The sequence below is a fragment of the Condylostylus longicornis genome, unplaced genomic scaffold (assembly GCF_029603195.1).
Source record: "Condylostylus longicornis isolate FDR11 unplaced genomic scaffold, ASM2960319v2 ptg000010l, whole genome shotgun sequence".
NCBI classification, from domain to species: domain Eukaryota; kingdom Metazoa; phylum Arthropoda; class Insecta; order Diptera; family Dolichopodidae; genus Condylostylus; species Condylostylus longicornis.
In genome coordinates, this window is record NW_026577979.1 from 22,349,938 (window position 1) to 22,494,116 (window position 144,179).

General features: G+C 27.2%; 2 protein-coding genes across 4 annotated transcripts; one reads left to right on the plus strand and one right to left on the minus strand.

Annotated features, from left to right (window-relative positions):
* Window positions 1-3,776: 3,776 nt before the first annotated feature.
* On the plus strand, window positions 3,777-10,318 carry LOC129618988 (uncharacterized). The gene is made up of 6 exons (XM_055534032.1): window positions 3,777-3,782; window positions 5,694-6,008; window positions 7,812-8,124; window positions 8,318-8,474; window positions 9,997-10,113; window positions 10,201-10,318. The coding sequence occupies exons 1-6, from the start codon at window positions 3,777-3,779 to the stop codon at window positions 10,316-10,318; spliced, it is 1,026 nt and encodes a 341-aa protein (XP_055390007.1).
* Window positions 10,319-14,970: 4,652 nt separating this feature from the next.
* On the minus strand, window positions 14,971-107,031 carry LOC129618758 (probable serine/threonine-protein kinase DDB_G0282963). Of its 3 annotated transcripts, XM_055533723.1 has the most exons (11): window positions 106,897-107,031; window positions 78,291-78,464; window positions 77,694-77,878; window positions 48,086-48,165; window positions 25,972-27,502; window positions 23,201-23,948; window positions 17,122-17,674; window positions 16,259-17,052; window positions 15,793-16,000; window positions 15,460-15,606; window positions 14,971-15,268 (listed from the first exon to the last, which is right to left on the minus strand). In XM_055533723.1, exons 2-11 carry the CDS (start codon window positions 78,440-78,442, stop codon window positions 15,173-15,175), a joined length of 4,494 nt encoding a protein of 1,497 aa, XP_055389698.1. In that variant the 5' UTR covers window positions 78,443-78,464; window positions 106,897-107,031; the 3' UTR covers window positions 14,971-15,172. The 3 variants fall into 3 exon arrangements, with proteins under 3 accessions (XP_055389698.1, XP_055389699.1, XP_055389700.1); XM_055533724.1 differs by lacking the exons at window positions 48,086-48,165; window positions 77,694-77,878; window positions 78,291-78,464; window positions 106,897-107,031 and adding an exon at window positions 41,201-41,606; XM_055533725.1 differs by lacking the exons at window positions 48,086-48,165; window positions 77,694-77,878; window positions 78,291-78,464; window positions 106,897-107,031 and adding an exon at window positions 30,058-30,288.
* Between the last annotated feature and the right edge of the window lie 37,148 nt (window positions 107,032-144,179).

The window sequence follows — 144,179 nt, forward strand, 5'->3', positions numbered from 1 at the left end:
CTTTTTTTTGTAAATATAAAGTTAAGTTTAGACTATTAAAAAAGGAAGAAGTAACATGTTAATGTAGTACATTTAACATAATATTTGGCAGGGAACACTTAGTGGGGAATGCACTTTTTAATAAAAATTTCCTTATAAATCATGAGACGATATCTCAAAATGTAAGGAAGAGATTCCCATATTTTAGAAAATGCCTCCAAGCAAAACAAGGCATCTGCTACAAAATAGAAATGGACTGATTCCGTTTGTTCACAGGCATATATTACTTAAAAAATTTAGGAACTTTTACAATGTTTTATAGTAATAGCTACACTTGGTAAAGAGAACAAGTGTTCAGTAGTATTAGTAATAACACCTATAAAAAATAGTGTTCATTACCATAAAAAATGAAGCAATTCCCTTTTTTATTGGATACTTGCTGCTTAAATTATTGTGCACTGTCTACAAAAAAACTATGGTAACAGTTACTTAATTTAAATTGTATTCCTTACAAAGTTTATTATGCATTGAGTTCTAATATTGTTAGTAGTGATTGCCAAAGTTTTGGAATGTAGCACAAAACAAGAATAGGATTTATTTTAAATATCTATGACTGCTATTCCATATTTAACTAGAAATTATTCAAAAAAAAATTGAAGAAATTCCTAAATTAAAAGGAAATTTAGCATATTTTTTATGGAATTGTGAGGTAATCATTCCAAAAAAAACAGTTGTAGTCAGTGCCAATTTTGGTCACTATGCCAAAATTTCCCAAAAATGAGGTAGTAGAACTATCGAAAATTGGGGACTCACTCCAATTTTTTTTTTCCGTGTATACAGTATACAATATAATTTTAATAAAACATACATATGTATATAAAAATCATATACTCGGAATTAAGCTACTTAATATACCACTTATTAAAAAACATCCATTTACAGTATAAAAAATTTAAAAACTATAGCTACTTAGAATTGCGATTTTCTTTGATTTTCTCATCACAAATATGCTTGTAAAAAATTTCTCGAAAGGAACCATTAAATGACTTATTACTATAATTTAATCAATATTAAAATATTATCATGTATTTTGTTAAAAGATCTTAATTTATGTTTAAATCAACTCTCTAAATTAAGATGTTACGTACGCGCGTGTAAAATACGATGCCCCTTAACTGCCATATCAAAATTATTTATGTGCGAGTATTATACATTTATAAAGCATAATATGTGGTACTTGTAATGTACCTTAATAAACCTTATAACAATTTAATGAGAAACAAGTAAATTAATGGGTTTTAAAATAATGTTTATTGGATTGAAGGCAATCGTATAGGCATACAGAAATATATTATACATATATAATGTAAGCCGCGAAAATAAATGTTTTGCAATATTTAAAGCAAAACTTTTAGCAACTTTGAAGGGTATTTATGGCAAATTAAACACTAAATTTAATTTATTATAATTAGTTCAACAAATATTGTATTTTAAATATATTTTACTTTTTGTTAACCTAACAGAAGTGAAGGAAATTATGTATAAACAGTTCTTCGAATTTTTCATATAAATGTTTTAGAAAAACAGGTTGTTCACAAATTAAAAAATTTTAATATTTACATCCGCGATTTTCGGATTCATTATACAAAATGGTGATAAAAACTTTTTAATAATATGTAAGCACAATTTTCACAGAAATAAAGAGAATTATTGTACACAAAAAATTGAATATATCGATCACGGCAGCTAATATGACCTACATTCGAACTAAAGAATTTTACTAGTTTCATGAAAACTGTTCGAAAAATGAATCAAAATAATTTATAAAGTATATATTATTAGGACTACAGTATAATACCAATGTATACGGTATAGTTCATTTAGAAACAGAAACTACACAAACTATTTAAAGGTTTATATTAATTTGATTCTCACATCATATTAAATCATAATATTAAATAACTTCTTCATTAATTTTATTTCTTAATTTCAATTCGAACTGAATCAAGTGTTTTAATTTTATTGGACATAAAGGTTAAAGTGGTGTAATCTAATTGTCATTTCAAATGTTTCGAATAATTTTCTAATTTTGATAATACTCTCAAGTCTCATATTGACGTACATGCATGCGACGTGCGTAATATAAAGCATAAAACATTTTATAAAATATTTTGTTTAAAAATAACTCAATAAATCTGTTTAAATAATAAATTTTGTGTTAAGCAATTGCATTATTGCAGAAAAACTATTTCATTAAAAACATTTGCACCATTTCAACTATATCAAAATGAAATGATACAAAATATTAATTGATCGATGATATTCGGATCACATTGAGACAATTGCAAATGAATTCAATGACGAATTTAATTAATTCAAAAACATTTGCCAAAACGATTATCTTATGTTATAAATTTTTTGTTTCAAATAATTTGAAATAGTATTTGTACTTACCTAATAATTTTCTTTTACAATATATGAATAGTTAAACTCAATTAAACGAGAACAGGTATAGTTGTGCAGTTTACCTTGCCAACTCTTTGATAATTATCATGTAATTTTAAAGATTTTCATGGAAAATAGTGGCAACATTAACGAAATCGTTTATACAGAATCTCAGTAGATTCTATAATGTAGAAAATAGATTTTATAATGTAGGAATAACTTTTTTAAATGGGAATTTTCAGTATTATAACTTTAACAATTTCTAAAATATAGGCAAATAATTTTTGAAGTTGTATGGTAGCTACCTGAAAGAATAATAGATCTGTGTCATTTACTATAACAAATTATTTGTAAAAATTTGGTGAACTTTTTTAAGCAGTTTTTTAGCTGCCGCTAAGACCTACGGACAAACATGTTTTAATCGATTTAAAATCGACCCTTAGCAAAAACATATACCAATGTTTATATCTTAGACTTAGCTGTATGAATAGAGTTCATATTCTTTATTTTTTAGTGGTACAAATGGATGGCAAATTTATAATACCCCTCGTTTGTGCGGGTATAAAAAGTATATGAAATGTGGTACGGTCGAATCTTTAATACACCTTTTATTTGTATTTAGATTAAATACACACGTACTTAAATTTAATACATGTAAATTGCATGTATTCTGAGTTTCATTCAAAATGTACTTAATAAAATTTTTTTAAATTCATACTTATGTCATTATCAGGATGACATTTGTTAAATAAAAAATGAAACAAAGTACAAACTACCTACAGCTTTATAATTATTTAGCCATTCTGAAATAATAAATATAGGAAACAAGGTACTCCATTATCAAATCAAATTAAAAAAGAAAATATAAGTTGAGAAGGTAAAAAGATTTTTTTTCTAGTAAAATAAAACATTTGTCAACATCTAACAGTATAATTTAAAGAGTAACAGTAAACCCTGTAAAATTCGATCTAACTAATGAGTTATATTAAAATTCACTTTTGAGTTAATTCAAACGTTGCAAATGTTATGTAATTTCACGGAATGTGAAAACATAAGAGGTTATGAAATCTACATATTCGATATGCAATCTACATACATATGTATAAACAATAGACAAAGAGTTAAAAAAATTCCTATACTTTCTTAACTGGTAACCTTATTTGACTTTACAATAAAATTTAATACAAAAAGGTGAAAAAAAGAGGCACAAGAAAATATTTTACAAAAACGATAAACCTACGTTTATTAATAAATTGACACAATGTTATGAACAGGTTCTTAATCAAATAATATAATCTAATAAGCTTAACAAACACCTTCAATATATAACTTTCGTTATTTTATCTTAAAAAATGGGAGTAAGTTTTCTTAATTGACATATGTATATCTTGTTCTAAAAGTAATTAATTAGTTATTTTGATCACAAAAAATTATATTGATATGCAAACATAGTCAATTAATTAGATACTTCGTCTAAAACAGTAGCTCTTCCCAAAATTCGACCAGGCTTTAACTAAAATTAAATAAATGATGTAGACTAAAACGTTCATTTGTCTTTTTAACACAATAATTTTATTGTTTTTGTTTTCTTTTTTTTTTGTTATTTTCGTTTAACAGCTGTTTTATATGGCGATCAGATTTTAAATTGTAGTTAATTAATCAATGAAAGTTGAGCTAAGCTAACACATGGAAGATATGTATGGACCATTTTGTTATTATTTGCTACTCTTAACAGATAATTTTTTTGAATTTTATAGTGAAAATTGTTAGATTAGTTTTACGTTTTAAAATTTTTTATAACAGTTTATTAATCTGAACTAAATTAACCTAAAGAAATGATGGAGATGCGAAATATTCAATTATCAAATTATGACTTATCAATAATTCTATGTAACATGCAGTTTGTTCAATAATTTAGTCAAAGCTTCAAAATTGGGACTTTCTACTTTAGATGAAAATTAAACTATTAACAAGCTCATTTCAGGTTTGTGTATTTTTCTCTGTTATAACACAAATCTTCTTGCATACAATCCAAAAGTATTTAAGTATTGTATAAATATTTGACATATTCTTTTTTTTAAATTATTTCAGAAACATCCCGGTTTTCAGGATTTTTCTCAGAGTTAGAAAAAGTAGTTTTGTAATTGATTTTTTTTTGGTATTTATATATAAAATTTAACAAATCGATTGCTAATTTTAAAATTCAGTTTAGTGATAAAAATTTAATTGACATAAATTTTGTCTGCCTACCACATACATGTAATTTACTTTTATAAAACATTTTGGCGTCCAAAAAATACTCATAAATCCAAAAGATGATAAAATGTAATTAACGACAAAGAAAGGAATAAAAAACGAAGTCAATATAATAACGAATAGGTTATTTTTCATCTTCGAATTATTTTGAAATTGATCCTGAGTTAACGAAGACAATTTTAAAGAAAATTTTAGGCAACACTACATTTGTTCACCTTTGTGGAATTCCCATTAGTCATTGTTTATTATGTATAGGACTAATTTCTTAGGCACAAAATATTTTCTTTGAGAATAACGACAGATAAAGATTAAAATTTGAGTTTTTAATTTTTCTATATTTTTAGTTTAGTATGTATAACAAGGAATTTGTGTGAAAGAATTTTTGTGATGCATTATTCGCATGCTCTAAAGCACAATTAATACGTTTTACTGGCAAAACTATGAGAGATAGAGGAAAATGTTATAGAAGTAGACTTTTAGCTTTCATTTTGCGCACCGAAAAAAAACAAGGCAAATTTTCGAAAATTTTAAGTTAAAAAAAGATAAAAAAAAAACAGAATTTCTAATTTTGACCAGTTTTATCTCAAAAACTAAGGCTCAAATCTAATTGAAAATAAATAGGAACCAATTACCTGAAAAACAAGCTCCCCATGGATAATTTATGTTGTATGGTTCCGACGTCAAAAGCAGGAAAGGTCTGCTACATTTTTTTTCAACAGGCTGTAATTTAGTAAAAAGAGTATATATGCACCCGCCCCTCACCTTAATACGATATTTTGCTAGGAATTGATCAAAAAATTATCTCTGAAATTATGTGCCACCTTATGCGAAACATCCTGTATAATATGTTCATAATGACCAACACGATTTCGGCAACAACAACTAAACTTAAAATTAATTTGTATAAAATTTGCGATTTAAATAGCAATTTTGCTTAATTTTAATATCAAACCTGATATGCTAGACCTGAGTTAGAGACAATACTAAATTTAACTTACTATATATTCTTACAGATGATTAGGAGTTGGCGGAAAGTATTAATATTTATCTTATTGAAACTTTTCATGAATGATGTGAATTTTGTGAAAGGGCATGGCCGTTTAATGGATCCTCCATCTAGAAATGCAATGTGGCGGTTTGGTTATCCTAATGCAGTTAATTATAATGATAATGAATTATTCTGTGGTGGTTATGCAGTACAATGGGAGCAAAATGAAGGAAAATGTGGGATATGTGGTGATGCATATCATTTGAATTCTCCACGACCGCATGAAGCTGGAGGTGAATATGCGAAAGGAATTATATCACGATATTACACTTCAGGACAGGTAATTGAAATTTAATTAAATTTCCTTACAGATTGCACCATATGTCATAGAAAGTAGATACTTACTTCATCGAAATTCGCACTTGCATTATGCTTTATTTTCAGCTTTATATAAGTATACTTTCAATTTTCGAACTTAAATAATTTAAATGTAGGCTCCCTATTAGAAAAATGTAAAATAATTATTGTACACTTGCCTTAGTCCAACATCTATTTTTAGTTCAACACCAATTTATCTTCAAAATAACATTCTTTGTTTGCATTTTTGGCGCCCAAATTTTAAATATGTAAACCAATAATGTACCTTTCTTTTAATGTATCATTTTATAAAATTTAGATTCAGAAACGTAAAATGTAAAATATTTTAATTTGTAGTCATAAAAAAACTTGTTTTTTTTTTCCACAAAAAAATTAATTAAAATATTTTGACAGCAGTGTTTATATACATACATACTTTGGCTTTAATTCTTTTTTTTTTTTTATTTTTGTTCTCCGATTTATTGATAAAAATGTTATTATTAAAAACTCATTTAAAAAGGAAAAGTTTATTGAACTTCTTTAAGTTCAAAAGCTCTTATGAAATAAGGCTGTAATTTTGTTGTAAATCATGTTGCTTTTATAATAATTTATTAATTAAATTTGAAATTTAAATAATAAAGATTTTTAAAATAAATATACCTACTCGTAACTGTTATGAAAAAAAAACATACATACATACATACATAAATGGAAACTTGAAAGAAAATTATAGTAAAATTGTATAAATCATATTATGCAAAAAATACGCAACTACATACATATGTACAACTCTTGGATAATTTTTCACATCATCTTACGAGTATGATTAAGACGCTTGTATAAAAAATAGATTTTAATTTCCGACGAACCTAATAAATTTAGAATAACCCCTAAAGATCTCTAAAGATTCAAATATTTAATTTTCATTCGGTCTCATAAAAACAGGTTGGTTATTTAATTGAGAAAAATGATTGAGACACGGTTTTTTTCCTTAGTTTTCAAAACGAAAGTTTAAAAACATATGTATATGTATATATGTACATAAATATGTAACAAAAATTCATAATTTCGTGTAACATAGTCAAATTACAAGTACATGTAACATGTTTCATTTTTAATGAACATAAAAAAAATAAAAATTTGGTAAACTTCTGAATTTTGGAAAAATTTTAATTATTAGTTTAACTAGATATTAGACTAAAATTTTTTATATTCTAATAATTAGACCAGCATTTGTGCTTAATCAATTTTTTCATATACCTTCATACATTTCCTTCCATTTTTTTATTCTTCGTACATAGTATTGTGTAATTAAGGCTGGTTTAAAGGCTCATTTATCCTTGCTAAAAGGTTAACAATCCCAAATTTTTAATTGTTATTTTTAAATTTTAAAAGTTTTTTTTAAGAACTTAATATTATATTGTCTTACTTTCCAAATAATTAAGCTAAGAACCATTTAAAACATTTTTTAAATGTAAAAATTTTCGAAAATTCAACTTCACGAAAAAAAAAGATCTTTTTATTAAGATAAAATTAAAAAAAAAATAATTAAAACTTGATACTCTTTAAAAAAAAGGTGCAGGTTTTCAGTAATAAATTACAGAATAATATCTTTTAAAATTAACATTATTAATATGTGTATAAGATTTAAGGTAAAATAATTTTTCGCCAGAAAAATTTAAGGCTTTTAATACATAATTAAGTTTGAAGTTTGATTACCACTCGCTGATTAAAAATTCTTTGATAAATCTAATATAATGAAAATTTTCTTTTTTTGTTGTTGTAGACTATTGAAGTAGAAGTAGAATTAACAGCGAATCATCAAGGGCGTTTTGAAATGTATTTATGTCCAAACAATAATCCTGCTTACGAAGCAACTCAAGATTGTTTCGATAAATATCCTTTATATATATCAGGGACACGTGAACATAGATTTTTAATTCCAAATGATGCCAAAAAGAAAGACATTTTTAGATATCGTGTTAGATTACCACCATATGTGACATGTACACAATGTGTATTGCAATGGACATATTATACAGCTAATATGTGGGGTACCTGTCCAAACGGTACAGAAGCTGTTGGCTGTGGAAAAGCAGGTACACATAAATATTTGTTAAAAAATAATATTTTTTAATTAATAAAAGAATTAAGGACAATTATTGGTAAATAGAAGTAAACCAACATATGTGATAAATATCAATTCATTTTTAAATATTCAATTCCATAGATTTAAGTAAAATCATAAATTTTTTTTTCTTATTTTTAAAGTATTTTAATGTGTAATTTTAGAAACATTTAGAAATTGTGCAGACGTTGCAATTGTCTCAAATACTGGGGGTGGCGTACCACCAGCTTTTGTTGATTCGCACTCTCCATCACCTTTCTTGCTGTACTATAGAGATTTTAGAGCACCAGGTCCAAATAACGTTTTTCCACTAGTTGTTCGGTGAGTACAAAATTGCAATTTTAATTTCATATGCAGATAAAAGAAGCTTTAATTTCATGGAATTTTTCATACATTTTATTAGAAATACAAAAGCAACAAATACAAGCATTTATATTTACTTAATTTGATATTATAATGGGCATATCATTAATTCATTAAATTCTAAAATTTTAACACTATTAACATTTTTAATCATAAATATTTTTATATTAGTATAAATAGTTTATTGGTTTAATTAATAAAATTTTGAAAATCACAAACACATTCACAGTAATTTTTAAAAAGTATTAACTAACTTCAGTTTCTTTAAATAAGTAGACTAGATGTTATGTTATTAGTATTCATCATTATAAAACACATTTTTGTAGTTATTCCAAACCAATAGTCTTGTAATGAAAAACATTTGTAATTATTAAAAAACTGACTTCCTACATATCCATTTGATAATTTGCAAATTGAACAAAGGAAGAGCTATTAAAATCTGAAGGAAGACGCAATAAAATTTAAAGCATATGTATCTCTTACTTTATGCATCTAGAATAAATGTATCTATTTTCTAAGAGGCAAAACTACAAAAGAAAACTATTCTCCAACAATTAAATATTTTGTTTTCCGCCCGAGTCAATTAGCTGATCCCAAAATCAGCATATCAGTATATCATGATCTTATATATGTAAATACATGATAATTATGTTTAGCATTTCATGTTGCTACTTTCCCAATAGGAGCTAGTAAGGAGTTTCCTAATTAATTATAAAAATGTTGTCTTTAAGAAAGCAAGGAAATTATGTATCAAAGGATGCATCAGTATTGAATTATAAGAATATGCAGATGCAATAATAGGAAGACGTTTTATATCCCGTCTATTGTCTATTGCTACTTTATATGTAAATCTCAAAGAAATTTCTAAATGTTTGTTTTCCAATAAATGCATCTGATTTACAAAACCACTTAATAGCATATTTTCTAACATTATATACCATGGATATTTCTTCCATAAAATCATTTTATTTCTATATTTTAAAAAGTATCAAATCGCTAAAATTTGATTCTTTACAACCAAATTAATTTGCATATGTAAATTACTTCGTTCCTCCATACATAAATTATGAAGTGAGAAATAATGTGATCCCTTTTCAAGGTTATACTAATGTGCATTTCAAATTCAAGCCTAGCAACTTTCAGCATAATTTTAATTATAAATTCATCATATTAACCAAGGTTAACCATAATTTATATTTTTCTTGAGTTTTGGATTCAGGTTATATTTTTTTGAAAAGTTTTTATTTTATTTGTAAATATATGTATGTATGTATACACGAAATACATTACACAAATATTCGCATTTTCAAATTTGAGGGCATTAACGTAATTATAACTTCGTTTCATTAATTCAGCTTATCAATATCACTCAAATTATTTTCTTAATTTTTTGAATTGGCTATACTGGTAAGGGAAAATGTTGTTTTTTACTCCTAATGCAATTTACTCATTTAGCAAAATTTTATTACAAAAAATTTAGAGATCAAGTTTGTGTGCCAAGCCCGTTGTTCCGAACTATACCTGGTATGGATGATTGGTGTCAAGTAAATTGCTTGCGATATCCACCAAATTGTCCAGAAACTGTCTGCTATTGTCCGTAAGTTAATTTTATTTAAAAATAATTGAAATAATATGCTTAAATTTCCTGTTTACAAAAATATTTATAATTCTTTTTATTTTTCAGTCAAACTTGTGATGCAATTGGTGAATTAGAAGGAAGAGAAGGTGCCGACGTTTATTGCCTTGACAAATGTCTTAATTACCCATCAGATTGCCCATCAGAGCGTTGCCGATGTTATTAAAGACATTCCTACATATATATATATACATATATAATATTTGAAATTAATTTAGTCTGTGAAAATTTTGTGAATCTCAGATAGGAAATTGTAAAATATGCAAATGCCTTATACAATAATGACTTGTCAGTAAGAATTAAGCCCTATACAATATATATTACGTGGAAAAATTAAATATACATACTTTTATTTAAAAAGGATAAACCAATATATATATATCTTATTAAATACGACTTACTTTTGTACTCTCTGCTTGAACTGTGGCATAAGCATAAATCTTCTTAAATGATATAACTAGCACAGTCGATATATTTGATGTGCAGATGTTTAAGAATTTTGTTTGTAGATTTACAAGGAAGATTACATTACCGTATTCAATTTCGGTTCATCTAGCTCATCTACTTAACTACTACAATTTAAAAAAAAAAAACTAAATTGGCTTTGAAAACAAACTGAGATATTAAAATTGTCAAAGCAATTAAAATATTTTTTATTTAATTCATTTAGAAATTATTCAGGTGATTTCAAAAAATTTTCTATTCATTTTCTTTAGAATTTGAAAATTTTAAGTTAATTACTATAATTTTTGAAATAACACTATTTTGCAATAATGGATTTAGTTACGAATATAATAGACACTTCAAAACAATACAAAATTCAAAAAACACCATATTTTAGGCGATCGCGGTTGCGTAAAGAATCTGATTTACTACATCTTAGGGAAGTAAAAGAAATTGTTGGGAAAGCTAGCCAAACCTTTTTGGAACCACAAATAAGGGAAATACGTTTAAGGAAGCTGTATGAACACATCCAAGATACTGTTGAAAAAAGTAAATCAAAAATATGTGAACGAACTTCAATTCCGAACACTAAAACAAATTTCGATCATTATCGTATATTGAAAGCAAAAGTTAAGGGAAATGAATATTCTAAAAAAAACTGTAAATTAATTTCGTCAAACAAATTAAATAAGGAATTAAATAAGCAAGATTTTAAAAAGGAAAATATTATTGGGGAAGGGAATAAAATAGCATATCGATGGAAGAATAACCGAAAATTGAAATTTGGCCAATATTATAATTTAAGAAATCGTCTTATTTTCAAGCATTCCATTAAAGAATTTGACAGCCAATACAGTAATTTGCTTTTACAATGTTTGATATTTGAAAGAGAAAATTTAGATGTTTGTGGGTTTCTTGAAGAAAAAGCTGGCCAAACAGCAGGTATTGAAGAGAAGTCCATATCCATTTAACAAAAAGATAAACTTAAATTTCAAAAATATACGGAATGTGTTGCACGAAATTTTGGTAAAAAGTTTTTAATATTTGATTTTTTTGTTTTTAGATCTTAATTAGATTTTATTGATTTAATCCTAAAGGCTTTAAAAGATGGGCGCTGATGGTAATGATAAATCGTCTTCTAAATATAAATCATTGTAATCAATGACGACCAGTTTCATGATAAAGAGTTTATCTTCATTTGTTAAGCAAATTTATATTTAATATTTTTTCGAATTCCCCATATGATCTTTTGTTCAATATTCCTGTTTTTGCCTATATTTGCTACAGAAGCGAAAATATTGACTTCTGTTTTATGAAGCTTAAAAGTATAAATAGTAAACGGTGGCGATTTTCAATGTTGCAATACTGACTTATTTAGGTCTTAATATAAAGAACTTTCGACAAATTCAAATATTTGCAAAAATAGCATGTTTCATAAATTCCGATAATAGAAAAATGTCGGATATTCAAAAATTACTCGAGTAAGTTTTTTTTGTAATTTTGGGCTGTTTTATTAATAGTTTTAAGACATTATAAAACTTCAAAAATAAAACATTCAGTCTACAAAAGACTTTCAAGATTTAATTTAAAATTTTGAGGGTATGCCTAAATTATCTGGAAATATTGGTCTTAATGTGATTAAGTCCAAAACTTCTAAACTTCGTTCTTTTTTTTCGTCTTTTTTGAGTACACAAACAAACATATTTTGAAATATCGACAATAGTGACAACAATGTGATTTTGTTTTATTTAAAAACCTATGAATAAAACTCAAATATAATTTCCAAAGTAATTAAAGCAAAATAATTGAATATTTATGATTATATTTTGCCACTTGATTTATGGAATAGTAGAAGTATGTACTTGTATTATTTACAACATTTGAATTTTTTAACTACTTTCAAATCTTAAAAACGATTTGTACTTCAATTTTAAAGTATTAACACAAAATACAGTTTCAGTTTTTTTTTCTTGTTTTGAATCTTTCGTGAGTCTGATTCATTACAGTAATAAAAAATGTCATTTGATATTTATTTGAATGATGTATTTGCTTATTTTCAGTACAATCTTATACCTTTGCTCCTATACTATCAACCTGTTTTGATATTTCAGCCACATTATGTTGTAAAAATTTTTCATTCAAATTAATCAACCCTTCTGAAATTAACAATTTTTAGACCTGCACCTTCTTTCGTGAAGAGTCTATTAACTTTGGTATGAAATCTGTAACTACATGAAGGAGTCATCTGGGGAATGAAATCATATGCGGAAAAAAAGTAAAGTCAGATTCATGAAACTTGGCACTCGTTTGTCCAGTTGTAGGTCACACATATCCGTGAACTTTCTATAGAATGGTTTCACTGGTTCGAGTAAGTGCTATATAACAATGGAAGGTGCAGGGTATGGTGCAAGGTCTACATATGTGGCCACAACCCACAAAAATTTGCCGACCGTTGATGAAGGGTATATTCATTTTGGTATGGAGTTTGTAACCACTTGAAGAAGTTGTCTCCGGTACGGACATGTATATATTATATGCACGGTAACTTCACAAGTTGTTTGTTTTGTGCCATATTGTTATTGGACAACAGGTTCGGGTAACGGCCATGCAACTCAAAGAAGTTGTTTTAAATATTTCAAAAACTGATAGAGATATTAATATTAAATTTTGTGAAGTTTTGTCCAATTACATTCTACATGTATTCTGAAAATGTTAATGGAATGGCTGCACTGTTTTAATGGATTGGTAGCCGATTTTTCATTTGCCCAAGTAAATTTATTTTCACCTTAATTAGACATTCATTTTTCAAAAACAATATCCTAAAAATTTGACTCAAAAGCAAAATTGCATAAAAGATCATGGTTTTTTACAAAAAAACGTGCAGCTTTACTATAATATTTAAAATTAGAACATGATCTTGATTCTTTTTTGATACTACCGCCACAATGATTTTGAAAAATAGAAGTTATTGAAGCAGTTATATTGGCATTGATGAGCTACTCCCTATACATATTTCCTTTTGAACCGTTTTGAAATAACTCACCAAATTTTTTGTCATTTTTATCTGATACGCAATCATCTAGAGCTTACATATTTCTGATTTAAGAACACTTTTGAGGATTCTTGTAAAAAATTTTTATTAATCATATTTAATCGGTATTAATTGTTGCAGTTCAAATACAAAAATTATTTCTGCTTTTTGAAACATTCTTTTGGAAAATTTCGGACAGTAGTTAATTATAAAGCCTTTTGCAATTTCAGTACCATATTCAAACTCAGTAATCAAAATCCCCCTTTAATAAAAAATTTAGATATATGACCAAATCCTCCTAAAAAAAGGTTTTGCGAATATATCCCAAAACTCTTTAAAGTTTTTGCTTTAAATCTAAAGCATTATCTTTAAAGTTGAAACAAATTTAATTGATTAAATTAATTATTTTTCCCCTGCAGTGAAAAAATGAGATTAGTTGTTAGCAGAAATGAATTGTTAAAATTATTTTTGAAATAATTGGTATTTCATTTTTTAAAGTTTGTTGCGATTTGTACAAAAAAGTTTTTGTCTAAATAAAATATGTTCTGATTTGTTTTCCTTTATTTAAATTTATTTATACAATATTTAACATTAGCTATTTATGTATATTTTATCGATTTTTAACATTCTTCAATTGATTCAATATAATTGTAATGATTATGAATTTCCGAGAGCTTTTCATTATAAAAAGCAATGTTGTGTAAAATAGAATGCCAGATTCAAAAAACAAAAAAATGAAAAATATTTAATACAAAATTATGATATCGTAATAATGATAAAGGTAATTAGGTTATGCGAAAAATATAAAATTATTATTTATTAATAGGCTATAAAAAGCCATAATCATATGCATATATTATGTGTAAAACTTTATTCTTAATTTCAGCACCCTTAAAAGTTGCATTTAAACTGCTTACAATAAATAAGGTCTCTGCAATTTGCCATATTACATGTACAGAATTTTTCACTTTTGCATTTTCACATAATTTTTTTTAATTTTTCAACGATTTAAACACATATTGATGCACACTACATGGCATAAGGTTTGTCTACTCCTAATATAAAAAAAAGTATACAAAGAATAATACCTTGATAAAATATTTTAGAAATATTTTTAAGTAAATTCCAGAGAATCATTTCAAACTTATATTAAGCAATACAATTACAACAAAATTATAATATAAATTTTCTTTTAATTTTTGAAAAAAAAATGTTATGCAAAATGTCTTTTTGAATGACGGATGAAAACTTTTTATCACAAAAATATAATTTCGAATTAAACAAAAAGCTATTGTTTCGGTAATACGTGATAATATATTATAATTAATTAAAGTACTTTAGGCTTTTTAGAAATTTTATGATCTATTTGTTACATAATACTTCAAATGCAATCTTTTTGTGCAAAAATAGAATTTTCATTACATTTTCAACAACTTTATAAACATTACATCTATGTACAGTCTAATTAAAAATTTTATTCGATATAAAATAATTATAATTTCAATTAGTTTATTAATTATCATTTTACAAATGATTTTCGAAATTTTATTCCGTCTTAGATGATGTCAAAACAGAAAAAATAAATTTCCTTTTTTTCTTCTTTTTTTGTGCTTCCAGGTTTATTTCAGTTTCATCAGCATCCTAAGAAATAAAAAGAAAACATTTAAGAACTCTAAACAATTTCAATTTGTAATTAGTATTAAAAATAAAAATTATCAATGATTAGATTGTATTGTAAAAATGTTTGCGCACAAATTCTATTTTAATTTAAAAACTGTTTGCATAAGTATCAAAAATTATGTATTGTAATATTTTTCAAAAACTATTTTTACCTTGTCTGCGTCAATTTTTTTAGACTTTCCTAACTTCTTAGATTCTTTTTGTTTTTTCTTTTCTTTTTTCGACAGCTTAGTTGGAGTTTGTTTGCATAGTTCTTCATCCCGTTTAGCAGCATGCATTTCTAAACGTTGTTTTATACTCTAAAAAATAAAATAATTATTTATGAAATATCAAACATTATAAAATATTTTTCAGTACAGTTTCAGCAAAAACATCTAAACTAACTATGCTATATTTTAATGATACCTTACATGTTAGTTAAATATAAAAGTCTATAAAACTTGTGATTCTTAATTTTATATAAGAGTAGAACAGTATTGACTTACAAGATCTTCTTCAGCTTCTCTTAACCTGTCCATTTCTAAGCATTCTATAACTTCATTTCTTAATTGCACAACTTCCACCAGGCGAGCAATCAATGCTTCTTCTCTAGCTTTATCTGAATCAGTTTTATTTCTTTCTGGTTGGGCCATTAAAACCCTAATTTCATATTCCAAATCAGCTTGTTCTTGCTCTAAACGATGCTGTCGTCTTCTACAAGAATTTAAACTTTGGTTAATAAATTCTGAGCAAAAAATACAATCGGTGCTAACATCAAATACATTCATGGTACGATTAATATACAATAAATCAACTTACGAAATACTCGTATGTATATTTTTCGTATCATGGATGAAATTTTTCTTTTCGATTTGAAAAATTTGAAAAATTTAGTATTCTGACCAAATCTTATATGTATCTTCCATTGCATATTTGATAATAGAAGCAATTCATTAAATAATAGATACTTACAAGTACATCAATTCAGCTTGTCTTCTGAACAATTCATTTTTTTCATTTACTAATTCAAACAATTGTAAAATTAAATCTTCAACCTCTTTCGAATTTGGTTGCTTTTCATCCAAAGTGCCAGATTGATTAATTAATTCTCCATTTTTGCCTTCACATCGTTCTCGGATCATAGTCTCTAGAATAACACCTTGTTTCTCAAGCCCTTGTTGCTGTACTTCAATAATTTCTAATTCATGTCTTATTTCTTGTAACGGTAACATTTGCAAAACCTTACGCGGTGGAACTGGTAATGATGGGGCTGGACCTTTTCTACGTTTCCATTTTCCATGGACTGATTTGTTGAATAAAGGATCTGTATGTATATCTTCGTTATAGTGTTGACTTTGACGATTACGATTCTTAGATTCTTTGTTGTCTTTAATTTTTTCAATATGCCGATCATGCGATAATTCAATGCTAGTAGGATTTGTGATGCAAGAATCCTCTTGCATACTAATTTGACTGCCTTCAATATTACTAGTTTGATTTATTTGAGTGAATATGGTGTTATTTCCTTTAATTTCAATACACTCTACACCCCCAGTTTTCTGAACATTATTTTCAATAGAGGATTCTCCTTGTTGTGTTGCTTCTGTTATCAAAGAAACTTCCTTCAATGTTTTGTCTTCTTTTTGATAGATTTCAGGAACTTTGTTAGATGTAGAGGTCGCCTCAAGAAAAAACTGCCGGCCGTCTAAATGCGCGACCTTTTCTTCGTCGCTTAATTTATCAATTTCAGATTTATTTACAACTTCCTAAAATAAAGACATAAAAAAAAATTCTTTATTTCTGTTTCTAAAGGACAAAGTTATATTTCCACTTACTTCAGAATTGTTAGCAAAATTATTTTTAATACCAGAACTAGTTTCAGTTTCACTTGGAGAACATAAATTTGATGATTGTGGCACATTTTCAGTCAACTGAATTTCGTCTTTTTTGGAAGTAACTAATCCAGTTGGTGGTTTTGGGGCTGGTCTTTTTTTTCTTGCCATTTGTGGAGTAGTCGAAGTACTTGATGCCGGTGTTGATTTTTTACTCTCTAACTCATTAGGAGAAAACAATTCTTTTGACGCTTTTGGAATAACACTGGTTAATGTTGCTGGTGGAGGAGGTGCAGGCGCTTTTTTCTTACGTGATTTAATTGTATTAACTCCACTACTACCGCCTGCTGATGAAGCCAAAGAGTTATTAGAACTTCTTGTATCATGGTGGCGATAAAAATGATCTTTTCCATTTGGTGATGTCAATGAAGTATTTAATGAGGCACTGCTGCCATAATACTCACTGGAGTTACCTAAACGGGTGTCAGTACTAAAACTTTGACGTGCAGATCTAGGCGTTGGCTCTGGTGTTAAATTACGTTTATTTGTTGGTGTTCTAATCCGGTCGGGTGATGGAATATATTGAAATTTTAACATTTCTTTTTAGAATTAAATATTAAAAAGAACATGAAAAAAATTTTTTTCCTTTTGCCTTATATGATTTTTTTTATTTTTCTTTCTTTTTATGTTTTGTTGAAAAAGTAGCAGTAAAAGAGTTGAATATTTCATTCAAGTTATTTTTCTTGAAAAAAAATGCAACACTAAACAGAAAATATTTTTATTGATTTCAAAAAGTCTTTTTTCAAGCAAACCTGTAAACATTAGCCGAATGATCTTTAGAGTATTTGATTGCGGAAATTTCAATAGCTTAGTAAAATAACAAAGTGAAATTAAAAAAAAACATTAAAATTTATAAAAAGAAAACAAATGAAGAAAAAATTTAAACGGCCAAAAATGTACTTTGATAAGATAATTCAGCTCAAAAAATTATTATTGCCATAGCAAATCATATTTTTATTAAATGAATTACTATTTCATTTTAACACATTTAAACTAAACTCCCTTAATTAAAAAGCATCAACACTCTTGCTTGAAATTAAAATAAAAAATTTAATTAATCGAATGTGTCAGTAACGCAAAATATTTTATATAGCAAATTTAATATTTCTTATAAATATTTATTTAATTAAAAAAGCTTTTTATAATTTATGAATGCAAAGAAATAAAAGCTACAGTATCAAAATATTTTAACCCATATTTCTGTCAGTTTCTTCAAAAACTTAAAAAAGATTTTCGTTGCAACACACATAGGTTAGGTTATAATGACATTGACATTTATTAAAACACTATTTATAATTAATCTATAAATGTCGCTTATGCAATATTCAATAACACCATTTGATTTAATTTTTCATATTGATTCTTAATGATAAGATATTTGAAACAAACATTCAAATTAAAATATGATAACAATTAAATATTCATTGATTGAATAAAAAAGCTTTTAAAGTGATACACAATTTATTAGTTATCGTTTTTTTAAATTGTCAGTTTCTATTATTCAACTATTGTAATTTGATTGACAAAAAGCAAGTTATTTGTAAACGGGTTTATTTAGAAATTTCAGCTGTTAATACTGATGTATTAGTTGAAATAGTAATTGGGCTGTTTGTTCATGTTGATTGATTTTATCACTTTTTTATGGCCATCCTTAAAATTTACAAATATAAAAGTTTTATTAAAAATTAAATTAAGAATTTATCGCACTAAGTTTTGTGATAACAATTGTACACTTATATGTTTTAAAAACTTTTATAAAACACATACATATATTTGTTAAAAAATTAAATAATTATTACTAAAATCCACATTTCTAAAGCTAGCTTCTAGCTTTTCATGTTCTTAACTTTTTTCTATTCAATTGTCTACGATATTTAATAGTAAAACTGTTAAATCTTTCCCAGAATATTTGTATATCATACTTTATTCCATAGCCAACCGTTTTCCTAAAATTTATTTTATTTATTATACCAAAATATCTTTAATTTCTTTTGAGTTTTATTAATATCCAAAGTTCATATCCAACTTAACAAATGAAATTGCAAAAAAAAAAAACAAAAAACGATATTAGTCATTTATTTAACCGAAAATTCAATTCAATTAAACCGTTTGAATGAATCCAAAATCGAAAACGAAAAACAAAAAAGTAAATTTAATAGTGACTGTTGATCGTTCAACCATATTTAACAAATTGAAAAAAATTATTTTCACTTGAAGAAGATACCCGTGTGCGGTACGATCATATTACTAACAACAAAACAGATTTGAAAATAAGTAACTAATAAAAAAAACAAGACAACATAATACAATAACGGTAGGGGAACCTTCAACATGTTTTTTTTTATTTTTTTGAACCTGCACTATATGGAGAAAAGAGTGAGTCAAATGCCACCATTTCTATTTCTATATCTGAAACAAAAACCTCCATATAAAGAAAATAAATGATATAACGAAATTAAAAGAAATCCAAACTATGGGATAACAATGCACTTTAAGTAAAAAAAATATACCAAATTCTAGCAAACCAAATTATAAAAGCGTAAACACACTTGGCCGTGTGAAACTATTTATTAAAAGCTCAAACTTAAATTAGAAATCGATGTGAAGTTTTTAAAATAAAATTTTAGTTTTGACTAAAACCAAGGTTAAAATTTAATTAAATCTGGACATGTGTTACTGAATCTGGCGTGGTAGATTCAATAATGAAATTTCCAAGTCGTATCTTACTATCGTATTACTACATTCTGTAATGTAAGAATTTAAATATAGAATAATATTCTTTATTTTTTTTTTGTATTAACATCATATTAAATAGAATTGTGACATTCTAAATGGAATATCAAATGAATTAATCTATGTAAAACTAAGCGAAAAACGCAGAAAGAAAAATTTTTAATTAAATTCCCGAAAGGTGTTTAAATTTTTTTTTCATTTTATTCGCCAACTTGCATTACAAAGTGTTTTATTCATCGCATAGAGGTACAAACATTAATTTAGTCATACCCATAGCTGCGTAACGGTATTGAAGTAACTGGGATAGTTCAGCAAGGGCAAAAAAGATATTAAATATTTGCAATACAAACTTCTAACAGAATTTAGAGCGTCTATTTTCTTTTAAGAAAATTGTGTAACATTAATACTTTTTTGTTTTACCTGTTTAATTGTTAACTAGTAGGAAATTATACATGAAAATTTTCGCAACACTAGCATAACTTTGTGGAGTTGTTTGAGTTGCTTTAAAAAAAAATATTTTTTTCTTATTTTATTTTTGAAAATATATTTTATAATTGAAATACATATACATATGCATTTGTAGTAATAATAATGAGTTATTTTAGAGTAACAGAGGTTTTAAAAAAACAATCATGATCCACATTGGATGTTTAAAAATTCAAATGTTTTGTTTCTTTTGAAAAAAAATTTAAAATTTAGAAAAAATTTATGAAAAAAATTTATGAAACAGCTAAAATTTATGAAAAATTTAATATTTTCAATATGCATATATTACAATTGTTCGAGCTGCCTTTAAATTAATTAAAAAAACTAATTTTTAAAGTCCAAGGGAAATTTAGAACTCTTGGATACCATTTTAGTGTAATATCTTATTTTTAAGTAATACTACATACATATGCACGTTCAAATAATTATTTTCTACATTTTCCAAAATAAGTTATTTAAGTATATCTGCATTTGTATATTTTTAAAGACATAAATGGAAGACTAACAAAAGTGTCCATATATAAATAATACTTTTTTCTTAATTTGTATTGTAATTTTTTCTTTATTATTTGTAATTTTGAATTATTTTTTATAACTCATGCAGCACCTTTACAATTTATTTAATAAAATACAATAACGTTCTTCCATAAATGTTAATAGAACAAGTTCAACTAAAAAGTAATCATTATATAAAGGTAATTGATCTTAGCGTGAAATTCATGTGTTAAGCTCATCTAAAAGTATTTTTATTCAAAAAAGAAAATAGCGTTGATCATATCAACTAGTAGAATATTTCACGAGAGGAACAAGATTTTTTGTAAGTAGTATTAATATTGTATTATAGATACTTCAATTATAGCATTTAATAGTTTAACACAAAGTTTTTTCTTCCTACTTCACACCTTGGCAGAGTACAGAACTTGTGCATGATATCTAAATAATCATGTCCAAGTTTCCACCGAATTGTCCCAGTTTGACGAAGCCACTGAAATCAATTCAAATAGAGTTCCAATATTTAATATATAAAGTTGTTTGCAAAAATTTGATTGATTTCATTTGAATGATGTCATAAGAATTTATTTTAACTCAAGTGTCGCAACGACAAAGTTAAAAAGTTGTATGGCAAAATGCGACATATCTACAAAAATTTATGTTATATAAAAATTTCAAATTTAGGGTCTTATTTAATTCAATTAAAAAAAAATATTAACTTTTAGTTAATTTAGCTAAAATTTATTTTGTTAAACGCAAAATGTGAAATTAGTTGATTGTTATGCAAATGTTTTCTTTTTGTTTTTAACTGAAACTGATGAGAATAAAAACTTGTAAATGCAAAGCATACGAATAAATGGAAAACTCATAAAGACAAAGATTTTCCTTGAATGTGTTTTAAATGAAAAATAAAATTTATTATATTCCGCGAAATATTCGAACACAAATATATTTAAAAATGATAAAATAGAACTAGAAAAATCTATCAAATGTGATTAAAATTGCAAGCTTTAAGTTGTGCATGTGGGTTTCATTAAATATCCATATTGGGAAATCTAATAAATGAGGTAAAAATATATTTGTGTTTTGTGTGTAGGGAGTTCTTGAATTTTGCAATAAGGTAGAGCTAAAAAGCATAAGATAATTTAGAATTCTGGATGCTGGATATTGAAAGTAGTAAACAAATTTTAAAATTTTACGACAGCTACGGTTCAATTGCAAAGTATTAATAATCGATTCTATTTAAGGTATTTTCATTGCATAAATTTCTTAAAACTTTAATTTTTTAATCTGTATAGACAATAGCCACTTCGAACCCACAATTTAAATACAAAAAAAATAAAAACGTCTCAGTCTGTATACCCACTGAATAATACCCTGCACTTTGACAATCTGATTTCAATTAAAGCTATCTAGAATTAGCTTTCATTGTTAACTGACAATTACTCGTGCCTGTCAAACCATCCTATAGAAACTTCACGGATGTTATGCCTGACCTATAATTGGACACACGACTACGAAATCTTATGAATCTAGCTTTACTATCTTTCCAAATATTTAAAATTTTCTACGGAATTGTATGGCAACTACCCGAACCACTTCAGATATTCCATTAAAATTTTTAGAATACATGTAGAAAGTAATTGGCCAAACTTTTACAAAATTTGATATTAATATCTATTAATTTTTAAATATTTAAAAAAAAAACTCTTTGAGTTTAGAAAAAACTTTTCTTAAGTTTTACATAAAACTTATATAAAGTACGTTACTTTATACGTTAATTTATAGCATGTATTATGTATTTGAATACATGGTTGTAAAAGAATTGTAAGCTACTAACAAAGTTTTCATATGCGTACATTTATGCTAATTATTAAATATTACACACAAAATAGGCAAAGAAAATATATGTGTATAAACCGTATACATATTTATATCTAAAATCAATTATATATCATTAAAACATGAATTTGGAATATGAACTTATAAAACAAACTTTTCTAATTTATTATGTAAATTGAAATTACAAGCTCTTTTTATTTCTATTTAAGTTTCAATTAAAAAAATAGTAAAATTTTGGAGCGTTAATTTCAAAATCGTTTTGACGTAAAAATTTTAAATCTTTTGATTTAAAATCTAATTTAATAATTTTCTTTTTATATTATTTATAAATGTAAAACAATGGTAAATATTAACTGATACGAAAAATTTATTCAATTTGGATAATCAAATTTTAGTAAAAACTCTTTGTTATAAAGTTTTTTTTCATGTTCCATATTATACTCAATAAACTAATAACAAAATTACTTACAATTGAGATCTTGGGGTTGGTACTGGAGCTCGCTTCCCTGATTCCATTGAAACGAGGCTTGTGTTCCCGCTGTCAATTAAAGCTTCGTTTTCTTCTTCAGATTCACTACCAAAAGGATTTTTTGAAATTTTTGGAGGTGGCGGACGAGGTGGCTTTAATTTTATATCTTGATTCTGTTCAACTTGTTCTAAATTTTCATCATCATCAGAATTGTCGAACGGATTTAAACTTTTTCTTCTATCTGGTTCTTCAAATTTATTATTTATTGCCTCTTTCTGAATAATATTTTTGTGCATACTACCATCATCTGTTTTTTGTTTTGTTTTTGTATCATTTTCATCATCGTCATCACTTGCAAATGGATTTAGTTCATCTGGATATTCGTTTTCTTCCTGATTAACAGCGGATTTCATTATTTCGTTGTTATCACAAGTTTCCCTATTAATTGACGTGTTTCTTTTCTTTTCTTCATTTTTTTGTGATATGTCTACCGCCATATGTTTTAGATTATTTTTAATATTTTTATCCAAACTAATTTTAGGCGGTATATAGGTGTTGTTATCACCTTGTGTGTTTGCACTGATTTGAGACTCTTCACTAATTTCAACTGCAATATTTTCATCGTTTTCATTTTTTAAATTTGTTTCAGCTGATGTATGTAACGTTAGCACAATTTCATTTGATTCTTTTCCGTTTATCACGGCTGCTTGTTTGTCATCCTCTGATAATTTTATTTGCTCTTCGATTTCTAAAAGAGTGAAATAAAGAATTAAAGCAAAATTAAATTAAGTAAGAAAAATTTTTTTATTTCTCTGGCAATTTATTAGAAATGTTATATATTAATGTATAAATATACGTATGTATTTTTAATATAAATATATATCGAATTTGTTATACTGCATTTAATTAATAACAAAAATTTCATTTTACTATTTTCAATAAAATTTTTTTCTTTAGAAAGCAGTTAAAGATAAATAAATATTATAGTATCAATGAAACGTTCATAACATTATATATTCATATAATTGTTATTCGTAAAATATTAAAAAAATTCGTAAATTTAGAACCCGTAAACCAAGCTTGTACTGTAAAAGAAAATGAAAAAGGATCGTTGCTTTAAATTTTATAAACTAATCTTTATTATACCATAACAATACAATTTGAATATATTTGCTACAATAAAAAGTACATATAGGTTATGTACTTTATGAATACGTTTAGTAAAAATTCGTGGTAAACTACTTCAATTAAATATTAAGTGTGTAGTCCAAGAAGTTTGCGGAAATGGTTCAACGATAGTAAAGCATATAATTTTCTTTCTTGTATTTTTTGATTAGTTTTCTTCTAAGTATATGAAAATATTCATATATACATACATGGTTTTTCATTTAAAACAGAAAATTAGTTTTTCATGAGATAAGTTTATATTTAGTTTAGAGCATGCTTAGATATTAATTCTAAGCACAAATTTAAAGTAGTGAAAAAAAAGAAAAAACTTTTAAGTTTAAAGTAGGTTTAAGCGTAAAGTTATTTTGAGTATTAATAAAGAGCTTATTGACATATTTAATCAAAAAACAACTTAAAAACACTTATTTGGACAAAAATGCTGGAAAAACTTTGGGATAATGCAAAATTTAACTCCTTCAACATTAGCAGGTTATATAGCTCCTAATGAGAATTGTACAAAATTATTTAAAATATAAAACAAGAAAACAAATAATTATCCAATTTATCATTTTTTTAAAAAGTAATAATTCTAATTACTTTTTAAGCATTTTATACTTTCACAAAACAAAAAAATTTAACTTGTAGTTTTGAAGCAGTAATGCTTTATTATACTGATTCCAGGCACAATCAAAATTAAGATTAATTTAGGTTAACTTTAAGACGCTTATTTATGTTATATCCAAAAGTTAAATAATTTTAAATAAGCCTGTTTAGTAGTATTTGATGTTTTATAATAAATAATAAATAATTTACAATATTATCTTTTTTTTTTTTTAAATATAATACATTTATAAATTTACGTAATATTATTAATAAAAATATCTACGTAACAAAACAAATTAATGCATTTTCCTCTTAATTTCAAAAAAGTAAACTTTTAAAGTGCATATATTTATATAAATAATATTCTTTTATAACAACTCAAAAGTTTAAATACTTTTAAATAATCTAATTCAATTTAATGCTTTTATTGAATTATTAAAACGAAATATTTGTAAATTTGTTAAATAGGAAAATTCACATATGTGGTTGTTAAACATCAAAGAATTTAACATTTTGTATATCTTTTGTATACCAAATATCAATAGTTTTCTTTTCAATTTTATAATAATTTAGAAAATTATATGGCAATTTAGTTTTTCATTAAGTATGTTCTTTATTGGATGCAGTGCTGATAATCAAACATAAGGTAGATTTTTTCATCAATCATTATTTTTTCAAAGATTATTAAATGATAATATCTAAATTCCTATGGACTTCTCTATAAGGAACTTATTAAAAATCAAAAAACTGCAGATAATGAAAACAATTTGCCCTATTTTATATCACTGCTGATTTTGCTTGTTTAGTAAATAAGAATATTTAAAAATGGATAATATGTATTGTATATAGATAAAGACGTGATACACAACATTCCGTTGTATCACATAGCGCATTAATATTATTACTAAACGAACTAAAAATTTTATAATGTTAATTTTTTTAACGGATGCATGTACTCGTATTTACTATATTTTAAATAAATAATTAATATTCTGCATTACCTTTTTCCATTACTGCAGGTTTTGTTTCAGCCGAAATTTCTTCCTCTAAAACTCCATTTCCATCTATATTTTGTAAATCATTTTGATTTTCAATTTTGTTTAATGTTATGCTATCCTCATGTTTGGAATCAACTTCCATTTCTTCTATTTTATTATGCTTTAAATCATCACTTGATGATTCTCTTTGAATTTTATTTGATTCTTTAGTAATTATTGTATTTTCATTAGGCACTTCATTTCCTGTTAAATTCAACATCGTATTTTCATCTTTCCCTTCAGTAATTTTTGTTACTGACTTATCAACTAGTTTAGAATTTCCTACAATATTCAATTTATTAGAACTACTAATACTAATTGTGGATTTTCTACAATTATTCATATCTTCTTCTGATTTTAAAACTTCTTCAAATTGTTGCAGACGGGAACGCACCACACTTAGACGCTGTTCGGTAAGATCAATTTTCATATTAGAATCTGATTGAAATGAATTTAATTTTGACGTAGCTTTTAATGGTTCTTCCTTATTACGTAATTCTACATTTAAGGAAATAGATTCATCCGTATCTGGAGTAATATTGAAAGCCGATTTCGTGTTATTTGTTGTTCTCGTCTGTACATCATCATTTTGGATATTCGAAATATCTTTGGTAATTTTAGAACTTAAATTTAAATCATTATTATAAATATTATTATTATTAGCAATATTATGGTAATGATTGTGGTGGTTTTGTGTTGCATTTATGATTTTATTACATGGTGATGTAAGCAATACTTGTGTGTTCGAAATAAAATTTGGAGCATTATCATTATTTATTTTTTGTTCATTTTGATCAATAATTGCATTATTGTTACTGGTTGAATGAGATTCAACTACTACTGATAATACATCATCGTCGTTGTCATAATCCACAGGTGGTCCATCTTTTGGCAATTGTGGCGGTCGATCTTTAAAATTGCTCTCGTTCTCTTCATCACTTGATTCAACAGTTGTATCACATTTACTGTTTTCTTCTGTTGAAATTTCTTCCTTATCAATATTTTCATCACTTGCAGCGCCGATGCTATCGCCTAGCGTGCTATTCATAAAATTGGTTAGTGCTGCATTAGGTTTGTATTGTTCTGCAATTTTTTTTAAGCTTTTGCTTTTTTCTTCATCCGTAACACTCTTTTGCAGCAATTGGTTATCCTTACCACTTTTCTCAAAAAATGCTAAACGATCAGCAATGGAATTTCTGACACCAACACTTCTATTAGGGCTCACATTTTCTTCGGAATGAGATGTTGTAGCTGTAGGGGAGTTTGTTGAATCATCAATATTAGATTCTTCATCCGGACAAGTTTCACAACAAAACTCTCCATCGATCTCAGTTTCATAGAAACTACCAAGAGAAAGTTGAGATTTACATCTTGCACATTTGAGACATGTCCGATGATAAATATTTTTGCCAACATTAACCCGTTCAGCTAAAAATACCGGAAGAGAACATTTTCTGCATGGTTCACGTTTTGGTACACCAACAATGTGGGCCATCTAGAATTTAAAATAAAAACATTGTATTACAGTATTTCAAAAGTTAACAAACAAAAATTTTGGCAAATACGTAATTATTGACAAAAAATATGGTTTTAATTTAAGGCAGCGCAGCCAAGAAAGTAGTATTGTTGATTTTTCACCAAATTTAACACCTAATAACCATTCGCAAAGCTTGAATAAAATATGAATGAAAAAAAAATATTTTGCACATATACTTACATATATGTTGTTACACATATGTTTTTCAAAATGATCAGAATGAGTACAGAACTTTTCTTAGAACCCTAATGTACATAAGCACAAACATAACTGTCTTAAACTTAAATAATTCCAAAAAATTGTTTTCAGATTAAAATCCTTCAATTATGATATGAAATTAGAAATATTAAAAATTTGCAAAATATCAATGAGATGAATGACAACATTTATTGTTTTTCGCCCAAATATAGGAGATTTTGTTTAGAACTTAAACCAACTTAAGGATAGAAATGAAATTATTATAGCACTACATTTAAAAAATTTCAAGATTTTTGAAACTTCATAAGAAATTCTTGTTGTCAAATTTTATAATAAACCAAATAATATACTTCGCTACAAAACTTCCAAAAATTTGTATTTCCAAATAATCCAACTTAATAATTTTGTATACACCTTTATGATTAATTAAATAAACAATTTACTTGTTTATCCCAATATAACCTATCCCAATTACCGAATAATTGTTTAAGTCATAAGGAATTATTTGAAAAAAATATGTTTTAATGGATAAATTTCTTGATAGAAAACCAACGTTTAATTGTTTAAAAACATTGTTCTTCTAAATAATTCAATCTAAATTTAATAGAACATAATTGAGCTTTGCTTTACTTATATTATGTACGTTTGTTAAACATATTTACATATTTAATTCATTATCCTAATCAATTCCAAAATTCAATTATTTTAATTAAAATCGTTTATATAAAAATGGTAATACAAAATATATAAATAGTAATATTTAGCGAAATCTAACTAAAAGCAGATGAGAAATTTTAATGAAGCGCATTTAAGTGAAAAAAAAATTGTCAAAAAAAAGAAGCTTATTTATTTGGAGTTCCCCGTCCTTTAATATACATAATAATATGTTATATTGAAAAAAAACCACAAAATATGTTTAAAAATAAAAAAAAAATAACTTTTAGAAAATTAATATAAAAAATATGTATAACTAAATCTTCTGCACAAAATAAAAATCATCAAATAACTTCAAATAAAAATTAAAATAAAGTTTGATAATAAAATAAAAAAAAAGTTATAAAAAATAACAAATAAAAAAAAAAAGTTATTGCAGTTTCTAAAGAGTACATTCTTGGCTGGTTTTTACAAAAATTATGCATTGTATACAATAAGGGAGGTTATGTAACACTTTTTTGCATATCGTGTTTTCGGTGGGTACGCACTTCTCCATAGTATGGAAGCGTAAATAAACTATTTTTAGAGAGGTCTGACGATCTGTCGGTCTGTCGGTCTGTCTGTCTCTATGTGTGCGCACGCGTGTATCTTAAATTCGGCTGAACCGATTTTGATGAAATTTCATATGTAAGTTTATTTCGACTATGGCACGAATTTGTCAACTTTTGGGATATATCAGGCGTCAGGAACTGGACTTTTTACCGGGCCTGTTTTACATTTTTAATAATTTTCAAGAAAATATTCAACAGGTTTCCTTGAAATTTCATATATAAACTTCATTCGACCGTACACGAAACCTAGTAACTTTTGGAAGAAATCAGGTGTAAGCAACTGGACATTTACTACGGGTCACATATACATTTTTGCGTATGTAAAGAGAAATAATCAACCGATTTCATTGAAATTTAATATTTAAATTCTGCGTATTAAAACAATGAATCTATAATTTTTTTTGGAAAAATCAGGGCTCGAAAACCAAACTAGGGGCCGATTTTATATATTCTACTATATATCTACGGAACGGATTGATAGAATTTCTTGAAATTTAATATTTAAGTTCTGGTTGTTACCAGAAGTCCATCAGATTTTTTCTTAATTTGATACTTATAAGAATAATGAGTGTTAACTTTTAAATTTAATGTGAAATCAAAATTAAAAATTGTACCATCATTTCCCTTAAGACTTTATGATAATTAAGGAATTAAAAAATTAAGGATAATTTAGGAATTAAAAAATATATAAAAATAAAAAAGTTTTAAAATATTTTTCATATTTCTCTTGAAAGTAAAATTACTCCTAATTTTCCATAATGTTTTAATATATGCAGTATAAAATGCTTTATCAAAATTTAAACATAAATTATAAAAAAAACTCAAAGGAAATCGGTATTTTTCAAATCAATTTATATCAAACACGGTAATCACTTAAGTTTTTCGAATATTGTAACATAATGACACCCTAAAAAATTTATTTATCCTAAAACGCTTATACAAAGATTTTTTTCAAAATAATTTCGTAAATTCTTATATTATACATCTATATTATTAATCAATGCTATATTATTATTATGTATTATATATAAGTAAATTTCATAAAATTACCTGTTAAAATTTTAATTCTTCTTTGCAATATTAAGCAATATTTGTTTTTGTTATAAATCATTTATATTTACGTGTAAATTATATCAAATGTACTTATGCACATCTATTTTTTTAATTAAAATATATATTTATTTATATTAATGTAATAAAAAATTTGATCGTTTAAAAGTCTCTTTAATTCCTTATATCTAAATAATTTAATGAATTTCGAATATTTTGCCATTCTTATAATATTCGATAATATTCAGTACGCTTTCTCTTAAAGTTTAATAATATGTAAAATTAAAGTTTTTTAAACATATTTAAATGCTACGCTTTGTATTTTCTTTAAAACATGATTGTTTTTTTTTTTAAGTTTAAACTAGTTTTAATTTAACAATCAATAGTTTATAAAACAAAAAAACACTTATTTCGTAAATATTTTTTATTTTTATTAATCCTATTTTTCACCTTTGGAAATGTTAATTTTATATTGAAAATAAAAAAATATTTAATAAAATTTGTATATGTGGCGTTTGTTAAAGTATATTTTGAACATTTTTAATTATTTTCGAGCACTTTATTTGATTTTTTTTTCAATTTAAAAAAAAATTTTAATTACTTAACTAACTTTTTGTTTATTAATTGAATTTAAAACAAAAATTAAAAAAAAATAAAATGTTTCAATAAAATATTTTTGTATATCTGCATTTTTGATAGCATTTTTAACAAAATATTTCAGGCTTGTATTGACCCATAATATCCAAAGTTTTGTCCTCCTGATGTAATAATATAAAATGGAAAATTGAAAGAGGAAAAACCCAATAAGAATGATAGAATTAAAACAAAAATTATTCAAAAAATTTACAAAAATTATAATTGAACAAAATAATATTAAATGCATGCTATTTAAACTAATTTTAATTATATTTTGCGGTTAGTTACTGTGATTATTTGATGCTAAAGAAACTAACTACCTTACACTATTTACACATGAGTAAATATTATAAGAATTGAAAGATTTATCTATGATTTACTTAACAAAGTATATACGTAAAGATATATAGTTACTTAATTCGATGTTAATAATTATTTGTTAGAAGTTGTGAAAAATATATCAATGTATAAAATAAATGAACCTTAACCAAACTTAATACTTATGTGTTAATAGTTTAAATTAAAACTGAATTTAAAAATTTTCAAAGATTTAAAAATCAGCTAACATCATCGCAATTCACATTTTTTTTTTGTTAAAATTTTAATTAAATAAATATTCTTATGTACATACACATCTATGAAAATGGTATTCAGTATTTTTTTCAATTGTAATAAAGCTTTTTTTAACAACTTATTGTTAAAAAAATAACGATCAATTGAATTAAAAAAAATGTATTTGTTTACCATACAGAATACAGTTAGAAATAATGCATAACGGTAGGTAGAAACTTTTTTTTTTAGTTGATCTGATGTAATTTTGTATACTATTCTGATAACTTTGCAAAAGTGATATAGGTAACATACAAGAAATTTAGTAATCTTACAATCTGTTTATAATGTTAAAAAATTTCAAGTCGAAAATCTAATAAAAATCTTTTTACACTTAAAACATATAATTGTACAGTATACTAGGACTCCTCGCGTGACATATAAAATTAAAACGGTTTTGCATAATTAATAAAGAGTAGCAATAGTTTTTAAAGGAGTACATTATAAATAATAAATCAACATTTTACGACAACGAGAATAATCTGGTACAGGAACAAAGTATGGGAACATATTCTTATGAAGAACTATTCAAATAGCCTTCCCAGCATCAAACAATCATCGTAAGTGTTCAATTTCAGCTTTAAAGAAATTAACGATTGATAACGAAATTATAGAAAGCATTCAATGACTTGAAAAGGGAAGCTAAAATTGTTTGAAAAGATAATTAAATATAAACTCATAAATAAATTTAAAAAAAAATCAATCGTGAAACTTGAAGATCATTTGATTACCTTGAATTAAATTATATAATTTTTATTTTATCATTAAGTAAAGCAAATGCTATTTTTTAAATAAAAAATTCAACTAATTAAGGTGTGTTTAATGTTGTTTTGAAACTGTTTATTTTTTTTTTAAACAATATTATGGAACAAAATTATGGAAACGATTGCTAGATTGATGTTGCTGAATAATTTGGTTACTGCAAAGAAGATAAATTTTTTCAAAGATTTTTAATTTTTAATTGAATTTAATCTTAATTTAATGGAGTGTTGTTTATAATTTCGTATACTTTTACAATTGGTCGTGAATTATAATTCAATCTCTGATTTATAACATTGCCTAAAATGAATGCATATTTATTTTAGATAAAATAATATTGAAATTTTATAAAATTAATAATAATTAAAAAACAATAATATCGCCTAAATTGTTGTAAAAACAGCATTCTTTTAAAGATTTAGCAAATTACCAGTAGTTAAAAAACTGTGTTTTGAAATAATTTCAATTAAATTCAAAATTTTGCAGTATTTATTAACTCACAGTTTCAGAACCTATGTTGAATAAAAGTAAAAAATTATCACGTGACCAATCTACTTCGATAAGTTTTTCATTTATTGAAATAATTATTAACATTTTAATTAAAATTTGAACATCTATTTTCAAGAATTAAAGTTTACCTATTATTGAACATTATTCAAATTGGACAATAAAACTGGTTTAAAAAAAAAGTTCAGTGTTTTCAACTAAGGAAAAATAATACAATCAAATAATTTTGTTTTCGTAGTAAATAAGCAAATTTTATTTAGTCATCTACCAAAAATTAATTAAAAATACAATAGAATCACTGAATTTATAATATATTTTTAGTTATGTAAAAAATATATTGAATGCAGGTTTATACCACAAAATGTGGGTTTAAACTGTTCTTTCTAAAAATAATTGTTAACAGATATCATTTTTTTATACGAAAAAATAATTTTTTGTTATTTAATTAACATGAAATTGAAAGTTTTTGTTTTTAAAATTTTAGATAAAAGTAAATATATGGTTATAACTCTCATATTTCCACAAATATAAATTTGTAAATATTTATAGTCTATACTCTAGGTCAGGGGTCGAAAACTAACGGCCCGCAGGCCGCACACAACTCGCTAAACAATGAAATATTTTTTGAAGAAACTAATAAACTTACAGAGAGTGCAAGTGGTGAATTGTTTTTGACGACAAAAATGTGATCTACATTGAGAAACTTATTTTATTGTGTGAAAGCTCTCAGCAAAAGAGATGCAGAAAGGATAGCTTCTGCTGAATGTTTAGAATGCTTGAGTAAAATAATTCACATTTTATCGAAATAATAATAATAAAATACCAAAAAAAAAGTGATGACGAAAACCAAAAATTTAATTAAAAGTGGACTTAACATTATTTCTTTATTAATGATTACGTAAAAGCACTATTATGTCTAATTTGTAAAGAATCTATAATTATATTCAAAGAATTTTGTTTGTGTCGCCACGAAGGGTAAAAGTGAGTATGATAACATATATGAATCACTATTCTTTTTAAACTACATTTGAGTGTACGACCAATTTAAAAATTTTTATTTTGAAAATGTCCCGCTGCCGGAAAAAGGTTACCAATCGCTGTTCCAGACTAATACAATTGAATTTATATAGTCGTAATATTTTTGTATATTTTTCTCATATACCATGTATGAGCATACGTGGTAAACTATATAATGATAATAATATTGTAATTAATTATTTTCAAATCCTATTAAGTATGAATGATTATTTTTAGTTTGGCAAAATTAATTTGGAAATTATTAAAAAATAACTTGGTACTTTATTTAAAAAAATATTTTTTTTCTTATTTACGCCTTACCTTTACATATAAAAGGCATGCTTAATTTTTTTTTATACAAATCTAAAAAAAAAAAAAACTTAAAAAACGCGTAACGTATTCCTAAATAACTATATATTAAAATTACTTCCTTTAATTTGTATGACGTCAATTTTTTTCAATTTATATTAAAAGTTCATTCTTTTCAAGACAATATACATATTACTTAAATTTTAATCAAAAAAATATGGGATTTTACATCGATAACGCATTAGATAGCCTTAGATGCAAAAGAATTACATTTTCAAACCTCATGTTTGGAAGTATAATTCAAACAACTAAGAATTCACAATCAAATATTAGAGTCCTCTAATTTTTAATTCATTGCATTTAATTCGTTGCATATATAAGTAATAAGCAATCATATTTAAGGCTTAGTTTACTTAGTCTAAAGTCCAGTCTAATATGACCAACTGGTGATAAAAAAAATCGATATTCAAAATATGGATTCCAAAATTGATTATTTTTTGCTAGCAGTATTGTGTTAAAGTGTACCAGACGAAGCTGAAACACATACATATGTACATATGTATGTATAAAAATGTTATCAGAAATTAATTATCGTTATTGTTTCTTGAATTTTTGAGAATTTTGAAAATTTTTCTTTATTTTTTTTTTTAAGTGTTGTGTTTTTTTTACTTTTTAGGCGCTTTATATCCTAAAATTTTAAGCATTGATTACTCAGAGAAGTCATTGAAGTCATTGAAGTTTTATGAACCAAAATCTTTCAATTAGAAAGATTAGTTAATTCATATTATATTTGTTTCCGTCAATTTTGACAAAAAGAACTTTTTGAATTAGAGTTTGTATCTTTGCTTATTTTATCTTTGACTTTGAAAAACTGAACGATAAGCTAAAGTGTAGATATGTATCTTAAATAACTTATCTTAAATAACTTCACGAAAATATATAAAGAATTATTTTGTTTTGGTTACTCGAAATTATCACACATTCAATTCTTAAGTAATTTGCAAAAGAAAATTCCCAAAAAATTTCATTTGTACATACTTATATAATTTATACATGTGAGCTTTTTTGCTCATGCTAATTAGTGAGCACATTAATGTGAAAAGACCGTCAATGTATATGAATTTTTTTACACTTTATTTTCATTGCCACTTCAACCGTACATTTAAAATAATTTCAAAAGCCTCTACGAAACACGGATAATTTTACACGATTTTCATTAATTTGGCATATAATTACTTAAATATTTTTTGCATATGGACATTTAAAAGTATAAACAAAATTATTAAATGAAAATCAGTTATTTTTCACGCTTAGTAAATTATAATTTTCTGACTACAAAAATTAAATTAATTTTTTTTTTTATTTTAAAATGTGCTCAGTGACCTTGACTTTGACTTTACCTAATTATTAATATTATAAAATTAGAAATGTATGTACATAAATTGACTTCAGAGCAATGCATTTTTATTTATTTACCTATGTAATATTTAATTTATTCAACTTTTTCTGTATTATTGCGAACGAGTTCAAAATAAGAAAATACAATTTGTATTTGTTCCGCAAAATGAAAATATGATAGCATTTAAAACAAGCCTTGAGTGCTTCGTACTTTCATAAAATATTAATTATTAAATAAAATTTTTCTAAGACATGAATGTTTGTAAATGAGTTTTACAAACTCATTTACAAATAGATACAAATACACATTATGTATATATAATAAAATCATCAAGAAAGTTTATTAAACAAGGAAAAACAACCAGCGGATTTTCGGTAAAATTTTAAAAAAGAATCTAATATGTATTTAAAAATTGTTAAAAAAATCACATGATCGTTAGTAAGTAATTTAACAGAATTATTCTTTTAATTTAATAGAAAATTGAAATTTATTTAAAATTTAATAAAATAAATTATTAAAGAAAACCAAAATTGTTAACAAAGCGAAAAATATTTTTTTGTTGACAAAAACTAATTAGAATTTAAAGGAAAAATTACGTTTTGTTAACTCCATACCGCCAGTTTACTCAGCAGAGAAATATTTCAGTTTCTACCTCACACGGCTTTTATTCACATAAGTGAGGTAGGTTACTCTAGCTAAAAAATAAAACAAATGTCACGGAAAAACAAAATTTAAATTTTCATTTTTTTTAACCATAAGCCTATTATAAACTTGTATTTTAACATAAATACTTACTTTAAACCTAAAAAGGAGGGATATGCTAAACTAGCTCACACTTTCGATACACACTTTCGATGGACATTGTAAATATTCATTTACGCAAGTTTTATTATCATGTCACGTAATTATAATGCTCTTTTAAAAAGCAATCAGAAAATATAATTGCTTCCACTTTTATTTATTTTTATTAATAAATAAAAGTGGAAGCAATTATATTAAATTTCTATAATGTATTAATTTTGCTTTAAATCTTGCTTGAAAAAAAGTTCGAATTTAAAGTTAAAATTTTTAAAGCTAACCTGTTCACACTTCAATGAGTTCTATAAAATTTAAATTAGGAATTATTTCATTAAAAGCGATTATTATGCATGATTTTTTTATACCTGTTCAATAAACAATAAAAGTTTTTCAATAGGCGAACAATTTTTTTGTCATGGTTAAATTGTGATTACATCATGTATTTGAATATTTTTTAAAAATTAAAATAAGTGAATCTTTTGAAAAACAGAAGAATATTTACTTAATTATTTATAAATAACGGAAAATTAAATATTTTTTTAACATAACTATAATCAAATACACCTTACCCTGTTTTTGTAATAATTCTAAATTTTAAAGTTATATAGCAGTTACCAGGATCTATCAACCTATTCCACAAAAACTATGCTGAGGGACATGTCAAACCTACAATCGGACACGCGACTACCAAGTTTCATGAATCTAACTTTATTACTTTTCCCAATATTTAAGCTTAGCTTTACGTTCGGCTTACTGTTACATAACCTTAAAATCACAGCCATACCATAAAAATTTTCAAAATATACATACGTAAAATGTTAATGGGCACGCTTTTACAAAATTTAATTTCCTATCTTTTTAGTTTTTTGAAATATTTAAAATAATTTCTTTCAGTTTTATGGCAGCTATCCGAACCCGCGTCCGTCCTTGGCAGAAAAGAAACAATTCGTAAAAATGTGATGGTGTTTGCTTTATTCGTTTTTAAGTTGAAAGGGACAAACAGATATATCTAAATCAACGCAGAATTTTACACTGAGCATGAATATAATATATACTTGTTCATACTTGAGACGAATTCTTCAATGTACCCTTCACGAAGGTGTTTTTCTAAAAATTTTTCGAATTCTAAAATTTCGAAATCTAAAATTATTATTTTATTTCAAAAACTTAAGTACTTGTTTAAAAAAAAGTTCTGTGCCTATGAACAGCATTAATTTTTTTTTTTAATTTTGATTGACGAGTGAAATGACGATTTTGGCAAAGAAAATATATGTACACTCCACGTTTTAATAAAATTAATTGCTTTTGTTATTTTTCTTTTATATTTTGGAAATATAATATGTATATTATATAATAAGTGCGTGGTAACGTGTTTTCAATAAATAAGCATAAAATACTCGTACCAGTATGCTTGAAGCGCAGTTCACATGCAAAACATATAAATATTCAAATAAAAATCAAAAACTAAAATAGAATTGTACTATTTATAATTATAATTTATTTAAAGAAATGAAATAGTTTTGAAAATAAAAGACTTTCAGCTAATACAAAATTCACATAAAAAATGGTAAATTGCTACACCAGCAATTAAAATACTTATATGTACATTATAATAAGTATTTACATAAATATATAAAAATGTGTTGTACAAAACTGTTCCTTATAATATTTATGTATTCCTAACCCTCCCATAAAGAGGTGTATTTATTAAGTAACAAAAAAAATCTGATATGATCAGCACATAACCGATCGAAATGTATATTGCCTAGTTTAGTGAAAGTGTTACAGAAGATTATGAAAATGCGTTTTGAACACTTCCCTTCAATTTCAAGAAAGTTAGCAAGCTTTTAGTTAACATACCTAGAAAAGTGTGAATTAAGCTCTTAGTAATATTTTGCTTTGCGCCACCTGAATTAATTGAAACGTTCACCAGTTAGTTTTGTTACCAACCAGAACTCAAATATCAAATTTCAAGAAATTACAACAACTCGTTCCGTTGATATGGTAAAAAATGTAAAATTGGCCCCAAAATCGGTTTCTGATCTTTCCAAAAAATTTATAGAATAATTGTTTTAACACCCCGAACTTGAATATTTAATTTCAAGTAAATTGGTTGATTATTTTTCTTTATATACTCAAATATGTAAAATTACCGACATCGACACACCGACTGACATCTCTCAAAAAGTAGTTTATTTACGGTTCCTAGAATGATCAAGTTCTTTATCATCGAAAACTTGACATCCAAAATTTGATACCATCACATCACCTACATTTTTGTATAATGACGTCGATAAAAAAGCACAACTGTGTTATTTATTATGTATTTTATAAATTTGATATTGATTAAACCTGACATTGGCTCTAATAACAAATCTGTTTTAATAAATCGATAATCAGTACTCGTATCTAGTCCCTAAACACTAATACGAACGAAATCACTTCAAATGAATATTGTGTAGAATGCACTTAGTAAAAGAAATTGTAAGTTAAAATTTATTTTACGATGTGATCGTATATCTTGCTGTTTTACTGTTCAAGTGATAATAAAGTTAGTAATTATGATATATAAATTTTTAATACAGAATATTTTTTTCATTTGTTGATAAACTTGTTTGTAAACTTGTTCGGAAAACCTTAAATTATAGCATGATTAATTATATATTTTATTAAATTAAACTTGGTTTGAAATGTTCTCACAATTCAATTTTCCATGATGACATTTCGTAACACAAGAGATTTGTCAAATTCACGAGAACACATTTTCATAACTATTACTAATTATTTCTAGTAAACAGTATGATATAATTTAATTATTTGCGATTTACATCATTTACATTTAGTTGCGATTATAAGACACATCTTCTAATTGGCTTTCATGTAATGCAAAAAGTAGAATGAGAAAATCATTCATAAATAATTCTTATTTCATAGAAACTCGAGTTTACAACTTGCTTTTTGACTTAAAATTTGTTCTAAATCAATATCAAAAAATATTTTTTAATGCAAATTATACTTTTCAAATTAAATTTTTTTCTAGTTACTCTCGAATTGTTATTGTTGTAGTAGTTTCAGTTTATTTTTCAATAAGAAAATATTACATAACGAAGCTATTTTTAAAATGGAGAAGTTTAATATGTAACGAGATTTTTATATGTACATGAAATGTATAAATAAGCAACTATGTAAACTGCAAATTCAATATGATAAAAAATAATGAGTCACGTTATTTAAGTATGCCATATTTTTTATATTTGTACAGAATAAGTTTTTACTTTTTTTTATTCTAAAAATAGGAAACTTCTAATTTAAAAATTTAATAATAATATTGTTGCTCATATATGTCTCGTGCCAATGTCAAGTTTAATCAATACTAAATTTATAAAAAGCAAATTAGAATACTTTCCCATTATACACTCATTATGGATAGGTGACGTAAACATTATACTTACAGCGTCTCACAGTGAAAGTTATGCAAGAAAAAATAATGGTTTACTTATAAGTATAAAAAATTATTTACTTCTTAATTGTGATTGATTCTTAAAGCGCATACAATTTTCAACAAAACAAAAAAAACAAAAACTGCAACACCAATGGCAAAAGTTATAAATAACAAGTGCCCTAATTCAATACTATAATGCAAAAGATTCTAATTGAAAGTCTAGTTTTCTATCGTAAATATGTAAACAATAATTTCGTGGTCGCTAGTCTTCTCTTTATTTCCTAGAACACTTTTGAATCATATACTTACATATAACAAAGAATTTTTGACATCATTAACCTGAATAATACCAATAACAGCTACTTACTAATTCCTACTGATTTCCTTTTTTGGGATTTTTCTTAAAATTTTTAAATAATTTGTCGTTTTTATATTAACATCTACAGATTTCAAGTTTCAGGTATTTACAGATATCACACAGAGACACACAATGACACACAAAAATAATAATTTTCAAAAAATTTATTTTTCATGCAAACAAAAAAAATGCTCTTGCTGCATTTTCACTGTGAGACACTGTATATATCCATGTATTATTAGTAAATATCTTTATATTTGATATTTAGGAATAAAATTGAGCAGGATGAACAAGACCTTCTTTAATTATTTGGATATCTAAGTATATATACCAACTTACGTATATATTACTTACTAAGACAGGTAGGTAATTACTTATATTAAATATTTCTATTATAAATAGTTTTTTAAAAATAAAAAATAACGATCGTAAAAAAATTTAAAGTATCAAAACTATTAAATCAAGTAACATAGGTAAGTACTTTCCTACCTAAGAATACTATTTTTTGCTATAGAACTAAATTTCATATTAAGCTGGTTGCACTCTGTCGGATAAGTTATGTATAAGTATTAAAAAACTGAAAAATTATTTTACCTTTTATGACTTATGACTTTTTCTTATAAAAAGTAAAAATGCTCTAATATTAATAGAAAAAAACATACGTAGGTAGGTACTTACCTACCTAATTCGTTATTAATAAAAAAAATCGAATTTGAACGTGCAAAGAATTAAATTTGCAACAATAAAAATAAACATTTCTGACATCCACTAAATATCTACGATGGAAATCTATCCAGAGAAATGTATCAGCATAATAATGTACATTAATAAATATGGAAATATACATTTACATAGATAGGTGGGAACGTGCAATATTAAAATAACATAAAACAATAAGCAAACAAAAGAAACAGCATTATAACCTTTATAGTAACATAGATTTAACCGCAAAGTTTAAACTTTTAGTTTTAACAATTGCTTACTTTACAACTATAAAAACTCTGAAAACATTGAAAAACCAGTTTTTTATCTCAAACAAAAGAAAATCAAATTTCTAATCAAAGTCTTATAAAACCATTATTGGAATTCAGGTCAATTAGGTGACAATATTCTTATGATTTGAAAATTTTTTCTTTTACATCTGTAAAATTATTTTACATAGTATGTATGTAGGTTCATATGCATACCTACATAACTATATACATACGTTTATCGAAATGAAATTGAGTGTGAAAGAAATGGGTAAGATACTGACTCATTTGCTTTTCTTATAGGTACTTATAAAATGTAATTTTGTTTTTTTACTTACAGGATGAATCTTCGGAACAATCAATTAGGTAGGTACCATTTAATCCTTTGTAATAAGTCCTTGGATTTTTCAATCACTTTGAATAAACCAAAATGCAATAACATACATTCGTATACATATGTATATTCGAATTTGATCTATATTAGGTTTCTAATTGATGACTAAGTCTTTTTAATTTATTGAAAATCCACAAAAAACATGTAGGTAAATCGTAAAATTCAATGTACTCAGATATTTATTTAAATCTGATCGGAAAAAAACATACTTCTTTTTTTTCTAAATTCATATATCACAAATATTTATTCGAATGTATTAAAATAATAAAAAGAAATTATTTTTGTGAAAGTACAATCTAATATATTTCTAAAATCAAATGCATTTTTACTGAATAAAAAAAATTCAATAGGAATCACCACCTTTCATTTTATTGCTTGTGAATCAAACTAAAGAAAAAAATTATTTTTGTGCAAATGCCAAATGTAGCTGTCATCAGAACAAATAATATTGAAAATGAATTTCGAATATAAGTAAAAAACAGCAAAAATGTCAATAATGAATTCCACAATTCACTATCTGTTCCATTTCATACCATTATATTTCATTTCAATTTTTTTTCCAAAATATTTTTTTAATTGGTTTGTGTTCAAGATAAATTATATTAATGTACATTGTATTTGTCATTAATAAGATTGTTTTATTTTTTCTTTCATTTCTGATGAGAACACATTAAAAAAAACTGATACCAGAAACTATTTTATAGACTTAGAATTTTATATAAAAAAACGAGAACATTTTATTTTTCTTCTTTTCAGCTTTTTAAATTCTACTTTTCAAAATATATGAAAATATTCAAATAAGTACAAAAACCAAATAGTAAAATTATAATTGACGACTTGCACCAATATTCCTTTTAAAAAACTGAAAAATTCCCTTAAAAAAATTTAATAAAAAGCGTTTCTTTGTGTGCGTATATTTATGAAAAATACAAACACAAGTACAAATATTTACGTTAGAAATACACATACCCACATACGAGTAGTTATAATAAGTATATAATTCAAAAATTTTTAAAAGCTTTAAATTATTCAGTTCATATAACTTCATTTTCAACATTTTTTTCAAATAGACACTATTGTTTTTTTTTATTACTAAAAGTATTGACTGCGTTAATATCTTCACATTTTGTCATAGCATATGTAGACACTCGCATATATGTAGATATTTGTTTTTTTATGAACAAAATAAATTATTTACAAATCAAAAAAATTTTTTATTAAAAGTAGCTGACAAAATTAATAAAGTTGGTTAAAACTTTAAATGGTTTTTAAGGTAGCAATTCTTCAACTGAGAATACTGCTTTTGGAAAAAAATAGAGGCGTTAACATAATGCTCGAATTCAAGGGTTGATTGCGTCATTTATTCTTAGCTTTCATTCATAGAAATTTGAAAAAACTTGCAGTTTCGGAAAAATGTGCTGTCAAAAATGCGACTTTTACAAATTTCGAGAGATGATAACTTGCGAAGGGATAAAATTGCAAAAAATTTTTTATTAGTACCTTAAAAGTAACAAAAGTTTCAGACTACTACAACCTATCTTAAAAAGAAATGGCTTTAGGTAATGCTTAATTCTAGCAGATACCTATTTATTTTTAATATTATTGTTCATTAAAAAAAATGTTAATTATTTATTAAATAATATTCTTAATTAATAAAGAATATTATTGTTCATTAAAAAAAATGGAAATCAACATCATAAGCATCAAAATCATCAACATCATTTTGAAAATTATTTAAATATTTTTTTAAAATCCTCAAAATATTAAAGTTTCAATTTTTTTATTTCTTTTTACCTTTTGTTTTTATTGTCTTTATGTTTATTTTGTGCCCAAAAGAAAAAAAATCCCTTTTTAATTTTTAGTTTCTGAAAAACTTGTTTTTGGTGTACGTAGCGACATCTAATCTAAAAATGTTTCAATTCATAATCTCTTACTTATTTCTGCTGATACACTAGTTTTAAAACCAAGTGGTTTGTGTCCATGTTAACAATTTCAATAATGTTTCCATTTTAATTTAATGTTGTAAAATGGATTAAAGAAACGTGTTGTAAAATAAATTCATTTATTTGTTCCATAATTTAAACATGCTTGAAATATTTCATAAATAGCTTCGAAAGCACATTAATAGCTTTAAAAGCTAAATTATAAGAAAATTATCACCAATAATTTTCAGCATTATTAAGACCAAAAGAAACAAGTTTCAAAAAAAATTTATGTACATATACATTGTAAAATTTCAAATAAAATGAATTTGAAAGTGAATAAATGAAGTGTTCATTTTGTGAAATAAATGAAATTTTTTTCATATTGATTTTTTATTATGAAACAAAAACTTAAAATAGATACATACATATTTATAATTGCAATTATCAAGAAGGATGATTATTAGTTTAAAATTAAGAAACCTCCATCTATAGGATAGATGCAGCAGATGAATCTATCGTAAATCCTGAGTAAGAAGAAGAATATTTCGCAAATCCTAAGTGAGAAAGGAATATTTCAGAAAAAATTAAAATAAGTTCGCGGTTAAACATTTTTGTTGTTGCAATCCAAAATACAATAAATAAGATATCCTACTAACTACACATGCTAAGGGTCCCTTTGATGAAAGTTTGAGAGATTTTCCATTCATACAAAATATTATCATATTATACTTACATATGTTTGTTTTAATAAATATTAAGTTTTGTTATAAGAAAAAAATATATCATCACTTATAGCGTTATTCGTCCGGAACTTTTCAAGCTAAATTCACTGCCTTATCAGATTTTAGTATGTACATATAACGAATATACACACACATAAAGTTTCTATAAAACTAATACAAGGAGCGCATGTGTGGAAAAGATCAAATTTGAATCAAAACTCGAACAAGATCTTTAAATATCCACCCGTTGACCGCACTACTTTATGCAGCATTTTAAAAAAACAAACTAATGTATATTTAACGAATATCAAACGATCTGATAAATAAATGAATGTCTTTCAAATTCCTTTAGACTTAGTTTTCAACTACACAGATATACACATGTATATGAAATGCTTATTATAGTTATAAAACATGTAGGTACGTCTAATTATTACATTTATATATTTCTTTTTTTTTTTTGAGACAATCAGAAAAAATGTTTTTTATAATTTTATTGAACATTTTTAGCAATGAGAATCAAATGAGACCATGAACAAGTACAACCATGCATAACAGTGCTTACCTGTTGCATATAAAAAACAAAAGTTGTGTAACATTCTGATAATGCAAACTGTTAAATGGCTTTGCATTCATAGGTATTTCTTTGGTTAATGTGAGATTATATAGTCCTTGTTACATAGTCTTCTTTTAGCTTTAGATTGATTTTGTTTCAATATTATAACTTTTTTTAACCCGCACTCAAACAAATTTGAAAAAAAGTTTCAAAAACTTAAAAATTTATTCTTCCTTTCATTACCTTTACGTCTAAATGCTAAATTTTTATACTTTATTAAATTTATTACATAGAATTGCTTTACCATATCTTTTTAAATTTTAAAACTGTTCTACAAAGCCTAATGAATTTAAAGGTTTTCAGGATTTTTGTTCACTAAAAAAGCTTCAAATAATAACATATTTCGGGAATAAAATATTGTAGTTAGAAGCTAATACTTTTTCAGTTAGAATTTACATTCCAGTATAGAACTTTACCATTTAACTATTATTCTAAAGTTGGTGAAGGTACCAAACTAAAGAACGAGGATCAAAATGGTGGCTATAAACCATTTCGAAGGTCATATTTCTGATTTGAAAATAAAATATTTTATAGCTCGTGATATTTTTACTCAAATTAGAAATAATTTTTATCTTTATGACATAAACGTATTTCAATGTTTCTTATAGTCAAACGGGCTATAATTGTTTCAATTATATGGATAAAATAAAGCTAAAAGGGATAAAATGCATAGCCATTTCGTAAGTAATCCAATTTTGATATATAAATGTATTAATAAAGATCTAATAATAGCTCTTTTGGCAATAGCGCATATTGTTTTACAAAATAAAATATAGCTGAATAAAAAATGTTTTGAAGAACACAAGTTCATCGGTATTCAAATAAAAACATTAGCACATGGGAACGAATTTATTTGTAATGTGCCATGGAAATGATGCTAAACTTGTTGCAATATACCAATACGTACATATGTAAGTATATGTAAATATTAGCAATAAAATAGTTTTCACAAGTTCCTTTAAATAGTAAATATATGTATATGTACATACATATGTCATAAATTTATAATATACAAAAATGTAAATAAAGTACAGGTACCAAGTAAATATTAATTATCTCAAAAAGGGAACTATAAATATTGCAAAGAGCTACTCATATATTATTTTTTATACTAAAATATATAATACACTAATAGTATAAAGTAATATTAATGTGAAAATATACATTAAGTAATATTGAAATATGAAATAAAGTGTACACTTTTGAGACACGCTTTTATATTTAACGAGAAAAAAATAGAGTTGACCTTGTCAACTCTGTGATACCCGTACGAATTCGTTATCCTATGTGCGAATAACTAATGTGCCATAACTAACTATGGGGCAGACTATGACTTTAAGTTGCCGTATTACTATATTAATTTATGCAAAATTTCAGTACAATGTGTTTTTCAAAATACTGGTTGTGCCAAACTACTATTGAAGTTGTATGGCAGCTACCAGAAAGAGCCAAGAAATTTTAGCGAATTTCATCAAGCACATCGGCCCTACTAACATATTCACTTGTGTGAAATCTCAATATCACAGCTTTTATAGTTTCTGAGATATAGCCAAATAACTTTTGAAGTTGTATGGCAGGTACCAGAAGGAGCCAAGTAATTTCAACGATTTTTATCAGACACATTGGCCCTACTAATATATTCGTTTGTGTGAAATTTCAATACCATAGCTTTAATAGTTTCTGAAATATAGTCAAATAACTTTTGAAGTTGTATGGCAGGTACCAGAACGAGCCAAGTAATTTCAACGACTTTTATAAGACACATTGACCCTACTAATATATTCGTTTGTGTGAAATTTCAATACCACAACTTTTATAGTTTCTGAGATATAGCCAAATAAATTTTGAAGTTGTATGGCAGCTACCCGAACCGGTACCCCGATCACGTCCAATTTAAATAGGGTTCTGGCACTTACTACAATAAATCATTTGTGAAAATTTGGTGAACTTAGCTCAATTAGTTTTTGAGTTATCGTTCGGACGGACGGACGGACGGACGGACGGAAGGACGGACGGACGGACGGACGGACAGACAAAGCTAAATCAACTCAGAAATTGACGCTGATCAAAAACATACACTTGAGTCTATATCTAACACCGTTATTTCTTAGCGTTACAAACGGTAAGGCAAATTTAGTATACCCTTCGAACATACTTTAGTATACCCTTCGAACACGACATTATTGTAGCCAATTTAGAAATATTTATTACTCAAACTAGATAATTTATTTTCTGAAACGGTTCAAAAGCAAAACTAATTTGAAAATTATATTTCTAGAACTGCTTTAAATTATATTCAAAATAAAAATAAACTGGTAAAAAATACATTTATTTGAAAATTAGCTATAAAGTGTGGCTGTCGTGATTTTCTATATAGTCTGGTCTGATTATAAAAAATATCTAATTTAGATAAAATTTTTCTCAGTGTGAGGTTAAAAATTATGGAAATATCATTGGAAATTAATTAAAAACATTATACTACAAAATGCTGATTGAAGTGAAACCAATTTCTATATGCGATACGAACTGAACTACAGTAGAGGTATAAAGAAATTATGGGCAATTTATTGTCTACGTTCCTTTCTATAGTTCTATTTACTTTTTCAATTAAATTGGTTACATTCAATCTTTCGACCATCACTTAAATTCGCAACTACCATAATATTACATAATTTAGACATTTGATTGACAAAAATTTGAAGCAAACTTTAGCTTTAATTTAACAATATTATGGTTCGAAATACATCGTTTAGCCTCATCAACTTAAAATAATTCATTACCCTTCTTTCTGAACTTACGAAAAATTTTATGTATAGAAATTTTATTTATTTTATTTAATCTAATGTATTCTTTGAAAAATAACTGCAATTTCAATGTTTAAATTTTTTATACGAAAATCATATTTTTCCCAATTAATGCCACCGATTTTAATTTCTCGAATTTTTATTATAAATTATAAAAATGTTGTATTATACAAATAATTGAATCTTTGACTTTCTAGTTGCACAAAAAAAAACCAAATTCAATATTCCAACTTTATCATTACTTTCACAATGAAAAATGCAACAATAATAATTTGATATATACAAGAAATTTTAAACTGAAACTTAAAACAAGAAACTTTAAACTTATGACCGGCATTATTGCAATTGCATTTGCTATACAATTCGAAATACAATACTAATGAATATACATGTACATGTACTTACATACATAAATAATATATATTTAATTTTAATGAATACATGCATTTTAACCAACAAACAAAAACACAATCATTTTGAATTTTATAACTAAGTATGTATGTAATTTGTATATGGGTACAGTGATTTCGTAACATTAAATACATATTTGTTTATACATATGTATTCTTTACCATAAACCAAAATTGTTAATGTGTTTTAATAAAAAAAAACTTTAATAAAAGCTATGATAGTTTTATATTAAAGCAAACCCAAACGCAATTAAAAGCTAAATATTACTACAATTTTTTCTTATTTTGTGGTTATAATTATATCAATTATCATAATTATTTTCAACAAATATGGTTTACAGAAATGACATACCTTTGGTGGTGGTCCAGGTGTTTTTGTAATTGAACTTTTTTCAGCAGATGTTGATGAGCGTTTCAAACGATTTGTTGAATCTATATAATTAAAAAGAAATTAATTATAATTACATTTAGTTAACGCTTTATAATAAAGAGTATAATAGAAGGAGAGAAGAACAATATTTTGTTTTATATACTATTTGCGGTAGAACTAAAATAATAAATGAAGAATTTTGTTTTGTATTATTAATTTGTTATTAAATGAAACGGCTAAAAATTCAAACAGAATGAGGAATTTATTATTTGTTGTAATACAAGCTAAGTATTAAAGTTATTAAAACCTTGGCTGGTTTTGGCAACCTTCATTTTTTAGGATATTACATCCTACTTCAATACTTTGAAGATGACTAATAGATTGAAATTAAAGTTAGAAATATCACAACCATTTTCCTTTCTTTTTAACACTTTTTCAAAAATTTTTTGAAAAAAAGTGCTTATTAGTTTCATTCTGTCCGTCCGTCCGTCCGACCGTGGACACTTTTACAATTCTTCTACACCCTTGAAGATAGAAAGCTGAAATAGAAATTTATTTCTGTAGAACAAAATTTTTACCTATTTCCCCCCCTCTAGAAGTTATACCCCCCCCCCCCCCACCAAAAACCCTAAAAATGGCCTTTTTTAACTATTTGTTGCAATGAAACCATAAGCATTTTTAAAATTTTGCGAACGCAGAAAGACAGCGGCTTGCTTGCAGTAGAGTTAATTATTGAATTAAAGGAAACGATTTATGAAAATATTTTTAAGTCTTCGCAATAATTTCATACGCAAACTTTTGACATTGACTGTATAATTAACTATCAAATTAAATTTTCATCACAAAGGTTTATAGATGTAGACTTTTGCTCTTAAGAGTAAGTAAGTATGTAAACAAGCACTCATAATAATTATGAATTCATATTATGATAAATTTACATCTAAATTTTTATTTCAATCAGATATAAATAAAATAATTTTACAAACAATAGTTTGAATAAACACACAGCTATGCATACTTAAATAATCGTTTAAAATAATTTACATTACAACTTACTATGTATGTTAATTTGATTGGTACGTAAATTTACAAAAAAATTTTTATTCAAATTTTTTTTAAAAATAGACGTATATACATATGCATTTATATAATTGATATTATGTAGTTAAATTTTCTTATAGCGGACAATAACCTGAACATTCTATTAACCTACTACGAGTCTCGTGTGTTTTTTCCTTTAGATAAAAACGAGTCCAAGGTAAACAACCATTATTTGTACTATGATATTATATATATATATATATATGATTATATATATGCAAGCATTTTATATTAGAATAATAGTAACAATTGTATAAGAATAATTTAAAAGCTGCTTTAAACATTTATTCGTAACCGTTGCATAGAAAAAAACACATTACGTAAATGAACAAAACCATTCTATGACTTTTAAGAATAGAGCCCGAATAATTGTAAATGGAACTTTTAAATTAATCACGCATTAGTTTATTCTTTGTCTTAAACTATTTCCAGGGGTACAATAATTATTAAAAAACCTTGTTAGAAAAAAAACTAGGCTTATAAAAATTATACATAACATGAAGATTCACACATAATTTTAATGTTTTATGATAAAATAACCTAACAATAAAAAAATTAGTGCTTTGGACCTATCCACGGTACAAATAATTACAAATAATATTCTTAATAAGATTTATAAATTTACCGTTTAGTTTACAACAATGATAAAAATTCGTAATATGTATGATACGTCATATAGATATAAATATATGTACATATTATGCATATTACACATATTATTCTTGCTTACTGAAGGGCTAGGTTAATCAAAAACTGATAAAGCAAAATTCACCAAATTTTAACAAAAGTTTAAGATGATGAACATTTATTGGAATTGTATGCTCAAGAACGCGCCATAAGACTATAAGGATTGTTTGACCATATCTCAGCAACTGCGTCGTGTTTAGCTAAAAATTAATACTTTTTTTTCTTAGAAGTATTTAGGATTTTATAAATCCTTGGGGTAGTTTCTATATACCAATTGAGGATGTGATTCTTTACATTATACATATATGTATATACAGGGTGACTAAGTAATCAGTGACATAAAGCATACCATTATTTAGAGCATCAAAAATGAGTAAAATTTTTGTTCAGAACTAGGTGTTAAATCTTAACGGTTTCCAAGGACCAGGTGTTTTAAAGAATTTTCAAGAAATTTCTACTTGCCTAAGTTCTTTTATCCAATCATTCGATCTTTGGAAAAAATCTAATTTTTCCCTTCTTTCCGAAATTATTCCGAAAATACATAAAATACAAAGTCAAGTAATCTGTTGCTTTTAAGCCCTGTACTGGCGCTTTCTAAAACTGTTTATTTGAAGCTTCCAACTTTTTCGGAAACGAAGTTATAAGCAAAAGGACTTGGGCAAGTAGAAATTTCGTGAAAATTCCGTTAAGATTTCACACCTAGTTCTGCACAAAAATTTTACTCACTTTCGATGTCTTAAATTATGGTATACTTTATGTCACTGATTACTGAATCACCCTGTATATTTGCAATCCGCTCTTTTCTAAAATTTCTGTCTTCAATTTCTTTGTAACAATTACATATGAATGTAGATAAGTATAGTGCTGTAGTATTCCTTAATTCAGTGAAATTTAAATCTACCTGTTTTCTTTTAAAATTTATTTATTTTTTTGCATATAGTGAAAATTTAATTTGAACCATTGCTGGTCATTAACCGTTTTTTATTTTTCATAAGAAAATTATCTATCTACATCACGTATTTGATTATACATACATATATCTACAAATAAACACATATATGTGTAAACAATGTACTTATGTAAGTAGATATGTCAAATTTAAAAGTTTACGATTGCATTTTATTTTCTATTTGTATGTACATACATAAAATTATATGTACATGTATTGTAGTAAAGGTATTTCGTAATTTTAAAACTTTCATTTAAAATTGCATTTGTCGATAGTAGGCTTTTTTATATGGAAAAATAAAAATGATGAACAATTTTTTTAATAGTTTTTTTTCAACACATTCAAATACATGTAAATGAATTATGGCGAATAATAATTCCTTTATATTTCATACTTATATATACCTATATTAAAATGAACAGGTTGTAGTTGTTTTTGTTTTTATATAACCAAATTAACATACATATAGATAACCATAATGACCATTTGAGGTCAATATGTACATAAGAACTTACATCTGTATATATATATATAACAGTTTTCCCTTGAAAATGTGAAAAATGTGCTTTTACTACATCTAATTGCATATTTTTAGGATAATTAAACAAAAAAATATTAGAAAATCGTGAGGCTAAGGATTGAGTTGGATGGTTAAGTAATACTTACTTAAGGTTAATAATTATAATTTACTAAGTTAAGGAAAATAATTATAATTTTTAATGGCATTTTTGTTTTCCTTTTGCTTTTATAGAAATTTGTGAAACCATGCAGTTTCCAAAAATACGGCATTGAAAATTCAAATTTTATAAATTTCAAGCGATAAATTGGGAGAAGAGGAGAGAGAAAAAAAAATCCTTTAAACGATATAAATTATGTATTTATTAGAGTCTAAAAGATGCCAAAATTTCAGACTTTGAAAAACAAAACGGGATCCACAACGAATTTTGGGCTATAAGCTTTAGACGGAGAGAGGGGGATAGGTAACAATTTCAAGGCATATTTATGTGCAACACTTAAACTTTCTATCTTAAAAGATGTAAAAGTTTTATTAACAGGCACACAAAGGGACGCATGGACGAATAAAGTGAAATTAATGTACACTTTTTACCGACCGTATTGTGTAAACAATAGGTAGGTTATATGATGGCAACAAATTTTGCATATCGAGTTTTCGGTGGGAACGTACTTCTCCATAGTAGGGAAGTGTAAATAAACTATTTTTAGTAGAAGTAAATATAGCTTTATAGCGGGCCTGTTTTACATTTTTGAACATTTTGAAGCAAATATTCAACCGATTTACTTGAAATTTTATATATAAGCTTAGCTCGACCGCCCGCGAAAATTCCAATGTTTTGGAAGAAATCAGGCATCGGCAACCAGACGTTTACTACAGCCCAAATATACATTTTTGTGTATATAAAGAGAAATAATCAATCGATTTCATTGAAATTCCTCATATTAAAGCAATGAACATATGAATTTTTTGGAAAGATCAGGGCTCGAAAACTGATTTGCAGGCCGATTTTACATTTTTCACCATTTTGAAGAAAATATTCAACCGATTTACTTGAAATTACATACGAGTATTTGACTTTCCGTTTTGAAGAAAATATTCAACCGATTTACTTGAAACTATATATTTGACTTTGCTCGACCGTCCGCGAAAATTCCTAACTTTTGGAACAAATCAGGCATCAGTAACTGGACGTTTACTACAGGCCTAATATACATTTTTGTGTATATATGTAAATAGAAATAATCAACCGGTTTCATTGAATTTTAATATTTGAATTCCTCGTATTAAAACAATGAACATGTAAACTTTTTGGAAAGATCAGGGCTCGAAAACTGATCTGCAGGCCGATTTTACATTTTTCATCATATATACGGAACGAATTGATAGAATTTCTTGAAATTTGATATTTGAGTTCTGGTTGTTACCGAAAATAACTGGCGAGCATTTCAGGGAATTAGGGTAGCATAAAGCGAAACTCTACTAAAAACCAAATTTACATTTTTCTAGGTATGCTAACTATAGGCTTACTAATGCCCTAAAAATTGGAAATAAGTTTTTAACAGACATTTTCATAATATTCTGTAACACTTTCATTTAACTAGACAATACACAATGCGGTTGGTTATTTGCTGATCACATCAGATTTTTTAATATAACAAAATGTGGAGAAAATTTTAGAAATAACATGTCTATTAGGCGAAAACTGAGCTCAAAACCTTAGAAAATGAACGAAAACAAAGTATTTTTCAAACAAAAATGATTCTTTTTTAATCTTTGTTACACAGCAACATGTACTTACAAATATACATATGTAAGTATTACAACAACATGCATTATTAACATGTACTTTTTCTTTTCTGAAATGAAAGACATTTGCATTACTTTTATTTGTCTACAAAATATTTCCAAAAGTTTCAGGAATATCGTGTCTACTAGAGAAATTTAACATTAACTTAAAAAAAAAAACAACAAAAATAAGCTTTTTTTGCAACAAATTGATTATAAACCCAAGTTACCTTGACCCTTCTTAGTACTATGTTATTATTTCAAAAACGCAATTAATGGCCATCTGGTACCTTATATGAAAAAATATATTTTATTATGATTTTATTTAAAAAATATTGTTTTTGTTTAATATTATTAAGCCTATCATTTATTTTGTATAAATAGGATTTTAATTAATTTTAATTAATTTGCCTAATTACTTTGTTTTAGTTCTTCTAATTGAAAACATCGAAAGTAATTTTTAAAAATTTCAAATTTTAGCAATAGTGAATTAGCTGATATGATATATGTATATGGACAATGCGAAGGTAATCAAAACCAAGCCTATGAGCTATACAAATAACTTTTCCCGGGAAGAAGGGTTCCAGATACAAGAACTTTTTCACGTACTTTTAGAAGATTGCGTGAAAGCAGAAGTGTTGCATTCCAAAGATGTGAAACAACAAGGGTAAACCAAGTAAGACATACTACGGAAGAGGCAATATTGTCCTTAATTTAGCGCGACCCAAGTATTAGCATTCGCAGAATTGCAAACGTTATTGGTGTAGCTCGGTCCACTGTGTGGGATATAATTTCAGTTAATGATTTATATTCGTATAATTTACAACCTTTTTGTAATTTTATCACCCATATATGCTTTAGTTTGAGACGAGGTTGATTTATTAATAAAAAAAATATCAAAATATTTCAAATTTCATTACCAGTTTTTATACCGCAAAAGCAAAAAAATAATGAAATACTAATGCCATATACATCTATTAGGCCACCAAGCTGAAAATATTTTACGAAATTTTGAATCGGAAAAAATTACAAAAGCAATTCTTAATGTTTTATGTTTTCGAAGTATACCGTTGTAAATATTTTTTTATTTTTTTTTGTACTCTTTTAAATTTTTTCTCTTTGTGATTCGCAATTTATTTAGTATGGTTTTAAAAGTCACCTAGATTATTAAAATTACTTTTTTTGTTTTTTTTTTTCCATTTATTTTCAAAAATTTTTATTCTGTAATTCGGTACACTTCCATTTGAAAGACAAGAACCTTGCTGCGGTACAAATTGCATTTTTTTTTAATGCATTCAGATGGAATTCACCAACCGATTTTCTTGAAATTTAGATTTTAGATTTAAAAAAAAATATGTAGTGCTCTCTGAGCTTGGTAGCTTGGTGACCTGATAGATATATATGGCATTATAAAGTACTAATCCTAAGCAATGATATTCAAAAAAGCAAATTTCTTTAATTTGACCACAAAAACTATTTACAAGCGAAAAAAATCTGATGTAATCAGCACATAACCGACCGTAATGTATATTGCCTAGTTTAGCAAATATGTTGCACAATAATATCAAAATGCCTTTTAAATACTTCTGTGAAATTTTAAGGACGCAAGTTAGCTTTTAGTTAACTTACCTAGAAAAATGTAAATGTGGCTCTTGGAAGAGTTTCCACTTCCCAAGCTCTGATAGATCACAAAAGTTGACCAATCCGTCACATAACCAAATTAAACTCACATACAAAATTTCATCAAAATCGGTTCAGTCGAACTTGAGATAAACGCGTGCACGCACAGACCGATATGTGTGAAATTATTAAGACCATGGAGAAGTGTGCTTTCAACAACAACTGGATATGCAAAATTGGTTTTCATCACTTAACTTATTATTGAAAAGGGAAAGAAAATAAATACGGGTCAAACTAAACGCTAGTAAAGTAGCACATTTGTCTTTAACATTAAAAGAACAGATTAAGTATCTTTTGTTGAATTTTTTTTATTACATTACCATACTGTATATAAGACTAGTCGAAATTAGCTTTATTTCAGCTTTTGACATAAATTGAAGCCGAAGGAAAATAGAAAAATTTTGTTCTATAGAAATATGGTCTACAGTTTCCGGTTTCTAATTCTCCTTTCAAATAATTGTTAATTGTATTGAATTTCAATTTTCTGTTTGAAATACTATAAAAGTTTTTTGAAAACGAAATAGAAAGAAAGACAGACAAATATAAAAACAATCAAATAGATAGGATTTTTTTTAAATCGTATTGGAAATGTGCTAAAAAATTTTCAAAATAAAATGTTATAAAATAATAAAAAATTGAAGTTTCTTATACTTGTACTTTTTAACATTATCGACTGTAGAAAAATATTAAAATAATCAAAAAAAAAAACAAAACAAGTTGTTAAGATTAGCAAATATAACTGGTATGTACAATGTTGGCCTACATATTATGAACTTTACAGCATTTTCTATACTGCCTTAAAAATGAATCAAAATTCATAAAATGAAATCTCATAAATAAGTATTAAGGAGAACATAAAGTAATTTTTGACTTGAAATCCAACAGTAATATTTTATTTGTTTTAAACCCAAACTATATACGAGTATGTATGTATATGTGCATTTGTGTATATGTTCGAAAAAAACTTGAATTTACTGTGACCCGTGCACACATAAACAATTAACGTAGTTGAATAACTTTATTGACCATCTAATATACATATATATAGTATATGAATTTCCTCACTTCAGTCTTTAATCTTATAATTTTGTCTTAAATGTACACAATTTTAAAAACAACTTTTCTTTTTTATAAATCTAATAATATTAATTACATACGAACGTAGTATAATTGTTGAAAATGCAATAGAAGGTTGGGTATCAGCTTATAAAGATAAAAATGAAGAAAAACCATAAATGTAATATGTAAAGTGCTGATTCGCTCTTTTGTAGATTATGTTGTACAAAAAGAAGAAATTGCCAAATTATAAATTTATTGAAGAGTTTGAATTTGAAAATTACTTCAAAATTTGTTTTGAGCTAGATCAGATTAAATCCATAGAATTAACAAAAACAAGAATATAACGGAACTAGAATCAAGATTTATAATTACTTACGTATATAAAATAAAGTTGGGTCAAACTAATGGTTAGTATTGTAGTCCAGGATATTGTATTGTAGCCCTAATGGTTAGTATTAGTCCCAGGATAGCACTGTGGCTATATACGGCCCTTGCTAGGCCCATCGTCACCTATGCGTCGATTGTATGGTGCCGTAAGGCTCAGCGGGCGGGTGTGCGGGCCAAGCTGGAAAAGCTACAGAGGCTGGCCTGCCTGGGAGTGACCGGGGCGATGCGGACGGCTCCCACCGCCGCATTGGAGGTGATGATCGGATTGCCGACACTGCACCTCCATATATTGAAGGAAGCTCGGCTGGTGACTTACCGACTTCTCTCTGGCGAGGACGGGGCAGGGCTAAAGTTGGCCCACAGAACTCACAGAGACTTCATTGAGGGCGATCCGATTCTAAGGATAACCATGTCAGATACCTGTCTGCCGCGGTACAACTTCGACCACAAGTACAGGGTTCTGTTTCCTGATCGATGGACGTGGGATCGGGGTGGTCCGGTACTTTGGTCGGGTTCGAGCGTGTGGTATGCGACTCCGTTTTGGACCCGTGTCCGCCCGGACACGCGTGTATATGCAACCCTTGACCCGTATTGCACAGTGTTCCAGGCCGAAATACATGCAATAGAGATCTGTCTGAGAATCAATTTGGAAAGGGGGTATAGAAACCGCACCATCTATGTGTTCTCAGACAGCAGGGCTGCACTGCTGGCGCTCCGTTCAGCTCAGGTTACATCCAAGCTGGTCTGGAGCTGCCTTGCTGCACTTATGGAATTGGCATCGGAAAACAGCGTGATGCTCATTTGGGTGCCGGGCCATAGTGGCCATGCGAGCAACGAAGTTGCCGATGAGTTGGCGCGGAGGGGATCTGGGGCTGCCTTTCTGTGGTCTGCCTTCTTCCGCCGTGGGGGCCAGGCTTGCCTGCCTACTCGCGGCGGAATGCGGTCGTCACTGGCGGGACACGAAAGGGTGCCGTCATGCGAAAGTGTTTATTCCGGCGTGTTCCGGCGGATTCGCCGCGGAGTTGTTGGGGATGAAAAGGAGCCGGGTTCGCACTATTGCGAATTTCTTCACGGGGCACTGCCCGGTGAAGTACCACCTGCATAGGCTGGGGAAGTCGGGCTCCCCCCTGTGCAGATTTTGTGGGGGTGGCGATGAGACCGCCGTGCACATTCTCTGCGACTGTCCGGCACTGGCTGTTCGGCGCCGCAATTGTCTTGGACATGGGTCCCTAAGTGTTCGGGAACTATTGTCCAACTCCCTTAGGGATATCTCCGGTTTTGTGATTGGGACGGGGATATTATAGACGGGAGAGTGGGGTAGCTACAATAAGTCAAAAATGGCTGCGGTGGCTTGGGGGGATGCTCCTGTCCCACTCGGTTCCCTTAGAATCTACAATCTACAATCTACAATTGTAGCCCTTTTCCGTTCAACAAGTGAAAATACTGCTTTTAAATACAGTCTATGTATATCCACCACACTATTAAAATAATTTTCATTCATAAACGAAACTATTTCTAGTATTGCGTATTATTTAGGATGAACGATTTATGTAGTTATTGCGCTTTCGGAAATTCAAATTTTACAAATTTCAAGGAGATGGAAAAAAATTTTCTTGTAACAAAATAAAGTATTTATTAGTGTTTAAAAGCTCCTAAAATTTCAAGCAAAAATTTGGAAAAAACGGATTTTAGATAACGGTAAATTTGAACGGCCGTTTTGTTTTGCTAAAGTTTAATTATAGTGTGCCGCTATAGGAGAAGTCACTGCCTTTTTGCGTTTGTGCGTTTGCAAAATTTAAAAAAAGCTTATAGTTTTACTGCAATAAACAGTTAAAAAATGGCATTTTTTGTGTTTTGGGGGAGTATAACTTCTAAAGAGGGGGAGATAGGTAAAAATTTTCTTCTACAGAAATAAGTTTTTGGTAAAGATCTATGTACATATAAAATTTCAGCTTCCTATCTTCAAGGGTGTAGAAGTTTTGTAAACATGTTAACGGACGGACGGACAGAGTCAAAATAATAAGCACTTTTTGTCGCAAAATTTTTGGAAAAATGTTAAAAAGCACGTGGTAAATTATAAACTACACATTATGTACATAAAATTTCTCTAGAAGCCATATCTAAAATGCTATTTAATGTGAAAAAATATTATTTATGCCTGAGCAACCCTAAATTTCCGGTGATATCTTGTGTATTTAAATAATTTATTATTACTTTTATTATTACTTTTGTTATAAAGATTTTGAATACCACTCAATATTCTCAAATATGCACAAAACATTCTTAATTTTTTCAAATTATACCATTAATGAAACATAGCTTTTAAAATAATATTTGTTTAAAATTACGTAACCCCTTTAAGTCCGAAAAGAGGTAGCTTCTTTGGGTGAAGAGCGGCTATTAAATTTATATAATGAAAAAATTTCTATGAAAAGAAAATTGTTATAAACATAAATTTCTCGTGTTGAATTTATAATTAATGAATTTATAATTAATTGTTTTTTTGTACTCTTAAATAATAAAATTTACATAAAATATGTTACACACAAATGGTTATACTCGTAATATAAACTGTTTTATTATATATATGTACGAATCCAAGTCAGTAGTCTTAAAAAATATTCCAGATTACGAAATCTCGAATTCAAAAGTAAGCGAAAAATCTCTTGATTTTGTAAACTAATAAAGTTTGATAATATTTAAAAAAAAAACCAAGTAGACATTTGAATTTTAATTTTTTTTATTTATTTGAAATTCACATTTTACACTCGTATATACATACATACATACTTTTATGCCATGTTTGAAGTCAATCACCTTTTTATATTTAATTGAATTTCAAAGTTGAATAACAATATCTTCTCGTAACTTCCTTTCAACTTCATAGCAAGAGAGATATTTTTATAAATCGTTCGTTTTAATATTTTAATTTTTAGCACTTTTCCAAAAAAAGTGCTTATTAGTTTTACTCTGTCCGTCCATTTACAAAACTTCTACACACTTGAAGACAGAAAGCTGAAATTTATATATGTATACATAGATCTTTACAAGAAACTTACTTCCGTTGAATAAAATTTTCACCTATCTCCCCCCTCCCCTAAAAGTTATACCTAAGACCCTAAAAATGGCATTTTCAACTATTTATTGTAGTGAAACCATAAGCATTTTTCAAATTACGTGGCGTACCATATTTGAACTTAAAAGAAGAAAGTTACTCTTAAAATCTACCGTTATCTAAGTTCCGTTTTTTTCAAATTTTTGAAATCGCTTTTCATTTCGTTAGAAAAAATTTTTTTTCCACCTCCACGCCCTCTCAAGTTATCGCCTCTCGAAAAATTTGAATTTTTGACTCCTCATATTTGCGAAACCGCAAGCTTTTTCGAATTTCTATTAACGCGGGAAGGTAACGGTAAATTCCATGTCATTAGAAACTATAATTATTTTTTTTAACTCACACAAATATTAAGGGTTATTTGTGTAATCGAGCATTATGTTAACCCCTCTTCAATTTAATTTTGAATTAATTCAAAGACTGCATAAATCGTTCATCCTAAATATATGCAACCCTAGAAACAGTTTCGTTTATGAATGAAAATAATTTTAATAGATTGGTATGTTTTAAATGAATATAAAACACATAGTTTGTTTTCAAAAGCAGTATTTTCACTTGCTGAAGCGAAAGGTGCTACAATACAAACCATTAGTTTGACCCAACTTTATTAAATTATGAATTCAAATTAAAACTTAAATCTGTAGCAGGTTTATTATTATATTTATTAATAGCTCATTAATTTAATATTTATTTTGAGAAAAACTAAATAAAAATATGTATATTTTTAATGAAATTTGTAAAATTTTCAGCTTCCGTCATGCCTCATAGGCATATTGATGTCTCAAAAGCGTTTATTGATGAAATAGACTAACTCTCTAGTCTCTACCCTTCATCTATATAAAAATTTCCCTTTAAAAATGGAGTTGGGTATAATTATTAGTAATTTTTATTTCAGTTGTTCACTTGTTCTGCACTATAAAATTTTTTAAACGACGCCATTTTATATACCTTATAAAAAATCTGAAAGGCAAAGAAATTAATCACTTCCTCTAAACGCAACTAAATTTCGCATAGTTTTTCAATGGGAATTCGCACTTTTCCATTGCAGGGAAGCGTAAATAAACTATTTTTGGCGAGATGTCGGTCTATCAATTTTTTGGTTCGTAGGCACACACAGCTAGATAGCACTTGTGTATCTCTATTTCGGCTGTATTGACTTTGACTTAATTTTTGATCATTTTCAAAAAAATATTCAACGGCAAACTTAACTTGAAGTTTTACTTGCAATTTTTTATACATATAAGCTTTGTCTGACATTTTTAAATCCGCCTAATCTTTGGGAATGTGTGAACAACAGGACTTTTATAATTTTTCATTTTTGGCAATATACAGGGAAATAATCAAATAATTTCCTTTAAAATTAATATTTAAACTCAGAGTGTTAAAACAATTTTTATTATATTATAAAGAATTTTTATAATACGTATAAATATATAATATAAAATTTTATATAACCTTATACTGGGGCACATTTTACATTTTTATATATTTTGGAAGTAACTGACGGAAATTGTTGAAAGTTAATATTTGAGTTCTGCTTGCTACCATAAGCAGCTGGGAAATTTTTAGGTAAATCGGATAGCATAAAGTGAACGTCGTCAAAAAGCCTAATTTCCAAAAAGTATGTTAATAACAAGTAAAAACGTTTCAGTCGGTATAAATCGACTGAATAATACCCTGCACTTTGACAATCTTAGTTTGTACGCAGAATTTTACGTTGAGCAAGAATATATATATATGTCCATACCGCAGATGACTCCTTCAAGTAGTTACAAACTTCATACCAAAGTTAATATACCCTTCACGAAGTCCATGGTATAAAAATTCATATTAAATACCAGAATTCATATTAAATATTCAAATAAGTTAATAACCTCGTCTAATATCAAATTCATATTATAGTTAAATGAAATTTCTGTGAGAACATGTCAAAATGGTTTAACTCAAGTTAAGATAAAATGAGATATTATAGCTCCATCTATTTAGCATTAAAAAAGTTATACTATTCAAATCAAATTGTCATTTTCTTTAATCTTTTGTCTTTATTCATGCGTTACTGCATTTATAAAAAGCAATTGTTGGAATTGATTGACTTTGATGTAGCAAAGGAACACAGGTAAGATGACAATCTCAAAATACTAAAACAACGGGTGACAGTGTTGTTTTATTTGCAATAACTATCATATTTGCATATGAAAGTGATTGACGTGCTTGACATGATCATCAGATTGACGATGCTTTGGGAAAATGTCTTACTTAACTTTATTTAAAACTACAGAAATACATGCTTTCTATTTTTAATTTAGGGAGAATAGAGTATGTTTAGAATGTCATTCAGTTCAGTTCATTTCAGTCGCTTTCAACTTAAATTCGTCTTTCTGCAAAATTAAAATTTATGACGGCTTAAGTTTTAATATTGTTACATGTTTAATTTTTTTCAACTTAAACTTGATTATGAATTAATAAAATACATATCTAATAAAATATCTAGAAAAATGCCTAGAAACAATGTGTGTTTACCTCAGTACGCTTATATATGTCTTATTTCAATAATCAATAAAAAAACTGCATTGAGTACATGACTAAAACATGCAACAATGCAATCGCATTATTTTTTTAAGTAAAATATAGTTTAAAAAACATAAGTGTATTGTACGATTTACTTTCATTACTATTTATAAAAGTAAAAAAAAATAATATTGTGTAATTTAAAATCATATTAAGTACGCAAATTTTGTTTTAAACCTAAAAAACGTGTATGACTTATAATTATTGGAAAGATAAAGTAAAACTCTATAAATTATTACTAGAATGTCATTTATATTTTTATAAATGACATTCTAGTAAATTAAATAAAAGAAATCGTATACTGTGTTAAAGTCGCCACTCTAGATATACAATTGTATGGGTGCTATATAATGGGAAATTGACCTTAAATCCCAAAAAGAATGCAGGACAATAAAAGATCACGTCAAAATCAACTTATGTTGAAAGCTCAGCTTAAAGCAAAACTCAAGGAACATTTCCCGAAATTTCACCGTACATGTATAATAATTAATTAAATTTATTTCGATACTGTAATCAAGTTTCGACAAAAATATTCTACATTTACAAATACTATTAATTATTGCGTAAAATTGAAATCTTTAAAATAAAAATTTAAACTCAGGAAGACAATATGATTCAAGGACTTTGGTTTTGCACTTAAAATAAAGTAAAAAAAGTTAAAAAATTAGACTTATATACAAAAAATTTAAAAAGAAAAAATTATTGTACCTATATTAAAAAACATTAATTTGATAATTGAATGATTTTATAAAAAATACTAAATTATTTCTGCAAAAGTGTAGTTCGGCATCCCCAATTAAAGTTACATCCACTGGAGCGTAAATCAATGTGAATTTATATAAAAATTTTTATTCTTCAATCTATACTTATTTTCATAAAAGTTTTGTAATTGAAATGACTTTAGACATTTAAATTGTTTTGGTGAATGATTTAATGAAATTATTACTTTATTAAATTGTTAGAAAAACACATGTAATAAATAGCATGCATGCTAGCATTTTTTTGTTATACATATTTCTTTTACGAAATCCATTATTTAACATAATTTTTATACTCAAAACATGCTGCAAATTTATGTACATCTAACCTATATTTAAAATAAATTTGTATGTATCGCCTGTATATGCAAACAATGAATTTACTTATATATATACAATAATTAAATATAGAAATACAATAAATAAATACAATTAATTTTCAAACTATTTTTGAAGTTTGCACATTTGTTTCATTCTGCCTTTGTTACAAGACAACTGATAACAGTCTACAAGAAAAAAGTTGAAGTTTTAAACACTTTTCAATTGCGTTTTTGTCTGGCCGTCTTAATAAGTCTACTTTAAAAATTTCAATAATGCAGAAAATGTTTCCAAATTTCTATAAAAGCAGAAAGCTAACGATAAATGTCATGCCATTAAAAAATATAATAATTTTTAATAATGTAGAATGTACATGCATTGTTATTAAGAGCAGTACTTCACTTGTTGAAGGGAAAAATGCTACATTACAAGCCATTTGATTTGACCCAACTTTATTTAAATAAATATTTGAGAATGGCTTCCTCTTTATTGCGTCCAACCATTAAACTAATTTCTGGAACTTTAAAATATTAGAAAATGTTATGTACAGAAATGAATATGCAATTAATTCAATATTAAACATAAATTTTAATTTTAAATAATATAGTTAACTAATACAAAATTGTTAATACATAAAATATAATTTATTAAGTGAATTCTAATAAATAACTAAATATTATTAAAAGTGTTCCCGCCTTCTGAATAAGCCATTAAATGGAACCAACTCTTTTATAACTAATATTTTTTATATAATATTGAAAATCCAAAACTATTTTTTAATATTAAAAACTTACATATACCGGTATGATTCTCAATTTTGAAAATTGTTTAATTTACATTTAAACAAAAAAAAACCTAAATTGATTTCGAATTCACAAAAATGTCTATCGTGTTGAGTTTATAAATTAGCTTATCAACATGAAGTAATACAACATCTCATTTTATTAATCTTGGTGCATAGTTATCCATTAAATAGAGAAATCACAAATGTATTTACGCATCACGTGGTGTATGTGCAGCGCAATGTAAGCTTACTCAGAAACCCCAAGTAAATACATTTTTTAATAAATAACAAATCAAAAACGCAACTAATGAAAAAATAATGGCATATGCTTAACATTCAGCAATATAATTGTCAATAATTTCAGCGAAAATAAGGAAATTATATATATATATACACCGCCAATAATGGGAAACGCATGCTTCCGTAAAGCTTTAACTATCAAATACGGAAGTCAGCGTGATTGAAGTTTACGTTTAACATATATATAGCAAACATTTTCTTTAATTACTGTCAATATGCTAAAAAATTTTTAAAATATTTTGTTGATAATTAAGTCATTCGAATATAAAAGTCGTTATCCTTGTTTTTGTACACAAGGAAAATTTATTTTTGCAACGTACAAAAATGTATGCAAATATTCAAAAATATGTATATTAAATAATAATAACGGAATATTTCGAACGATTGAAACTTGCAACACTAAGCCCGTATAAGGTATTTTCAAAGTGTATTACAAATTAAGCTTATTTGTCTGCTCGCATAAGTCCATCTATTTATTCATCAAGTACTGTACAATATTGTACCGTCCTTTAGCAAACAGCAATAGTTTAATAACTTGGAAAATGCAACTTTTCAGTAGAGCTAAAAAACTAAAAATTTCTTTCTACTAAAAACAATTTATCGTACATTTACATATTATACACCAAATGAAAACTTATAAAAAAAATATTAAAAATATAACTAAATTAAGAAATTAAAACGGTTTTTAGCCTGTTTGTTAGTAGGAATCTTAATTCAATATATATAATTCTCTTCACGAAATGTTAAGAATAGTAAATGCTCAAAGGTTTAATTTGGAACTTGTATTTTTGTGATTTTTCATAATTATCCTATTTTAGCTATAATAGTGACAAAGCTGAAAGATTTTATTGTGAATATTTCATTAAAAAATATAAAAAAAATTTAAAAAATTTTCTCTATATGAATTGGTTCCAAGTAAAATATGATTGCTTAGCAGATTTGGTTCACAAACTGATCATTTTAAAATTCTTTGCCTTCCCTTTTTTAATGAGATTTTTCGTAAAATATTTATCGCTCTTCAAAATAATTGCATAATACAAGAATTCGTGACTAAATTATTTGTATAAACTTCAAAATTTTAAATTAAAAATAAAATTCATTTTATTCAAATAAACTCGAAAATTACTAATAATATCGAAATAAGCATTATTGGAATCAATAAAAATAAATGACACTGATTTGCCACACCCGCTTTTTATGGATTTTGTTTTCGATTAGGATTTATTATGGTTAAGGTTTTACTTTTCAAAACAGATTACAATCAATCGTATTGAAGATCGCTAATCATTATATTTTTGTACATTACGAAAAGGTGCATGTCATCACTAGCTATCTCTCTATTCTTATGTACCGAACCGAAAGTATATTAGAAAAATATTTCAAATATTTAATGTTTTTATCATAATTCTTCAAGTCTTTCAGTAAATTTGAAATACATATGTATTTCTCTTGATTTATTTCTCTTCACAGTTTGCTTAATGATGAATTTTATTAACAGACAAAAATTATGCCTTCGGTAATAATTTTAGCGTTTTCTTCTTTTTTTAATTTCAATGAAACGCCGATTTTTAACTTTTACTTTTTTATTTCTTTCAACTGAAGATTGATAATCCCGATTTTGCTTTTATTATTCAAATTTGTGATATTATTGTACAGGTCAATAAAGAGTCTGTTAGAAACAGAAATCTTTTTGAAAATATTCCTGAACAGAATTTGCAGAGCACTTGATGACAACTATGTATATTATTTCTGCTTTCCTCAAATGAACTTGTATTGTAAATTTATTTAAATTTTAAATAAAAGTCCTTTTTTAAACTACATTGGTAGAATTCAAAGAAAATTTAAAATCAATAAATTGGATAAATAATTGCAAAATATTAAATTTTTCAAATAACTAAACTACTAAGAGTAAAATTTAGTAGATTTAAATTATAAACCGAGCTCAGCCGCAACTTCCGATTTATTTTTATATGAAAATGCTGCATTATTCCATATATTTGAATCTTTTTTTACAATTAACTATGTAAAGTGAAAATGAGTTTGATAATCAAAAGAAAATGAAAACAGGCAAGTAAAATATATACAGATTAAAGCGAAAATACAAAAGACATGAATGTAAAAGATCGTTTATTGACTTCTAACGTTAAATGATAAATGATTTCGTCTAATTACTTATACACAATGTTGTACGTATGAATGTACGGTTCACGAAAGGCGAAGATAAAATACACTTGAAGGCACAGTTTGAATTCAAGTGAAATTAAAAGTTTTTGTCTGCAGTTTTAATTTCGATTTTTTTTTTGTAAAATAATCAAATAAATAAAGTTGGTTCAAACCATAGTTTGCAATGTAGCACTTTCCCTTTGCAAGTGAAAATGCTGCTTTTAAAAATAATCAGCGTATTATTAAAATTACTTTCATTCATATACGAATATATTTCAAAGATTGCATACATTTAGGATGAAGAATTTATGCAAACTTTGATATAAAAAAAAATTTAAAGAGAGGTTAAGCTAATGCTCGAATTTAAGGATTAATTGCATGAATTAGCAAAAATAATTATATTTTTGAATAGCATGGTATTTACCGTTAGCTTTCTGCATTTATAGAAATTTCGAAAAAATTAAGGTGTCAAAAATTCAAACTTTACAGTTTGGAGAGACGATAACTAGAGAGAAAGTGGGGGAGGAAAAAATTGTGCTAGCGAAATGAAGTATTTATTTGTGTATAAAAGCTGCTAAAATTTCAGACTCCTATAACCTGAAGTTTAAAAGAGACACGATAGGAAAAATTTAGATAACGATAAATTTTAACGACCATTTTGTTTTTTTAAAGCTCAAGTATGGTATGCCGCGGTAAAACAAACCAGCCACTACTGTTCTGCGTTTGTAAAAATACTAAAAATGGCATTTTTAGTGTTTTGAGAGGCTATATCTGTTAAACTTTTGTACTTATGAAATTTCAAATTTTCTGTTAATCAGTTAAACTTTTCTTCCTATGGAAATAAGTTTCTAGTAAAGATCTATGTACTTATGAAATTTCAAATTTTCTATCTTTAAGGTTGTAAAAGTTGTGCAAACATGTCCACGGACGGAGAGACAGAGTAAAACTTATAAGCACTTTTTTTCAAAATTATTTTGGAAAAGTGCTAAAAAACTAAAATTGTTGAGAGGAATCTAAAAAGGAAAGCCATAAGTTGTATGCCGTAAGTGTGCGTATAATTTATATCAATTGGAATTGTTTAAGAAAGGTCAGGGTTTTATGTCTCATAATAAAATGGTATATTTTACAGTCTTTTACATTTTAAATTTTGGGAAAGTCTATTTTTAAATATAAAACCAAAAATGGTTTTTGATACGTACACTTAATGTATAAATTGGGTGAGGGTCATTTTTAATATAGCCGTTAATTAGTTTTATAACAAAAAAAAAGAACAAAATTGTTTCTCTAAAAGAATTAATTAATATCATTTACTGCACATCAGCCCAATTTTCTAGTATAGAGTTTTCGACAAGAGTGCCGCATTTTTAACTGAAGTAAAATGCGGATCAATAAGTATTTAAAAGTTCAATGATGAAAATCAATTTGGTCAATCAATTTGTGTAGTCATCTACAGGGACATAATTTTTTGATTTTGAAATATTTTCTTGTGATCGTAATTTACAAATGAAATATTTGGATTTAGTACAAATCCACTTCCATAATTGACCCTTAAGTCTAAAATAAATAATATATTCACTACTATTATGCGTGAAATAGAATATCATTCGGATGACCTCCTCCTAGGCTTTCGATTACAGAAAGAAACAGAAGGATCCAAGATTTTTTAAGAGAAATAGTTAGTTTGTTTATATGAATCTATAATTTTAATGTAATCTATACAAAAAACGAGTTGACCGTGTCAGCTCTGTGATACCCGTATGAATTTGGTATCCTATGTAAGAATAAATATGTCATAGCTGACAATGGAAGAGATTATGATTTTAAGTTGCCATATTACCATATTAATATATGCAAAATTTCAGTACTGTGTTTTCAATATTTTCTTAGATATGGCCAAACTACTATTGAAGTAGTATGGCAGCTACCAGAAGGAGCCAAGCAATTTCACATTGGCCCTACTAATAAATTTGCTTGTCGGAAATTTTAATACCACAGCTTTTATAATTTCTGAGATATAGCCAAATAAATTTTGAAGTTGTATGGTAGTATATACATGTAATGGCACCCTGCATCTTCCTGAAGGGAGAAATCGTCTCCGATATAGACATGTATAAAATATTCTTACTCAGCGTAAAATTCTGTGTTGATTTAGACATGTCCGTCCGTCCACCATAACTCAAAAACGAATGATGCAATTGACACCAAACTTTTACAAGTTGCTTCTTTTCTGCCAAGGACGGTTGCTATTCTATAAATGGATCAATTCCGACAACTGGTTCGGCGAGGTGGCATGGAACTCTAAAAGCTAATTTAAAATATTCAAAAAAAATTTATTTGACCTAAAATTGGACAGTCGCGTGTCCAATTTTAGTTCAGATATACAGGGTGATTCAGTAATCAGTGACATAACCGAAACCATAAATTAGGGAATCAAAAATCTGTAAAATTTTTGCCCAAAACTAGATGTAAAATTTCAACGGTTTTCAGGGTACAGAGATTTTAAAGAATTTTTACAAAATTTCGTAAAAACTTTCCCGAATTTTAGTTTTTATTAAATTTTTAGTTTTAATGCTTATAACTTCTCTTCCGAAAAGGATAAAAGCTTCAAATAAACAGTTTTTGAAAGGGCAAGAATAGTGCTTAATATCAACTAATTACTTGAATTTCTATTTTATGTACTTCAGAATACCAAGCATTCGAAATTTGGTAAATCTAATTTTTCTCTTATTTTATTTTTTTATTTTTCTCTAACCCGAAAAGTTTTTGATCGTTTTAAATTAATTTTGATTTTGAGCCGTTTAAGTTCAGTTTCTTATTTCTAATTATCAACAAAAAAAAATTGTTCTTGTAAAAGACTTTTAAATAAATAGAATACATACCAAAACAACTTAACATAATTTTTCTAATGGTAATTCTAGCGACAAACAGAGAATATTTTAGAAAGGCGGTTTACTTAGCATTAGTTTGTAAATTACATAAAGTTGCTTTTTTTTTAAATTTTATTTTTCTTTTTGCTGTTTCTATACACATAAACATAAGTATGTATATTATGTATTTTTGTATTTAAATAAGAAGAATGATAATAAGTTAAAGTAGTGGACAACTTAAAGGTCATTGATCCCAAATTTAAATAAATATGAAAGGAAAAAATATGGTTAAAGCTTGAATTTAGAAAATATAGGAATTATTATAGGGGACTGATCTTACATTATTTTGATTTACACCAAACAAAAACTAAACGAATATGTAGATATGGATATTATTATGTGTGAAATTTATCTTAAAATATTTTTAATATGAAAATCATGAAAATTTATCGATTCTACAAGATGGCGCTGAACTTGTGAGAAGAATTAGAGTTTGGTAATTATAAAATTTAATGAATACTTATCGAACTACTATTGGCTATAAATTAGATATTTCAATTTTCAAATATATAATTTTTATTAATTAAAATTTGAAGAACATCATGAATGTAAAAGAATGAGTAACTATTACTAATGATTATCAAAACCAATTAAGTTTTAAATAAGGATAGTAAATAGAAATTGTTTTTTTCAAACCGTTCTAAAAAAATTTTATTAAGTAAAAAACTTCAAAAATGGCAAATATCAATTTTTGAATTCTGTACCAAATAAAGTTGGGTCAAACCGATGGTTTGCAAAATAGCACTTTTACCCTGAGCAAGTGAAAACACTGCACACAAAAACAATCTACATATTATATTTTAAATTACTTTCATGTACACACTCAAAGTGTATAAATGATATTATATTCAAAATGCTAAAAATTAAAGGAGGCGTTCTAATTCAAGGGCTAATTACGTGAATTAAAATAAGTAATTATTTTGCTAATTACGAATACAACGTGAAGTTGTTTAGTTTTATTATTAATTCTTAATTAATGGAAATTCATTACTAACTTCATATCATTGCAGAACACATGGATGACTCGAATCAATGATATGACTGACATGGATGACTCGAATATGGATGGACTTAAACCAGTGATATGAATAAATTAACTTTTCTGCGCTATGCAGAAATTAAAAAAATTTGTAGTTTCGTTCAATAGTCAAAAAATTTGCTCTAAAGGTTGCAGTCCCTCAAATCTTAAAAACAACAATTTTTAACTACTTATTGCAGTGAAAACCATAAGCATTTTTCAAATTTTGCAAACGCAGAAAAGTAATGGCTGGCTTTTTCTACACAGCATGCCATATTTGAATTTAAAAAAAAACAAAATGGCCGTTGAAATTTACCTTTATCTTATTTAGATATTAATAAATATTTATCTTATTTAGATATTAATATTTTATCCTTATTTAGATGTATAATAAATAGTTTATTTCGCTAGAAATGTTTTTCAAGTTATCGCCTCCCGAAATTTGAAAAATTTGAACTTGTGACACCTTATATTTCTGAAACTGCAAGCTTTTTGAAATTTCTATAAATGTAGAAAGCTAACAATAAATGATATTAAGAAATATAAGTATTTCTCTTAACTCAACCAAGTAACTCTTAAATTCGAGTACTATGTTAACGCGTCTTTAATTTTTTTATGTTTTATTTCAAACATTGTATATTTTGCTAATCATTATTTCAAAGATTGCATAATTGCTGCATGAAATCTTTGAAATATATTCGTATTTGAATATAATTGATTTAAATAACATAGTCCATAGCTAGATTGTTTTTATAGAGCAAAAGTTTATACATAAAGTTTATACAAAGACCAAAAGCACTTTATTTTTTCTATTGGAATACGAGTATTTTCACTTGCTGAAGAAAAAGTGCTACTTTACAAATCATTGGTTTGACCCAACTTTAATTTACTTTCTTTTTTATGTTTCATTTTCATCGGAAAATTAAATTGAATTTTAATTTACATATTTTTTTTAATTATGATATAACTATTGAATGCACGTTTAATTTGTATACGCACATATTTCTTTACGGCCACAAGCAATATATTGAATGCAACTGCCTTAGTTAGGTTGATATCATGGAAGTATATTGCTCGATATTTTTCCTTTTTTGATTGTAACTAGTTTAAAAGAAAACCAGGTGTTTTTCGTGATTTTGTCGCATTACGGCTGACGTTTTTATACCACGTATATTATGATTAAAAACATAATACATTCGTTAATATTAACTATAAACTTCCTTAGATTAAATGCATTAACTTAATTATAAAAAAAATTATTTAAAGATGTTTGCATTAAAAATTTTTGTTCATTGATTAGATATAAAAATAGTGAAAGTTTTATTTTATCAATAAGCCAGTCAATGTGCATAAGATCAAATCATGAAAAAATAAAATTTTGTAAACCTATCACGTATCCAACTACATATGTATGTGTACATATTGTATGATGCGCAAATTATTAAATGTTTTGCCATATTCTCAATAAACGTGAATGGTATAGTGAAAGTCTCTCAAATGCAGAAATTATTACATTAAAATATTATTTTGTTATTATTTTAAGAAAGGAATTTTCAGTATATTAGAATATATGAAAATTATATTATTATAGACAAAAGGTTAATATCGTAGTTGTGCCGACATTTGAATGCAGACACTGAATGATAAAATGAATCAACTTACATAGTTTCTGATCAATTTTTTTTCAGATGTACTTCAAAACGACGTCACCAGCATAAAGTTGTTAAAGCAATTTATAATATGCGTAATAACAAGTACACGAACTGATCAAATACATGTAATTTGTAATACTTTCTCAAAACATAATACTCAATTTTGTAGTTGTAATTTTAAATAGTCATACATAATATTGGAAAAGATCATGTATTTTTAAAACCAATGTTATGTATAAAAATTCTCCATTGAACAAGTGAAAATGCTTTTTGGAAGAAGCAATTTTACTATAGCTATGTATTTCGGAAGTAATTAAATTTCATTAAAATACAAAATTTAATTTTGTATTTTATTGAAAGTAATTAAAAGAGTTAGCATGGGTAAAAAAAAAAATTGAAAGAACGTAATAGTCAAATTTGACGGTTAACTAAGTGAGTTAAGATAAATTATTATAATTTGTCATTGCATGGCGTTTACCATTAACATTTTTCTTTTATTTTAATTTTGGAAAAGCTTCCAGTTTCAGAAATACAAGGCTACAAAGATTCAAATTTTATAAATTTGAATTTTTGTACGCTTGCATATAGAAGTGGAAAAAACAAAATTCTTCAATGAAATATATTATTAATTAGTTCCTAAAAGCTAATAAAATTTCCGACATCTACACCTAATCCACTAGAATAAAAACGAGATCAAAAATTTGATTAAAATATGTAGGTTTTAAACAACAATAAATTTTACCGGCTATTTAATTTCAACGTTTAAATATGGGTTTTCGCAGTTCAAGTAGCAGATCGCTATCTTTCTGTCTTTGCGGAATTTAAGAGATGCTTGTGGTTTTGATACAATAAATATAAAAATAGAATGTTTGGGACTTTAAAAGGTTACACCCTTTAGTTTAAAAAATTAACTAAAAATACACATTATTTTACATGCAAAACAATTAATTTAATTTCAAAACGATTTAAAAATTAAACTATCGGATTTCAAAATTGCGGTCGAATACTGATATCTCAGTCAAACACTACGAAAAAACTGTACTTTATGCCAAAATAAAAAGGGAAACTATCTTTTTTTCAATTAATTCAATTATTAAATAGTGTGCTGTTCAATCAACAAAGCGTGTCAGTGTTTATGCTTGTTCAAGTTTTAGAATATAGTATAAATATATACTTATATATATGCATATTATATGAGTATATGAATGCATGTTCGCATAAAATCAGTAAACTTAAAAAAAAACACTTTCAAAAAAGCATATTTTCATTAAAAGTATATTTATTACACAATATGACTCTCATAATAGCAAAATGAGACGTTTATATTTTTTTTTTAACTTGAAAAAGCTGACTTTTGTCTTTGCATTTTGATAACAATATGAACTATCATGATAAATTCTAGCAAGTACTTTTCAACCCACTTTTTTCGTTTATTAATTAAACATTCATAAACCATTACAGTTGTGTCATTAGCAAGCTTTTTGTTTCAATTAACCCTTGGTTAGAGATTTTAATAATCTGTTCTTTTTAGAACTGCTTTGCGCTTGCGCTACAGTAAGCTAATCCCTACTCTAATATTTAAAGCTTAACTTAATAAAAATAAATAGTGTTGCAATGTACTCATAATCTTTAGATAAATTAGTTTTAGATTGTTAATTCTCATGTTATTATATTAAGCCGATCTTTCAATTACCTCAATAATAAGGAAACAACCACAAAACAAGTTTTACAAAATACAAGATTAAAGCAAAAGTGTTATTGTTACAGTAGAGAAAATACTGAAAAACATGTTCTTTTTTCTCAAATTTTCGAAAATGTTTATTTATTTTAAAATAGAAGGAGAAAATTACATTTTAATCATAAAAATGGTTTTTCAGCCACTCTTTAGGTTTTTATGAAAGAGAAACTATCAATAAAATTGTACTAAAATTTTATAAAAAGAAAAATATCATTAAAAATTATCAGACTGACAAAAGTCAATCAAGCGTCAAATGGAAACAACAAATACCCGACATGAACTTTAATAAAACAAATTCGGGTGATTACCTACAAAACCTGTATATAATATTCCAGAATTATATAAAAAGTATACATTCATACATATGTACATACATATACTTATATACGGTTTATAATTCAACATGCAAAGAGAAAGCGATTTTAGTAATCATTTTAAAATGTAAAATATTGCTTTTTTACACTAACAATGTTGTTTTTGAAAATATATCACTTGCTCACAACATAACTTATATTTTAAAATAACTTTAAAACAACAGGTGAAATATGAGATGATTAAGGTTAAAGTAGATCTTAATTAAAAAAAATCTGATGTGGTCAACCCACAACTGACTGCAATGTATATTGTTTAGTTTAATGAAAATAAGATTATAAAAATGCGATCTAAACACTTCTTTACAATTTCAAGGACGCTGGTAAGCTTTTAGTTAACATATCTAGAAAAATGTAAGTTTGGCTTTTAGTAGAAATTTGCTTTGCACCACTCAAACTCCCTGAAAAGTTCACCAGTTAGTTTCACTATAACAACTAGAACTCAAACATCAAATTTCAGGAAATTCCACCAATCCGTTCCGTAGATGTGGTAAAAAATGTAAAACCGGTCCCCAGTTTGGTTCATTTTTTTAACATTGATTATTTCTCTTTATTGAATCGGCGAAACGCAATATTTATAAAAACAAATGATTTTCATGAAAAGTTGTTTTTAAAATATTTTTCAATTCGATTTATAGTTTACATGAACATAAAACATTTGTATATTTATTTAATATCTGACCATTGGTGCAGTGGTTATGGCACCGGCCCGGTTAAACCGTTCAAACCCCGGTCAGGTCACTATAAAAATTATATTCAATATTATATAACTTAATATGCAATACTAATATATATTATACAAGTAATTTTCAAATATTCATAATATTCGATACTAAAAGACTAAGAAAAATAAACAGTAAATATTAATAAGCTGAAATATTTAATATAAAATAAAAAACTACGGTAGGCTAGTCACCTACCTAGCTAACTCTCTATGACTATAGAAACTAGGGCATGATAGATATCATGCACTAGCCCTATACTCCTCCTAGGTGTGAGGAAGGAAACAAAAAAAAAAAAATATTTATTGAATGTGCTGGTTTGGCACTCAGAAAAAAATTATTAAATCATTCCGATAAAAAAAGTAATCCAAGTTTACGTTTTAAAATTAACAACAATAAACAAATTAACTAGATTTTTACTTTTTTTCAAAACAGAAACCATGCTCATGTGATATTGAAATTATTAAATCTAATTTTTCAAAATACAATGGTAAAATGTTACGGCATTGCAACACAATTTTTCTTATCGAGGCAACTCTTTTTTATGAAACTGCTTTCACATATTTCTATTAAAGCAAGAAAGCGGCGGTAAATATCGATTTATTAACCATGTAATTATTTCATTACATTATTCATGTTTCTTGCAATTTTTGCTCTTTTCCTAAAAGAATGAAATAAGAGCAAATAGTATGAAAAAGAAGGAAGATTTTTTAAAGTGTTTTTGAAGCTCTTTTTTCAGCTTTGACTGAAACTCCGAGACTCACATCTAAAAAAGAAGTTCAGCTCCTTTGATTAAAAACTTCATTATTCGAATAACAACTTCATTATAAACTTCGACTTTTAATTCAATAAGTTCTGCTTGTGTTAAGTCCTTACATCTACATTAGACTAAGTTAAAACGAACAAGTAAAAGTATATTTTAAAGCATTGCATGAATCGTAGAGCATAGAAAATTGTGGGTTATGTGACCACCTGATTACTAGTCGAGAGCATATTCTTGTTAGAGTTACAAAATATAGAAGGCAAAACAACACAATTTGTAAACGCATTAATATACAAAGCACATATAGCCAATAACCTAAACCATAATTACATGTTAGGTCGCAAACGATAAGTGAAGAAACAGAAAATCACTAAGACAAAAATATCCAAGTAAAAGTTTTAAATTTTTTTATGCATGAGATTAAAGTATTTCCTGCAGTTGTGAAAAAATGTATTCAATCTTAGGGAGTTTTCTACAAAAAAAAGCTTAAATACTTATTTATATGTACACTTAGTAGTACCGTATTCACAATTACATTTTTTATATGGATATGAATAATATTATCAATTGCATCAAAAAAAAAATCTAATGTGGTCAGCACATAATCGACCGCAATGTGTATTGTCTAGTTAAGTGAAAGTGTTACAGAATATTATGAAAATGCCTGTTAAATACTTCTTTCTAATTTTTAAGGCGTTAGTAAGCTTTTAGTTAACACAACTAGCAAAATGTAAATTTGTCTCTTATTAGAGTTTCGCTTTGTGCTACCCGAATTCCCTGAAATCGCCAGTTAGTTTCGGTAACAACCTGAACTCAAATATCAAATTTCAAGAAATTCCATCAATCCGTTCCGTAGATATGGTAAAAAATGTTAAATCGGCCCTCAGATCAGTTTCCGAGCCCTGATCTTTCCAAAAAAATTTATATGTTCACTGTTTTAATACTAATATTAAATTTCAATAAAATCGGTTGATTGTTTCTCTTTATATACGCAAAAATGTACATTTGGCCCGTAGTAAACGTTCGGTTGCTGACGTCTGATTTCTTCCAAGAGAGGTTTCGCGGACAATCGAGCGAAGCTTATATTAGAAATTTCAAGTAAATCTGTTGAATATTTTCTTCATAATGATCAAAAATATGAAACAGGCCCGCTAAAAAGTGCAGTTCCCGTGTGCTGATATATCCCAAAAGTTGATCAATCCATGACATAGTCAAAATAAATTTATATATAAAATTTCATCAAAATCAGTTCAGCCGAGCTTGAGATATGTACATGTGTCCACACACAGACATACAGACCGACAGGTTGCTAGAAATAGTTTATTTACACTTCCCTACCATGAAGAAGTGTGTTCCCACCGAAAACTCGATATGCAAAATTTGTTGCCATCACATAATCTACCTATTGTATACACAATACGGTCGGTTAAAATTATGTATGTATGCATTTCGAACTGAGCCAGACAAAAAACAACCAATAACCCAGAAATGGAATTGAAAGGAAAACTTCCATTATATTTTTTCTTAATTATATACAACATAATATATTATTAATATTATAACGTCCATACAAAAACTCGTTTTAGAAAACATTTAACGTAACAACTTTTGGCGTGCATTAAAACTTTTGCGACAAAATTTGACTTTATATATATATATGTATACATACTTTGATATTATTTTGAAGTATCAATTATGCATTTTTGCAATTTCTTAGTTTCCCCTACTCTTTGTTACATCAATATGCAATTGCATTCAATTTACTCGCTTCATGAATGTATGAAATTCAGCAAAACAGGAATGGTAAAGCATTGTCTTTTGAAAAATAAAAAAGCGGAATAAAATTATTATTACGAAAGTATTTTTACATGTCATCGCATATATAGGAAGAAAATAATTTAATATGAAATTGCTCTTTTCTTTCAACACAAACAGCTGCATTTACAAACAGCTATGTTACTTGTATCGTATAGCATAAATTTAAACTTTTATGAAATTAATTTAGTGAGATTTTATTTTAAATTATGCAACACTTTACATATAAGCATCTGCTGGTAATATTGAAGAAAATTTTTAATCTTCATACTTAAAATCTCTTAATATTAAAAGAGAAATTGATTTTGTTTTAACTTTAGAACTCATTGTGCTTAACGTCATTTGTTTTAGGGCTTAACATTAAATTTGTTTTAGGGCTTGTGTTAGATTTACGGCATTTAACTATATAGACTTACCTTGAGCGGCAAATACTTGATAAAATTGTGATAAATATGTTAAAATTGATAATCTATCTGGTACTTCGTATGTGGCCATATCATCTGCATCTAACAGTGCTGGAATACCTAAATGTGTTTCTGCGGTACGGAATGCTAAATCATTATTATAGTAAATATCATTTTTATTTAATTTTTCGAATTCACTGAAATTAAAAAAAAATAAAATTAAGTTATTAAGTTTTCACATAAAATTATAAAAATTGGAATTTATTTGACTTTCAAATGCATTTTCATTTATGTTGGCATTCCTGGACTGCCTTATTTCTAATCATTAATTGCACTGTATTTCTTTGTAGAGAAAATGTGGCAAATAAAATTTATGAATATTTTATGTATACTTAAAAAATTTCATGTAGATTTTTAAATGTCAAAAGAATATTTAAAAAAATAAATTTAAATTTCCTTAAAATTAAACTAAAATTAATTTTAATTAAACTAACAAAATAAAATTGAATTATAAATATTTAGGCAAGTGTGATGTTAATCAGTATCAGAAGCCAACTGGATATTTACGTGAAATATAAATTGAGAGGTTTTTGAACATTTTTAACTTACATTAATTCTGGTTTAAAATGGTGAATCATTGCACAAAACGCTAAACCATCTCTCCACGATGTTGTCATATTTTCAATTTTGACTCCTGGGTAACCTTCTGTTATACGACGGCACCAAAGCTCCAATGCTTTTGTTCCACGTCGTTCACCCATTGTTAATTTTCTTGAAAAATATCTGAAAATAAATAATATCAAAACATTAAAATTTATGTTACTTAAATTATTATATTTATACATAATTAATTTTTTAATTTGAAAGTGAAATCCTTTTTATTCCAAATTTTATGTATGTAACGTATTAGAACAAAGAATAAACAAAAGGATAGTGTAGAAAGTAGTGGGCGGTTAAACCCAAAGCTTGCAAAATAGCAAAGCTTGTCTTAATGAATTTCTCTGATTAATTTTTAACAAATAATACCTACAATTTCTATTTGTACAGCTTTAGGTCAAAATAATGACAAAAATTACCGACAGACTAACATCTTGACATATGAGAAACTAGATGCTGCGGTTGAGTATGGGCTAATTCATTTATACTCAACGTCTCAAAATTTGAATGGGTATACATAATGTGCAACTTAATGTATATACAATATAATGGAGAAGTCGTAACCAGCAGTAGTCGATCAATTATAGTAATAATTTGAAATGAACCGGAGCTTAAATTTTACAAAGTCCTTACAGTTCTGTATGTCATGTGGTTTTATTCCAGGACATGAATAATATGTTTGGAATGAATATACTAAACCTCGGCAAAAATACATTCTTATTAAAGTACTTTATAATGAGAATGTTTAAAAATTTTAAGTTCACCTATTCTGCGAACAAATTAAATTTTAATTAATACACTATTCAGATGTAAGTATAAACATTCACATCAAACACATAAATATTCTTTTTCCATGTTCTAACATAATATTAATATAAGTTCATATAATTAACGCAAAACCATTTTGGCTATTTAAGTTCATGAATAAAAAAAATCTGATGTGGTCAGCACATAACCGACCGCACTGTGTATTGTCTAGTTAAGTGAAAATGTTACAGAATATTATAAAAGTGCCTGTTAAATACTTCTTTTCAATTTTTAATACATTAGTAAGCTTATAGTAAACATACCTAGAACAATGTAAATTTGGCTCTTAGTAGAATTTCGCTTTTTGTTACCCGAATTCCCTGAAATCAAATTTCAAGAAATTCTATCAATTCGTTCCGTAGATATGGTGAAAAATGTAAAATCGGCCCGCAAATCAGTTTTCGAGCCCTGATCTTTCCAAAAAATTTATATGTTCATTGTTGTAATACGAGGAATTCAAATATTAAATTTCAATGAAATCGGTTGATTATTTCTCTTTATATACGCAAAAATGTATATTTGGCCCGTAGTAAACGTTAAGTTGCTGAGGCCTGATTTCTTCCAAAAGTTAGGAGGTTTCGCGGTCGGTCTAGTGAAGCTTATATATATAAAATTTCAAGTAAATTGGTTGAATATTTTTTTCAAAATGCTCAAAAATGTAAAACAGGCCCGCTAAAAAGTGCAGTTCCCGTGTGCTGATATATCCCAAAAGTTGATCAATCCGTGCCATGGTCGAAATAAACTTACTTATAAAATTTCATCAAAATCGGTTCAGCCGAACTTGAGATAAAGTTGGGTCAAACCAATGGTTGGGTTGAATTTCAGCACTTTTCCCTCCAACAAAGGTTAAAATACTGCTTTTAAAAACAATTTATGTATACCTACTAAACTATTAAATTTATTTTCATTCATATACGAAACTATTTCTAGGATTGCATACTCGTATATTTTGGATGAACGATTTACACAGTCTTTGAAATAAAGGAAAAATAAAGTTTAGGAGGGGTATTTTAAATAATGCTCGATTTTAAGGGTTAATTATGTGAGTTAAGAAAAACAATTATATTTTTAATGACATAAAATTTACCGGTAGCTTTCTGCGTATATAGAAATTTGAAAAACGTTGCGGTTTCGTAAATATGAGATGCTAAATATTGAAATTTTACAATTTTTGAGAGGCAATAACTTAAGTGCGGGTGGATAAAGGAAAAAATTTTCTTCTTATTTTTTTAAAGTTTAACTTTAGCATGCCGTTCTAGAAGAAGCAATCAACTATTCTTCTGCGTTTGCAAAATTTAAAAAATGCTTATGGTTTCACTACAATAAATAGTTCAAAAATGTAATTTTTAGGGTTTAAGGGGAGTATACCTTTCAGAGGAGGGCAGATAGGTAAAAATGTTCTTCCACGGAAGTAAGTTTTTAATAAAGATCTATGTACATATAAAATTTCATCCTTCTTCAAGGGTGTAGAAGTTTTGTAAACAGACACACGGACAGACGGTCGGACGGATGGAACGGCGGACGGAAAGACTGAAACTACTACAAGATGTTTTGGAAGAGTGCTAAAAAGTAACAAAAATATTTAACTCTATTCTTTAGGTGTTCATTTCATGATTCATGCACTAATTTCTTTGATGATTTGATTTAGTTTGCAGAAAATATATAACTGCATTATAACAATCAATAACAATATTAAGAATAAATTACACTACATAAGTATATTCAAATGTAATCGCTCATGTTGCGGAATAAGCTCAAGCTTATTCAACTCAATGAGAATGTGAAAATAAAACGAAAATTAAAAAGTTGTGCAGAAAATCAGTATACATTTTATGCGACACGAATACGATATAATATGTACAGACTTGAGAATACATTTTTTTTTCTTTTTCTTCATGTTATTAGCACTTTTCCAAAAAATTTTTGAAAAAAAGTGCTTATTAGTTTCACTCTGTCCGTCCGTCCGTCCGTCTGTCCGTGTGTCTGTTTACAAAACTTCTACACCCTTGAAGATAGAAAGCTGAAATTTTGCACGTACATAGACTCTTACTAGAAACTTATTTTCGTAGAACAAAATTTTTATCTATCTCCCCCCCCTTTAGAAATTATACCCCCCCGAAACCCTAAAAATGCCATTCTTTAACTATTTAGTGCAATGAAATCATAAGGATTTTTGAAATTTTGCAAACGCAAAAAGGTAGTGGCTTGCTTCCCCTAGCGGGGTATACTAAAGGTTAACTTTAGAAAAACAAAATGGCCGCTCAAATTTACCGTTATCTAAAGTCCGTTTTTTCCAAATTTTTGATGTCGTTTATTTTCTAGACCCCAACCTGTAGAAGCTTGAAATTTTATGGGCTTTTAGACATTAACAAATAGTTCATTTCGTTGGAAGAAAATTTTTTTCCATCTCCTTCCCCTCTCAAGTTATCACCTCTTGAAATTTGTAAAATTTGAATTTTTGACACCTTATATTTCCGAAACCCCAAGCTTTTTAAAATTTCTATAAACACAAAAAACTAACGGTAAATTCCATGACATGAAAAAATATAATTATTTTTCTTAACTCACATAATTAAACCTTAAAATCGAGCATTATGTTAACCCCACTTTATATTAATTTTTGCTTTATTTCAAAGACTACATAATTAATCGTTGATCCTAAATATATGCAATCCTAGAAAGAGTTTTGTATATGAATGAAAATAATTTTTAGAATGCGTGATAGGTATACATAGACTGTATTAAAAAGCAGAATTTTCACTTGCTGAAGGGAAAAGTGCTACAATACAAACCATTGGTTTGACCCAACTTTATTCTTTCACGTTTTCTTTTCTTCTGCAAGCGTTGGAGATCTTACTTGGGCTAATATTAATAAGAAGATTATACTTTTAAATAATTAAGTATATTTTATTTTTGAAATTAAGTACAGCAGCTCATGGAATAGATTAGATTGTTTTAAGTTTTCATCGATCCATTATCTTTTGCAAAAAACATTAAATCCCTTTTAACACTGTTTCATTTAATTGTACTGTACCAATAAAGTTGGTTCAAACAAATGATCTGTAATGTAGCACTTTTGCCTTCAACAAGTGAACATACGGGTTTTAAAAACAATCAATTTGCTGTATGCTCCTTTATTCAAATTACTTTACTTCATATACCAATATATGTATGTATTTCAAAAATGGCATACTTCATATACGAATATACTTCAAAAATTGCCTATTTTTCGAATTAGCATTGTGTGTATTCTTTGAGATAAAAAGAAAAAAAATTAAAGAGGCGTTAACATAATTCTTGAATTTAAGAGTTAGTTGCGGGAAATAATAATATTTTTTAATGGCATGGAAATTACCGTTAGCTTTGTAGAAATTTGGAAAAGCTTACAGTTTCGGAAATATAACGTGCAAAAAATTCGAATTTTACAATAGGCGATAACTTGAGAGAGGGTGGAGGTGGAAAAAAATTTTCTTATAACGAAATGAGCTATTTATTAGTTTTTAAGAGCTGCTAAAATTTCACTACTATAATCTGAGGTCTAATCAGATAATAATTCACAAAATAATCTGAGGGTTTTGCGGGGCTATAACTATTAGAGGGAGGGAGATAGGTAAAAATTTTACTCTACGGAAATTAGTTTCTAGTAAAAATCAAAGTGCACTGCTATATACCATTGTATAGGCCCTCATGAGTAGACAAAACATTTGTATGGAGGCTTAAAATCAATTTCGGAAACATTTTTTTTGCTCTTTGAAATATTAAATGTAACTCCGCGTTTCTGTTAGGCCTCTGTAAAGTGAAAACCTCAAAATAAGGGCTACATTAAATATGTGAACTACCTCTCCATACCAAAGTTATGTCTACTCATGAGGGCCTATAAAATTATATATAGCAGTGCACTTTGATACGAGACACCCTGCATAATATGCACACATATACACAAAAATACAAAAAGTTTTAAAAAAATTTAATTCATATATATTTTTCTTTCTATTGTCTTTAAAGAAGTTTATCACAAGTCGTAATCCAAGAAAGTTCTTTAGATAGTTTGGAGTGGAAAATAATCAATTTATGTAAATTACTCTGTTTGATTGTGTATGTTTACAATATATTATGAGAACTAATGATGGTTTTTTTTATTTCGATGGATGATCTAAAGTTCAATGACTTACTAATGTGGGTTTTGTATTAAAGCATTTATATCTTTTTCTTTTAAAATATCTTTTACTTTAAAGATGAGTTTACTTATTAGTATAAATTTATGTAATTGTATTAAAATTTATTTTTTTAAGAAACTGAATTCATAATTTGTAGTTTCTTTTAAAAGAATTCTTATTAATTAAGTGAAACTTGTGCCTATTTCTGGGTTACGATTAACAAAGCAAAACTAAAATGAGAAATATTCTTATAAACATTTTTTTGAGCAGGTAGAATTTAAATTTAATTTAGAATAAAACCTCTGCAAGGTATTTTTAAAAGCGGAAAACAGAGACGACACAATTAGGACAAATCTATGGAACTTCAATAGCATATTTTATACAAGTTCCGTAGCTTCAACTACCTCACAAACAGCTTAGGGATAAATTAAGTTCTTTGATAATATAATTGCCAGGAATGGGAATCTCTACATTATCCAAAGTTACACCCGGATGAAAGACTAAAACAAGAATAAATAATGTGCCTTTTTTCTTCTCTCTCCTATGCCTTTAACGTGTTTGAACTCATAAGGGATGTTTACAGAAGTAATCTACCAGAACTGGGATAGCAACTGGCGATACTTTTACCAGAACAAGCCAACAAGAATAAACTTCTTCAACTTATCCTTAACAATAGGGTATCAAATTTTTTCAAGTAATAAGCCTACCTACGTTCATTTACACTTTCCTTACTCACTCTTTCCTTAACTACAATTTTTCGTACTTCATTTTTAACAACTTTCGTGTTAAAAACCCTTTCGTTTTCGGATTATGGATTATGTACTTGTTATTTGTGGGGTTTATATTGTTTTAGGCATAGACTAGAAAAAAAGTATCACTCTAATAGCCCCGTTGAGTTTGTCAATATGGGTCAATATGGTAAAACATTTAAAATTTTATGAAGTTTTAACAAAATTTTACATTTTCTCTTTTTGTTTTGAGAATTTAAATAAAATGTGTGTGATACGCAATATTGTCAAGAAGAATACATTATTTATTACACACACTATAAACTTAAAGAACAAAGACATTTTATCAGTAAAGAAATATTTTGTAAAAATAAATTATTCATAGATGATAATTTAAGAAATATTAGTATGATAATTGAATGATAATTTAACGATTTTGTGATGCAGAAGTCTTTTTCAGTGGAAATGGACATTTGCAATTTGAGATTGAAATTGAATTAGACTTAATTTAACTGGTTCTTCACGTTGCGCTTGGTGTCTGAATGTTGAAATAAATAAATTCTATCAAACCAACTAACCAACGCCTAATTTACATTTGTTATTTTGAAACAGACTAAATAACCAACTTTAGTTTCTATTTTGTCTGTTTCATTATAATTTTTATTTAAATTTTAAATTAAAAATTATTTAGTATAATTCATCAAAATTCTAAGCCACCAGCGTTTTTAACACTAAATAACAGGTTGAAATTTTATACAAAGGTACTAAACTACACTTTAGTATCATAATTTATTTTGCTTAAAAATAAGTATGTACTTACTTTTATTGTACCCGTACGAACGTATGTTCGAAGAGTATACTAAATTTGTCTTACCGTTTGTAACGCTAACAAATTATTTATAGAAATAGAAAAAAATTACCTCTACTAAAATCTATTTTTTTACTAAGTTTTATAGACGAATAGACAGACTGATATAGTGAAGTGAATAGGTCTAGTATTTCGAAAATCTTTTGCAAAAATCCGCAAAATCTTTTCCTATACAATGGCACATAGCAGTGCACTTTGTTACGAGACACCCTGTATACATGTCCATACCGGAGACGACTCCTTCAAGTGGTTACAAACTTTAAAATGAAAAAATATTTCAAATTCATATTTCAGTACGGTTTCAAATGTTAATGAGGAAGGATGCATGATTTTTCTAATGCCAAATATATCTATCAGGCCTCCAAGCTGAAAATATTTTATGAAATTTTGAATCTGAAAAAAATGCAAAAACAATTCTTAATATTTTTTGTTTTCAAAGGGTGAACATTACTATTAAATTATTATTACATTTTGAACTGTATATAAAATTTGTATTGGTAAAATAATATTTAATTGTATTTTAGATATTATTTTCTCCCTCTTACCTCCTCATATTTTTTGTTTACTATATATTCATATTTAATAATTTATTCTCTCTTTAATTTATTCTTTACTATGTATTTAATAATTATTCTTTCATTAATTATATTTTCAACTTGACAGTACAGTTACTTTCCATATGTTGAATTAACTTACCCTATGAATAAAAAAGCTCTTCACTTAAAAACATTGAATTGCTTTCAGTTTCAGTACCAAATAAAACGTTGAACGTGAAGGTTGTGCTTGTAGTTTTTCCGCTTTTTTGCATGTACTTCAAGAGTTTTAAAATAATTGTGAATTAAAATATTATTATATTTAATTGATTTTTTTAATATATTTTCGGAATTTTACCTGCTTTATAATAAATATGAGTTTATTATTATCGTTATTTCTTCTCATAATTCTAAAATAGCCATTTCGATTTAAAAAAAAAACTCATATAAAATAAGGTAGTGCTTTCAAGTTTTTCTCTTAGCATTGGGACTTTTTAGATATAAAGACATTACTCCACTACTCATAACTCATAGAGAGTAAATTATTTTTGTTAGTGTTTTTACATAATTATAATAATTTTTGTACAGCCAATGTTGGTCCCCGATTATAAAAATTGAAAATTTTTTGTTTCGTTCGTTTAAAACTCAAAATGACTTACTTATCACGTTGTACGCTATACATTGATGATATACATTATAAATGATTTCTACTGTATTAAATTGGCGCAATTTTTATAAAAAACTGGAGCTAATCTACGTATTTAAAGACAAATTTTTTATTAGAAATTATAATTTTTATTATTAGTCATACAAAAAAGTTAAATGGAATCAAAATTTTTAAACCTTTGACAAGAAAAAACATTATCTTTAATGTCTTTTACTTATGTTACTTTATTATGCTTATCGTAATTATACCCGTACGAACGTATGTTCGAAGGGTATACTAAATTTACCTTACCTTTTGTAACGCTAAAAAATAACGGTCTCAGATAGACTCAAGTGTATGCTTTTGATCAGTGTCGAATTCTGAGTCGATTTAGCTTTGTCTGTCCGTCCGTCCGTCCGTCTCAGCGATAACTCAAAAACTAATTGAGCTAAGTTCACTAAATTTTCACAAATTATTTATTGTAGTAAGTGCCAGAAACCTATTTAATGATCGGGGTACTGGTTTGGGTAGTTGCCGTACAAGTTCAAAATTTATTTGCCTATATCCAGAAATTATAAAAACTGGGGTATTGAAATTTCACACAAGCGAATATATTAGTAGGGCCGATGTGCTTGATAAAAGTCGTGAAATTTCACACGAGCAAATATATCAGTAGGGCCAATGTGTTTGAGAAAAGTCACTGAAATTGCTTGGCTCCTTCTGGTAGCTGTCATACAAATTCAGCAGTCGTTTGGCCATATCTAAGAAAATATTGAAAACACAGTACTGAAATTTTGCATATACGTTATTGATATGGTAATATGGCAACTTAAAGTGATAGTCTGTTCCATAGTCAGGTATGGCATAATTATTTGCACATAGAATAACAAATTCGTACGAGTATCACAGAGTTGACACGGTCAAATCTATTTTTTCCGGTTTTTTATTTATTTTATGAAAAATTAAAAATAGAATTAAACTAAGGACATTAAGCATACGAAATTCGAAAATAATGATTCATACTTGGCGTAATAAATATTCTGAAAAGTCAACATTCAACAAGCTTTAGCGTAGAACTATTTTAAGAGTGTATTCCTGTTCGTAACTTCAATAATGCTTTATAAAAAGTTTAAGTACAGTATAAATACGATTGTACTACCGTTTCACAGCTCCCAATACCATTACATTGTAAAAAAAACTGCTAAAGCTTTTGATACATTTTGGACTACAATATTTACAATATTAATAAGTACATAAGTACTTGGTTTGAAAATTTTAATTAAAGTGTGTATTTGAAATATGAAAAATGACATTTAATTTTGTATAATTATAAACGTTACCACAACATTAAGAACATAATATTTTTATGCTGCATTTAAGGAAAAGCAATTAATAACTACTTATAGCAATTTATTGCAGAAAATGTATGCAGTTTATTTAATTGGTTATTTCTGGCCACATTTATATGACATGTATGAGCCTCGTGTGCTCGTGTTATCCACTACGTACATAACTTATATGGGAAAAGTATACAATTTTAAGAGCTTTTACTAAACTTTTTGGAATGCGATACTTTGTAAGTTTACGTTGTAAGCGCATTATTGAAGTCATCGTTTATCTCTGTACTTATATGTAATACTTTGGTAAATTATGTAATGTGTTTATTAATATATCTCCCGATCCATCTAATACTCAAATCCTAATTTTAGAACAGAATTGGTATTGAAAACAATGAAACGGTTACTATCTATACAAACATTTTTCAAATATTTGATTTAAAAGAATTTTTAATATATGTGTATATCACATATTTTTTTAAAACTAGCTCTTTTGATAAAGGTTTACAAACTTATTTCAGAAAAGCGAATTCGTTAGGTATGTGTTAAATTAAACAAAGGATTGTTTGCTCCAAAAATTAATATTTATTAAATACTCGTCTCTAGTTGCTGATTATAATAAAATTTATATTAAATCTTCGTCGATAAGCAATCTGATTCTCTCGTATGAGTTAAAAGACTTCGTTTTTTGAAATTTGTTCTCAAGTTATAAATTTAATATTATTTAAGTACGTTTTATTGCTATGCAAACATTAGCTTTATACCAAATGTTTAATGTCTTCTTTTTATAAACTAATAAAAAAAATCGTTAATTCAAAAGCACCACAATATACGTTTCATGCACTCTTTCTTATTTGTTGACGTAGTTGAACAGCAATTATTTGTATTTAAACAGGCATAATACGCAAAACTATGTATGTATGTACAATACAGAATTTATAATTTATTTTTTTTATGAGCTAACCTACTTTTTACTTTTTCGTGAGCTGTCAAAGGTCTACAATGTCATACTATTGATAATATTGATATTCTGATTGAATTTATAAGAAGAAGCGTTATTTAGTGTATCAAATAATAATAAATTTTTTAAAAAATAAGTACTTAATATTTTAATTTTTCAATTTCAATTTGAATTTATTAAAATTTCACTTTTATTTTCACCAAAGTGTTCTTATAAATTGATCGCAAATTTTTTATAGTTAATGTTCAAGATAATGTAATGCGTAACATGGAAATCATCAGCTAACTGTTAAGAATTTTAGACAGTGATGTCGTAAAATTTTCAGACACTGATGTCGTTTTAGTAGCTTTATCGTTATAGCTAGAAGAATTTTTAAAACTTTAGCTAAAAAAAATTAGAAGGAAGTCGCAAAAAAATCAATCAATAAAATAATAAGATATGAAAAGAAGTAAATTAATAAAAATGAATTTTTGACAAACTATCAATAAAATACTTCATTTTGTACTGCTTTTCTTTTTTATTATGTTCATTTCGGCGTTCTTATACGACAGAACTTAGGGACTCTTAAGTATGAAATGTTATTTTTAATATATTTAACTTTTCTTTTTTATGCTTTGACAACATTGATTTCAGAACCAATAATGCACATCCAAGTAGGTAAAATAAGTAGAAAAAAGGTACAAACAAATAAGTAAGTAAGTATAATGATCATAAAAATATTCATGTTAATTTAATTATTAAATTAGCAATTACATTTAGTAATAATAATATTTATTATTGTGTAATAATTACTAATTGAATAATTTTTGATGAAATATTTTGATTACTTATATAAACAATTTAAATTAAAACTTATAGGAATTCTTTTGATAACTAACATAACATGCATATGCGGTCCTATTGTCCAATTATCAGTAAATAAATAATTTTATAAATTTTATATTAAACTGTTCCAGAAAAGTTCGTACTTGTCCGTTGCTCAACATATGCATGTTTGTAGCAATTTATATATTTGCAATAATTTTTTTAATAAAACCGTATTTGCCTTAAGTATTACGTATTTTATTCATTTTTAAAATTCAATATGTGTACATATATGTATATGTATAATCGCGACAAAATGCTTGTTAAGTATACAATATTTAGCAATAAATATTTGTGAGAAAATCTTTAAAAAAAATTATTCAAAATCAACAAAAGCCAGCAAACACTTGATATCATCTCAATATATTTCTGTTATGAACATATGTATACACATATGTATATATTACTAGCAACATTAGAGCACAAGAACTAATAACTAGTCGTTATGTTTTAGTACTTTTTTATAAATATTATAAATAACCACAAAAAAGAATGTGTCTATTGAAGTTTATTTATATATACATAGAAGAAATATTATAAAAAGCTATCGAATACATTTTAGGTTCAGTTTTCAACTCTAAAATTTTAAATTTCGAAAATAAACAAGAGAAGAAATCGATACTCAACAAACCACTTACAGTGACAACCTTTGACAGTGACAATGAATTTCTTTATTAAACTTAAACTAGACCTGAAATAAGATGCAAAGGAAAGAAAAGCATGGGGGTTAAATACATAAAGGTAGAAAAAAGAAAATGGAAGAATAAACACACTTGAAAATTATACGTTAGTAACCTTAAAAAACTGTAGGATATTTATGAAAACACATATGTACATTTAATAAATGAAACAAATGCGTAGGCAAGCTATGGTATCTAATAAACAAAATATGTCGAATGAATAGACCTGTTTTGATTTCTGTTTTAAGTTCTCTGTAGTTGTGTTACATTCAAGGTGTAAGTATGTGACTTAAATGGAACTATAATAAGAAACAACAAATATGAAAATTTAAATAAAAATAGCTTAACAAAACCATTGATTAAGAATAAACGCAAGAAGAATTTTTACCTAATAACTAACCATTCTTAATCAATAATAAAACCAATTTCAGGGAATATAGTGGTATAAGTAAATGATTTTTTCGAAAATTTTATGATTTTTTAAATTTGCGACATTTTCATAAACTTTTAGTTTTTTTGTTTCTAATACAGACATTAAAAATTATCGAAAAACAAAGATAGGTGGACCCAAACTGTCGTCAGACCTGTCAATAGTATGGGACTTTTACTCATATTAAATCACACCTGGTGGTTATAAACTCCTAAATCTAGTCAAACTGACTAGCCAACAATTTTCTCTATCCTGTTTTATGCCCAAATTTCGTGAAGGAAAGCGCGAAATTTTAGGCTAAATCGAGAGGTCTCGTTCGATTCAGTCTTTTTGTCGTAACTCTCTCCCCTATAAGTCGAGAAACCTCAATACGACCTACAAACAAACTAGACCTACGATCTAAGAGGCAATAGCATTCGCTATATTTGTTTCCTCATTCTATTCTTTTCTTCTGTTTTTCTTCTGGTTTATCTAAGCTTTCTTTTTAATGTGTACTCTAGCACCATTCAAATTCACTTGTGGTGGGTTTTCAAAATTTTTATTTGTGAAATTTGAAAGAACAGATTTACTTCCATTTAGCTCTACTTTTCATTTATTTCACCGTCTATTTATATATAGATGCTGCTGCCAATTTTTCTCTATCGTCTGGCAAATCGCTTGTATAAAGCGCAAATAATGTAGAATCCAGAGCACTTGCTTTAATAAGTCTGCAATTAACTTATAATGACAATAAATATATTTTTATATAATTAAAGTCAACATATTTAAATATTTTAATTCAACTGTTATATAACGTACCTGCTTTATAATTTATTTGCATACTTATATACTTATAAGTATATGCATGTTTGTATATAATACTTTTATAATGTATATATGTATAACTATGCCAGTTAGAATTATAATATTGTGCCGGCTTTGCTTATAAAAAGATTCATACAAAAACTTTATTATCAAAATTTTGTGTGCAAAACTGTTTATCATAAATCCATGACAAAATTTCCTCTGTTACGGTAATGTTTTTAGCAATGGGACTTATTATGGCAATCACAGAGTGATAAGCATATTTTTTCCCACAAAGTTCAAAACGCAAAAATATAAAATTTGTTTCTCTCTTAATTTAAAATTTAATCAACTATTTAAGCTGATAAGAATTTTATTCCTACTTGTATGTGTACAACAATGCCAATTATACCTACCTACATACATATACATGATATATGTATGCACTACGTTTGAAAGTAGGGAAATTTAGTTTAAAGCTTGAAAACAATTATTTTTTGCTAGTAAGTGTATGTATGTAAGTACATACATACTTACAAAAAAATTTTATGTGTCAGCACAAAAGCTTCAACCATTAATAGCGAACGCATTGTGTATACAATAACGTTGGTAGGTTATGTGATGGCAACAAATTTTGCATATCGAGTTTTCGGTGGTAACGCACTTCTCCATAGTAGGGAAGTGTAAATAAACTATGTGCTATATATCTATACAACCTGTCGGTCTATGTGTGCAGACGTGTACCTCAAGTTTGGCTGAACTGATTTTGTTGAAATTTTATATGTAAGTTTAAATGTATGACTATGGCACGGATTGATCAACTTTTGGGATATATCGATTATGAAGAACATATTTAACAGATTTACTTGAAATTTTATATATATAAGCTTCGCTCGACCATCCGCAAAACCTCCTAAAATTTGGAAGAAATCAGGTTTCAGCAAATAGACGTTTTTTACGGGCCAAATATACATTTTTGCGTATATAAAAAGAAAAAGTCAACTGATTTCATTGAAATTTAGTATTTAAATTCTTCGTATAAAACAATGAACATATAAATTTTTTGGAAAGATCAGGGTTCGGGAACTGATGTGAGGACCAATTTTATATTATTTTACCATATCTACGAAAGGAATTGATGGAATTTCTTGAAATTTTATATTTGAGTTCTCTTTGTTTCCGAAACTAACTAGTGAGTATTTCAGGGAATTTGGGTACCACAAATCGATGCCCTAAAAATTGGAAAGAAGTATTTAGCAGGCATTTTCATAATATTCTGTAACACTTTCACATAACTAAACAATACACATTTCAGTCAGTTATGGGCTGACCACATAAGGTTTTTTATACCCGTATGAACGTATGTCCGAGGGGTATACTAAATTTGCCTTATCGCTTTATAACGCTGAGAAATAATGCTCTGAGATATAGACTTAAGCGTATGTTTCTGATCAGCGTCGAATTCTGAGTTGATTTAGCTTTGTCTGTCCGTCCGTCTGTCCCAACGATAACTCAAAAACTAATTGAGCCTAGTTCACCAAATTTTCACAAAAGATTTATTGCAGTAAGTTTCAGAACCCTATTTAAATTTGCCATGGTCGAGGTTCGGTTAGCTGCCATACAACTTCAATAATAGTTTGGCACACACAGTATTTTGAGAAATACAGTACTGAAATTTTGCATATGTATATTAATATGGTAAACTTGAACTCAATCTGTCCCATAGCCAGTTATTGAATATTTATTCGCATACAGCCCATACAGGATAACAATTTCGTACAGCTATCACAGAGTTGACAAGGTCAACTCTATTTTTTCTCGTTTTATTATAGAATCATATTTTTCAATTGGATAATTAAGTAAATTTAGTTTTTGCTACTTTAGTTGTAATATACTATATTATAAATGATAATTGTTTTTTATAATATCTTTAATGTTTTTAAATTTCATTGTTAAAGAGTTCATAAAGAAAATGATGCTTTCAAATGTGGTTTTTCATCCAAATATTATTATACAAGTTCCACTTGAATAAATAGGTGTTTAGTTCATACATATGTATGTATGAACATATTTATATATACAAATACAACAAAAACAAAACATCACAGCATAGAAGTACATACATACTTATGTATATACGTATACGTATAAGTGAGAAAATGTATTATTTTTAGCAAAAATTGTGAAATGGGTACTTTAAAGTTATACACTTATTTATATTTACCAGATATGTATGTGTGAATTTGTTTCAAAAATTTAAAATCTCTAATTTAATAAAATTCAAACTTTTTATTCCAGGTAGTAGATTTACATTACGAGTATTCCTTTCAACTTTGTGTTTAACTGTTTATTTTAGAGTTTTAATATTACGTGATTAGAAGCGAAATTAAGCGCATACAATGAAAGAAGGAAAAAAAAGATAATACGTGACGTAAAGATCAACTACACATACTAAATATTTCTGAATAATATGCAATCTCAAGAGCTCAGATTCTTAAATTGAAGAAAACAAAACTTTGAACAAGATTGTTATTTGTAGTGTACATATAAACATTTTCTATTTCCATAATTTTTCCCTTCTCAATTATTCTTCACTTCACTACTTAATAATCTGTTATTACAATCATAATTCAGTCTTGTGTCAAAGTTAAATAAGATATTACAATATAAGAAATACAAACAAATGTTAATACGTTATTATCTCTCTCTTTAAAAACCACTTCATCTTTTTAAATAGGAAAAAATATTTTTATTCAGCCGATATACGAAGAAACACAACCTTTTATCCCCAACATTGTAAGTAATTCAACTCTGAACGAAATCGAGTTTTTTTCTAACGATATGTTAAGCTTAAGAGGCTAATTAATTGATATACTTAATGATAATTGGAAAAAAATACCCAAGAAAACATAAGAGTTATTTGTACACATTCTCATATTTTATACTAATATTGCAAAACAACAATTTAGTGTGAAAAAGTCGACAATTTTTGAAACATTTTCAAAAAATTTTGAACATCTTCGAAAATCTTCTGCTTTTATCTTCTCTGTAAACTGGCCGTCTGTTTACAAAAATTTTGCACTCTTGGAGATAATAACATATAGAAGTTAATGAAAAAAGTTCTCTAAAATAAGACACTTACGGTTCTCCCGTTCAAGTTATACTAAGTTAATCGAAACCGCGAATGTACAAGCCCAAATCAAAAACAATCTGTAGCTTTTGAAATTCTTAATACATTAAGCATTTACATCTTCTTATGTTAAATAAAGGTGGGTTAAATCAATGGTTTGTAATGTAGCATTTTTCCCTTCAACAAGTCAAAATACTGAATTTAAAAACAATCTAGCTATATACTACGTTAATCAAATTACTTCCATTCAGTATTAGCAATGTATGCAGTCTTTGAAATAAAACGACAAAAAAATTGAAAAATACGTTAACATAGTGTTTGAAACTAAGTATATTTATTACGTGAGTTAAGATAAATAATTATATTTTAGCGTTAACTTTCTGCTTTTATAGAAATTTGGAAAATCTCGCAGCTTCGGAAAAATGGGTAGCCAAAAATTCGAGTTTCGCAAATTTTCGAAAGGCGAAACTGCTAAAATTTCGAACTCCTACAATCTGCGGTCAAGAAGAAAAACGATATCAAAAATTTGGAAAAAACAGTAAATTTTAGATAACAATAAATTTTAACGGCTATTTCTTTTTTTTTAAATTCAAAAATGGTGTGCTGGATATAAGAAGCCAGTGACTATATTTCTGCGTTTGCAAAATTTGAAAAATGCTTATGGTTTCTCTGCAATAAATAGGTAAAAAATAGCATTTTTGAAAAAGAAAGTTTTTGGGGCTTAGTGAATAAACTGTTTTTTTCCATATATCGAAACTTATTAAATATACGGCTTACAATTCATGGAGATTTTAACTTGCACAAAATCGTTAAATTGTTTTTGTGCGGACTACAGATTAAGTATAGTTTAATTGTGTGGCGATAGCTAAATGATATAAGCATATGATTTCCACAAGGCGATGCGCCATGCACTTAAGGTGTACAAAAAAGTTTAATTTAGCACTTTTATTCTGTTGAATTATTTATTGAGCGACTAACTATTAAGTATAATTATTTCTTTTTATATTTTATTTTAAACAAATAATAGTTTTAATAAAACCTATCAAATTTCACCTTTCTATCTTCAAGTGCGTAGAAATTTCTTGAACAGTCAATAATACTCAACATAAATTCAGTATATTTAGTTATTCAACTTTTACAACGGAAAGTGAACTATTAAATATTCTATAGTTATTTTTTCAAAACAAGAATTATAAATGTAAAGTCAAAATCTTTTGTTATAATGTTTTCAATAGAAAAGGTGATTCTATATTGTAGAAAATGAACTCAAATGTAATTGAATAATAAACTATATTTATCATATAATTACGATTATTAAAAAAAAATTGGTGTGACGAGCACATAATTAACAGTATTGCGACATTTTGTAATTTGTATAACAAATTGATAACTCCAATATTTTAAATTTAATTTCGAGATGAAATCTAAAGAAGCAAAATTCAATTTCAAAATGAAATGCTGCCTTGTTTAATAGAACTTTCACGAAAGTTTTTCTGGTTATTTGACCAGAAAACATGAGGTTATATAATAATAAAGTTGGGTCAAACCAATGGTTTGTATTGTAGCACTTTTCCCTTCAACAAGTTAAAATTCTGCTTTTAAATACAGTCTATGTATAGCTATCACATTATTAAAATTATTTTCATTCATATACAAAACTATTTCTAGGATTGCATATATTTAGGATGACGCATATATGCAGTCTTTGAAATAAAGCAAAAATTAATATAAAAAGGGGTTAACATAGTGCTCGATTTTAAGGGTTAATTGTGTGAGTTAAGAAAAATAATTATATTTTTTAATTTTACGGAATTTACCGTTAGCTTTTTGCGTTTATAAAAATTTGGAAAAGCTTGCGGTTTCGGAAATATAAGGTGTCAAAAATTCAAATTTTACGAATTTCAAGAGGTGATAACTTGAGAGGGGGTGGAGATGGAAAAAAATTTTCTTCTAACAAAATGAACTATTTATTAATATCTAAAAGCTCCTAAAATTTCAAGCTTCTACAGGCTGGGGTCTAGAAGAAAAACGACATCAAAAATTTGCAAAAAAAGGACTTTAAATAACGGTAAATTTGAGCGGCCATTTTATTTTTCTTAAGTTGAACTATAGTATACCGCGCAAGGGGAAGCAAGCCACTGCCTTTCTGCGTTTGCAAAATTTCAAAAATGCTTATGGTTTCAATGCAACAAATATTTAAAAAAGGCCATTTTTAGGGTTTTGGGGGGGTATAACTTCTAGAGGGGGGGAGATAGGTAAAAATTTTGTTCTACGGAAATAAGTTTCTAGTGAAGATCTATGTACGTATTAAATTTCAGCTTTCTATCTTCAAAGGTGTAGAAGTTTTGTAAACAGACACACGGACAGACGGACGGACGGACGGACGGACGGACAGAGTGAAACTAATAAGCACTTTTTTCAAAAAATTTTTTGGAAAAGTGCTAAAAAACCATCCGACAAATATCTCGCTAATCGAACTTATTTTGAACTGCTGTTGTGTATTTGCAATATACAATGCGGTCTGTAAAAAAGAGTGGTCATGGAATATATTTTCATTTCCAAAACTCAACAAAATCAGATGTACTGAAGTACAAATTCAGTAAGAAGGTGATGTTGCAGTATAAAACACAATATATTGCAACTTTACTAATTTAATACTAGTTTGAGTATAGTGTTAATCAAGAATTTTGTTTGTTTCTTGACGTTTTTTAATTTGTAATTATTGTAATTAAAGATTTATTGACTATGCGTTTATTTAATGAATTACAGTATTGTTTGAACATTTAATATATAAATACATATATATTTAAGTAGATTACCTGTATCTCCAATAAATATATAACAGGCTAAAATAGAACATAACTGTTATGGAAGAAGCTAACACATTTAGTATGCAAGAATGCATACACAATATGTATGTACGAGTATGTATCTACCTTTAAAAATTATTTTTTTATTTAAAAACATTTTTAATAAAGGCTATTGATTGGTGAAAGCAGTGAACATAGCAGTGAAGCTGTTGAACATGCATGTTATTATCACAATATTTCAAAATATTAAATGTACTTATTGAAGTATCGTCGATTATCATTATCTTTCTACTAGTAAGTAATAATAGCATTAACTCATAGCGAAACTATATATAAAATTTTACATAGAAGGTGAATTGGGTACGTATATGATTTGATATTGTTTTACTAATTCGTTTTTAGCACTTTTTTAGCACTTTTACCAAAAAAATTTTGAAAAAAGTGCTTATTAGTTTCTCACTATGGAAATGTTTACAAACCTTCTACACCCTTGAAGATAAAAAGCTGAAATTTTATATGTACATAGATCTTTACAAGAAGCTTATTTCCATAGTAAAAAATTTTTACCTACCTCCACTCCTCTAAAAGTTACACTCCCCTACAAACCCTAAAAAATAACATTTTTTAACTATTTATCGCTGTGAAACCATAAGCATTTTCAATTTTGCAAACGCAGAATAAGTGTAGCGGCTTAATTTTTCTCACGCGGCACAGTATACCGTTTTTTCCAAATGATTCATGTTGTTTTATTTCTAGAGCCTGGGTTGTGAAAGTCTAAAATTTTAACAGCTTCTAGACACTGATAAATAGTTCATTTCATTATAGGAGAAAATTTTTTCCCACCTCAACCCCCTCTCAATTATCGCCTACCGAAAGTTGTTAAATTTGAATATTTGGCACTTTATATTTGCGAAACCGCAAGCTTTCTCAAATTTCTATGAGCGCGAAAAGCTAATGGTAAATTTCATGCCATTAAAAAATAAATTATTGTTCTTAACTCACGCAATTAACCCATAAAATCGAGATTTATGTTAACCCTCTATAAATTTATTTTTGATATATTTCAAAAACTGCATAAATTACTCATCCTCAATATATGCAATCCTTGAAATAGTTTAATATAAATAGTATATGAATGAAAGTAATTTTAATAGTACAGTATAGGTACATGCAGAGAAAAGTGCTATTTTACAAACTATGGTACCCAACTTTATTATTGTTTTTTTTTTCATTTTTTACTTTATTGAAAAAGGTTCAAAAATGAAAGAAAATCTCTATTTTGGAGGCTATACATTAAGTGTAAATGCGTTTCATCACTTTAAAAAAAACAAAAAAAGGTGAAAAAATTATTGAAAGTTTTCTCTTTAGTTTTTATGTTTTTAATATTTATGCGTTTAGAATTTAAAGTAGTTTTATTGAATTGCTGTTTTACTTTTTATAATTTTCTTACTAGAGATTAGTTGTAAGTGCACAAAAGATGCATCAAGATGGTGAAAGTTAAATTTAAAATGTGTTGGTCAATGTCACATACAATATACTTACTCATGTACAAGTATTTGTCACTTTTTTTTCTATTTTTACATTCATAATCAGAAAGTTCGCTTAAACAGGTTAAAACAAAATAATCTCTAATTTAATCACAAAAGCGGAAGCTTTAAAAAGATATTAAAGAAAGTATATAATATGTATGTATGTACAAAATAAAATTGTAAGTGGTGATGTTCAATGAGTTTTTATATTCAAACACACTGTGTGCGAAAAATGATTATCTGATTAAAAAAACACATTTTTTAATCAGAAACACAAAAGTTTTTTCAATTTCAATTAATTATGTATGCAGATTAACATGAATTTGTGAATCCAAGTATATTTATATACATACATATACAGAGTATAACTGCAACATGGCATAATATTTCGGGTGCGTTTTTTTTTTTTAAAATCGTTCTTAAGGTGGGGGTGGGGGGGAGTCACTAATGAATATTAAGCCCCAAAATCCTAGAATTGAAAATTTTTGGTTTCGACTCATATGACTATAACTTCCATAACTAAAAACATGATTTAAAAAAATTAATATGCCAAAGCTGAAAAGCAGCTCTTTTTAGTGTGTCATTTGAGCATTATTCCACCCTCCCAAGGAATATTGAAATTATAATACGTTACAGATTCACCCACTATAAATAAACATATAAATACAATGTACGTGCGCATGTAGTTAAGGAGTTGATAAGAGATTTATAATTTCATGATTGCTGATTTTTTTTCCTCCGTTGCATTGCAATACAAGAACGTGTGTAAGTATGTGTTTATGTATATAAGTATGTATATATAATTTTAAACAAATTTTTAAAGTAAATGCAACATTTGAATAGTCAGAAAATATGATGATCAAAATGAAGTGCAAAGAAAATTGTTTTCTTTTTAGCACTTTTCAGAAAAATTTTTGAAAAAAAGTACTTCTTAGTTTCACTCTGTCCGTCCGTCCGTCTGTCCGTGTTAATTTTTATTTATCTCCCTCCCTCTAGAAGTTATACTCCCCTAAAACCCTAAAAATGCCATTTTTTAACTATTTAGTGCAGTCAAACCATAAGCATTTTTCAAATTTTGCAAATGCAGAGAGGCAGTGGCTTGCTTCTCCTAGCGCGGTATACTATAGTTAAACTTTACAAAAACAAAATGGCCGTTCAAATTTACCGTTATCTAAAATTTACCGTTTTTCTTCTAGACCCCAGCTTGTGTAAGCCTGAAATTATAATATTAGGGCTTTTAGATACTAATAAATGCTTCATTTCCATAGAAGAAAATTTTTTTCCATCTCCACCCCTCTCAAATGATCGCCTCTTGAAATTTGTAAAATTTGAATTTTTGACACTTTATTTTTCCGAAACTGCAAGCTTTTTCAAATTTCTATAAACGCAAGAAGCTAGCGGTAAATTCCATGACATTAAAAAATATAATTATTTTTCTTAACTCACGCAATTAACCTTTAAAAACGAGCATTAAGTTAACCCATCTTTATGTGGAATCCTAGAAATATCAATATATGCAATCCTAGAAATAGTTTCGTTTATGATTGTAAATAATTTTAATAGTGTGGTGGATATACATAGAAGACTGTATTAGCAGTATTTTCAATTGTTGAAGGGAAAAGTGCTACAATACAAACCATTGGTTTGACCTAACTTTATTTTTTATTTCTTTTATGTAATAAAAAGCGAAATTGAAATAAAAAAAGAAAAGAGATATTATTGTTTACAAAACAATTTTATTGTGTCTATTCAAAAAGTACCTTTTAGATAAAATCTGTCAGACAAACTCGGTATTATAGCAAAATTGAAAATCATATAATTAAATTCGAATCAGTTTATTGAATTTTAAAGTAGGACTTTTCCCTAAGTCAAGTACAAATGTGTTTTTTAAAATCATAATATTACGTATTAAAGAATAATTGCATATATATAGGATAACAGTAAACTTAAAAGAAGAGATAATATAATTATAGAATTTTACGACTAATTAAGTGAGTTAATTATGTTTTAAAAAGCAAGGTGTTTTATGTTTTTACAAAAATTCGCAAAGCTTAAAATGGTTTTGGAAAAATAAGGAGCCAAAAATTAAAATTTTGTTGATTTTGATCGGTGATAGTTTGAAAGGGAATGGATTGTGGAAAACCAGAGTCATAAAATTTTAAACTTTTACAACTTACAATCTATGAGGGAAACAATATTCATATAACAGTTAAGTTAAATGACCTTTTTATTACTACGAAATTTACTTTAGGTCAGTTTTCTAGTGCATAAGAACTAAATCGTTCTTTTTCGGCTTTAAAATTTTTTCCTGGTTTTTATAAAAAAATACTTGCCAAAAAGTTCTACTTTCAAAGGATGCTGAAGTTTTGCTAACAGAAAGAAAACAAGAGCGAATGGATAACTAACCAGATTGAAACTAATAACAAAAATATTTCTAATGCTTATTATTGGGAAAAAATGATAAAACGCATGTCATAAATTATTGAAAGAATTTTTAGAAATCGGAAATATTCAATATATTTCGACATTTACATGCTTAAGTAAAAGGTTTTTCTTCAGCACAAGGTTTTTGAGAGTGCTGAATTACACCTAGTATATAACACATAGTATGTATTTTTTTATGGTATTGTAAAACAAAGGTTTCTATAAAAGAAAAAAGCAAAAACTACATTTTGTAATTAATTTCAATTTACTTATTTTATTGGTAATTATAATGTTTTAAGTTTATTTATGTAGCCATATACTTTTAGATGTTTTACTACTAAGTCCTTTGTTCAGGAATTCCTTTTAAGCCTGAGTACTGTAGAATGAAGAATCATTTATGTAGCTAGAATTAAATATTCTACTCAAGTTTTAGCATCTTTTTTACAAATTTATGGCAATTTTAACAGCGATTTTTTTTTAAATTATTGCATGATACTTTATAATTAAGAAGAGGCGTATATTTAAAATTTTACTTTCGGCAATTTCGTAATTTTATAGTTTTTAGATTTTTATTTTCCATTTTATTATTTTACTTTCTTTTGTGCTAAATGATTATAAATATTCAAATTACTATTTGTTTCTATACAAGTACTTATAAATAAATTAAACATTTCATTGAATTTTTTCCCCCTTAATTACATTTTTTTCAGTTTTCCATATCAAAAATATACAAAATTAGTTTGTAGATTCAATGGTAGTTGAATATTAATGATACAGTAGACTGAAAACGACTAAGTACAAATATATTAATTATTTCGCTTCTACTTCAGTCAAAAATTTCCGTGAACACAAAAATAATATACTTAAATCACATTTCCTTATAAAGCGTAGCATTAGAAAGGGTAGCATTAGAAAGCATCGTAATTCTTAATAACTTCAACATGTGTTAAAAGTTTTAACAAAGTAAATTTTTAGCACTTTTCCAAAAAAAAAATTTAAAAAAAGTGCTTATTAGTTTCACTCTGTCCGTTCGTCCGTCCGTCTGTTCATGTGTCTGTTTACAAAACTTCTACAGCTTAGAAAATAGAAGGAAATAGAAACCTGAATTTTTATATATACATAGATCTTTACTAGAAACTAATTTCCGTAGAACATAATTTTTACCTATCTCCTCCCCTCTAAAAGTTATACCCCCCAAAACCCTAAAAATGTCATTTTTCAACTGTTTACTGTAGTTGAACCATATGAACCATATAAACTCCGAAAAACAGTGAGATGCTTCTTATATTACGGCATACTATACTTGAACTTTAAAAAAACAAAATGGCCGTTAAAATTCGCCGTTACATAAAATCCGTTTTTTTCAAATTTTTTATGTTATTTTTCTTCTACACCCCAAGATGTGGCAGCTTGAAATTTTAGTAACTTTTAGGCATTACCAAATAGTTCATTTCGTTAGAAGAAAATTTTTTTCCATCTCCAGCTCCTCTCAAGTTATCTTGAAATTTGTTGTTGACGCGTTATATATCCGAAAAATTTCTATAAATGCAGAATTTAAATTTCTATAAATGCAGATAGGTAACGGCAAATTCCATGACATTAAAAAATCTAATTATTTTTCTTAACTCACGCAATTAACGCTTAACATCGAGCATTATGTTAACCCCTCTTTAAATTAATTTTTCCTTTGTTTCAAAAACTGCATAAATTGTTCATCTTAAATATATGCAATCCTAGAAATAGTTTCGTATATGAATGAAAGTAATTTTAATAGTGTGGTAGGTATACATCGATTGTTTTGCAAAGCAGTATTTTCATTTGTTGAAGGGAAAAGTGCTACAATACAAACCATTGGTTTGACCCAACTTTATTTAGTATCCATTAAATAGAAACTAAGTGAGTAAATTTAGTGAAAAAAGCTGTGTTACCTCTTAAAAAAGCTTATGTTACCTATTTTAAACTTTGCGGTGTTTTATACATACGGTTCTAAATTTTTCCAAAACGCTCTGTATTGTTATTCCTTCATATTTAATAATTAGTTACGAGATCTATGATTACTGCAGGGTTTCTTTTATGTATTTTTCTAATTAAACTAAAGTTCGCATAAGTAAATACTAGATAAATCAAAGTATTTTAAACAACTACTTATTTATTTTTCTTTGATACTAACTAATCATAAATCTTGGCCGACTATCTTAAACGAAACCATACCAAATGGCAAAGTAAAAAAAATCGTAATCAGAAACAAAATAGCTTTGTCAATGCATAATTGCCAACATCACCTAGCAAAAACTAAGTCCTGCAACAATATAAAAAAAATACAATATGAAAAAGGGCAACTATAATTTCTTCAAAGCATTTATTGGATAGAAATAATTTCTCGAAATAACAATCCCGCCTGTTTTTATACCCTGCACTTCGTGAAAGGTATATTAACTTTCATATGGAGATTGTAACTACTTAAATGAGTCATCTGCGGTATGCACATATATATATATTCTTGCTCAGCATAAAATTCTGCGTCGATTTAGACATGTCCGTCCGTCCGATAGGACGATGACTCAAAAACAAATAATTCAATCCATACCAAACTTTCACAAGTTGTTTCTTTTGTGCCAAGGATGAACCCAATTGTAATTGGACTAATTCGGACAACGAGGTTGGGTAACCGCCATACCACTTAAAGAGTTTGTTTTAAATATTTCAAAAACTAAGAAAGGTATACAAATGAAATTTTGTATACGTGCGTCCAATTAAATTTTACATACGCTTTAAAAATTTTAGTGGGATGGCGGCACAGGTTCGGATGGCTGCCATGCAACTCCAAAAGCAAATTTTTTATATTCGGAAAAATAATAAAGTCAGCATAAAACTTCGCAGTCGCGTGTCAGATATATTCCTGAAGTTTGAGAGAAATTGCTTGACAGTTTGGAATTAAGAATTTCATTGTTCAAACTATGATAATTGAAATATAAAATTTTAAAGAAAACAAAAGTATCTAGATATTTATCTTTTATCTTTTAAAATATAATCTATTAAAAATGTGAAAAAAAAATAAAAGTCGACTTTCTAAAATTACTTAGATATATTCTCTAAAAATTTGAGTAATTCATCACGCCTTCAATTTAAAGTTATTTCAATAAAAAATGTACAGGAAATCAAGAGACAGATGCGCTGACGAGGTGAAATCGCACTAAGTTACTGTTTACGAGTTTTGTTTACGTTGAAAACGTAACATGTTAAATTTGGTACGATCATAATACCTTGATTATTGTGCGTAACGTTGTCGACAAAAAAACTTAATTTTCTCATTTTTTTACGTCATTTATTTTAATTTATAATTTGTTTATGCGTTCGGTTTACTTTAAACAGATATACTGGTGGCGTCAAATACACCTTAAAATTTGAGAAAAAAACCTGATTGTCCATGTTTTAATCTCAAAAAAAACAGCAAAACTTATACACCTTAGTTTTATCCAGAGGCAGACGAGTTATCATACTCTTTTATTTCCCTTTAACTTCGATCGTTTTTTTTATTAATGTGCACTATTCTAAGGAAGAAGTAAATCAGAGTCAGACAATACACCTTAATTTTTTTATTATAGTTTTATTGAGGATACTGTTGATTTTTTTTTTGTGAAAGGCGGCATGTTTTTACATAAAATGAAGGCAAAAGACGAAAAAGTTATTCATGTTTTGAGAATTTAAAAAATAAAGTTGAGTAATTTAAGATGTCTTATAACTACACAAGTATATAATTTTGTTTGAGGTCTTTGACCTTTAAAAAAACTAAGTAAGTTTGATAAAGAAGAATATTCTAATTTCCAAAATCACATCCTTGTTTTTCATAAAAAATTTTCAATTTATTACAGTTAAGAAAAATCTATTTTAATCAAGTTAATTTTTTTGTTTGAATTGGTTGCTTCATTACTTCTACTTAAACATATAGGAATTTTCTACATCCTTTGTAATTAATACTGATAAATATTCATCTGAGGTAGAGAATGGTGTACATGATCTGAGATGAAGAATGAATGTACATATATATTCTTTTTCAACGTTCTATACTTTAATTCTAGGCGAATTGTAACGATGTCTGCAGCTCAAAAAATAATTTGGACAAGCTCATCAAATTTTCAAAAATGCTTTGTATTACAAATTCTGGAACATTATTAATTTGTCAAGTAGTTTATATGAATTTTAAAAACTATTTGGCTAAGAAAACGTTTAAAACTGTTTAGTACTGCAATAAGAAATTAGCGCTTTTGATAGCCGCTCCATTTCAAAAATAATTTACTTACATTTGAAAAAATATGTGCAGGCATTCAAAATATAAGAGATCCAATGATAAATAGATGTATATATAAATTAAAATAAAACAATATAAAAAGGTTATAGCAACAAAATCATATAAAATTGTATGCAATTTCTAGAACACTCATAGAATCTTTTATTCGTAGAGTTATAAAAGATGCTATGAGTTACAAAATTGTAATTAACCGTGCAATGTGAAATTTAACTATCATATTAGTATGTTTTATATATACTGCACCCTCGTAAAGAGTATATTAACATTGGTGTGGAGTTTGTAAGTACTTGAAGGAGTCATGTATGGACAATATATACATATATTCTTGCTCAACGTAAAATTCTGCATTGATTTAGACACGTCCGTCCGTCCAATCGCACGATAACGCAAAAAAGAATAATGCAATCGACTTTCACATGTTGTTTATTTTGTGCCATGGGCGAACCCTATTGTAATAGTACCAATTTGGACAACCGGTTTGTAAAGCTGCCATACAACTCAAAGAGTTTATTTTAAATATTTCAAAAACTTATAAAGGTAAAAATATGAAATTGTATACATGTGTCCAATTACATTCTACACATTGTCTAAGAATTTTAATGGGATGGCTGCACCGGTTCGAGTGGCTGCCATACAACTCTAAAAGCAAATTTGTTATATTCGAAAAAATAATACGTTAAAGTCAGATTCACGTACTTGGCAGTCGTGTATCCAATTATAGGTCAGATATATTTCTGAAGTTTCTATAGAATGGTTTTACAGGTTCGAGTAATTGCTATACAAAAATGAGGTTATAATTCAATCGGTTTATATCGCAAAACGTTTTTACTTGTTTTTTCTTTAATTCGAGATTTTGCTGGTTAACGAAAAAGATATTCGAATATTTCAGCCAATTTTTAGAGTTTATTTTTGTCTAAATTCCCCAAAACGATCTTCAAATTCAAATTACTTATAGATCTTTTAAAATAAGATATATGTATATATATTTCAACAAGTTCTTCAAAAATTTTCAAGGAAAATGTTTGGTAGATTAGAGTAGATTAATTAAAAATTGTTTAGTTTGGTACTTCTGATTAATAAAAAAAAAATTCGTCCATTATATGTATGATAACTAGAACATTTCAATCAAATAGAAGACAATAAAAAATTCATTTTTTGCGGCTAAAATTACCATAAGATCAAATAAAAGACTAAATTAATGTTTAAGTTCTTAAGTTAATTATTGCAATAAATAAGTAGACATTTGTGTGGAATATAAATACAACTCTAACGTAGCTATAAATGAAATTTAAATTGTCGTCATAGGATAAGCAATTTTTTTTACCCAAAAGCAATTCACATGAAAAGTGCTTATAAAAAAAATGTGCCAAGTTTTTCGAGTAAAAAATATCAACTGTATGTATGTCTTCTTTAATTAAAACAAACACGCAAGGAAATTAAAAAAAAATAACAAATAATTTAAAAACAATTAAGTATATAAAATCTAAAAATAGAATTAATAATTTTACAAAATAATTTTCGTTTTCTTAAATCCACAATACTTTATTATAAAATTTACTTACATTTTTGTTTAAAAAGTGATTTTTTCTGTTCCAACCAAAATTGATTTTCAATACTTATGTAAGTATATTTAAACTACAACAAACCCAATTTAAAATTAGAAACGTATTTTAAGTTTTATTATGTTTTTAATTTAAATGAAATTTTTAATAAAATTCAAAAATTGAATTTTTATTTTTGTAAAAAAAACTTTCGATTAAAATCAAACGAACAAATTTATTGCTTTGCTCCAAAGTGTAGATATAAACCACAAGATTAAATTGTATAGATATGAGTAATAAAAATCACTTTAATTAAATATTAAATATAAGTACTCAAGAATATATATATATGTGTATGAATGTATGTACGTAAAACGAATTCACTTTTGAAAAAAACTCAATATTTTTTATATGTATGTATGTACTATTTGTTTCAAAAATGTTTTTTTTTTTATATTTTTTTTTAATTAATCATTTAAATTTTTCACTTTTAAAATAACATAAATACTTTCATATAAATTACGGTAACAAGATAACCACATATTCTTACACTAGAAAATATGAAACAGATGTATGCATGAACTTGTATTATGTATTAATACATAATATAATATATATCACTATGTATAATAATGTATGTATCTATAATAAAATGTTAAACTAAAAGTATGAATAGAAAATCTCAAATAATTAATAAACAACAAAATCATTAATTTTATAAATTTTGCACTCTATATTTTTGCATTTAAATTTAATAGTATTTAATTCTGTTTAAATACTAAGAAGGGCTAATTATTATGTAGATTTTTAAAATAACACTCAAAATAACAAAAAAATGTTTAAATAATTTGATTTTAATTGAATTTTAAAATAAATTAATTTTGAAAATTTTTGAAAATGCCATATGATCAAATTTATTTACATACATATAATACTTAATATAAGGATAATAATTTAAAATTCAAATTAAAAATTAAAACAGCCTATTTTGGAAGTAAATAACATATGCAGTATGTACGTACGAGTACATGTACACGAATTACACTTGCATATGTATGCAACATTCATTGAATTATTATTTAGTTAAATTTCTCGTTTTCAAAAATAATTACTTTTATCTTATTGAATAAACAAAGATATTGCTTTTATCTTTATAACATTTTAATGTTGATCTTTTATTATATTAACAATAAACTATAAATATATATATATATATGTATGTATGTAATATTATGCATCTAATATGTTTTTCATATGTTTTACTTAATATCTTCAGATAAAGATAAATTTCAAGTATAAATTTTGGTAGAGAAAAGAGTATATTTTGGTACTTACGTAAGCAATTTAAAATAAATATTTAAAGACCATATAAAATAATTTAATTTTAAATACGTAAATTTAATACGTGTTGGCGTTTAGAGTAGGAGGATTTTTCAAACAGTATTTCATAAACATAATTTCATAAACAGTAAACAGAACTCATGCTCCGTATTCTGTAAAAATATTATAACTTAATTTTTTTCAGAACCCCTTTAAAATTAATTGATAAAATTTGTATAACTAAAACTCTTTCCAGTTTGGGCGATGAAGACCGTTTAAATATGAACATATACTCTTACAACCAAAATAATGTTATTAGTTGCCGCTATTTCCATTGTAATCTGTACTCATTTAACCAGTAATATTTTTTATGAATCACATACGTTAATACGCGGAAAAATAAATATTTTAAAAAAAAAAAGTTGAATGTTATTGTTAGAAATTGTTTGTTTCTTTTAACGAAGTGCATTGCATAAAATAAGGGTCTGCGCAGATGAGTATCCCAAGCTCGGCTGAACCGATTTTCACGAAAATTTATATTTTAGTTTATTTTGAGAATGAGGCAGTTTATTCAACTTTTGAGAAAAGTCACTGGCAACTGGAACTGGGCCTTTACAGGTCAGCGGATTTTCAAGTTCCGACGTTGAAATAAGGATAAGTCTTCGTTTTTAAAATTTCTAAGAAATTTCTGAATCTTCAGAAGATGCCTTAAAACATCAATCTTCTGCATTGATTGGTAGATTATACGCAACACATAGAATTTTATTCAGATTTTTCTTCTTCTTGAAAATTTTAGTTTTTGAACTTATACTCATTTGAACGTCCAGCGTATACAATTACTTATATCTTGTTGTTTAATGAAATGTAAACTAGTATATAATGTAGTAAACGCTCATTGAACTAAGCTTAATTATGCGTTAACTAAGCTTAACTATGCGTTAATCAAAATTTCCAAGACTTTAACGTAAAAAAGGAGAATATTCTAGAATAAATGACATTAACTTGATTTTATGCTTTTTTCTTTTATAACATCTGTTCAGAGCTGAAATATTTATTTTATATTCTAAGTATCTACCTACTTAATTTCTACACATTTTTACCGACCGCACTGCATATAATAAGGGATGTTATATGATGGCACCAAATTTTCGATGCAACGCACTTCTCTCTAGTGATGCAGCGTAAATAAACTTTTTGTAGAGAGATGTCGGTCTGTGTTAACGCGCGTATTTATTATTTTTGCTAGGGCACGGGTCTTTTTGATCAACTTTTGGGATATGACCTCGAAAACTAGAGGGCCTAATTTTTCTGGACCAATTTTACATTATGGCGTATATATTCCTTTGACGATAATTTCTTTTTATCAACCAATTTATGAAATATAATATTTAAATTTGTGTTAATTTTAAAGGAATTTACCTACATATTCTGTGTCATTAGAAATGGTCGTATCTTACAAATTGCATAATACTCGCGACGAATCTATTTTGGAAATATACATATATAGAATATATAAAAATAAAGAGGGCTAAATTTTTGGTTGCATTTTAACGAGGTTTATTTTTAAGCATGTTGATATATCTATGTCACCTTTGATTGAATTAAAAAAACTCAGTTCGTTAAATGAAGTAAAATAATTCACTTGTTTATGGCCTAAGCTAAACCGATTAAATCTCAACAATTTTAAAATTCAAATTTACTTTTAAATAACTGTATCTTTAATGGGGTTCATCAACAACAAGGTTTGCAATAAATAATGTTCTTTTTTACATAAAATCACTCAATAAATTGGTATTATAATATAATAAATAAATAAATATTATATAATATATTCAAGTTTGTATATGTGTGTACATATTTGCAGCAGTGTGTGTAGATAAAATAGAATTTGTACTTGATTTTTGTTTTGTTGCTTTTTTTGTACTCGTAGATACTTTTGCAACTGACCTATATTCTCGCAAAGAAAGAAAATCAAAACAACACTATCAAGAACTGGTTATTGCACAATAACAAGTTATAAATATAAAAAAAGTTCATAGAATTTTTACGGAATTGACTTGTCCGTTCGTTGCACACGCATGCATTTTAATATAATATAAAGTCATTATGAGTGCAATTGTAAGAACATATTTCAAAATACCTACAGGGACAATTTGGTATAAACGAAATACTTAAATGTGGTTTTTTAATATTTTGGATTGTAAATTTCAATTTCTCAAATTTTATTTTTTCACAAACGTTATACCGATTATTTACTTATTCTTATATCGTGTAGGTTTTGTAAAATATATCTGCGCAAAATCCTATTGTATTAAACTATAAAATGTTTTTGTGAAAGATAAGTAAATCTGTTTGATTATCATGTGACATTTTCAAGAAAACAAACATTTGCATGTTAATTTTTTAATATCATAAAAGTTTATTTATCACAAGATTTTTCTGTATTTCAGTATTTTTTTTACGAATTACTCATATTTAATTTTAACTCAGTACTTAACTACTTATATTTAAAATAATTACTAAACAGTTATAAAACCCACAGATTTTCAAATTTCTGTGTTTCAATTTCTCTGTGTTTTAAAGAAGATTTCCTAAAGGAGCTTCTGATTTTTTATTCGGCAATTACAAAAAATACAGGAATTTTTATTAATTCTTAGTCATATTTATTGAAATAACAATTTTTAATTTATCTTTTTTAAAAACGTTAATTCAGCAACTATTTAAAAAAAAAGCTTAAATTCTTTATTTGTTTGCAAGATTTCTAAATAATTATTCACATGAAAAATATTTTTATATTATAAAGTAGGTTTATACCTACATACATACGTTATTATCAAAAATTAGATCAATTGCTATAAACTTTAGTTATTAATGAATTAGAATTTTAGAACTAGAGCTGTTGTTACAGTCACACTTTTTTATTTTCTTAAATTTTTAATATTTTGTTTCATTGACATGCAGGTTACAATTTTCTATAATCATCCAATTTTAAAATAAAAACATATTTTTTATTTAAGAACCACGAACTCAAGACCTTACATATGTACATATAGGTATAACGTGTAAAAAAAATTATTTAGAATTAATATGTGCAGCATAATTTAATAACCTAATTCTGCAATGTTACATTATTTATTAAGAAATATTTTGATATATAAACACTTCTTGTTTTTAAGTTGCCATATATTAAAAACATTTACTTATTTATGTACATACATAGCTTTGTATATATATGTATATTTGTAATTGCATTTATTATTATTAATATTTCCATTACAGCTATTTATATTATTTTTATAGTAATTTTATTTAGATAGATTTTAGAATAATTTATTCTTATTTAATTAATAATTTTTATGAAAACCAAAAACGAATATTAAATACTAAGGTTAAATTTTAATTAAACCATTACCAACTTAAACTTATTTTACGTGTTCTCACACTATATAATTTATTTTTTTAAAAAATAATTTTTATTAACGCGTTCAAAAAGTAACTACCTTTTATCATTCCGAACGATTTTATTCAACTAAAGAGACAATTTTTTAAATTTTATTGGATACTGAATTGAAAATCGCTCAGGAAATACAATTATGCTGAAAACACAAATACTTTTTTTAGTTAAACAAAATAGACGTTATTCAGCTGCTGTGATTGTTGATATTATAACTAATACTGTTGTTATATTCTAATCGGAGTATTCATGCTCTTTTATTCATCCGGGTGCTACAATAATCCTTTTTCTTTTTCATGTCTTCTAATATAATACAACCTATTTTGTCAGCTTCTCTGAACCGGTTAGTATTTTTGATTTTTGGTAAAAAGGATTGAATACAATTTTTCGAAAAAATTTCAAAAACGCTTTTGATTACAGCGGAAGTGAAAATACTAGTTTAATAAATTTTTTATGTAACACTAATTTTTTTACCTTACACAAAATTTTTTACACAAAATTTTATTACCTTTTAACTTTACATTTTATTAAATTTTATTACCTCAATCTCATATTTCAACTCAAAACAGATGTCTTGAATGAAGGTTCAAATTCATTATAACTTAAGTATTATATTTATATTTTTTTTATTCTGTAATGACGTAATCATAAAGGTTTTTTATAAATTTTTTAATATTTAAATAACATAAAATGTATGTGTGTATGTATATGTATACACTATAATTGTATCTTTTTGCTTTAATTGTGTGCATTGCTTTTTAGTGGTATTTACTTCGCTTTTGATTAAAACAAAACTTACCTAACAAAATAAGCGACAACTCTGATTGTAACTAAAAACTAGTTAGCTGAATAGAAAAAAATTCACAACTGAGAGATACATACTAATATCAACTTTCCGATCTACTCTAACCTGTTGCTAATTGCTTTGCCTGTTAACGCAATGTAGTTGATCAAAAAGTAGAAATGTACGAATACGAAAACAAAATAAATGAAAGTGAACACAAAAACTGAAAAACAACGCTGATGAAGAAATAAATTGAAACGAAAAAGTTGATAAATAAAATGGTCAATTGAACGAAAGAGAGCAGAGAGTAAGCACTAAGCAAAGAGTTAATTAATTTCTCATTCAGTTATATTTCAAACATGTTTGATACTCAAATAATCATAAAAGTTGAAAACTCCAGCATACCATAAGTATTCATATTATTCATATTTAATACGTTGTTTATTAAATTATGTTTGTATTTCAAAACATTTTAAACAATGGAGTTTTATTTTAAAAACCTACTAAGAAAGGAAAAGTAAGTTCGTTTTTTTGCACTGTATTTTTTCTATTGATATTACGAAACTGCAGTTTTTAAGGGTAAGAAACAATAATGACATACATTAGATTAATTTTAAATAATGTTAGTCAAACTTTTGGCAGCAAATATTACAAAACAAAATATTAAAAAAAGGGGATAAACACAAAACCTTTTCAAAAAGTGCTTATTAGTTTCACTCTATCCGTCCGCCCGTCTGTCCTTGTATCTGTTGACAAAACTTCTACACGCTTAGAGACAGAAAGCTGAAATTTTATATATAAGTACGGAGATCTTTACTAAAAACTTGTTTCCGCAAAAGAAAATTTTAACCTATCTCCCCCCTCCCTCTAAAAGTTATACGACCCAAAACCCAAAAATGCCATTGTTTAACTTTTTATTGCAATGAAATCACATAGGTATTTTTCAAATTTTGCAAGCACAGAAAAGCAGTGTGTTGCTTCTTCTACGGCTTCATACTAGACTTGGACTTTAAAAAACCAAAATGGCCGTTAAAATTTGCCGTTATCTAAGACCTGTTTTTCCAAATTTTTGATGTCAAACGTCTGTCTTAGAATCCAAGTTGTAGGAGTTTGAAATTTTAACAGTTCTAAGATACTGATAAATACTTCTATTTGTTAGAAGAAAATTTTTTTCCATCTCCACCCGCTCTTAAGTTATCGTCCCTAGAAATTTGTGATATTTGAATTTTTGGCACCTTATACTTCCGAAACTGCAAGCTGTTTCAAATTTCTATAAATGTAGAAAGCTAACGGTCCGTTACAATTTTTGAAAATTGTGAAATTTAATTCTTATAATTTTGTTACAAATATTGATTTATATAAGTAAGAAAGTGTTGAAACCAGATCAAAGGTTCTGCGGGGGTTTGTCACACATCCAAAAACCAAACCTATGCATACACGAAAAATACACAACAGAATTTAAAATGTAGAACCGAATTTTCACGTTAGCTTGTTTTGAAAAGTGAAAGGCGACTATAAATCAAATACTTACATATTTGAATTAGTTTAATTTTCTTGTATTTGTTAACAGTAGGCAAGTGAAGTGAATTCGAAATTTTCCGAATATTCTAATTAGAATGAATTATTAAAAACCGAATTTGAAAGAAGATTTTTAAATTTTAATAGATGTCAAAATAAATTTAGCCTATTTACTTTTCCATTTTTTGTTGATATTGAAACACGTTAGAATTTTTGATTAAAATTTACAATTAATATCGTAATGCTGTGCGATTAAAAACTAGCTGTATTAAAACAAAAATTTAAAGAATTGGAAATTACTAATTTTTATAATTATTTACCTATAAAAATCAATTAAGCGTGTTTAAGCAATGTTTGCAAGCACATATTTGTGTGAACAATATTTGTTTTCGATATTAAAAAATAATAAAGCGGCTGAAAGATCAAGACTAACAGATCAACATGTTCAATCAATATTAAAAATATCAAAAATTATAACTGCGAATTAAATTCAACCAAATTTCGAAGATTTAGTAACAGAAAAACATTACTAAATTTCTTTAAAAAAATGATTTTATATTTTTTTGTATGACTGTATTATTTGTATATACCACTTTTTATGTTGATAATAAAAATCAAAATTTAGCTTAAGCTTTTTATTTTGCGGCCCGAAGCAATGTCCAGAAACCCCAAAATGGCCCGTGATGATAAATGAGTTTGACATTCTTGATATAGTACAACGAAGATTGTTTCTAAAAACATTATTTTCTCTTATTGAAGGTCTAAAAATACTAGATCACAAACCATTGGTTTGACCCAACTTTATTTTCAACAAATTTTGCTTGTTACCACAGTTTTTATCAGAGTTTAAACTGATATGTATTTCACTCAGTTAAACAGTTTGTTGAATGATCATATTTAAATGATAAGTCGGTCTATCCATTTCCATTAGTTTGCTGATGAAGAGCTTATTCGACAACGCAAAAAGCTAAACTCTTGAAAATTGGCACAATTGCACAATTTTATTAAACGCTGATCAGTATTGAAAATGAGTAAGATGAGAACGGGTATCTCTTGTACAAGGTGCTGGTCATGCGGCATATCATTGAAAAGACTTCCGAAATTTACAACATTCCATGTAATGCGTTCAATCACTATGATAATTTTAACAAGTTTTGCACGCCAACTTCACATTATTTTTCAAAGTTTTTAAATATAACTAAAAACTCAAACGAATTTTAATACTATATAATATAAGATATATATGTACTACGTAATTTCAAAATATTTCTTTTATACTATTTCATAATATAATATGAAGATGTTTGTTAGGCGACTCGGCCATAAATTTTGCCTTTGGATACAGCATGGTAGTTAAGTCGCTTTAAGTCCATAACGCTTTTATTTTAAATTGAATGGATATTGCTGTTATTACCATCACCAGCGATATTAAAATCCATTTTGTAGAATCACCCATAAGTGGTTCAAGAAAATGGTTTCCAGAAAATTGGGCAAAAATGCCGTATAAGTTTTAGTGATGATTTTATTATGCTCTCCATAATAATATTATAAGTAACTGTACGGGAAATTTTGTACTCATGTGAGAAAGAGAGAAAACTTTTTTCTTTTTTTTTGATGAGCTACAATGAAATCTAAAATATAACTCCTATAGCATTTTCCTCCATCTTTCATAATTTTGGCAGTAAAGCAGTTATTTTTATGTTAAATATAACATAAGACTCACAAATATTTTTTTAGTTAATATGTACATACATACATCTAATACGGAAGAAATACAATACAAATTAAAAAAAAATCCAAAAATTTGTTTATCACGAAAACCATATGGCTTTGATCAAATTGATTGCAAAACTGAAAATAAAGAGCAATCAATAGACAGCAAAACAAGCCTCCGTTGGTTACTCTGTGTCACATGGTTCCAAAGCTATAATGGTTTCTTTATATTCAAGGAAAATCTGGTACCTTTTTTTTCCATCAATCCATCGAATTTTTTTCTTGAAATTGATCAAAGAATCATTCCTGAAATTATTTGCCAGCTTATGCGAAAGACTTTGCGTATTCGTATATATTTATAAACGAAATTTGAAGCGTTGATCGGCTCTTGAAAAGAGTCTCTTGAATTTTAACTTAGTTATGCTTCTTCTTTTGAATGTAAAATCGGCCCTCAGATCAGTTGCCAAGCCCTGATCTTTGCCATAGTCGAAATAAACTTGCATATAAAATTTCACCGAAATCGGTTTAGCCGAATTTGAAACACACGTGTGCACACACAGACCGGCAATCCGACAGGTTGCTAAAAATGGTTAATTTACACTTCCCTACCATGGAAAAGTACGTTCCCACCGAAAACTCGATATGCAAAATTTATTGCCATTACATAACCTACCTTATTTTATACACAATGCGATCAGTAAAAATTGAAAGCGGCGTTAACATAATGTTCGAGTTCAAGGGTTAATTGCACGAATTAAAAAACTAATTATATTTTTTTACCGTTAGCTTCTTGCTCTTATATAAATTTGAAAAAGCTTACGTTATCGCAAATATAAGGTGCCAAAAATTCAAATTTTACAAATTTCAAGAGGCGATAATTTGAGAGGGGGTAGAGGTAGAATAAAATTTTGCTCTATCAAAATAAACTGTTTATTAATCTAAAAGTTGTGTAACTGCTTATTTAAAAGTTGTTAAAATTTTAGGTTTCTGGACCTTATAATCTAGGAGAAAAACAGTATCAAGTCAACAGTATATAAGATAATGGTTAATTTTAACGGTCAGTCACTACTTTTTTGCGGTTGCAAAATTTTTAATAAAATAACCTTAATATGCTCTTAGTCTTTATCAAGTACCCCTACAATTAAAAGTATAACCCTCAAAAAGGATCCTTTATAAATTCCGAAAAGCATAGTTCCTTGCTTTGAAATACATAACATGTTATAATTGTGTATTTCCTTTATTCGGAAATTTCAAAATAACCCTTCTATTGTTACTTCAATACTTAAAATTGCCGTCAGTATTGAGGAAGAATTTATTGCAAAATATTCTATCGAAGATCATTGTTGCAGCGTCAAATGGCTTTAAATTTGTTCAAAAATAAATACTATAATTAAATATATTATTGGCTTTGAGATATAACTGGAAACTATATTCACTAGCCTTATGATTACTTTTTACCTATTTAGCTTGTATTACGATCAAATGTGAGTTGAGAATAAATTAATTGGTACATAATAATCAATGGTTTTCATTCAAATCGCATTAAGTACAAAAATAATATTTTTCATCAAATTTCTATTCACATTTATTAGTAGGTAAACTTTCTAAGCATTTTACAATTTTCATAGCCGCATAACTGTTTGATCTGAGCTTATTTTCATTATCATTAACTTGTAAATCACGAAAAAAATTATTTGTACATAATTGAGCTTGATGTAATTTTGGGTGGGTGCGATTTTATATTGGAAAATATAATTTTAAATGTTTTTTTAAGTTAAAAAATATTTTTGGGGCTATCTTCGTAGAAATTAGAAAGCAATTCATATTTAGGCGTGTAATTAATTACTATTTCCTATATATTTCTCCCAAATCATATCTAAAATGTTTTATACTGTTAATTTCACTTTCATTTGTTTTACTTGATGTTTGTAATAAAAAAAATATACAGGGTGTCTCGTAACAAAGTGCACTGCTTTATGCCTTTGTATAGGTCCTCATGAGTGGACAAAACTTTGCATGGAGACCATGTTCGCACCTCAACAGGTTCGGAGCTACAAGGGCTTAAAGTCAATTTCGACTGATTTTTTTACTTTTTGAAATTTTAATTATAACTCCGCGACTGTGTAAGACAGGCACATTAACAAATATGATTTGGAAACCCCAGAGTAGGGGCTTTCTTATGAATATCTACATTAGTTTTAATCTGTTCAGATTTCGGAATCTCATGATTTTAAATTTTGAAAATTTTGAAATTTTACCTTTTCATTTTTAAAAAACGTTAATTCTCTAGGTGACGTAACCTGGGAGCTTTCTCATTTTTTGAAAATTTTGAAAAACGATTATTTTAGTTATACTGTTTCTTTAAAATTTATCAAATTTTTATCTAAGGTCTGAGCACTATCAAATAATTTCAGTCTACACTCATCCAAACTTTGTCGCATATTTAACTTTAGATTACGTCGTAGGTACTTGTATATGTAAACGTAGGTACTGCGCTTGAAAATTTTAGGAAAATTTCATGTTGATACGGTATTATAAATGTACGGTGTATAGATAATTAAAATTTATCTATATAATTAATATGTATATATGTATATATAAATATATATTTATGCATTGATAAACAAGTAGAAATACAAGAAGATGTGGATCCTATACTCGTGTGGACACCTAAGAAATCGATTCGATTAAAATATTTAAAAAAAACCAACATACGAGTACATAACTATTTTAATAATTTACAGGAAACCTACAGAGTAAATCTACCTGGTACACATTTACATATACATTATTTACAAATATATACGTACTCTTAGATTTATAAATTGATAGTGTTAATCAAGAAAATGTCATTATAAGTATTAAGAGTAATAGATTCTCTTTTATAAACTTTTAATTTGACTTCAACACAAATCCTTTTAATAATTTATAAAAATATTTATGTTGACCCTACACAAATTTTAAAAAAATAATGAAAACAATATTAGACCATACATACTCGTATATGAACTTATTTAAATAGAATAAAAAATCATAGATCCAAGGAAATGATAAAACATTAAAATTAGATGAAGATATCAAAAGGTAACCACATAATTTTGAATTTAAATAACAACCGAACGCTAAGTATTCTTATTCTTATATTATGCTTATGTTGAAACTTAACAATAGAAAGGTTCTGCAATAAACCATTTTTTTTCGGAGTTTAAATTTCTTTTAAAAATAAAATATCAAATTTAATAGTTTTCTACATTTATGTAAAAATAAAACTCTACTGGAGGTCTTTCGTAAAGGTCTATATGAAAATAATTACATATGTCTCCAATTAAGAGCTCCTTTTAGCACTTTTTCAAAAAAATTTTGAAAAAAGTGCTTATTAATTTCACTCTGTCCGTCCGTCCGTGGACACTTTTTTTGTTTACAAACCTTTTACACCCTTGAAGATACGAAACTGAAATTTAATACGTACATAGATCTTTACTAAAAACTTATTTCCGTAGAACAAAATTTTTACCTATCTCCCCCCCTCTAGAAGTTATACCCCCCCAAAACCCTAAAAATGGCTTTTTTTAACTATTTGTTGCAATGAAACCATAAGCATTTTTGGAATTTTGTAAAAGCAGAAAGGCAGTGGCTTGCTTCCTCTAGTGACGTATACTATAGTTAAACTTTAGAAAAACAAAATGGCCGTTCAAATTTATCTAAAGTCCTTTTTTTCCAAATTTTGGATTTTGTTTTTCTTAACTCACCCACTTTATATTGATTTTTGCTTTATTTCAAAGACTGCATAAATCGTTCATCCTAAACATATGCAATCCTAGAAATAGTATCGTATATGAATGAAAATATTTTTAATAGTGTGGTAGGTATACATAGACTGTATTTAAAAGCAGAATTTTCAATTGTTGAAGAGAAAAGTGCTACAATACAAACCATTGGTTTGACCCAACTTTATTTAATTTATTATGCTAAAGTTTTCATATTATGTAATTATTTAAAAATATTTCTAGATCCATCGTCATAGAATATAATCATGTACATTAAAATTAAAATGTAAAAGTTAAAGAACACCTATAAAGCTTTATTTCTTTCTGTAAATAATTTACATCACAAAATATAATTACATAATCTTTATCATGGGTATCATTGTAATTATGGGCATTTGGGACTGCAACAGCGTATTGTTCAGATTAACTTTTAATAGCTTAACCTATGAGGTCATTTTTTTAATGTAGTATAAAACGAAAAAAATATGTTTTAGAAATTAAACTAATTGAGTTTGACTGGAACTCTCAAAATTACATGCAGGCTGCAATGACATAGAAAGCTTTTATTCGGAAAAATAAGTAAGACCATTTGATGTGACTCTAGTAGTTTTGCAATAAGCTATCACAGTAGTTAAGCTATAAGCTATATTATGATAGGATATTAATCAATAATATTTTAGGTTCAGAATTTAACCTTAAATTTTAATATTGATTTTATTTTAAAAACTGCAATTAGTAACTGAAAATTAAATTAGGTTAGCTTTTGGTACTGACCTTTGTATATGTAATAAGGGTTACGATACAACTTTCTAGTTAGACCTTACTTTGATTATTAACTTTGGGGCTTTAAAAATCAACAACTGGATGGTATCGGAAGAGTCTCTTCTCTCAGACCACTACTGGATTCGTTTTAGGATAAATTTCCAGCAGGATGTGGGAGTACTTTTTAGGAATCCCGGCAGGGCAAATTGGGAGAGGTACTCGGCGACTTTTGAATCTCCCAGGGTCGAGCCGGAACATGAGTTCATAAGAAGGGGTCCCAAGTAACAATTTTTATCTCATAAGACTCTTGTAGAGCTATATTGAGAATTTTTAAAGAATATTACTCTTATAATTTCAGTCTTGTAGAACACTAAAAGACCCTAGTGAGATCTTTATAAGAACAAAAGAGCGCACCTACTTGAGTTATTATTTCTTGTAATGAGAGTTAAGCTCCAATTAAAAGAGTTATTAAAGCATATAACTCTCATACCAAAACTAGTGTGAGAGTTACGAAAACTCTCACATGCCATTTTTAATAGTATTACTAGAAAGAGAGAGTAATAAATTGTAGATTAAATATATCGGCCTTATTTCGAACCTTATAAAAAATATTCCGATTTTAATCATCATTTTTTTTTTTAACAAAAATGAAACAAGATATACATATGTTCACGTATAATGATATGTAATCAATAAATATTTGTATTCAAAAATTTAATATTATAAAATTATAAATATGGGAAATTAAAATAATTTTTATGCCATAATTATAAATCAAAAAGTTGCTTGCATTAAAATTTTATTGATAAAAGTTGATATTGTACTTCAAAAAAAAAGCAACCCCAACTAAAAAAAATTAAAATTTAACAAATTTTTATACATTTTTTTTAACCCTATAATATCTTATTTCTTTTTTTTTTACATAAATTTTAAAATTTAAGAATTGTTAAGCAAAAAATAAATAGACTAATGTGCATAAATTCTAACTAAAGCTTTATTATATTCAAATATAACTATAATTTCATTAATTTTAATTTAATAATTTCTATACAAGAAATATTTGCCAGACTTCTTTCCAAAAAAAAAATTCTCAGTCTCATTAGGGTTAAAATTTTGACAAGGAAAAATGACAGTAATAAAATATATATGCAATAAAATATACAATAATATATAAATATAAATAAAGGAATTCTTTAGAACAAAAGAACAAAATTCTATAAAAGTTGACATCTTATAAAAAATTGAATGAATAACATGAATTAAAATTGAATTAAAATAATTCTTCATGGGAATTAAAATTTTTTATGGCTTGCTGAAAGTAGTTCTTTATTGTAAAAACCTTACGAAAGTTGCATAAAGAGAGAGTACGGTATGAGAGTTTTATGAGATTTTTGGTGAATTTTTTAGAGTATTACTCTTGGCAATTGTTATTTGAGGTAAAATTTAGTTAATCCAGAACAACAGCGTAACGCAAAATCAACTGATAAGTTGCTTATAAAGTCACACACATGTAGAAACAGATAATGTCAAAAAAATTACAATTATATATCATGATATTTACGATTCTGCCAAACTCTCAATTCGCAAATAAAAGGGTGAAAACCAAAAAAGAATAGATAAATTTACAAAAATTCAAAAGCAACATCAAGACAAAAATATGAAAGAAAGCATAAAGCAGATAAAATTAAAAGAAACGTTGAATTATTGTATATAAAGTTATCATATGTTTTCCAACGGTACCTTCACCTCGAATCAAAAAACATTTAGGACTTACATTTTTAAAAGTTTTTAAGCACTTTTCCAAAAAATTTTTGAAAAAAGTGCTTATTAGTTTCCCTCTGGCCGTCCGTCTTCAAAAACAAAACTTCTACACCCTTGAAGATAGAAAGCTGAAAATTATTACCTGTCTCCCCCCTTATTAGAAATTATTACAAACTATAAGCACTTTTGAAATTTTGCAAACGTAGAAATATATTGGCTGGCCTCTTTTACCGCAGCATACTATATTTGAACTTTAAAAACACGAAATGGCAGCTAAAATTTTCTGTTATCTGAAGTCCGTTTTTTTCAAATTTTTGATATCGTTTTTCTTCTTCACAGTTAGAATTCAATTAGAAATTTTAACAACTGTGAGACACTAAAAATAGTTCATTTCGTTAGAAAAAAAAATTTTTTCCACCTCCACTCCCTCTCAATTTATCGCCTCTCGAAAAATGCAAATTTTGAATTTTTGACACCCCATATTTGCAAGCCTTTTTAAATTTCTATAAACGCTAAAAGCAAACGGTAAATTCCATGCCATTAAATAACCTAATTATTTTTCTTAACTCACACAATTAACCCTCAAATTGAGCATTATGTCAACTCCTCTTTAAATTAATTTTTGCTATATTTCAAAGACTGCATAAATCGTTAATCCTAAATATATGCAATCCTAGCAATAGTTTCGTGTATGAATAAAAATATTTTAATAGTGTAGTAAGTATGCATAGACTGTTTTTAAAAGCAGAATTTTCAATTGCTGAAGAGAAAAGTGCTACAATACAAACCATTGGTTTGACTCGACTTTATTTAAAAGTAAAAATAACTTATTTCCAACGAAAATAGAAAAATAATTTTTCTATATTTTACATAAAAAGTATGTAATATTACATGAAAACAATTCAGTTATAGAATAGCAAAGGGTTAAAGTGAGTCAGGATATTTGCCTCAAAATTTTAAAGAGTTTAATATAATATTAAGGTACGCTAATTTACATAATTTTAAATTAAAATATTGAAGAGAATGGTAAGTGTTAGCAAATAAAATTCTACATTGCTTATCATTTACATTTTGTATCCAAATTTTAATTTGTAAATGTTTTTTTTCGCTAATATTACTATGTAAGTTATGATACCTAGTCGAAATTCTTTCTCTAGACTCTAGGTCAGTTTGTAAACAAGGCTATGTATTTAAAAAAAATAATAAATACAAAGAGAAACATCGATCCGAAGCAAAATGTTAAATTATTTAGAGTTTTTAATCTCCCAAAAGTTGACTTTTTAATCTCGCCCGCAAATAAACTCAGATATAAATTATTTTCTTAAAAATCAGTTCATTCCAAATGTAGCTACAAGAATGCACACACAGGCCGATAGAAAGTTTGATAGATTGAAAAATAATAAAAAATTCCCCTTGCTGTAATTTACAGACAAGCGTTGTTTTTTAATATTGTTTTTATAAGCTGCGAGTCTTTAAAAAAGTTTATTAAGTAAAACCGTGAATTAAATAGAAAACCTACGAGTTTATAGTAATTTTAACGTTTTAATACCGAAACATTCACAAAAATATAAGAACAAATGGTAACCTCCATAAGGTTATTATAGACTTTGTTATAACTTAACTCAATGATTCGATCTATGTCTATCTCGCATTGATTAAATGTGCTTTGAATTTATAATTTTTAGTGTGACCAAAATTATGGATTAATAAATAGTAGTTAAATTTAACAACATACAAAATTTTTTATATAAATTTATTGCATAAAAGAAGCCTACAGATCGATTCAAATAAAAAAAAGAACGCGTTTTTTATGAATTTTTAGAATTGTAAATAACAAAACATGTACATATATGCGGGTATACCTTACCTTTTGATAAAATATTGTAGTTAATTATAATTCAATATAGCACGCGATGACAACACACACATTATTATACGTAATATCAAAAAAACACATTACGTTTTTTTTAATTTATCTAAAAAAAAAGCAAATGTTCCAAATAGGAAAAAAAATAAATTTTTAAATGCTTTAAAACGGAATTTAACCACTTCAATTTTTCATAAATGATTCAGTGTAATAAGTCTGCAATTAAATTTGCCGAAGTTATATATAGCGACATTTGCATATAATTTGAACATTTGTTTTTCTCACAAAATTTAAGAATGATAGAAAAAATAAAAAACGTTCGCTGCACCTTGACAATTAGAGTTTAAAAATTTGTTTTTGAAATATCTAGAACAAGTTGGGTGAATATGTATAAGAAGAAACTAAAGGCTTTCAAGTACACAATAAGGAAGGCCAAACTATTACGAGTCATTTGAGAATACCAATGAGATTGCTAGATTAAGTAAGCTGTTATCAAAAGAACTACTAGCCTAGCTATGTTAAAAGGACTAGCTGGAGTTTAGAAACGCTGGTGGAACTGATGAGGATTCACTTTCCGGGATCAATTCCCTCGGGAAACGGAGGTGCAAGAGGCAGAAGGATCCCAAGGAAAGGTCCTACGCGAAGTAGGTAAAGAAGTTATTACGGCGAAGAGAATACTGTGGGCTATAAAGTCTTTTGGCTCTTACAAGTCCCTGAAACCGGATGGTGTGCTACCAATTATTCTGCGGAAGGCGCCGAGATCTATAATCGATTGGTTGGTTTTAATCTTTCGTAGTTTCGTCTGTACGTGGGGTATGTTCCCAGAGAGTGGATTAATGAGATAGAGGTGGATTAATTTGAATTTTTTTTTTATTTCTATGTTCTTTTTTTCATTAATATCACAAATTTTCACTTTTTAATATCACAAAGTTCAAAACAACAAATGATTTTTATATAAATGATATCGATAAAATAAGGAATGAAAAGTTAACAAAATAAAAATATTTATTAAATGATAAAAATGATTTAAAGTTAATACTATGCACATTACAATGCCTGTGTGAGCTGCTAACAGGTCTAATTACAGTTGATGTTTTTTAAATAATGTTATTAATATACTATTTCATTCCATGTGTATACAATAACACTGTAGCACGTTTGTTTACAGATAAAGTGTAGGCCATCGGTACATTATACTACACAGCAAGATCAATAAATCGCGATAATTTTGGGACGGTATATCGAAAATATCGATGGTGTAATATATCGATAGTTCTCCAAAACAAAAGTGAGAGCGGTTTTTGTACCAAAGCCTGGGAGGAATGGTTATATCGGTGCGAGAGATTTCCAGACAATTAGGTTGACTTCCTTCGGAAATCGAGCTGCGATCAACGGATTGCGCACGATACCTGGATATGTATATGAATAGTAAGTTGCTGTGGAAGGAAAATATAGAAGAAAGGGTGAGAAGGGCCACGATTGCGTTATTCGCCTGTAAGAGGCCGGCTGGTAGACGTTGGGGTTTAAGCCCTCGGTTAGGCTACTGGTTGTGTAAGTGTGTGGTTAGGCCTATTCTGACATATGGGATTATGGTCTGGTGACCAGCGGTGCTACGCAATAGACAGAGGAAGAAGCTGGAGACGGTGCAACATATGACGTGTGTTGGGGTGACTTGTGCACTACGTACTGCATTTACTTTGGATTTGACTTGAATATAGTGAGTGAGTGAATTAAGTGGTTGCGAGAAGTGTTTTGAAGCTCCAAACGATAGGAATACTGAGAAGCAGGGATTATACACACAGTAGGATCCTGGGTGAGTATGGAGTGCGGGCTAGGGACATTAAGTTCGATTTTGTGGTGCCATATATTGACTGGAAAGTTGACTACGGGATTGTGGTTCAACAAAGGGAGGATTGGAGTACTCGAGGGCTAAGCAGGCGTGAGGAATCTTTTATACGGATGGTTCTAGGACTATGGATGGTACGGGAGCGGGAGTTTTCTCCGAGAAATGGGGTTATCGATTAGGCTGTGGGATTTTCCAAGCGGAGATTATGGCGGTGCTTAGGACGGCCGAATTGGCCGCAACTAAACCAGTGAGTAGTCATGCGTCGTTCATAAACGATTCGTTCTTTTTGAACGATTCATTGGTATTAAAAAACAAACGACTCAGTAAAATGAAAAAGACTCGTTCAAAAAGAATCGAATTGTATATGCAAAGAATTGTATAGACATATAATATTTTAAATTTTGTATTATTACAGAAAATATTTAATATATATATATACTACATGTATATATACTCGTACTATGTTTATATATACTCAAACGATTGTTTTTGAAAATCAGTTCTTTTTGATATAAATACAATACACACGAATCTATTGAGAACTCTCTTTTTCATATACAAACGATTCTTTTAAGATTTAGTACTTATGTTATGTTTACCATATTTTGTCATATGTAAGTATGTACATATATTGTATGTGTTTCGTTCTTACAGTTTTTATAAATAACGCACTTTTAAAATAAAAATTAAAACACCTTGTATTTGCAGGTAACATCATAATATTAATTTATTTATTTATAAATAAAAAAATAAATGAAATAAAATGAAACGATTCACTCTAGTGACTATTTTACAAAAACATAAAGTTGACTCAAACCGATGACTTGTAATGTAGCACTTTTTGTTGAATATCATTCAACAAAAGCCATTCCATTTACGAATATATTTCAAAGATTGTATATGTTCAGGATAAACAATGTATGAAATCTTTGAAATAAAAAGAAAAACAAATTGAAAGAGTCTTTAACATAATGCTCAAATTTAAGGCTCAGTTGCATGAGTTAAGGAAAATAATTATATTTGTTAATGGCATGGAATTTACCGTTGACTATCTGCATTTATACAAATTTGGAAAAGCTTACAGTTTCGGAATATATGGTGCCAAAAATTCGAATTTTAGAAATTTCGAGTGCCGATAACTTGAGTGTGGGCGGTTGGAGGGGGTGGAGGTGGAAACAATATTTCCTCCTACGGAACGAACTATTTAGTAGTGCTTAGAAGAACTTGTTAATATTTCAAGCTTCTACAATTTGCGGTCCAAAAGAACATTGATATCAAAAATTTGAAAGAACGGATTTTAGATAACGGTAAATTTTGACGGCCTTTGTATTTTTTTTTTAAAGTTCGATAAGGGGATGCCGCTGTAAGAATGTCAACCACTGGTGTCCCGCGTTTACAAAATTTTAAAAATGCCTCTGATTTCAATACATATTTAAAAATAACATTTTTAGAGTTTTGGGACGCCACAATTTTTGGAGGGAGAGGGAGATAGATAAAAATTTTTTTTTACGGAAATAAGTTTCTTATATCTATGCATATGAAATATCCGCTTTATATCTTCAAGGGTGTAGAAGTTTTGTAAACAGAAACACGGACGAACGGGCAGAGTGAAACTAATAAGCACTTTTTTTCCAACATTTTTTAAAAAAGTGCTAAAAGCTGTACAAATTGTATCTAAACAAATTTTGCTATTACAATTTTTTTACAGCTGTGATGTCCAAAAAATACGCATGCACCTTTTGAAAATCAAATTAAAATTTTGTAAGATTTATGATCCACACCTTTACATATTTTTATTAGATAAATACTTTGAAGAAAATACCTATCAACTCCTCCCTTTTCTTGCAATTTCACAACAATAGCAAGTGTTTACACTAAAAACGGCAAAAGTTTTGCAATAAACATGTTAATGTTAATTGAAAAATATTATGTTTTTAATGTTGAAAAATAAAAGAGAAAAAATTATATAGACTTTTTGGAACGGAAAAATTCTTGTTTAGATTTTGTTTACTAAAAGTTTTTATTTTATATTAAAGAGAAAATTATGCAAAGGCGGTTTATTATCTCCTATTAAAAGCTGAATTCTAAAAAATTAGATGCTAATTTCACTTCCATTTAGCACTTTTCACACCTTCAAAATATCAACGCTACTTTTATTCACATAACAAGTAATAAAATTCTATTCAAAAACAAAGAAGAAAAATTTATGAAAATAACAAACACTTAAAAGTTGACAAATTTTTCAATTTTAGAAAAATGGGCAATTCTCAGATTTATCGAAACAACAAATTTACAAATTTTATTTGTATTCAAATAAAAAGGTGTCTTATATGTATCTATTACAAGGATCTATCGTAAAACCTTTTAATCCATATTATGTTATATTGAATCTTGAAATCACAAATTAATTTTTGGATTGTCAAACACTTACTTAAGCTTTAATTTTTATTTCAAAATATCGAGTTAGCCAAAGAAAATAGACACAAACTGTATGATACGAGTATCAGGTTACCAAATTGTTAATAACATACTTTTCTGAAAGATAGAAAAAATTTTTCGCATAAAATTACAAGCCCAGTAATATATGTTTGTCAAACAAGTTTCTAGAGAAACTTCTCCCATTTTATTAGTACATTTTTGCTTTAGAATTTTAAGTAACTTGTAAACATTAATTAAAGTTAAAAGTTTTATTCTGTAAAATTTTCATGTGAAATTAAAGTTTGGGACTCACATGAAAAAACTCTCAAAAGTCACTAATTTTATAGTTTTAAACTTTTATACACAATCAAGAAATCTTGTTTTCAATATATAAAATTTTTCGACATTTTTGCATTTCGAAACACATATTGGTTAGAGTTTGTAAATTATGTTCGTAATAGGTTTTGTTTGAACCATTAACCAATATCTAAGAACAAAGTTTGATGTGTTCCCGTTTTGGGAGGTTTCAACCCTCCCTTGCACTATATAAGATAAATATTTTGATGACTTTGCCGGCAATTTAAAGTTTTTTTCTTCTAACTACAAAAATGTCTACCAACTCTTCCATTTTCTTTCAGTAAGTTTCACTTTGAGTTGCTTAGAATTACATATAAATATTTACTTTATTAATTTTTTTACCTATTTGGGATCAGCATCACCGCTTTTTCAAACATTCTTTATATTATGCTTGGTGTGTTGTTTTTAAATTAAAAATGCAAAACTGAGCGTTTATGTTATTACTTTTATAATAAATGAATGGGACTTTATATATGATTTTTGGTTTGTTTTTCTTTTGTTTTTTTCTTATATTGTGATTATTAGTTTCACTCCGTTTGTCCGCGCATCGGTCCGTCTGTCTGTGTGTCTGTTTACAAAACTTCTACACCCTTGCAGATAGTAAGCCAAAATTTCATAATACATAGATCTTTACTAGAAACTTATTTGAGTAGAAAAAAAATTTTTACCTATCTCTTCCGCCTCTTTAAAGTTATAGCCCCTCAAAGAACTTAAAATGACTTTTTGACTACTTATTTTAAGGAAACTACAAACATTTTTCAAATTTTGTTAACGCAGGAAAGAAGTGTGTGGCTTTTTCTGCCGCGGCATACCATAATTAAATATTTAAAAACAAAATGGCTGCTACAATGAACAGCTATCTTAAGCCCGTTTTTTTTTAAATTTTTGATATTGTTTTTCTTCTAAACTATACGTGTTGGAAGCCTGAAATATAAGAAGCTTTTATATTGTTAAATAGTTTATTTCATTTGAAGAAATTTTTTTTCCACCACCAATCCATCTCAAGTTATCGTCTCTTGAAATTTGGAATATTTGAATTTGTGTCCGAAACTGCAAACTTTTCCAAATCTCTATATAGGCAGAAAGCTAACGGTCAATGCCATACCATCAAAAAATATAATTATTTTTCTTAACTTACGTAATTAATCCTTAAATTCGAACATTATGTTCGCGCCACAAAAAAATGATTGTTTTTAAAAGCAGTACTTTCACTTGTTGAAGTGAAAAGTGCTACATTACAAACCATTGGTTTGACCAAACTTTTTTATTTATTTTATATTTGATCTCACTCATAATACTATTAACTTCAATATAATTTGCATAACAAACGATAAAACAAAAGCAAAAATACAATTCATAGTTGAAAGTTTTGGAAAAACAAATTGCATTAAAAAGATGAACAAGAACAAAAAGGTGTGTTATATTTAGTTTCAAATTATTCCAACTTTTGAGCACTTTTCCAAAAATTAAAAAAAAAAGTGCTTATTAGTTTCACCCTGTCCGTCACCCTGTGTCTGTTTATAAAACTTCGACGCCCTTGATTATACAAAGGTCAAATTTCATAAATGCATAGATCTTTACTAAAAACCTATTTACGAAGAAGAAAATTTTTTACCCTCTGAAAGGAATAACACCCCAAAACCCTGAAAACGCTATTTTTCAACTATTTATTGCAGTAAAATTATAAGCATTTTTCAAATTTCGCAAACCAAGAAATATAGTGGTTGGTTTCTTCTACCGCAGTATACCATACTAGAACTTTAAAAAATAAAATGGCCGTTAAAATTTACGTTATCAAAAATCCGTTTTTTCCAAATTTTTGATGTCGTTTTTCTTCTAGACCCTGGGTTGTAAAAGTCTGAAATTTAGCTTTTAGACACTTATAAATAGTTTATTTCAAAATTTTTTTTGTCATCTCCACCTATAAATGAGGCTAGACTGGAGTGGCACACGTATGAGAATAAACTGACAAAATCAGTTAAAGTTATGGCTAAAATCTCCATCGATCGTGAGCGATGGAAGCTAATCGTTAGAAGCAACAAGTCCATTCCGCAATGCCAAAGATGCCCTAGATTTGGATACACACAAAATTTTTGCCAAACAGAGGCTAGATGTGTAAAATATGCTGGTAATCATATGACAGCAGAGTGCAACAAGAAGGATAATTTTCAGCCCAAATGTGCGAACTGCAATGAGGCACACACTGCTAACTATCGAGCAGAAGAGCTCCAAAAATAGCGAGAATAACAACACCTAGCAAAGTGTTAAAGGGAGTATCATATTCACAGGCGCTTAAAAGCAAAACAGAATATAAGAATAATAAGGAACCTGAGAACAAAACCCCACAAATGAAAAAACTAACGCAGACATTATGCAAATGATGCATAGTATGTTGATTGGAATTGACGAGATCTATAAAAGATTATTAAAAAAGAAAATAGATACACTGAGATGTATACGGGCACACTAAAGAAATTAAGAAAAGATGTAAGTAAATGAGGTACATATAGTAACTTGGAATGCTAATGGTGTTCTTAATAAGAAACAAGAATTAGATATTTTTATCAAAACGAGAAATATAGAATTTGTTTGCTGTCGGAGGCTCATTTGACATATTATACGGGCCTTAAAATGAAAGGTTATGTTTGCTATAAAGCGGTTCATCTCAGTAATCAGCCAAGAGGATGTAGTGCAATACTCATAAAAAAAGTATAGAACATAATGAAGAATGCAACATAGAAACAGCTGAAACTCAGCTTATTTCGATAAAAATTAGATCTACCAAACAGAAATTTAGGGTTAGTGCTGTATACTGCTCACCAGATTGCAGCATTAAGAAAAATGCTTTTAAAGATCTCCTGTACGAACATCTACGTAGATATCTAATAAGAGAGGACTATAATGCCAAACATACAGATTAGGGTTCTAGAATCACCTCAAGTAGAGGAAGAGAGCTAAGAAAAGCTATTCAAGAACTAGGTTGTTGATATTAATCCACTGGCACTCCTACTTATTTTCCTACTGACGCTAACAAGATTCCTGATGTTATTGACTTTTTTATAACCAAAAAAATGTCAGAAAACTCTCTAAGCCTTAAAGATAATATTTGATTTTATTTCAGATCATTCCGCTGTCATATTAAAACTAAGTGAAAAAATAACTAGAACATTATTTTTTGAAATAATGAAAAAATAACTAGAACCCACTTTGACAAATAGCACTACAGATTGGGTGAGCTGTGAACACGAAATAATAAACAATATTGACGTAAATATTAATATACAATCAAGAGAACAATTAGATCTTGAGTTAGAAGCAATTATTAAAATATTTTTGCTTGGAAAGTCGCAGAGGTAATTATGGTGGCCAAACCCGGCAAATCCTTGAGGGAAACAAAGTCCTACAGGCCCATTTCACTGTTACCAATAATGTCTAAACTTTTCGAAAAGCTGCTATTAAGGAGATTGAAGCCAATGATAGAAAAAAGGGGCCTCATAACAAACCATCAATTTGGTTTTAGAAAAAACCATTCTACAATAGACCACGTCTACGGAATGACGAATATTACAGAAAAAAACTTGAAAAATAAAGAAATTTACTCTTCTATATTTCTAGACGTAGCACATGCATTCGACAAGGTATGGCACAAGGGCCTTATATTTAAATTAGAACAAACGATACCATCGCTGTTTGTAGCAACTTTGGAATCTTACTTAGCTGATAGATTATTTAGTTGTGTGCCTCAAGGCCGTTTATTGGGCCCAACATTGTACTTGCTTTACACGAGTGATTTGTCACAAACAGAAAATGCTACGGTAGCCAATTTTGGTGAGGATACTGCAATTTTGGCAGTAGGATCGAACATTGACGATTCGACAAAAAAAATTACAGTAGGCAAGTAACAAAATAAGCCAGTGTATTAAGGATTGGAAAATGAAGTTGAATGAAGCAAAATCGGTTCACATAAACTTCACCAATCGGAAAATAATGAATCCACCCCAAATTAACTTAAATGGAACGAACGTAGCAATCCATAACTCAGCAAAATGACTTTAGATGTTGAGGTAAGGTGGAAAGAGTATATAAAGAAGAAACACATAGAATTAGAAAACAAATATAGAGAAAATTATTGGCTCCTAGGTCGTAAGTTCAATTTGGAAATTGATAATAGGATAATGATTTATGGTCAAATCATTAAACTAATATGGCTATACGGCATTTAACTGTGGAGTTGTGCCAAGAAGACTCACATTAAGAAAATTCAAACCTTCCAGAATAAAGTTCTACGGGGCATGGTAAATGTGCCAGGGTATATCCGTAACGGTGACATCCACATGAACCTAGGGGTACCTTTGATTGTAGATAAAATTAGGCGCTGTGCTACAAAGAATATGGCTCGTCTAGAACAGCATGTAAATATGGAACCAGCTCGGCTGCTATAGACAGTGGCGCTATGACAGAAAGATAAATAAACGAACAAGACGTTTCGATTTAACACAAAACACCAATTTCCCTATGGAAGGTATTTAATTCCTGTGCAGAAAAACCAAGTTAGCGCAGAGATTTAGTAAGACTTTAGTTGATTTTTTAGGGTATAATCACGCTCCTCTACTGTCAGAGAAAAAAGGCAGGTAGCACCGTCCTTGTTCATCTTTTGAGATTTTTCCACTTAGTAGAAAAAAAGAAAAAACAAGTAAAAACGTTTCAGTCGGTATAAACCGATTGAATTATACCCTGCACCTTTCGTTATTGTATAGCAATTACTCGAACCAGTGAAATCATTCTATAGAAACTTCACGGATACGTCTGACCTACAATTGGACATTCGACTTCCAAGTTTCATGAATCTGACTTTCTTATTTTTCCATTATTGTATGGGAGCTACTCGAACCTGTCAAGCAATTCCACCAAAACTTCAGAAATATATTTGATCTATAATTGGACACTTGACCGCCAAGTTTCATGAATCTGACTTTATTATTTTTCCGCATATAAAAAATTTGCTGTTGGACTTGTATGGCAGCCACACGAACCGGTGCAGCTATCCCATTATAATTTTTAGAGCATGTGTAGAATATAATTGGACACATGTATACAAAATTTTATATTTATAGCTTTATTAGTTTTTGAAATATTTAAATTGAACTCTTTGAGTTGTATGGCAGCTACCCGAACCCGTTGTCCAAATTAGTCCAATAACAATAGGGTTCGTCCTTGGCACAAAAGAAAAAACTTGCGAAAGTTTGGTGTCGATTGCATTATTCGTTTTTAAGTTATCGTGCGCTCGGACGGACGGACGGACGGGCATGTCTAAATTGACGCAGAATTTTACGCTGAGCAGGAATATATATATATATATATATGTCCATACCGCAGATGACTTCTTCAAGTAGTTACAAACTCCGTACCAAAGTTAATATCACGAAGTGCAGGGTATAAAAAATCTCCACCCCTTTTTCTAGTTATCGCATCTCGAAATTTGTAAAACTTTAATTTTTTGTACTTTATATTTCCGAAACTGCAAGCTTTTTCAAATTTCTATAAATGCAGAAAGCTAACGGTAAATTCCATGCCATTTAAAAACATAATTATTTTTCTTAACTCACGCAATTAACTCTTAAATTTGAGCGTTTTATTAACGCAACTTTTAAATTTTTTTTGTTTTATTTCAAAGACTAAATGCGTTGTTCATTGTAAATTGATGCAATCCTTGAAATAGTTTCGTATATGAACGAAAGTAGTTTTAATAATGTAATAGCTATAATATAACTAGATTGTTTTCAAAAGCAATATTTTGAGTTGTTGAAGAGATTATACTTTTCAATACATAGCTAGATTGTTTTTACAAGCAGTATTTTGACTTGTTGAAGGGAAAAGTGTTACAATACAAACCATTAATTTGACCCAACTTTATTTTATATATTAGTTAAGTATCATGGTTTTAGTCAAATGATTACATCCTACATTTTTACCGAACGCATTGTGTATACAATAAGGTAGATTTTGTGATGTCACCAAGTTTCGCATGTCGAATTTTTGATGGGAACGAAAACACTTCTGCATAGTAGGGAAACGCAAATACGTTAAATAAGTTTTAGAGAGACGTCGGTCTGTCGATCTGTGTGCAATCGTACATATAAAGTTCGACTGAACCGACTTAGATGAAATTTTATATGTGAATTTCTTCTGGCTATGGCACGGATTGATAGACTTTTGGGATATATCAGAGCTCGGGAACTGGACTTTTTAAAGGGCCTGTTTTAAATTTTTGATCGTTTTTTTGAAATTTTATATATAGGCTTCATTCAACCATAAGTGAGACCTTCTAACTTTTGGAAGAAATCACGTGCCTGCAACTGGACGTTTACTACGGGCCAAATATACATTTCTGCGTATATAAGGAAAAATAATCAACCAATTTCATTGAAATTAAACATTTAAATTCGAAGTATTAAAACAATGAATCTGAAAATTTGTTGGAAAGATCGGGGCTCGGAAACTGACTCGGGGGCCGAATTTTTACCGTATCCACGGAAAGAACTGACGAAATTTCTTGAAATTTATTATTTGAGTTCTGATTGTTACCACAAGTTACTGACGAACTTTTCGTATGATTCAGACGGCACAAAATGAAACTTTACTAAGAGAAAAATTCACATATATTTGAAATATTGCTTTGAGAATTCAGGCATAAAAACAAATTGCTATCCTTTATGGTTAAAGTTACTTTAATCTCTGGGTTTTTGTTTTACTCTTTTTTGATTACATGCGACAAATCTGAGGCAAATTTTGTTTACGTTAGTAAATACACATGCGTATGTGTGTATATATAAAGGTAATAGAAGTACTCGTATAAAAGAAAAGTTATATCATGAAATAACTGGAAAATTAATATGTTCAATATTAGTAAAAAAATAATAAGATGCTACATATACAAGCCTTGATTGTTTAAAACTTTATATAAGAGATTTCAATATTGCAAAAGATTTAAAACCTGCATTGGCAGCATCAGTGACATAAACCAAAAATACGTTTCGTGAGTAATTTATACAAAAATAAGCACTTCTTGTTTATGCAAAAATGCCAATTCTCTAGCCTGAATATTGTTACTTACAATTAATGATAGAATAATGCTATATAAGAAGAAAAACATATTGACTCCAAAACTTTAAAAATTCGATTTTATCAAATCTGGAAATTTTGAGTTGAGAAAAGAGCGAACAAGCGATTTGATTTTGTGTAGAAGATTTCCAAAATGAAATTTAAAAAAAAAGTCTAAATTTTTAAGTATTTAAGGACAATTTTGTCTTCAAAAAATGTTCTACTTATGTAATAAAATACTATTTCATATGTTGAATTTTCAATGGAAATACGCATGTGGCATTATGTTAGATAAATTTATAGAAAATTTCATTTAAAATTTAAAGAAACATTCAGTAACGCGTCGATGGTGGTCTAGAAAACTGTTCAATTCCGCATTGTTCAACAATAGACCAAGTAAAAATTTGAATTTTATTAGATTTAATGAATGAATTAATTTTTAAAATTTACAATGCTGACCTCCCATTTCATCAATATGAAAATTTTACACTTTTGATTTAATCAAAGTCAATGAATTTGAATTAATGGATTTTCTTGAAATTTTACATCTTAGCTCCGCTTGTTAGAAAAATGATAGGTTAACTATAAGTATTAAATTTATTTTGAATCTTTTTAAAATTTAATTTGTGTAAAGTTTTTCTTAAAATTTAAAATAAATAAAACATTTACCCTCCGACGAACAACGCTTTCAGATGTCAAATTTTTTCATAGTTACTCATATAATAATGAAATTTGACTACGGTTCTGATAAAGGTATATGTACGGTATTTTTCCTAACATTGTATGAGCACTGAATAAAGCATATGGTAATTTGTCCTTAACTTTCATGAATCGTTTTAATGCTATCAAAAAGAAAAATTTATCCTCTCCTCGTATATCGACGCTCAAAAAATTTACTGTATCTGAAATACAGTAAAATCTAAAATCTAAAAAATTCTAAATCAAAGAAAATCGCACTTAATTATCAAATTTGGTGATCTACACATCATATTTTTTTACAAGAAATGTAGTTATTTTGTAAAAAAAAAGTGATTTGAAAAGGTTACAAGTCAGAAGAAAAAGTTGAAAAGTTAATCTGCAAGTAAATCACAGGTACATACAATGACTATGCAATAGTCAAAAACCCTGACAACAATTTGATCCATTTTATTTTCTCCAATTTTTGTTTTACTTCTCCATATAATTTCATTTTCTTTCTGTTAATTTTATTATTATTTCTTAACAATTATAATGGAAGTTAAAATATCGTTATAACAAGTATTCATAACTGTTATTGCATACAAACGGCCTTGCATTCATACATACTTTAATTGGTAACAATTCAAATGCTAGTGCTTTGTTTTTTTTTACTAGTTTAACAACTTTGCAATACAACTTACTTTTATGTATTCCAATTTTAGACAAGTGCTATATAGAAATGTACTAAAAAGAAATAGGTAAAAGAATAAAAATGAAAAAAAATCGTGATTCCCAATTATGGCTATCATTTTCAGTTTTGGATTAATTCACCGCTCTCTACTCAGTAAAATGATCAAAAATTTTAAGTGGATGATTTCAATTGAATAAAAGGCAACATACACATTTCTTTCTTTCTTACTTTGCTTATAATATTCAATTCTATAACTATATACACATATTATATGTATTTGATACTAGGTGTAATGTGAACGTACTGTCGACTAAATTCTTATATATCGGGATAATGGAATAGATAAGAAAGAAAAGTAAGAACTAGAATGAGTATCCTAAGTTGGGTACAGTTTAAATTATGGTGAGTATGTGCTATAAGATACATTTGTGCATAAAGTATTTGTTGTATAAATATGGGCGTCGTGATATAAAATTTATAGAATTCAACCAAATAAAATACATGGGCACCAAAACATAAGGAGAACCATATACATACATATATATTCGTATGCAATACATACATTGAATAGCCCATATTGTAAGATATAGACTGCCTGATCGTATTTATTGTGCTTTTATAGATGTATAAAACATTTTTCTATTCAATTGGTATTTTCCATGTTTCTTCCTTGAATTTGAACACAATTCTGTTGCCGAAGATGGAAGTTAACATAAGTAGGATAAAGTAGCTGTGAATTTTCCATTTTTATTGAACGCATTGTGTATACATTAAGGTAGGTCATCTGATGGCAACAAATTCTGCATATCGAGTTTTCGGTGGAAACACACTTCTCCATGGTAGGGAAATATAAGTAAACTATTTTTAGCAACATGTCGGTCTATTTCTCTATCGGTCTGTGTGTGCACGCGTGTATCTCAAGTTTGGCTGAACCGATTTTGATGAAATTTTATATCTAAGTTCATTCTAACTATGGCATAGATTGATCAAGTTTTGGGATATATCAGGTCTCGCGAACTACACTTTTTAGCGGGCCTCTCTTATATTTTTGATCATTATGAAGAAAATATTCAACAGATTTACTTGAAATTTCATATATAAGCTTCGATCGACCGCCCGCGAAACCTCCTAACCTTTGGAAAAAATCAGGCGTCAGCAACTGGGCGTTTGCTACGGGCCAAATATACATTTTTGCGTATATAGAGAAATAATAAACCGATTTTATTGAAATTTAATATTTACATTCTTCGTATTAAACAATGAACATATATATTTTTGTTATTATCAGGGCTCGAAAACTGATCTGAGGGCCGATTTTACATTTTTTACTATATCTACGAAACGGGTTGATAGAATTTCTTGACAATTGATATTTGAGTTCCGGCGTTTTTATAATATTCTGTAACACTTTCACTTAACTAGACATTACACATTGCAGTCGGTTATGTGCTGACCTCAACCGAATTTTTTTTTTCTTCGCCGCATATTGAAATTTGTAAAAGAATGCCCTATATTTACCTATATTGTTCTTTTTTTTTAAAATGCCCTTGATAGCGGAACTATTTTTATATTGTACTAGTTCCAAATTACATTATTGTATAGTAATTCAAAACTGGTTCTGATAGTGTATTGATAATTTTTTTCTCCAAGCTAATTTTTTATTCTCTTTTGTAATTGCGGTTTTTTTATGATGTTTTTAACAAGGTGTGAATAACATTATGACAAAAAAGGTTTTGCAATAAAATTATGAAATTAAAATGTCAAGATAAAAAAAATCCTAATACTGGTTATTGCTTATTTGTTGAAAATTTTTGCTAAAATATGAGTGGAAGTACGAAACTTATAAGAGGTGTTTTTGTAAAGGATTACAATCATCGCTTAGATTTAGGAAGTCAAAATTGAGTGAAACTTTTGTTAAAAAGTAGACAAAACTCGAAAATTTCTGTTTTTCAGGAATTTCAATGAAACTTCATGTTTTTAAGCATAAAGTCCGCTATTAAAATAAATTTGACGTTCAAATAAAAGATTATTGAGCACATTAATTAAGGGCTCAGAAAAGGAATCTGTATATCACATACTTTGAAATTGACAAACATTATAAAAACTAAATTTTTTCCGTATTTTTATATTGCTATATTGTTGATAATTGCTTGATAGATACTTACATATATTTGAAGAATATTTTCACCCTTTTCTAAAAGTTTAATTAATTCATCTAATAAAAATACATAAATAGGAGTTTCCCTATATAATTCAAATAAAGTTGGGTCAAACCAATAGTTTGTATTGTAGCACTTTTCCCTTCAACAAGTGAAAATTCTGCTTTTAAATACAGTCTATGTATATCTATCAAACTATTAAAATTGTTTTCATTCATATACAAAACTATTTCTAGATTTGCATATATTTAGGATGATGCATACATGCTGTCTTTAAAATAAAATAAAATTAATATAAAGTGTGGTTAACATAATGCTCGATTTTAAGAGTTAATTGTGTGAGTTAAGAAAAATAATTACATTTTTTAATGTCGTGCGTTTTTAGAAATTTGAAAAAGCTTGCGGTTTCAGAAATATAAGGATTTCAAAAATTAAAATTTTACAAATTTCAAAAGTCGATAACTTGAGAGGGGGTGGAAATCGAAAAAAAATTTCTCCTAACAAAATAAACTATTTGTTAATGTTTAAAAGTTCCTAAAATTTCAAGCTTCTACAGGCTGTGGTCTAGAATAAAAACGACTTCAAAACTTTGGAAAAGGACTTTAGATAATGGTAAATTTGAACAGCCATTTTGTTTTTCTAAAGTTTAACTATAGTATACCGCGCTAGGTCAGGCAAGCCTCAGCCTTTCTGCGTTTGCAAAATTTCAAAAATGCTTATGGTTTCATTGCAAATAATAGTTAAAAAAAACCATTGTTAGGGTTTTTGGAAGGGTAGAAGTTATACCCTTCTAATATAGTAAAGTTATAGTAAAGGGGGGGAGATAGGTAAAAATTTTGTTCTACGAAAATAAGTTTCTAGTAAAGATCTATGTGCGTATTAAAATTTCAGCTTTCTATCTTTAAGGGTGTAGAAGTTTTGTAAACATGTCCCCGGACGGACGGACAGACTGAGTGAAACTAATAAGCACTTTTTTTCAAAAATTTTTTGGAAAAGTGCTAAGAACACACATATGTTGCGGTGAGTTATGCGTTATACTTACAAAAAATATCTTTTATTTTTTTTTAAATCTTAATTTAAAATATTAAATTTAGAGAGGCAAATTCTTTTTGCTTCTGCTTGTTTACAATATTTGTGTAAAATAAATTTGCAAACTTGACAGTAAAGTCTAAATAATAGAAGAATATACTCGAACTTTGTAAAACACAAACTGTGTGTCGGGAAATTTTTTTCAAGCCAATTTTACATTTTTGAATATTTTTAAGAAAGTATTCCCTTTATATTCTTGAAAATTCCAATTTATATTCTTGAATTAGTAATTAAGTTTTGTTTTGTACTCGAAGTAACTCACGAACTTTTCAAGGAAAACAGAAGACATAAAGAATTCCTCTACTAAGAACCAAAATTACATTTCTCTACTAAGAGCCAAAAATACATTTTCAAAATACTGTGAAACATTTTTGCTAAATTGGGCAATACAGTATGATAAAAATATAGTAAATGAAACAATTAAAAATGTTTAAATGATCTTAAACTTGGTTCGATATTTTAAGGCTTCATCTATTTTTCAAATAGTTTTTTATTTGATTTCAACATTCGTGCTGAAAGACTTGTAAATCTGTACTGATAGCGACGAACTTAAAATTTCATTTGATAACATGTATGCATTTTGACACGTATGTTAGAATTTTAATGTTAATAAGAAATTAAGGGATAGAGAACTCAAAATAAAATGTTTCCCATCCACAACCTATAGAGTTTTATAAAAATGTGTTGATTAAATTCAAGAATTTCTCAAATGGAATTATTGAAATTAAAGTATAGTTAAATGAAACAACAACACCAGTTATTGGATCTCATAAAGTGATTAAGCTAAAAATATTATGAATTCGAAATTTATTTTGTACGCAAATTATTTTATTAACAAAAAAAATATTTGAAAGTTTATTCTTTGCTTCAAAGTGTGGAAGAAAATTTTGATGAGTGTACAATAAAAATGTTTACAAAAAACAATCAAAACGTCTTTCTTTTTTACATTTTCCCTCTAATTTTTCGTTGAACAAAATCTGCTGAATGAGTAAATTTTTATTTAATTTTCAATAATTAGCATTGTATATATGATAAACGATGGGGCTTTTTTTGTTTTATAAATTGGTAAACCTTTAAGTCAATAACCCTTTAAATTGTAGTGATCTTTTAAATTGTTTATTATAATAATCCGATTCAAATTTAAATTCGTGCAATTTCCATTAGTATTTTCGCAAAATAATATTTTATTTATTTTAGATCAAATGCGTGTATTCAAATGGGTTTTATTTTCTTTGTGATTGAGGAGTTAGTCTATTTTTGTTTCGTGTGCATACGTATAATATATACTTATGTATATGTGAATTTGTGTAAAATCAAATGAATTTTGTTAATATAGGTACAGTTATGAGTACAATGTTATACCACTACTTGATTAGAGAATCGAAAATACATAAAACTTTTGTTCAGTAGCTGATGTCAAAGCTCGACAATTTTCAAAATACAAAAACTTTAAAGAAATCCCAAATTTTTCTGAAACAAAATTTGGGAAAAATTCAAATTTTACCCCGCTTTTCATTCTTTTAGTGTTTTTTTCAGTTTTTGTTAATTTAAAGTGCAATAATTCTTAATCATTTTTGAACTCCAATCAATCATCCGAAAAAGCAATTAACAATTTTAAGAACCTTTATTTTGATAAGAAAACTGAATGTTAAACTTTTGCAATAATTTTTATGACAATGCAATAAATTTTAGAGAAATATTTAAAAAATTTTTCAACGTTTTAATTGCTGCAAATAAAGCTATATTCAGGAATTCTGGGAGCAATATTTGAACCACAAATTAAGAATAAATCTGAGATATGGAGGATTACGTATTATTAAAACGTGATAAAGCTTTTGCTTTATAAATATTTTTATTTAACTTTCTTATTTATTACAATTTTATAACATTTTCTTATAAAATTCTTATAAATATTTGCTTATATCGTAAACTTGTATGGTTTAATCTGTTTTATGCAAAATTAAAAATTTAAGTTTGTTTCAAGGATGACCGCAACCTAAAGATGGTAATGCCATCATATTTGATTTTAGACACTAATAAATAGTTTATTTGGTAAATTTTTGCTTTATTTCAAAGACTGCATAAATCCTAAATATATGCAATCTTAGAAATAGTTCCTTTTATGAATGAAATTTAATTTAATAGTGGGGTACACATAGATTGTTTTAAAAAGCAGTATTTTCACTTGCTGAAGAGAAAAGTGCTACAATACAAACCATTGGTTTGACCCAACTTTATTTTTATTACAAGTTTTGATCCTTGCTTTTTCACATCAATTAAAAGAAAAATATCATACTGTTTTTGTTAATTGTAAGATACAAATAGTTCTTTCATTTCCCATATTTACATTTTGCTTTAACTCTTACGCAGAAATAAACTGAGAACATACAAAATTAATTTTGGTACAACAGTTTTCAATCTTAAATTTATATACATATTTATGTATTTTTTTTTCTGAGATATTGTAGGCATTTCTTTTATCTAATTCATAATTTAAAATTAATATTTTGATATCCCAAAAAAAAGTCGCTAATATATGCCATAAATAAAAATTACTCAAAGGAGAACGTAATGTCACTCCCATTTCTATTGTTTATGTTTAGATTACAACTCATTATTCATAAATATTTACTTGCATCAATAAATTCCACCTTGAACATTAAAAACAAAAAATAAAATTTCTTCAAAATTGAGAAACATCAATCAAAATTAGATCAGATATCGCGCTCAGACTATTCATTTCACTTTCTACATTACAAAAATATGCGCATCATCATTACCTTTCATTATATTTGGTCTTAAATTCATATACCAGAAACATAATATAAACGAGTATGAACCTTAATTTTTATGTTTCATTTTTTAATTCTTAAATTTTCTTAAAAGAAAAAAAATCGAAGTCATGTTTGACAGGGAAATTTCAAGTATGTTTTGATTTTTTTCCCTTGTATTATTCGTTAAATAATTTAATTTTTATTAGCCAGCAATTATCCCTCGAGCTATATATTGATTTACTTTCAATGAAAATAACAATTATTAACTCTTACTTTTCATTTTCCGAAGAAGGGAAATGAAATCTATTAAATTTTGAAAATCGAAATTTTATTTATACGGGTTACGTATTGTATTTTTTTTTGTACGCTCTATAGAATTTGTAAAGAAAAAATTGAATAGCTTAGTCATTGAAACCTGACAAGAGAGATATTTAAGGAGGAGCGGAAATTATGATCTTTTTTTTTATTTTCAATGTAACTAAGAAGATAAATGATAATTAGTTAATAGTATTTAGATTTCAGCTAAATTTAATTTAGTGTTTCAAAGCAATTAGATTAAAAATATAATATTTACTAATAAATGTCTTGATTGCCGATATAATGAACATTTATGTATTCACATAAACAATATTTTTATTTAAATGAATATTTTTATAAAAGGTCAACAAAATTTAAGGGGTGTAATTTTGGTACCATTAGCTCTCCAATTTTCGCGTAGACGAAAATGTAGAATGAGAAAATTAGTTATAATTCTTTCATATTTTAACTTCCATTTTTGATTAATATTGATTATATTAGATAAATATTATACGTTTTAATAATTAATTAAGTTAAATACAATTAACTTGTTTTGCGAGTTTTTTCTTTGGTCTTTTATATTTTATTTTCTAACTTCAAATGCAATTTCTAACACAGTATAAGAACTCTTTTAATGCGAATTGTTTTTATGCGTTAGTGTGACACTCAAACAATATTTCATTTTTTAAATTATGCAATCTGGACTCGAGTCCAGTTCGAGGAGAAAAAAAATGTTTTAATTAATTTTTCTGCCTTTAACTCGTTCCTTTGATTACGTCATCCATCTGTTCTGCAGTTGCATGAAGAAATTTCCATTAAGTTAAATTATTAGTGTAATAAGCACATTCTTATTAATTTCGCAACTATGATGTTGTATTAGTAAAATTCATAATTTAATTAGTGCAATAGGTACAATGCTATAAATATATATGTTCTTGTTATTGTGTT

What these genes read in the sequence shown, in the direction of transcription:
- LOC129618988 (XM_055534032.1), top strand. An exon ending in GATATTACACTTCAGGACAG is followed by an intron (nt 6,009 to 7,811) that starts GTAATTGAAATT and finishes TTGTTGTTGTAG; the next exon opens with ACTATTGAAGTAGAAGTAGA. An exon ending in GAAACTGTCTGCTATTGTCC is followed by an intron (nt 10,114 to 10,200) that starts GTAAGTTAATTT and finishes TTTATTTTTCAG; the next exon opens with TCAAACTTGTGATGCAATTG.
- LOC129618758 (XM_055533723.1), bottom strand. Translation starts at nt 78,442, where the DNA reads ATGGGTGAACGACGTGGAACAAAAGCATTGGAGCTTTGGTGCCGTCGT. An exon ending in ATTTTGCTAACAATTCTGAA is followed by an intron (nt 17,053 to 17,121) that starts GTAAGTGGAAAT and finishes TCTTTATTTTAG; the next exon opens with GAAGTTGTAAATAAATCTGA. An exon ending in GAGAAGCTGAAGAAGATCTT is followed by an intron (nt 15,607 to 15,792) that starts GTAAGTCAATAC and finishes TTTATTTTTTAG; the next exon opens with AGTATAAAACAACGTTTAGA.